Raw genomic sequence first — 142,122 nt, forward strand, 5'->3', positions numbered from 1 at the left:
GGATTTTTTTCAGCCTGGTGCATGATACCCTGTCCTCTGGGGCAGGGCAGAGATTTTCACAGGGGTGTCATGTGGGAGGGAGGACAGGCCTCCTTCTCCTGCTTTCATGGACCTATCCGTGGGCACAACTGGGACTCTAGGCCCCAAAGGGTGGTTTGGGTGTGGATGGGGCACTGCAGGGTCTTGAAGTTTTTCTGTCTTGGGTGCTGGACAGTCCCGAATTTCAGTTCCATGGGGTCTCTTGCTGCTGGTGACCTTGGGTGGGGCCCTTGGCCTCTCTGAGCCCCAGTTCAACACCTACTTGTCAGCATTATTGTAGTGGTAGGAACAAGGGGATAAAGCCCCTGGAACGTAACAGGAATCGTACACACGGGAGCTACGACTTTTCTGTTTCTGTGGAGGGAAAAACACCCTCTTCCCCTTAGATTCCCTTTATTGTTGCTCTTCATTTTCTTTTCTTTCTTTCTTTTTTTTAAGATTTTATTTATTTATTCGTGAGAGACACAGAGAGAGAGGCAGAGACACAGGCAGAGGGAGAAGCAGGCTCCATGTGGGGAGCCCGACGTGGGACTCGATCTCAGGTCTCCAGGATCACACCCTGGGCCAAAGGCAGGTGCTAAACTTCTGAGCCACCCGGGCTGCCCATTTTCTTTTTTTCTATAGCAGTGATCCCTTTATGATGACTGTAAGAATCCGTTATGCTTGTTGTTTATTGTCTGTCTCCTTTCCACTAGACTGTAAACTCCACAAAGCTGGATCTTTGTCGTGGTCACTGTCGTGTCCTGATTGGCCAGAGCAGCATCTAACACCTAGTAGGTGCTCAATAAGCATGGAATGAATGAGTGGAATCCGCAGTGTTGATCTGTGAAGAGTCTGGTAGACACACTCCTTTGCTAGGGGGGAGAGGCACACAGCGGGGTGACTTTCACGGGGTGCTACACCCCTACCTGCAGCGTCTCTACCCCACCTGGCTAGGGATCCCCAAATCCCTAATCCACATTCATTGTTAGACTGGGGGAACCAACAAATCAGGGGCTTCCGGGCAGCCCGGGTGGCTCAGGGGTTTAGCACGCCTTCAGCCCAGGGCATGATCCTGGAGACCCGGGATCGAGTCCCACGTTGGGCTCCCTGCATGGAGCCTGCTTCTCTCTCTGACTGTGTCTCTGCCTCTCTCTCTCTCTTTCTCTCTCTGTAGATCATTAATGTATGATACATATATCTCACATTTACTATATATCTCTCTATTATATATAACATAATATAATACTTATATAAATATATATATAGAGAGAGATCATGTATTATATATATAGATATACTGATGTAGGTAGGTAGATACGTAGATACATAGATAGATAACCACAGTGGAATATTATTCAGACAGAAAGAAAAATAAATCTTGCCATTTGCAACAAATGGATGGACGTTACGACATTATGCTAAGTGAAATAAGTCAGAGAAGGACAAACACCATATGATCCCATTTATATATGGATTTTTTATTTATTTATTTATGATAGTCATACAGAGAGAGAGAGAGGCAGAGACACAGGCAGAGGGAGAAGCAGGCTCCATGCACCGGGAGCCTGACATGGGATTTGATCCCGGGTCTCCAGGATCCCGCCCTGGGCCAAAGGCAGGTGCCAAACCGCTGCGCCACCCAGGGATCCCTTATATATGGATTCTAAAACAAACAAAACCGAAGTCATAGGCCCAGAATAGGTTGGTGGTTGCCAGAGGCAGGGTTTGGAGAATGGGCAAAATTGGAGAAAGTGGTCAGAAGGTACAAAATTCCAGTTATAAAATGATTAAGTCGGGGTACCTGGTGGCTCAGGTGGTTGAGTGTCTGCTTTCTGCTCAGGGCATGATCACGGGGTCCTGGGATCGAGTCCCACGTCGGGCTCCCTGCATGGAGCCTGCTTCTCCCTCTGCCTGTGTCTCTGCCTCTCTGTCTCTCTCTCTCTCTCTGTGTGTGTGTGTCTCTTGTGAATAAATAAAATCTTAAAAAAAAAAAAATCAGGGGCTTCCTCCTTAATGCCTGGTGCGGTGGGTAGAAACCTCAAAGGACCCCGAGGAGGAGGAGGAGGTAAGCAGCTGTTTACAGGTTGGAAGGAAGCATTCTGGGGGTCACTATATATTTTGTGTAGTATGATCTACATGTCGCACGTGCGTGTGTGTACACACCTGGGTGTGAAGCGAGCTCCCCAGCGGCTCCCAGGGGGCTCCCCGGAGCGCGGCGCCCCCCGCGGCAGGTGGGTGCCCCCCCCCCAGCAGTCCTCGATAAAACGGGCCGCGGCAGGTCGGAGAGGGGTGTGCGGGCGGGGGGGGGGGCCCCCCCGGGGTGCGGGGCAGGGGGGGGAACCCCGGGGTGCGGGGCGGGGGCTCGGCTCTCCCCGCCCACCGCGGGGCGGGGCGCAGGCTCGGCGGCTCCGGGACCGCGCGCCCCTGGAAGCGCCACCGGCCCCTCGCGCGCCTCCCGGGCTCCCTGGGCGCCCGCCCGGCCCGCGGCCGCCGCTGCCTCCCCCAGCCCCGCGGTCGCCGGCAGCGCAGCAGCTCCGAGCGCAGGTACCGAGCGCGGGCGGGCGCGGGGCGCGGGGCGCGGGGCGCAGGGCGCGGGCCCCGGGACCCGAGGCGGCGGCGGCGCGGCCCCCGCTGCTCCGGTGCCCGCGGCCGCCCGGGCCGCCCCGCACGCCGCAGGGGACCGTGGCCGCCGCGCCCGGGCTGCCTCTGCGGCGGCGCGGACCCCCGCCTTCCCCACGCGGGGCTTCGCTCGCGGCCCCCGCCCTGCCGCCCCAAGTGCTCGCGGCTCCCGACGAGCGCCGCGGGGCGCCCACCTGCCGCGGAGGGGCTGCCCTCGGCCGAGCGCACGGTGGGCCCCTGCATCCAGCGCCCGGCCCCGGCCCAGCGGCCCCCCCCCCGCCCACCTGTCCACTCCGGGTCACCGCGCGTCCCCGGGCCCTCCCCGGGGCTCTGCTCCCACCTGTCCACTCCGGGTCCCCTCGCGTCCCCGCCCCTCCCCCCGCCCGCCCCCTCTAGGGGACTCTGCTCCCACCTGTCCACTCCGGGTCCCCGCGCGTCCCCGGCCCCTCCCCCCGCCCGCCCCCTCTAGGGGACTCTGCTCCCACCTGTCCACTCCGGGTCCCCGCGCGTCCCCGGGCCCTCCCCGGGGCTCTGCTCCCACCTGTCCACTCCGGGTCCCCTCGCGTCCCCGCCCCTCCCCCCACTCGCCCCCTCTAGGGGACTCTGCTCCCACCTGTCCACTCCGGGTCACCTCGCGTCCCCGCCCCCTCCCCCGCCCCCCTCGGGGGCTCTGCGCCCCCCATCAGGCGCCCCCTCCCCTACGTGTCCCCCGCTCCGTGCTCCTTGGGTCGCCGCCCCTCCACCCCGCCCTGCGCCCTGTCCCCGGCCCGGCCTCCCACCTGACCCCTGCTGGCGCTCTGCGCGCACCGCCGACCCGACGCCCTCCAGGTGCCTCGCCCAGGCCTGCGGACCCCTCCCGGGCCTGCCCTCCTCGCGCCCCGCCCCCCGCCGCCCCCATGGTCCCCGAGCCCGGCCCTGCCAGCAACAGCACCCCGGCCTGGGGCTCGGGGCCGCCGTCGGGGCCCGCGGGCAGCGGCTGGGTGGCGGCCGCGCTGTGCGTGGTCATCGCGCTGACGGCGGCGGCCAACTCGCTGCTCATCGCGCTCATCTGCACGCAGCCGGCGCTGCGCAACACGTCCAACTTCTTCCTGGTGTCGCTCTTCACGTCGGACCTGATGGTGGGGCTGGTGGTGATGCCCCCGGCCATGCTGAACGCGCTGTACGGGCGCTGGGTGCTGGCGCGCGGCCTGTGCCTGCTCTGGGCCGCCTTCGACGTCATGTGCTGCAGCGCCTCCATCCTCAACCTGTGCCTCATCAGCCTGGACCGTTACCTGCTCATCCTCTCGCCGCTGAGCTACAAGCTGCGCATGACGCCCCCGCGCGCCCTGGGGCTCGTCCTGGGCGCCTGGAGCCTGGCGGCGCTCGCTTCCTTCCTGCCGCTGCTGCTGGGCTGGCACCAGCTGGGCCGCGCGCGGGCCCCTGCCCCGGGCCAGTGCCGCCTGCTGGCCAGCCTGCCCTTCGTCCTCGTGGCGTCGGGCCTCACCTTCTTCCTGCCCTCCGGCGCCATCTGCTACACCTACTGCAGGATCCTGCTGGCCGCGCGCAAGCAGGCGGTGCAGGTGGCCTCCCTCACCACGGGCACGGCCGGCCAGGCCTTGGAGACGCTGCAGGTACCTGGGGCGCACGGGGAGGCCCGGGCTGGGGTGGAGAGGAAAGAGCAGCCGTGGGGGGCCTGCCCCGCATGCATCTCACCATATATACGCTGGCTGGTGACCCCTGGGTGCCCATTTCCAGCACGCAGCCCTCTTGGGCGCTCTAGACTCAGGGCTGTCTGCAGGACAGCGCCGTGGGCATGTGGGGCAGCTTCCAGAAGGTAAGGCGGGCCAGGGGAATTCCCAACCCACCCCACCTCCGCCTCCCCCGCCTTTCCCATCATGGCAAATGGCACCATCACCGCGTTACCCCACAGAAACGTAGGAATCATTTTTCTCCCTTCATGCTCACGGGGTTCATTATCAAGGCCGGTTGGTGCGGTCCTCCTAAACGTGTACCACCTCCAGGGCCGCCCCTCGTCAACCAGGCCACCGTTGCTTCTTTCCTGGAAGTCCCCACGAGTCTCCTTCGGGCTTTCCCCAGCTTCCACTGCAGACACACTCCTGTCTATTCTGGGCACAGGAGCCAGAGCAATGGACAAAACAAAAGTGATCCTGTCACTTTTAAGCTAAAAGAGGAGACGTCTCCCATGTCAGGATGTGGCCTGGGAATCTGGGCCTGCCAACCTCTGCAGCTCCACCTCCTCCCCCCGCCCTCCTTCCTTCTGCACCAGCCACGTGGCCCTTCTGGTGTTCCTGGAAGGCATCAGACTGACTCCTGTGTCCAGGACTTTGCATCGCTGTTCCCTCTGCCTGGACCGCTCTTCCCTTGGGGCTGCCTTGCCTGACTCTTTTTCAGCTCATGGGTCACCTCTTCCTAGAGTGTGTCCCTGTCCACCCTGTCTGCAGACCCATCTGTACTCCCTTACCCTGTTATTCTCTATCTTAACAATGGGTTTACTTGTTGACTCGTTCATTGTCTATCTCCTCCACTAGATTGTAGGGTGGGCACGTCTGGGGCGGTTTTCATCGCCACTGTACACACTAGGTGCTTACTAATTACTTAGTAATTAGTGGTAAGGCCCCGCAGTGCTGCTCCTGTCACTTAGGCCATAAGGCATCACAGTCTTAGTGTCTATTGTCCTAATCCCCAAGAAATGGCTGACCAGGCCTGAGCCCCAAAGGATGAGGTCATAGGCCCTGAGACTGGGCTCTCCAATCTTGATGTAGCCCCAGGAGGAGGCCCCTATGGGATGGGTGGGTGCCTGGGGGTTTGGGGTGGATGGGAGCTGAAATGCAGTCCCTCTGGTCCATGTGGCCCGGAGCTGCAGCCTCCCCATCAACCAGGTAAACAGGCCTTGGGGTGGACAGGAGGTCCTGGCTACAGTCCTACACCCTCCCTCTGTCTGTGCTCACTGGAGAATGTTCCAGAATCGCAGTAGGTGGCTGTGACCCTGACTTGGTTCCCCAGCAGTGGGAAGGTTGCCCTGGGCCATCCACACTCTCTCTCTGGGTTCTTTCAAAGGAGTGGTTCCCAAACTTGAGACATCTGGAACCACCTTGGACTATCTATCTGCCTTCTTTCCACCTACCCACACGCCTCAGGTGGCTTCCTTCTCCTGTTTTTTGCATTTTCTCTCCATCACCTCACTTATCTTTTTACTTCCATGCATTTGTTTAGAAAGGAAACTTATCTCTTCCGGAAATGGAAACTTTTGCCATAAACAGAAGGCCGCCACAAAGACAGCCTCAGTGAGCGGCAGTTACCCTGGCAGTGGCTTCACGGTCATGGTTGTAGTGGCCCAGCCCCAGGATCGCTTCCTCTTTGGTGCTAGCGGATGTTAAAGACGTAGCAGCATCAACACCAACTTTCTCTTGACACAACCAGAAGAGCTGGAAGAGTGCTGGAAAAGGCCAATGTTCTCACTCTAGCATTCAGTTATTTTATGGGTCCATTTACCACTTCAGGTCATCTTCCACTTCTGCGCATTGGGGAGCTCGCTCTAGGGATTAAGGATGTGAGAAGGTGACTGGTCTTGGTGGGGCCGGGGTGGGACAGGTCTGGATTTTCTGTCCCCCATGATGCACTTTTCTGTCCATGAGGGTAAGTGGCTGGTACCAGGATGAATGTGAGACTGTGGCCTCAGATGTGGGCAGGAGCCCAGGGGTGCTGACAGCTGCAGCCCCACAGTCTCTGAGTGCTCACTGTGTGCCAGGCCCCGAGCCAAGTCCTCCAAACACCCACCCAGGCAAGGACTACCATCATCCCTGTTTGAGAGATGGGGGGCCTGCGGTTCAGAGAGAGAGAGAGAGATGGGAAGTGTCAGACCCAGCTGCTAAGCAAGCCTCCTGCATGCCTCTTTTCCTTATTGTCTGCACAACTGCCTGCATTTGTGGAATTTGTTTCTGGGATATAGACTCCATCTTCCTGGGTCACGACCTCTTCCCTCCCACTCAAGCTGGCCTGCCCCTGAGACCGGGCTTCCAGCTGGGCAGTGGAGGCTCGCAGTGCCTGGACCTAAAGGAACTGATGAGGATGAACAAAACTTGGGGTGCATTGCTCTCCTTCCTCCTGTTGCCAGCCCGACCTCGCCCTTGGCTCCCTTCCCCAATCCAGCTGCTAACTTCCCCACGGAGGGTGGAGGGAAAGGGGGACCCAGGGTCCTGAGGCCCCAGCTCCTCTGGGTCTGAGGACACAGTGACTGAGCAGGCACGAGCATTTTAGTCGGTCCCCCCAACCCCCATATCTACGTAAGTATGTGGACAGGCTTTTCAGAAGCCACTGGTTAGCTCAGCGGTTTCGGCCCAGCTTTCCTGGCCCCTCGACTATGAGGTAGGGGGTCTTGCTTCCGGCCCAGGCAGAGACTGGGGAAGACGAGAGGGCGTGGGGAGAGCAGTTTCGGAGTGAGTGAGATCATGTGGCCAGGGTAGGGGCAGAGGGAGAGAGAGGCAGACAGAGCTGTGTGCCAGGGTGGCACGGTGCTCATCCTCGGGAGGGACCAGGGTGGGAGCTCCGGGGTGGAGGGCGGCAGGGGAGAAGGAATCTGCCAGGGAGTGTCCCTCCCCAGCCTCTTGGTCCGTGTGCCATGACCTGTGCCTTCGGTCCGGAGCCCTTTCCCTGCTGTCCTGCTCTTACCTGCTCCCACCCCTTTCTCTTCCAGGTCCTTCTCGCCGCCTTCCCTGCCTTCCCCATCCCCCCATCTTCCTCGCACCCCCTCTCCCATCAGTTTCTCCCCTTCTCCTCCTCCGCCAGCCTTCTCCACCCTCCCTCACCCAACTCTGCATCACTTTGTCTAAGCGATCTGTCTCCCCTTCCACCGCTGTCCTTCCTCCTCCTCAGAGGAGGCTGTGATCACAGAAATATCTCGGAGGAGGAGGAGGGGGCTGAGCTGGGGAGAGGCTGACAGGAGCAGTGCCGAGCATGGCAGCCTCGGCTGCTGCGGGGAACACGGTGGCCTGGAGCAGCAGAGCTGGGTGCAGGAGCTTGGGCTTCCAGCCGGTCAGGGGTTCAAATCCTGCCTTCTTTCCATCGCTGCTGATGATGTTGGGCAAGTCATTCGACTCCCACTAGCCCAGGGGTAATGCCGCTTATCACATGAGGCTGTTTGAAGAGTCGGTGGGATAACATCTGTAAGCCTGGCACCTACTGGGTGCTCAACAAGTGTTAGTTCCGCCCCTTTCCTCTTGGTGGTAAGATGTGTGGTTCTGGAGAAATCATCCGTTTTGAGCCTCTCTAGGGAAAAAGCCCACGAAGGCTGCCAATAACAGTGTCATCGTCATAATCAAAGAGCTGAGCTGGACCCTAATAATGGAAATGCCGGCTGACTCTTACACGGGGCCTCCTGTGTGCCAGGCCCTGGTCAGGTGACTTTGTGCCTATTACCTTAGTTAGTCCTTACCACAAGCCTATGAGGCAGATGCCACTGTAAAATTGCCATTTTACAGATGGGACAGCTGAGGCACAGGGAGGTGAATCTCTTCGCTTGAGGTCACGCAGCTAGGCAGCAATAGAGCCACGGTTTGAAACCAGTCTGGCTCCAGAGTCTGTAGCCTCGCACTACGAGTAGATGATCGGGACAATTTTTGAATTACACAAAAGAATACATAAATACACTTTAAAATAAAAATCCAGGGGGTGCCTGGCTGGCCCATTCGGTAGGGCATTTGACTCTTGATCCTGGGGTCGTGAGTTCAAGCCCCACATTGGATGTAGAGCCTACTTAGAAAAAGCAATAAAAAAAAATCCAGCCAGAGAGATAAAGTGAAAGACCCTCCTAAATCCCACCCAGTCACCTTCTGTTCCCAGGGACACTCTTAACGATTTAGGATATGTCTTTCCACTCCTTTTTCTTTGCGTTTCCATGTTTGCTTATGCACCTGAAGGGACTTAATGCTCTTTGTTTCATGTATTTTTTAAGCAAATGGAGTCCTGTTGTATCAATTATTTTGCAACTTGCCATTACTACTTAATTTTGATATTATCTCTTGGAGATCTTTTCATTTGGCCAATTATATTCTCTTTTTTTAAAGATTTTATTTATTTATTCAGAAGACACACACACACACAGAGAGGCAGAGACACAGTCAGAGGGAGAAGCAGGCTCCATGCAGGGAGCCCAACATGGGACTCAATCCCGGGACTTCAGGACCATGCCCTGAGTTGAAGGCAGGCGCTAAACCACCCACGGATCCCCGGCCAATTATATTCTTTTAAACATCTGTGTCATACTCTACGGTGGGAATCTACCATGGTTTGTTTAACCACCATCCTTCCATGCACGTTTAGGCTGTTTCCAGTTTTTTCCAGGAATAGTGTTGTAATACACATTTCCATATATGCCGAGCGTGCAGATGTGCATGGGTATTTATTGAACGTAGGAACCTGTAAGTGGTGGAGCTGCCTCCTGGAAGGACACTGCCAGACTGTCTTCCAGGAGGCTGCCCTTGATGGCGACACATGCATGTATAAGGGGCACACAAATGCCAGGATGTGGCGATGAGGGCAGAGGGAAGTGGGCAGGGTGAGGCTGGCGTCAGCTAGATCTCAGGGTGAGGCTGGGGACTGCCACTGACCTCTGCTCCATGAGGGCCTCTTGGTGACAGAGGTGGGGATTTCTATAACCTCCCCCCCCACCATGGAGGCAGTGTGATGAAGTGGAAGAAATGCAATTTCTGGAGTTAGAAATGACTCTGAATGCCTGACTTAACACTTATCTGCTGTGTGACTTCTGGCAAGTTCTTTTGCCTCTCTGGACCTCACTGGCAAAAGGGGGAGAATAATACCTACCCCATGAAAAGACTTAATGGCATGACGAATATCAGATGCTGACATGTAGTAACTGTTCCCTAAATGCAGACGATGGTGCTGATTGGGGTCACTTGGGGTGCTTTGCTTTGAGGCCTTGTACTGGGACGGTGTGAACTGGGCAAGGTCCTCTATCCTCTCTGAGCCTTGGTTTCCTTCTCTCTTCCTTTTGTCCTGTATTCTTGGGTCAACTCTTTAGGGAGAAGAAGAGAAAGAAAACCCAGGATTTTCCCAGGAAGATTCCTAGAGAGGGAATCCGAGGCCATGTTTAATTCCTTCGCTGGAACTCCCATCCCAGTGATTGCCTCCCACCCAAATATTTCTCCAGTGTCTCAGTTCCCCAGTGTCATAGAGCTCTGATAAGATCAGGGCTGTCTCTTGCTCCCCCAACCCCCACAGGTTACCAGAGGTCAGGGGGGTATCTGTGTGGGTGGCCCCTCTGGAGGTGGTGGCTCCCTCCTTCCCTACTGTCTGTGATGGCAGCAATATGAAGGTATGACAGATCTTTGGAGGAAGCAGGAGCCTCTCCTCCAAGCTGACCATGGTGGGGCCACAGAAGCCACATAGAGTCTACTCTGGAAGGGAGAAAAGGAGAAGACGAAAGACAAAAGCAGAGCCTTTCCCCCTCCCTTGCTACAGCATGGTGAGTCAGAGCATTTGTCCTGACATCTGTCAGGCTGCTTGGGGAGCCTGAGCTGCTGGCAGAAGGACAGGGCCCCTGAGGGTGCTCAAAATTTCCCCAGCCTCCAACTCCACTTGAACCAACATCAAGGCTACCATGTATGTAGCACATACTCTGTGTCAGGTGCTGTGCATGCATTTATTATCCACAGCCTCGCTACAACTCCACAAGCTGAGTATTGTTTTTCCCATTTTACAGATGTGGAAACAGAGACTGTCTCAAGATCACAGAGCGAGTAAGTGGTAGAGGCATGACTTGAAGCCAGATCACTTGCCTTTACAAGTCCAGCTCTGGCCTCCGCACAAGGCTGCCCCACCAAGACAGAGGAGGGGAAATCAAGGGCTTCTCTTAGGCTGCTCTTTGTGAATTTGTCCTTGGCATTCATATAACCAGATTTCACCTGGACCCACATACTGAGGGGGTGGGAGTGTGCTTCCTCTCTCCCCTCCTGCCCACCGCCGTTCTGGACTCCGGCCCCTCCATCCCATAGAAGACAGTGTAGACCTGGGGTTTCAGCACCATGGACAGGACCCCAAGCCTGGCCACCCGGAGGAGGCGGGAAGAACAGGGCTGGAAGGGAGCCCCTGCGCCTGAGAGCCCGGTGGGGGTTTGGCTTTGGTGCTCCCTGGGACTGACACATCTTCTTGGCTTTGCCTCCTCCGCCCCCTTTCCATCTGCGAGGGTTGCCTGGGAATCTGGTTCCCTTCCTGCCTCCTTCTAACTCTTCCAATTACCCTATACTCACTCAGCCCACCTCTGGCTTCCTCAAGAGCTCAGCTGGGCTCTCCTGCAGTTTAGGAAACATTGGAAGAGGGGTGCCTGGCTGGCTCAGTCAGAGGAGCATGTGACTCTTGATCTTGGGGCTATGAGTTCAAGCCCCACGGTGGGTGTAGAGATTATAAATTTTTTTTTAAAGATTACTTTATAAAAATAAAATCTTAAAAAAGAAAAGGAAAAAAAAAGTTGGAGGAAGCCCTTGCTCCCAAAGGCCAGGTGTGTTCCCAGGGAGCACACGAAAACCTTACACAGTTCAGTCAACTGTGCACACCTCGGCACACTGGTATTTACTTAAATTGTAAATGTGGGTGGGTCTCACTTTGTGTAACACCGATGTACGAAACTCCAAATTGATTACAACACACTGTTTAGAGGGGGGCTTCGTGGCTGGACCTCACGGGTGGTCTCGGAACCTGCTGGAAATGTGGGATGTTTTCTTCTCTGTGTGTGCATGTGTACAAATTTATAAGCTTTTTGTTCTCTGGGGAAATTTTAAAAAATAGATTTCATGGCTTCTCAGTGAGCTCAGGAGGTTGAAAAAGTTAAGAGAACAGCTGGGCTAAAGGATTGTCTGGTTCAGAGCTTTTTAATGTTTTGGGACTGCTGGTCGCCAGTTTGCAAAGTCAAATTCTAACCCCCTCATGCCTGTGTCCCTTTCGATGGCTGCTGCAGGGCAGCTCCCTTCTCCTTCTTTTCTGCCCCACACTCCAGCTCTTGAGGTTAACGTTTGGGAATGAAGATGTCTGTCTGTCCACAGTGTAATTTGAGTTGTCAAATGCCAAGGTCACTAGCACCCTTAGTAGTCTAAAATTGACTTCATTGCAAACATTTACTCTATGCACATGTTTTCAGAAAAGCACTGTATTTTGTGTAGCATGAGGGTAGCGGTCCAGGCAAAATCATTACTCCCAAATATGAGGAGAATGCATATATGAAGAGACCGTCATGCTCTGGGCAGCAGCAGGACCTCTTTTGTCAAGTACTGTTTAATAGCAACTAATTCTTGGAGGGCTAAAGGCTTTGTGTGGTGCTGGGGCTCATGGTCATGTGTGTTGACTGGTACTGAGTGTTGTCCTTTGTGAGGTGGGTGGTGGTGGCGGTGGGGGGGGGTCTTCTGAATTGTCTGATAGTGTTGCTCTGTCTCTCTGCCCTTCCTAGAGCTCCTTGTGTCAGGATCAGGGCTCAGTCTATTGCTGAGCTCAGGCCACAGTCTGGGGCTAAGGTTGGGCTCAGTCTGGTCCAGGGTTAAGGCTCCATTTGAGACCTTGGTTGTGTGGGTCTCAATCTACGGTAATTCTCAGGCTCAGTCTGGGACCGTGAGCAGGGGCTTGGCTTATTGCTGATGTCAGCGCTTGGTCTAGATCAAGGTTTACTCTGGAGTCCAGGTCAGGTCTACTGTTGGGATCTAGGACTACAGATGGGGCTCAGTCAAGGCTCAGGAGGACTCGGTTTATTGCTGGGACTAAGGCTCCGTGTAGAATGAAGATCGAGGCTCAGTCTGTGGCTGGGATCAGGGTCAGACTGGGGCTCTTTCTCAGGTGACTTATGTGTGTGGCCTTGTGTTTGACAGGTGCCCAGGACCCCACGCCCAGGGATGGAGTCAGCCGATAGCAGGCGTCTGGCCACCAAGCACAGCAGGAAGGCCTTGAAGGCCAGTCTCACACTGGGCATCCTGTTGGGCATGTTCTTTGTGACCTGGTTGCCCTTCTTTGTGGCCAACATAGTCCAGGTAATGCCACCACAGGGGGCTGGTGAGTCCAGGCCTTGCTGGGGGAGGCCCCGAAATGCACCCCAGCGTGGACACGGGGATAGAGGAGGGCGGGCTGCCTCTCATGGCATATGTGTTTGTGGGTGCCTGTCCCATCCGTGCTGGCTGGGGTGGTCTGTGGCTCTGCTCCGGGGCCGAGCATGACGTACCCCATCTCTCCAGGCTGTGTGCGACTGCATCTCCCCAGACCTCTTCGATGTGCTCACGTGGCTGGGTTACTGTAACAGCACCATGAACCCCATCATCTACCCACTCTTCATGCGGGACTTCAAACGGGCCCTGGGCAGGTTCTTGCCATGTCCCCACTGCCCCAGGGAGCGCCGGGCCAGCCTTGCCTCACCCTCTATGCGAACCTCTCACAGCGGCCCCCGGCCAGGCCTGAGCCTGCAGCATGTGTTGCCACTGCCTCTGCCACCTGACTCCAATTCTGACTCAGGCTCGGGTTCCGGTGGCTCCTCAGGCCAGCAGCGCACGGCCCAGCCCCTGCTGCCTAGAGAGGCCCCCCGGGAGCCCCCGCCCTCCACCAGGGTTGCAGCTGTAGTCAATTTCTTCAACATCGATCCTGTCGAGCCCCAGCTGCAGCTGCACCCACTTGGCGCTCCCACGAACTGACACGGGCTTGGAGCTGGTCAGTGGAGCGCTGGACTAGATGGGATGAAGTCCCCAAAGGCCTTGGACCAGCTCTTGGCTAAGGCTGGGAGGCTGCAGGTCTCCTGGGAGCCCTCTGAGTTCCAGTGGGGTGCACTGACCCAGCCCCCACTGCCCGCCCACTGGGAAAACAGCTGGCTCAGATAAAATTTTCTCCAGGATGCTCTTGCTGAGTGTGACCTGTGGGTGTGTGTGGAGGTGGCTGGAGGGCTCTGGCAGAGGGGAAAAGGACCTCTCGGTTCAAGTTAGGGTGAAGGCAATTATCTGCTTTGACATTTGATGAGACTGCAGGGGAGGGATGCCTCTATCTGCAGAGGTAGATTAGTGTTGGGCTGAATCCCTCACTCCTCCGGGGGCTGCCAGCATTAGTGTCACCTCCCTGCAGTTTGTTAAAAATGTACGCCTCTACCTACCCCCACCCAAGACCGAGTTAGAATCTGCACGTTAGCAGGAGCTCCAGGTGACATGTGTGCACATTATAGTTTGGGATGCGCTGGCTTGGATGATCTAACTGTGAGGATGATTTGCTGGTTTTCGGTCTGGCCACTGCCCCAGATGTGTGTGGGGCTGCACAGAAAAACACCTGCCCTGGGAGTCAGGAAGGCCTAAATTTGAATCTCTGCTCCATTACTCACTAGCTCTTGGACAGAAAGGTTCCTTAGCCTTTCAGAGCCTGGTATTCCATGTACAAAGTGGGGTAACAATGCCTGCCTCATAGGGTGTCATGAGAATTAGGAGAACATGTGTAGAGTACCCAGTCCCCATGGGTGGTGCTGCTGTAGGTGGTACTTGCTGTTGGTACAACTCCTGGTCATCCAGCACCCCCTGGCCTCTCGCTGTGGGCCCGGAGGGGCTGTTTGTTCCCAGTGTTTTCCCATCTCCCTCCTCCCCTTCAGCCCTGGTCCACATCCCACCACCTGACTGACCATGGCTCCCCAACTCTTTGCTCTGGATGCCGAGTGGGGTTCCCATCCCCACTCCCAGGCTGCTCCACCATGACTCCTGGGGGCAAAGAGGGAGCTGGTGGTTTCTTGCTCAACACCAGGAACAGCTTTCCCTCCACCCTGGACTTCCTTGGACGTGGAAGGGAACCAGCTGATGGGGATAGACCAGCCCATGGCCCCACTGCCTCCTGGCATCCCTGGTCAGCCAGGGAAATAGAAGTGGCAGCCACTTGGGTCAGCAGAGCGGTTTCTGGTGTGGGTCGCTGCCCTCAGGCAGCTCGGTGGACCCTGGTACAGGGGCCTGGGTTGTTTTTGAGGGCGGGGGAAAAAATCTCTTGGTCCCCACAGTTTACCTGCCGTGCGGCCCTTTTCATTCTGAGGCCCCATTAGGCCAAACTCCCAGGGAGCCCTCCACAGTGGCCTGGCGCTCTCCTTGGTGCTGATTCGATTCAACTCTGGCCCTGGGCACTGGCCACAGAGGGGTCATGGTGCTTGTTGGGGCTCCCCCTCTGCCCCCAGCCCTGCCTGAGTGGACTCCGAATAAACACTACCTGAGGCGGTGACCGTGGTGTGGACTGGATTCACTTGAGGGGCCCCTGCGGTTGGAGAAGCATTTGGTGAAGTGGGATGAGACCTTGGGCAAAATGAGCCGTCTGAACTCCTAGCAGCCATTCTGTAAATATTTGTTGAATGAACAAGCAAGCGCGCATACGTGAGGATCCCCTCAGCTCTAATATCCTAGTTCCTTCTGCTGTCCCCCTCTGGGCTGCCTCCCCCAGAGCTTATCGATACTTTCTCTGCCCGAGCCTTGGTTTTCCCATCTGCACAATGGAGGAGAACCGTCTCTGGCCCCCTCATTCAGGGACACTGGAAGGAACACAGGAGGCCGAGATACAGTGGCCAAGAGTTCAGGCTCTGGAGCCTGAGTGGAGTTTGAGACTGACGAGCTGTGTGACCTTGAGCAGGCTACCTAACCTCTCTGGGTCTCAAGGACCTTCAGTAACATGAAGGTAATAATAGTAGCTATCTCCTAAGGTTATTGGTAGGTCAGCCGAGGCAACCCAGGTAAGCACTCTGTCCTTGGTAAATTCTCAAGGAGTGGTAAATTCTCTATGATTATTTTTATTATTATAATCATCGCTCCCCTCCCTGCTGTAGGAAACCCTTGCCCCGTGGAATTCATTCTTGTCACCGGGCCCGATCCCATGCACAGTGCACGCTGATTCAGCATATATTCACCACGCTGTGACAGTTACATCCAGGGCCACCACGTAGCACAACAAGGGCGGGGGCACCCTTCACATCACATCCTTGTGACCCACACCCCAGTAGTTCTGCAGTGCACAGCCTGAGTGGCCGCACAAGGCACATCTGATCGTGCCTCCCAAGAGCAGAGAGTGAGCGGCTGGCTTCTCACCTGCACCTGCTCTGTAGGTGTATCAGTGATGCCTGGGGGCTGGCGGGCAGCCTGGCATGTGGATGGAAGAGCAGGCGTTCACCTGGATTTACTGGGACCAGGGGAGAGTGGTGGCGTGGGAGCCCCCTGGGCCCCCAGGTGGTCAGCCAGTCCCTACACCTGCGGCCCGAAATATGGGAAGCCCAAGGCTGGTAGAGTCCTGGAGCTCTAGACTGTGCTTGGTTGTCTCTGCAGGGCTCCAGCCTGGCTTCCTGGGGGAGGGAACGCTGTCTCTCTGCCACTCCCCTCCTTCCAGTTCCTTTCTTTTCAATCCCAATGCCTTCCACTTGGGAAAGGCACAGGTGGAAATTCAGAGCTCGTGTGGGGCACCTGGTGGAGGGTAAGAGCGAGCTATGTGGAGGAACCTGGGAAGTCAGCTCAAGCCCCCTTTGCGGTCAGTCCAGCCCGGGGCAGGGCCCCTGGGTCTCGCTGGCACAATCCGGGCAGCCCAGTGGGTTGGGGTCCATGCCATGGCTGCAGATCTGGGGGCTCTTAGCCGGGCTGGCAGCAGCAGGAGGGGAGGCCCCTTCCTGGTCCAGCCCTGTTGGCACCTGGGCTCCGGTAGGGTCAGTGGATGTGGCCACTTTGGGGCTGTCTCCGGGTGTGGTCTTCTCTGATGACGAGGTGGCGGGTGCCTGGTGAGCCTCTTCTTGGGGCAGGCTGCCCGGGGCCAGCAGGAGCCCCTTTTCATCCCAGCCCGGCTTGGTGTGGATGCCCACAGTCTTCAGGATGACGTCCATCTTCTTGGCGTAGTCCAAGTGGCCGTTGACCTGCAGGAGGACAGTGAGCGAGGGTCATGGTGGGTGGTCAGAGCTTTGCCCTTCCCAGGGCACCCAGCTAAGCTCCTGGGCCTCACCCTCTCCCTCAGTCACCCGATCACCAACGCCAAGACTCCAGCTCTCAATGACTCTCAAATCCAGAGTGGGGCGGGAAGCCTCTGGGGTGGGTTCATGGCCATTCTAGAATTTATTTTTATTAATTTATTTTTAGAGAGACACAGAGAGGGAGGCAGAGACACAGGCAGAAGGAGAAGCAGGCTCCCTGCGGGGAGTCTGAAGCGGGACTTCGATCCCATGACCCTGGGATCATGACCTGAGCTGAAGGCAGACGCTAAACCACTAAGCCACCCAGAGACCCTCATTCTAGAATTTATTAAATAAAGATGAAAGATGTTTCTTTATAAAATCTGGGTCCTTTGGGGGCAGGACTTGTCTCTAAGACAAAGGTTGAGAACTGAGAAGTGCCCACCTTCTTCCTCAGAGAATAGAGATACCCCCACTTTTGTGTTGGGATGTGTCAGTGAGTGAAGGGAAGGGGTGACTGGGAATGCCCTCTGCCTGACGGCGGTCATGGACAATGCCCGACGCGTACGTAGTGTGTCCTTAGTACATTGTGGATGAACTCAGTGCACACGGTTCTTTGACAGGTATTGGCTGCTAACTCTTGATGAAGGAATAGAGCCTTCGAGAGGTAAGGTGACTTGCCCCAGGACATACAGCTAGGATCCGTCAGAGTTGGGTTTTGAATGTGGACCTATCGTCCTCATTGACAATGAGTTGGGGAGGGGAACTTTGAAAATCACTGTCGTTTTAGAAGAGGAAAGCAAAGTCCAGAGAGGGATGGTGGTTTGCTTCGTGACACACAGCACGTGAGGAGCAAAGGCGCATGGGGCTCTGCTTGCAATGCTGCAGCTGGAGTCTGCTCAGCTCAGATCTGCTCCTGAAATGCAGCCCTGCGCTCCCCCCCCTCAGTCCAGGGGGTCTGCTTTCGTGCCAGAGGCAAGCTCAGGACAGAACCTTTCTTTTAGTTTAGAAAGAAGGCAGGAAAAACACGGGGGACCCTTAGGGAACCACACAAAGGCTCAGTTGATAACATCTGCATTTCCATTTGAATCACAAATCACACTGAGCTATTCAAATGTGTTTTCAAGAACACAAGATGACAATTCCCTGTATGGTTTTGTTATTTTCTTACAACCAGAAACTGCTGGCGACCCCCTCCCTCCCTTCCTTCCTTCCTTCCTTCCTTCCTTCCTTCCTTCCTTCCTTCCTTCCTTCCTCCCTCCCTCCCTCCCTCTCTCTCTTTTTCTTTCTTGATTTTATTTATTTATTTATTTATTTATTTATTTATTTATTTATTTATTTACGATAGTCACAGAGAGAGAGAGAGAGAGAGAGAGAGAGGCAGAGACACAGGCAGAGGGAGAAGCAGGCTCCATGCACCGGGAGCCCGATGTGGGATTCGACCCCGGGTCTCCAGGATCGCGCCCTGGGCCAAAGGCAGGCGCCAAACCACTGCGCCACCCAGGGATCCCTGATTTTATTTATTTTAGAGAGAGAGAGAGAGCGAGCACGCAAGTGGGAAGGGTAGGGGGAGAAGGAGAATCCCAAGCTGACTTCACACCCAGTACGGAGGCTGACGCAAGGCTGGATCCCAGGACCCTGAGATCATGGCTTGAGCGGAAAGCAAGAGTCAGATGTTGAACTGACTGTGCCGCCCAGGCGCCCCTTGTTCCTTTCTTTACAAACGCTTTTAAACAGTGTTCAGTGAACACGTACACGTATACACGCATATAAGGGGCTTTTCAGATCCCTGGGTTCAGGGTGGAGGTCAAGGTGGAGGTCAAGGCAGCGTCTTCCCACAGAGGGTGGACATTACTGGCTGCAAGGCCCTAGAAAGAACCTAAGTTTGGGGTCAGAGCAATGGGGTTCCGGCCTCAGCTTTCTCATACTGGTAGTGGGTGAGTCCTTACAATGTCCTGAACTCCAGCTTCTCCATCTGTGACATGAGGATCCTGACACCCATCTTGAAAGTCTACTACCAGAGTTCAAGGGCCTGGCACTTTGTAGGAATCAGCATATGCGACCTCTGACTATTATGTTCCATCTATGGCCCAAAACACTTTCATAGGGACCTTACCCAATTTGAGTAAGTGATACGTAGCTCATGGGGTGGGAAGGAAGAAATAATACATACAAGCCACGAGGTACTGCACCTGGCACATTGCCAGAGCCACGTAACTAGGAGCTCCCTTGCCTTAGTGTCCTTGGGAGGGGTGATGGGGGACAGAGGGCGGGGTCCTCGTGGGGCCGATCCATTTGGGAACCCCAAATAGCTGCTCAAGCTCTAGCCATCGCGTCTCAATTCCAGCCAGCAGAAACTTAGACCCACAGGGACAAACAAGAGCTGTTGAAGGGCTGGTGCTGGGCTGGTGCTGGGCCGGGTGGAGGCAGACAGGAAGGAAGGCAGGTGTTCGTGGCCCCTGGCTGTAGCTGATTCTGGGTGGAAATCCCACCGTGCAGCTCCTCCAGCCCTTCCTTGGCTCCACGCTGGCCTGGGTCTCAGCCAACCCTGGTCTCCAGCTGCCACTCTGCAAAGCCCCAGGGGGACAACTCGCTGGCAGAGTCCCAATGGAGGGGATCCCATCTCGAAGGGACAGGAGAACCGGGGAGGCGGGTGGGAGAAGGATCTCTCCTCAGTGGTGGGAAGGTCTGTGTGGCTGATGCACGACCACCTCCCTGGCTGCCTCCATGGAAACGCGCCACCTGTCCACATTCACCGTGGGTGTCACTGGGGCTGAGAAGCCCTCCCTGACCTTCCCACGCTGGCTAGGGACTGTCCCCGGGCTCCCCTGTGGCAGGTTCTCTGCGCCCATCATCTTCATCTGCTTGCTCGTCCGTGTTCTCTGACGGACTGTGGGCCGAGGGAGCGTAGGGAGCACTCCCGAGTCACTCTGCACCACGCGCTGTCTGGACGGGCCTCAGCACCGCCCGTTGCTGCCTGGCGAGGCACCTGGGGACGTGCCCAAACTGGGCTGGCTGTCCCCTGCCTCCCCGCCCCCGCCCCCGGCTCCTTCCAAGCCTACCAGGCCCCATCGGGTTCCTCTACCCCCTGGGCCTCAGTGTCCTCCTCTGTACAGTGGGGCCAGCACGGCACCTGCTCCATGTGCGCTGGTGTGAGCAGTCAGGGAGCTGACCCATGGGCCGGAGCCCTTGACCTGGAGCTAGAGGTCACTGATGTGACCCCACGGACCACGCAGGCCGCATGAGTGCGCTGGCGACGAGCCTGGGTTCCGGGGCTCCAGCACTCGCAGGCAGCCTCAGCTTCCCCGCCTGTGCATGGGGCCGCTCCGGGACCGGGGGCCTGGCACCTGCTGGCTTGGTTGTCATTAGCTCGTGCCCTGCCCTGTCCCAAGTTCTGGAAGTCTGCTGGCGTTTCCTCTGGGACATGAGGAGTCAGGAGGCCCCTGTGCTGGGTCTCTCGTCTGCCCCCTTCCAGAAACTTCACGAGCCCACCCTTTCAGTGGCAAAAGCCCCACCCGCCGCACCCCAGTGCCCGCACAGCACAGCGGAGGCCGAAGGCAGGTGGGGGGCCTGGCCTTCGTCTGCTTCCCTCCCCCCACGGGATACGCCCCTCCCGTCCATGGCCTGCAGGGAGGAGGCCCAGGCAGGCCTCTGCTCCGAGCACCAGGCGCACCAGGCGGCCTCTCCTCTCTGCCCACAAGAATTTTCAAGAAAAACAGGAGGGCAGCACAAAGGCAATGCTGATTACCTCCAATTTACCCAGAAGAGAAAGGCACTGCTTTTCGTGCTGTGCTCCTGACGTGTGATACAGAGCTACGATCCTGTAAGAGCCGGGAAGTGGCTCCAGAGATGGTCTGAGGAGGGGGACGGTCTGAGACGGTCTCAGGGGCAAAAGAACCAAAGGTAGTGGCAGGGCCAGGAGGGCAGGGGATTGGCATCTAAATGAAGGCCTACTGTGGGCCAAGCATCCGACACGCGCTGCCTCCCCTGGAAGGCAATTCTCCCCATTTCATAGATGAGAACACTGAGGCACAGAGAGGTTAAGCAATCGGCCCGAGGTCACACAGCCAGCGCGCCAGCAGCAGAGCCTGGCCTCTCTGGGGCCAAAGGCTGCGCTCTTGTCACCGTATCCCACTCAGGGGCATCCCAGGGCAGAAAGCGGATCTTGCCAGGGCCCTGTGGTGTTTACAGGGAATTTCATTTACAAGGAAGTTTCTTCTGATCCTTTTCACTTTTGATTTAATAGGACAGCAAGCCCTGGACATGGGGCAGGAGGCCTCGCTCTGGTCCTGGTGTCTGGTCACTCCCTGGCCCCTAGGGAGCTGGACAGCACAGCCCTGGGCCTGGTGGCAGGGCCCGGATCCATGGCCTCTGGCTGTATGAGCCCATTCTCTCAGGTCTGTTTTCCAGCCCGTGAGGTGCAGGTGCCCAATACGTACCAGGTGCCCGGCTCCAGCCCCCATCCAGGTGCGGGTGGGGGCTGCTGTGAAGCCCAGCGGGGAGCCCGGGTCCTCCCGAGTACACCTCCCCCATGGGGTCTCAGATGCCCACGGAGGGGTCTGATTGTCTGCTTGCAGGCAGGGTGGTGCCTTATGCGGACCCTGGGGAAACAGGGATAGGCCGGGAGGCGCTTGGCCCTCGAGCCTGGCCGCCAACAGCGCAGGAACTGGAAACCAGCGCTCTGGCTCTCGTGGGGCCTCGCGTCGCCAGGATCTGCACTGGCCGCAGTCGGCCTGTGATGCAGCTGCAGCTTAGCGCCCGCACCCTCCTGCCACCGAGCAGGAGCGATGCCCACTGGCCTCAGGCCTGGGTTTGAGTCCCGCTGTGTGGCCCTGGGCAAGTCCCTCAGCCTCTCTGAGCCTCGGTGTCCTCATCTGTACAATGGGACGCTGGTGCCGGCAAAGGCGGAGGGCAGAGCTGGACACGGACACCGTCCCACGCAAAACTCTCAGCTCCCCGTGACAGGCACAGGCAGGTGGATGAGCTTCCTTCAAGCCCGAAGGGTGGTCGAGAACCCCAAGCTCGGTTTGTCCCACCCTGTCCCCAGCAAGAATTCTTTTGAACCATCTGCACGCCTGACCTCAGCTTAGCCTTGGATGTCAAGAACCAATGGGGGGGGGGGCAGGGGGGATTATTTCCCAGTGTCCCCTGAGGGGGGGGATGTCCTGCATTATAAATAAACCCCAGATGATTCCAAGGTGGGGGGTTCTTGGAACACCATCCCCGCTCTGCATGGCAGAGGGGCACAGTCTGGCAGGAAGGGGCTTCTGCTGCGGTCCTGCCCCAATCCACCTGCGACCTGTGGGTGCTCTCGGTACTTGTGGGGGTGGGGGAACCGGGCTGTCCTGACGAGTAACTGGGGGTGGGGAGCGAGGGAGGGCACTACTGTAGGGTGCAGAGCGCGGGCTCTGGGGGAGCGCACCTGGGCTACTCCCAAGCCTCAGTTTCCCAGTCTGTGACATGGGCACAACAATGACTGCCCCAGGGGCTGCGTGAGGATTAGAGACAATGTGCATAAAGGACCTGGTGACAAAGGCCCCAGCTCGGAGGCGGTGCCCGTCAACAGGAGTTAACCCCCTTCCCCGCCCGCCCCCCGCCCCAAGCAAATTCTTATGGTCTCCCTCCTCTGGGGTGAAATGGGCCAGTGTCCCAGGGCCCAGGGAGGGGGCGGCTGGAGTCCCGAAGCAGCCCCGCTGGCAAATGCAGGGCCCCAGGCGGGGTGGGCGATACTCACGACAGAGGACAGGTCCACGTTCTCCACCCTCCTGTCCTGCAGCAGCACGGGCCGTAGGCCGGCGACGCGGAGCCGCATGGACGACGTGCGGTACACGAAGCTCAGCAGCCAGTCCCCGCTGCGGGCAGAGACGGGGCGTCAGCCTCGGGAGCCCCGCACCTGGCCCCGGGATCCCCGGCGGGCCCGGGATCAAGTCCCGCCCCGGCAGTTGCTAGCTGCGTGAGCGTGGGCGAGCTGCCTGGCCCCCCAGCCTTGGTCTCCTCACTGCCTCTTACCTCCCGGGTGGGCAGGGGCGCACGGTGAGACACCGCGTCATGGACACGGCGCTCACACACGTGGATATTCGGGAAGCATCTGGTCTGATGTTGCCTCCCGCCCCGGGCCCTCTTGCTGCGCCTGGTCTTCCAGCATCGATGGGCTGTCATCCGTCCTTCCAGAATTCAGCTTGGACATCAGCCCCCCAGGGAGTGCCCCTGAGCCCCTCCACCTGGTATTATTAATCCTTTAAGCCTCATATGCCTGGAACACGTGCTCCTTTGGGGACATGAGTCCCATGTCCTCTGTGTGTCCATTCTTGGGTCTTTTTCCTTTTCTAGGCAGAGAGCTTACTGACGGCAGGACCACGCCTTCGTCCTATATCCTGTGTCCTGCGCTGGGGCGGCACTCCAGGGTGGGGGCCCAGCCAGGCAGGCTTCCGGCTTTGTTGAGGCAGTAACCACAACCAAACTCTGGATTTGCTGCCACATGGCCAGTGGGACGGCTGCCTCGGCTACTCACAGGCCTGGAGGCCAGGTACAAGCAGGGGTCTCCCCTGGTCCTTTTACTGTCATCCCCTCCCCACAGGGTACTCAGAGCAGAGGCCACAGGAGTGCCCCAGGAGGCCCACCGTGGAGTGACGGGCCTGCCTCAGCTCACATCCTGGCTCTGCTGTGTGACCTTGGCCAGGGCCCTGAGCCTCTCTGAGCTTCAGTTTCCTTACGGTACCACAGGGAGCAGTAAGTACCGCTCGCCCTGGCTGGCTTCCAGAAGGTTCATGGAAGCTCAAGTAAGTGAACGGATTTGCAGAGAGCTTTATTAATGTGTAAACTGTATATAATAACAAATATGTTTACTTTTCGGTAGTTTTGGCCTGAAGCTCCCCGCACACGGACCCTCCACTCCCCACGTTTAAGGAGGTTCCAAGCAAGTAGAACACCTTTGCAGGCCAATTACATGAAATCCTGGTTGGTGCTTAGTTTAAGCAAGAAACTACAGTGACTGCTGGTCTGTGTACCCCCCCGCTCCCCCCCCGTCTCCCTCCTCTTCCTCCTCCTGCTTTCTCTCTCTAGAGAGATGGCTCGGGATCTCACAAAATAATTGAAAACCAAGTTTATTAGCCTCAGGTTTGCAGCAGAATAGATGGGTTTAATAAGTTTTTGCTGCTTTCATATTGCACCCATGCAATCGTAATTCTTTCCCTTTGCTGTTCATGAAAAGCACCAAAAAATCATGTGCGATGTGAATGGGCCCAGTTATTATAACTGCTATAGTTTATTGGGCAACTACTATGTGCCAACCCTTTTCTAATCTTTCCAGAAGCCCTGTGCAGCAGGAGGGACTATTATTCCACAGATAACTGGCAGAGCCAAAATTTTAACTGGGGACCATGTTTTTTTTTTACTAGATAAAAAGTAAGAGCATGAGTGGGGGGCAAGGTGGTGATGGTAGTGAGAGGTAGGGGCAGAGGGAGAGAGAGCTCCTCAGGCGGACTCCCCACTGAGCGTGGAGCATGACCTGGGGCTCGACCTCAGGACCCTGAGATTACGACCTGAGCCAAAATGAAGAGACGGATGCTTAACTGACTGCGTCACCCAGGGGCCCCAACTGAGGTCCTTCTGACATCAAAGCTTTGTCTGTTCTTTTTCTTCTCTTGTTTTTTAAAACTATCCTTATTTGGGCAGCCTGGGTGGCTCAGTGGTTTAGTGCCGCCTTCAGCCCAGGGCGTGATCCTGGAGACCCGGGATGGAGTCCCATGTCGGGCTCCCTGCAGGGAGCCTGCTTCTCCCTCTGCCTGTGTCTCTACCTCTCTGTCTCTCTGTTTCTCATGAAAAAATAAATAAAATCTTAAAAAAAATCCTTATTTTAAAAAATCAAATTAAAATCTCTTTTTACCTCCAATCTTTAGGGGTGGCCGTTGTTATCAGTTTCCTATGGTCCTTCGGGACCTTCCCGGGCATTTACAGACGCCTAGATACTCAGATGTACACACGGAAGTTTTTTCCCCTCATACATGGAATCCTAGTCTGTGCTGCTGCACTTGCCTTTTCCCTCTTTTTCCCTCTGTACCTATTCTCCCATTTGTGGTCATTTAAATTGTTTTAAATATTTAGTTATGAATGAAGCTGCCACGATTCTCTGTACATCCATTTCTGTGCGTGTGTGTAGCTAGTACAGCAGGATCACAGAAGTTAGAATGTGTGGGACCAGAAAACCGGGACATTAAAAATTTTGGTGGATATGGCCACTTGTTCTCCAAAGAGTATTTACTAAATTCAACTGTCGCCAACAGCATATGGCTGTGCTGTTTCTCCACATCTTTACCAATGCCGGATGTTATTCATGTTTCAGATCTTTGATAATCTGATGGGTGATAAGTCGTATCTTACTGATTTTAATCTGCATTTATTTCATTCATGATGAGGTTGGGCATCTTTTAAAATATTTGTTGACTGTGGGGTGCCTGGGTGGCTCATCCGGTTAGGTGTCCGACTCTTGATTTTGGCTCAGGTCATGAACTCAGGGTCGTGAGATCGAGCCTGCATCAGCTTCTGTGCTCAGGGGGCAGTCTGCTTGAGCTTCTCTTCTTCTCCTTCTGTCTTCCCATCCCCCAAAGCACTCTCTCTCTCTCTCAAATAATTTTTAAATTTAAAAATTAATTATTAAAAAATCAATAATTTTAAATTTATTTAATAATAAATTTTATTTAATAATTAATTATTTAATATTTATACATTTTTTAATTTTAAATTAAAAAATTATTGACTATATTTATTCTGTGAGTTTATGTGTAGATATCCTTGGAACACTTTCTTATTAGATTTATTGATTTGCATGAGCTCTTTATATATTATGTCTCTGTCTTTTGCTTCTTTGTTCTTCCTACCATATCCTAATTCTAAGAACTCAGCTTAGAGTATAAGTGATAGAGCAAAGCTGATGGTCAGAACTCCTGTGTCCTGGCTAACGGTCTCTGCCTGTGGCGGAGAATCATCTTTATCGTTAGTTCTGAACTACACAGCTGTTGCTGTGGGCGAAATCATCAAAATGATAAAGACTTTCCCAATTTTTTCCATTTAGTTTTGGGTCCTACTTTGGATGATCGGGCTTAGGTCAAAATTAAGGTTGACTGGTCTCAGTTTTCTCATTTGTAAAAGGGGATCAAAGTACTAATAACATCACAGGGTTTGGGGGAGGATTAAAGGAGATCATGACCCCAAAGACAGGGTCTGGCAGGCAGTAAGAGTCTAATACTCAGGATATCCGTCCCCCTCACATTGCGGCATGGTTGCATTTTTAGTTTTGACTTTTTGATAATTGTTGATTTCAATGTGTCCTTTTCTTTCTTTTCTTTTCTTTTCTTTTCTTTTCTTTTCTTTTCTTTTTTTTAAGGATTTTATTTATTCATGAGAGACACAGAGAGAGAGGCAGAGACACAGGCAGAGGGAGAAGCAGGCTCCCTGCAGGGAGCCCGATGCGGGACTCAATCCAAGGACCCTGGGATCATGCTCTGAGCCACCCAGGTGCCCCTCCACGTGTCCTTTCCACTAGATGGGAGTCCCTCCCATCCTACCCATCTTTGTATTCCCGGCCCAGCCACGGCCTCGGGCCCAGAATGCTGGATGATCCCACCTTTCTTCTAACCTCAGCTGGGAGCCTCTTCCTCCCCACAAACCCGAAACATATTCTTTAGAATCGGGAATCCAGCACTTTGCTCTTTCTCTACTCTTTGCCTTCAGCGGAAGCTGGTGACCCCACGGGCCCTCACTCCAGCTCTGCCTTCTCTGAGCTCTAGTGCCATGTTTCCTGCCGGTTAGTGGAAACGTCACGTTTGTGACCCAGTGGATCTGCTGCCTCCCCCGAGTCCTACCTCCTCGTTTTCTAAATTGTTGTATTTTAAGTTGTGTTCACAGAGTCTACAACTAGTCAGCCAACCTTCCTGTTTCCTAAACTCCAGACCTGTCCTTCGGATCTGAGCCCAGAATGTCACCTTCTTGTCAACAGCCTGCGCTTTGATCCACAAAATGCAGATCCCTTATCTAAAATCTCAGAGGCTGACTGTGTTTCAGAATTCAGAATAATGCCTTGGATTTTAGGGAGGTGATCCAGCTTGTAGCCCGTACATCACATAATCCACCTGCGAGGTTTGGGGTGGGGCCCCAAAGTCAACCAGCCCAAAGCCCAGTGGGAGGAGTAAAGCCTAGAAACGTCTCTCGGCAGCTCAGGATGCACCGAACCTGGGGGAAAGCCTTTGATTTCAGAGCTTCTGGATTCTGGTGTCACACTCGAGCTTCCAGATGCCTGACTGGAGCTGCCAGTTTTCCCGACCAGCTTCCCCGCCAGGCACTGGGTTCCATGGGGCTGGGGCTCCTTCCCTAGTGCACCTGGCACGAGGCTGGTGCTCACGAGTGTGCTGAAGGACTATCCCAAGGCCGACGGTGCTGAGGATCCACAGTAACATCCCGTCACTCACAGAGCATGTGTGCACCATGTGCAACTCTGTGATCACTTAACTATCATCACAGCCTGGGGTGAGTTACTACTATCATTTCGCTGTCCCCCCTACACATGGAGAAACTGAGGCCAGCATGAAGTCCTAGGTCTGTGCAATTCTAAATCACTGCTCTTAAACACTGTTACCCCATCCTCTGCCTCATTCGGAGGCTGATGGGACTGAACACCTTCTCAGGCTCAGTGGTGAGCTTCATCTTTTCTTCCCCAAAGTCTGGGGCATGGCCTTGACCAGAGCTCCCGAGGCATTCTTCTGCAAGGCCACACAAGGGGCGCCTCCCTTCCAGCCTCGCTGCTGCCGGCCCTCAGAGCTCCCCCAGGTCCTGCCAAGGGTTGTTGCGCAGCTTGGGTCCCTGCTCCTCCAAGGTGTGGGTCCTGGCTCCTCCAACCTTAACTGCCTGTTCCGTCACCCTGCCTTGCCTCAGGTGCTCTGAGAGCTCGGCCCACACGCCTGCCCACCCCTTCCCACGAGGCATCCACAGACCTCATGCTGGGGCCCCATCCTTGTTTTCCAGTCTGACCCACCCACATCCTCCACCCCCAGATGATGGTGACCCCCGTGGCCTCTCCTGTCACCCTGCTAGCTGGACTCAGGCCTGACACAGGGAGACACTTTACCCTCATCCTATGGGGATGGAGGCTCCCCAGGTCAGAACGCCTTGCTCCTAGAAGGCCAGAGCCCCACTGGTCCCAGGATCCTCCAGGACAGGGGCCAGGCCTCAAACACCTGTGTCCCCAGCACTGGGCCCGGGCACGCTAAGTGCTCAGTTAGTACCATCACCTCCGTGCAAGATCTGGACAGACCTGCAGTAGCCGTTAATGATCCTCCCCGACACCACCTTCCGGAAGGGCTCCCAGTGCTTGGCTTCTCCTTCCACGGGCGCACCCAGCAGGACGACGTCCTCGATGATCCCTTGGCAATCTAGGGAGAGAACCCAGGAGAGGCCGTCAGTGTCCCTGGCCGCAGTGCGTCCTGAAGGGGACTCTCCAAGAGATGGGTGTCACACACATATGTGCAAGCACACGTGCTCACCCCACACATATGCTCACACGTGTCTGTGCACAGGTAGTCACGGGGGCTTCCACCCACGGAGGCCCAGGCCCTGGGACTGCTCTCTTCCTGCAAAGCACCATTCTCCCCATTTTAGGGTTAAGAAGAACCACAGACATTGTCGAGATCACGTGGCTAGGAAGTGACACGGCCTGAGCTGGGACCCAGATCTAGCCTCACCATCCGTGAAGCGCCCAACCAGCTATGGACTCGGAGGGGACATCTTCCTTCAGGAGGGACCGGTGGGCCCCGGGTCATCGTGCTTGCCAGGACGGAGATGCCACAGCCTGCCTTGGCAGCAGTTCCCAGGGGCCCGCACAGCGTGGCGGGACGGCGGGAGGGAAGGGAAGGTGGGGCCGACTGGGTCCCAGGACAGGGGGTACATTCATCAGCTGCACTGACCAGTCGGTTCAGGAACATTTCGGGCGGGTTATTCAAAGTGGGATCCAACCGACCAGGGCTGGCCCGTGGACTGTTTGTCCTTTCATTTATTAAAGATTTTATTTATTTGACAGAGAGCGTGAGAGCGAGCACAAGCAGGGGGACTGGGAGGCAGAGGGAGAGGGAGGAGCAGGCTCCTCGCTGAGCAGGGAGCCGGATGCGGGGCTCGATCCCAGGACCCTGAGATCATGACCTGAGCTGAAGGCAGATGCTTACAGGCACCCCCGTCTGTCCTCTAAATACAGAGAGAGGGAAGCAGCAGTTCTCCCTCGTGGCGGACTAGGACCCAACAGTTCACAGACGGGCTTGAGAGTGGACTTTGAGAAGCACGGCTCCCGGCCAATGAGAGCTGCACATGCACCCCCGTCCGATCCCCTGTCCCATCCCCCCCCGACTCTGTCGCTCCCTGTCCTTTCCCCTGCTGTGGTTTTCTTCCTGTCGCGTACTGTTTGCTCATGTTGTCTAGGTTCAGTGAGGGCAGGTGCTCGGCTGCCTCAGTCACAGCTGTGCGGCAGCGTCTAGAACAGTGCCTGGCAGGTGCCTGGTGCTCAGGAAAGATTTGAATGAACGAACGAAGAGTAAGTAAGGTGGCATCTCTCAGGGAAGCCAGTATAGGTACTTTGCAGTTGCAAGGCCCTAGCTTCAAATAACGTCTGAGTATGGGACTTGGCTGGGTCACTTGCCTTCTGGTGGGTAATGACACTGGCCTTGAGGGTCTTTATTTATTATTTTTGAAAGAGATTTTACTTATTTATTCAGGAGAGACACGCAGAGAGAGGCAGAGACACAGGCAGAGGGAGAAGCAGGTTCCCTGTGGGGAGCCCGAAGTGGGGCTCGATCCCAGGACCCTGGGGTCACGACATGGGCCGAAGGCAGATGCTCAACCATGAAGCCATCCGGATGCCTCTGGCCCTGAGGATCACAGTGTGGGAAAACCCCAGCACAGGTGATGCACAGGTGAAGTGAGTGTGCCCTCCCCCTGCCCCGCATCCCCGCCTTCCCAAAGGTGGTTCTGTCTTAGGATTCTGAGTTTCTGCAGGTGCCGGGAAGCCCTATGCTCAGTGTCATTTCTGGGGAATGTGTCCGAGAGGGGTGTCCCTGCTCCCCTTGTGTGAGTGACACAAGCCTGGTGGCTTCCTCTCTCTGGGCTCCAGTTTCTAACCAGAGCACTTCCAACTACTCTGTTTGGGATTCCATGTCTGAGGAAAGGGTTGCAGGCTAACAGGTGTTTGGGAACCTCTGGAGTATCACGTGTTCTAAGAGCTCCTGTGTCTCTGATGTTGAAAGATGCCATGGCACAGAATTCTGATTTCGCTCCTTTTGTTTCCAGGAGGATGATAACCCGACGGAAGGGGATTTAAAACTTCGGGAAGCTGGCAGTGCGTGTGCTGAATAGAAAGGATGACTCAGTGGCCCCTCGGTGGATGGGCTATTTCAGGTGCTTATGTGGCTGGCAAAGCTGAAGAGAATGGGATTTTATCCTCCCCCCTTCTCTTTGTAGCCAAGGAAACTGGGTCTCAGAGGGGATGGGACACGTTCAAGGCCGTACAGGAAGTGAGAATAAAGCTGAGACCAAAGCCCAGACTGCATGGGCAGCAGCTGGGTCCCCGGGGCCATGCTCTCTGCTGTTTGCACTAACAACACGAAGCACCGTGATCACACGTGGGTCATCACTGCTCCCAGAGTGCCACCAAGGGCCACTGGCTGAGCTCAGCAGCTTTGTGGCCAGCCGTGGTAAAGCAGCATCCCTGGTGGGTGGCCCTGAGCCACTGCCAGGATCCTGGAAGCGGCTACTAGAAAGCTCATAGGAAAAGCCAGAAAAGGTAGTTGCCTGTGACCTTGAACTGAGACCAGTAGTCGAACCTCACAAAACAGTCCAGGCCGGAGCCAAAGCAAGTCACGGTGGGCAGTGAGCTGGAATTGTATTTACCCATCAATGATGCCTGGCTGGCCCTTTGTCATCAGGCTGTTGGCCACACTCAGACGCCTGCCCCAAAGAGGGTTTGCTCTCTGTGAGGTTGCAAACCTGGAGACAAGCCCTGCGGCAGGCTCTTGGTAACGCACTGGCGTTAGCTGAGGAGCTCGGTGAGAATTACTTTAGACCCATCCGAGGTAAAGTCCTCTACGGCAGGTCATCACCACCTGCCTGTTCCAGGGAATGGGATGGTCCAGCACGGAAATCTGGGGTCAGGAAAAAGAGGAACACTGGCTGCTGTAGTAGATGCTGAGAAGGAAAAAATGTCAAATTTCACCATCCAGTCCCAAATCTTATAATACCAGAACATTTCATTCTTTCAGGAAAAAAAGAAAATTCTCACTCAGGTCCAGCTTAGTGTCAAGCTTAGTGTCCTCACTGCCTTCTTGCTGCAGGGACAACGAATGTTTGCTGAGACATGTTTGGATTTACTCCTATTGCTACCATCAAATTTTCTTCTTCTGAATTTTTTTTTTTTTAAGAGAGAGAGAACACGTGCACTCTTGGGGGCAGGGGAGAGGCAGAGGGAGAGCAAGAGAATGTCAAGCAGAGCCTAATGTGGGGCTCGATCTCACGACCCTGAGATCATGACCTGAGCCACAGTCAAGACTCAGATGCTTAATGGACTGAGCCACTCAGGTGCCCCTGTTCTTGTGAATTTTTAAGGTGTGAAGATAATTCTACAGCTTTACAAATAGATTTTTAATGTAAAGGGAGGGAGGGATACAACATGCATTCATTTATCTTCAAGTCAGGAGACTTGGAGGCTTTTGAGGCTTGGATTTCTCACTTAAAAAAAGTTATTTATTTATTTTAGAAAGAGAGAGAGAGAGAGAGAGAGCGAGCAGGCACATGTGCAAGGGAACATAAGCAGGGGGGAGGGGAAATCCCAAACAGACTCCACACTGAGCCCAATGCAGGGCTCGATCAATGACCCCGAGATCATGTAAGCTGTAAAGAGTCAGATGCTCAAATGACTGGGCCCCCCAGGCGCCCCCAGATTTCTCACTTTTAAACACAACTCTGTGAAGACAAACCATGAGAGACTCCTGTCTCTGGGAAACAAAGGGTTGCAGAAAGGGAGGCAGGTGAGGGGATGGGGTAAAACTGGGTGACGGGCATTAAGGAGGGCACATGACGAGATGAGCACTGGGTGTTTACTATATGTTGGCACATGGAATTTAAGTAAAATTAAAAAAAATAAAGTATTTAAAAAACTATAAAAAAATAAAAACAATTATCTGTATATTTTTAATATCCTGCTTTGTTACCGCTGTTACAACTGGTGCAAAGGAGGCTCTGAGCCTCCAGGAGTTCGGAAAGAAAAGCCTGGCCAGTTACGTCTTTACCTCTGCACATCTAGTCCTTTCTGTTGCTCACATGTGTGGTGAAAAACATTTCTTTCCCATACTTTCTTTGCTTCTACCTCTTATTTTTATTCTTAACACAGGAGCCAGAGTGATCCCTTTAAAATGCAAGCTGTAGGCATGAGGCATCTTTTGGGGGGTGATGGAAATGTTCTAAAATTGGGTCGCGGTGACGGCTGCACAACTCTGTATGTTGAATAAAAGTTACTGAATCGTACACACAGAATGGGGGATTTTGGGGTCTTTAAATCATGCTGTAGGAAAGTCAGATCATTTCACTCCTGTGCTCAAAACTCTCCCGTGGATCCCATGTTCCCTGGAGTCAAAGTAACTGTGAAAGCCATCAAAGGCCCAAGTGACTTTCTGGATGCTTCCACCTTGCTCAATCTGCTCCAGCCACACTGGCCCGGCTGTTCCCTCTCCTTGAATGTTCTTCCCTCTAATACCCTCCCCCTCACCTCTTTGCTTAACTGCCACCCTCCCAGGTTAGACAAATGCACCCTCCCCCATGTGCCTCACCTCCCTTCTTTGATTTTTCTCCATTCCTTTAAGACTACCTGACTTCCTACCTATTTTATTTTTAAAAGCCTCATTTATAGCCTGTCTCCTACTAGTATGCAGGCTCTCCAAGGGCTGAGATTGGTCTTTTTTATCCCCTCTAGTGAATCCCCAGTGCCTGGAACAGTGCCTGGCACAGCTGCTGAGTGCGATAGCTATTTGTGGAATGAATGAAGGCAGGCAACGCAACTGAGCAGTGTGAACCTTTCACGTTGAGAATACATGCAAAGAGGCTACTTCTTTTTCTTTTCTTTTTTCTTTTTTTTTTTTGCTCTTGGCACAACTTCTTCCCAGCAGCTACAGCTGGGGATCTCCGAAGGCTGGATAAAAGCAAATGAAGATGCTAACCCAGCTGAAAGTAAACGGACGCATCTTTAACTGCTGTTCTCAGCCCCTACAGTTGCTCAGTTCTAGAGCTCTGTTCTGGGGGAGCGGAATTTAGATAAATCAGTGTATATCTTGCTTGCCGCACCTCTCACGACTGCAGTCTGAAACGGGCAGAAAGCAAGTGGTCCTTCTGAAGCTACCACTGCCCCGGTCTCCTCCCCTGGCCTCAGAGGACGCGTTCCAAAGGCTCACGGTAACCTTCCCAAGACCCTGACGTCAGCTGTATTTATAGACGCCCTTGCGTCTGGCCTACATACGACGTCTCCAGGTCGCCAGCCCCTTCAGCTGATTCATGGTACAGCCCAGGGGTGCCCGATCTCTGGGGCCAGAGATCCAGAGCGACTCCAAGGGCCTAAGAAACTGCACAAGAACCAACTGCTGTTGGCCAAGCCAATACCTCCCATGACTCACACATCAGGTGTCATGATTTCAAGATTGCGGATGCTGCGGTGACTCACAGGATGCCTGGTAAAGGCCGCTTTTGGTCGTTTCATATCTCAACCAGGAGACCCTGAAAATAGGACTGCCACCGGGGGCAGGTCTGTGAAGACGTCTGCCATTAGAAAGGACCCACATGCTCAGGAAGGCTAGGACTCGCCGGTCCAGGGAAAGCGGTCTGGCCTGTGGCATGAGAGAAACCTGTGTTCGAATCCCAACATCGCCGTGGTCTGAAATGAGGTCAGTCATTCAATAATGTGGATTCTCGGGGCACCTGGGTAGCTCAGTGGTTGAGCATCTGCCTTCGGCTTGGGTTATGATCCCAGGGTCCTGGGATCGAGTCCCTATTGGGCTCCCCGTGGGGAGCCTGCTTCTCCCTCTGCTGTTAGCTGAGAAGGTCGGTGAGAATTACTTTACTTGTCCCTGCCTCTCTCCCTGTCTCTCATGAATAAATAAAATCTTAAAAAAAAATAATGTGGATTCTCAGCTGCCTTATCTCAGCTGTCAGATGGAGAAAATATAATAATATTGATTCTCCAGGGCGGGAGAGAGAGGCCGTATGTTCAGGGCAGCGTCTGGCACAGGGCTTGGTCCGTGGTATCTATGTTCCCACATGATTGGTTTGGAACCAGGTGGAAATGGAGTGCACGAAGCAAGTTTTTGCAGACGGCCTGACCACTTAGAGAGACATGTCTGTTTCTAGCCGGCCACTGGGCGCAGGTGGCTCAGCAGAGGGGGGCAGAGGTGATGCCCAGCAGAGGGTGGCAGGGAGAGCAGAGCCACTTCCTCATTAAAGCATAATCTTTAATTGTGATAAAATGCACAGAACATAAAATTTTCCATCTAACCATCTTTAAGTGTACAGTTCAGTAGCCTTCAGTATGTTCCCATTGTCGCATTACCCAGCCTCACTTTTTATCAAGCGGAATTTAGATCTTGTCTTCACACGGTTCTGGCAGTTCACACTACACTCCTGACAAGACACTTTCATGCCCTGACACTCTGAAGATTGTCTTAGCTTTTCAAACCCCCCCCAAAACCAAGAACTGGGGGTGCCTGGGTGGCTCAGTTGGTTAAACGTCTGACCCTTGGTTTCAGCTCAGGTCGTGATCTCAGGGGTGTGAGACTGAACCCCAGGTTGGGCTTTGCGCTCACTGGGGAGTCTGCTTGAGACTCTCTCTTTCCCTCTGCCACTTTGTCTCCTCTTTCCATCTCTTAAAAAAAAAAAAAAAAGAGAGCTGAGAATAGTGTCTTTATGACAGCAAATTTCTGTTTACACTATTGTGTTGGTCTTGAAAACTATACAGATTAAGTTTTGTGAAACTAAACAGTCTTACAACGTACCCAGGAGGGTTGGTTCTTCCAAAGAGCCCCCTGGAGAATCTTTTTGTACAGCGAGGGGACCCTGTGTCACTGGGGACGACCCCTCCTGGCTTGGCCTTTGTCATTTTGCCTTTTCCATACAGTAGGCTTTCTTAAAGTGAGGCAGGCCTGTGCAGAGCTTTTCAGGTATTTCCAAACAACTCCCTCTAGGAGTTCGCAGAAATCTCATCAAACGGCTGGAGAGGCGACATCACACACTCCCACATGCCTATCACGTTGCCAATAATGAGATTCTCCTGGCCTGCAAAGACCAAAGGATCTCAAACTTGAGAAGCAAAAAAAGAAGCATTTTCTCTCTCCTGGCGCGGGGGCGGGGGAGGGGGGCATGTGTGCCGGGAGCGATAAGGTGGGAAACAGGGAAGGAAATTATCTCCTGACTGCGGGTCCAGAAAACAAACCTTGAAGGAAATGATATGAACTGCATCTAATACAAACAAAATCCACTCCAAAGACATGCACATGCATGCGCTAAACACACAGACAGAAGCAGCCAGAAAGGGAGGGAGCAGGTGGCCAGGCAAGAAGGGAGCTGGAGAAAGGGAAGCTCTGACTGTCCCCTGCCTGCCCAGGAATGAGGTTCACACTGGAAAGAATCGCCTCAGGGAGCCTGTCTGGATATACTGTAAGGATCTGGGATGAATTCTCCAGGAAAAGAGTAAGGCTTCATCCCCCACTTGGATTCCCGTCTTTTTGATCTAGCTGTGCAAGGTGGTAAGCCTGGCACCCGCATCCCGGGACCCTGGGAATTGATCTCCATGCCCGGCCTCTCCTAGCTCTCCTCCGGGGGACAGAAGCCTGGTCTGTCTGAGGACAAGGCAACTGGTGGGTGCAGTCCCCTGGAAGGGAAATAAATCCCATCACACGTGATGTCTGCTATCATGGAGATGAGAGAGCCAGCTGACCGAACAGCAGTCCGTTCTGCATGTCAGCTGGTATCTAGTGACAGCTCAGAAGCAGTTTTCAGCCAAGTGGGAGCTTAGGGATTCAAGGGCCACGATGCCCAAATGCATCTGTGTGAGCTTACTGACAAGCTCTTTTGCCTTGGGTTTATCTCACAGACATTAGGGGTGGTGATGCTGGTCCAGCCTCGTAGGGGCTGGGCATGAGACTGGACAGAGAAATCTTGCAGCAAAAGTGGTTTTTTTTATTTTATTTTATTTTCGTAAACAAAATTCTAGAATTTGATTTTATAATCCCCTCCTGTTTCTTTATCATTATTATTGTCACCACAGCTTACTCTGAGAGAGGCTCAGTGCTTTATATGCATATTGTTTCATTACTTCTCATAATGATCCCAGGAGGTAGGTACAACTACTCCTATTCTATGATGGGAAAAGCTTGCCTCGGAGACACTAGGGCTTGTCCCAGTTCACACCGTAAGTGGCATCGTGGCATTTGATTATTCCTATGTGTTCTCTCCTACTCTCCTGTCCCCTCTTCCTTGTCTATCAAATATAAACTTGAACCAAAATCTATGTTTATGGATGACCGTGACATCTTCCACAACTGCATATGAAATACGGAACACACACAGGCCGCCAAGATGAACATTTACAATTTGGTTGACTCAGGAGCCGTATTAGTAGGTTAAAATTTGCTAAAAGGTTAATGATGTGTGCACAGGACAGCCATCCAGGCCACGGGTACGTGACCTTTTGTTTCGGTAATCTCTGGCTCATCTGACAAACCAAGTGGGTGCACAGATAATTGCTAAGAGAGAGAAAGCATGGTCCTGGGTTCTGGGCACTGAGCTCGATGTTCTTTCTATATCGTCACTGCTTTTTGTTTTTGTTTGTTTTTAAAGATTTTATTTTTATGTAATCTCTACGCCAACGTGAGGCTCGAACTCACGACCCCGAGATCAAGAGTTGCTTGTTCCACTGACTGAGCCAGCCAGGAGCCCCATCCGCTGCTTTTTGAAGTAGATCCTTGGTGGTTATTGCAGCAAAGGTCTCTTATAAACTTGCTCAGTGTGAAAATATCTGTATCTTGAACTATAGTTTCACCAAAGCTAGAATTTTAGGTTGGCTGCTCTTTTTCCTTTTCCTCTGGCTTCTATTGTTTTTTTTTTTCTTTTTTTCTGGCTTCTATTGTTATTTTGAGAAGTCTCATCAGCCTAGTTGAGCTTTCTTTGTAAGTGATCTTTTCTCTACCCCTCCCTTTTTTTTAAAAAAAAGATTTTTATCTATTTATTCATGAGAGACAGACAGAGAGAGAGAGAGAGAGAGAGAGAGAGAGAGAGGCAGAGACACAGGCAGAGGGAGAAGCAGGCTCCACGCAGGGAGCCCGACGTGGGACTTGATCCAAAGACCCTGGGATCACAACCCGAGTCAAAGGCAGATGCTCAATCACTGAGCCATCGAGGTGTCCCTCTCCTGCTGTCTTCTTTCGGTGCTGATACTAGGCAACTGTTAAGCTCTGAACTTCTCTCCCTATCCTAGCTCCTTACCTCTCCCTGGTGCACTGTGGGCAATTTCTTCACATCAATCTTCTGATTGATGATCTCTCTCTCTCCCTTTGTCTAATCTGCTGTTTAACTCCTCATCCGCTAAGGTTTTCATCCCAATGACTTTTGTCTTTTTACTTCTAGAAGTTTCACTTGATCTATTTTCAAATCTCCCTGGTGGTTTTTTTTTTTTCTTTTTGCAGTAATGTCTTCTTTCAATTTATTTATAACATTTTAATTTAGGTCTTTAATAATTGTAAATCTTTCTTTTCTTTTCTTTTTAGGGGGAGGCTCCTTTCCTTCCGACCATTCTACAAAGACTGAGAGTCTATTCCTGATGTTTGTTGTTTCTGTAACTTTCCCATCTGGTGGGTTTTTAACTTATGTTAAAAACTTGTTAACTCGTGAGGACTATGAACTCATCTTTAAAGCTGGTCTTATGCAGAATCCATCTGTGTGGCCTGGTTGACGACTTATTTGCTCCAGAGTAGTTTGGTGTCAATTTTTTGACTTGGGGATTCTTGGATCCTGCCGGTGGTGGAAATTAGAACCCTAAATCCATTTGAGGCATGGTCATGTGTCTCTGAATTCCCCAAGGAGACTTTTTTTTTCTTTTCCTCCAGCCAGGGCACATGCTTACTACTCTCATTTTTTGCTTCCTCCTTGTTTCTCATCTCTAAATGATTTCCTTTAATTTTGGGGGTGCTGCTTTGCAACTCTTTATTCCATTTTGAAACAGATGGCATAGCGATTGCTGGTGAGAACAGTCAAGGCAGAGAGCACTGATCAATCTGCTGGTGGTATTAAGTCTGTATGACAAACTCCACCATCTCTTTTCATGAGCAGCCCTGCCAAACGGCAGAGCCCCAGTCTCTGGAAGGGCCAAGATCCAGCAGCTGCCGGCATCTCTGAGTGTCCCTGTGAGCGAGTGTGCATCCGTGGACCTCTCAGCCCAAGCCCAGGTCACCGGTGACACATCATGAACTTGGTCATCGTTCTTCAACCTCTCTGCCAATGACTTTCTCCACATGGGTCTCTCACGTGGCAGGGGCCTCCTAGTGTCCTCTGGGAGGCCGTGGAATTCTCAAACAGCCCCCTCTGAGTTCCCTTTCACTTTTAAAATGAGCCCCACAACCCTGCTTTTGTAGAGTTTTGGTCATTTTCCAAAAAGGTGACTTGTCACCGATGGGATCCAATTTTATTTTATTTTTTTTTTTGCATTTTCTCATAAGAAATTCTTTATCAGACCGTTTCCTCCTGATTTTCATCTGCAAAAAAATGAGGTCACTGAAATGGCAGCACACTCTGGGCTGCCAGTAAGTCCAGTCGTACTTGGATGGCCAGAGCTTTTGCTCCGAGAACGTGTAAGCAGGGGTCTGAGGCTAGTCCCATGCTGCTTTGCTGTAGAGAGTTGGGGCCGGAGGGCACCTCTCTGTTTCCTTGTCTGGAAAGTAGCCCATGAATCCCTAACATGCAGGGCTGTTGGGAAGGTCTGGAAACACCTATTACAGTGGGGACTCGATAAATATCCGTTCTTTACCCTCTCTGTATCTTTGGTACCTAAGAAATGCCAACAAGAAGGGTATAACTGGGTGGCATGGGAATTTCTCAGGAAGCAGAGGCAGCCACACAGGCCCTCCACGAAGGCAGTCTGCAGACCCTCCCCCAGAAGCCAGCACCTGCTGGAAACGGGCCGGCTGGGCTTGGAGGAGCCCTTTGCCACCACAAGGTGGTGCTGAGGCGACCACAAAGGCTCCTGCTGCCTCCAGGGCCCAGCACTACTCCAGGGGCTCCCTGGAATGCCATTCAGATTAGAGGGTGGGGGTACCCTGCCAGGGGAAGGGCTGATCACACTGCGGAGCACCTGCTCCCCAGGGGCCCCTGAGAGGAGCCATAAGAAGAGGGCTCTGGCCTTGGCCCGGTCTTTACCAGCTGTGCAGCCTGGGCAGGTTGGGTAAACGCTCAGCTAAAAAAATTAAAGGGAGGGGCCCCTGGATGGCCCGGATGGAGTCGGTTAAGCATCCGACTCTTGGTTTCGGCTCAGTCAGGATCTCATGGGTGGTGAGATGGAGCCCCAGGCTCTACGCTCAGTGAGGAGTCTGCTGGAGATTCTCTTCCTCTGCCCCTCCTCCATTCATGCACGTGCACGCTCTCTTTCTTCAAATAAATAAAACTTTAAAATGAAAGGGACAGGTGGAGGGTCCCTGTGGGAGTAGAGAGGGGCCTCCTGTGGGCGTCTTCACTTACATCTGTGTGGCGGTGGACAAGTTCCCTGGGCTCTCTGAGCCTGTTCCCTGGAGCACCGGGGATACCATGCCCCCCATCCCCAGGCTGGCTGTGCCGGTTGATGACACTACATGGGAAGGACCCGGCAGGAAGGGCTCTCGGTCAGCTGGCTTGGTGCGGTGCCCAAGGTTCACCCAGCCTCAGCCCTGGGGAAGTGGAGTAAGGAAAGAGGCCCCTGGGACACACAGACAGGTGGGTGGGTGGGCGCAGCCAGAGGCAGGGATGCGGGACAGGGAGCATGAGTGTGGTTGGAAGGGTGGGTGGTCCTGTCCCATCTGAGATCTCCCCAGGTGGGGCTGGAGCCTGGCTGACCTCTGTCCTCTGGACCCTGCATGGGTCGTGGCACACAGGAGGTCCTCTTAGCAGGTCACCCTAGTTCTGCTGATCGGTGGATAAATAAACACAGCAAGGGAAAGAAGTGCCAATATCAAAGATTCAAAACATCGCCTACATCCAGGTCTCCATGTTCCATTCGACAGGTCAGGCCCTGAGTTCTGCACCCTGCTCACCTCTCCAACCTACCTTCTCCCAACGTCCCAGAGAAACCTGGGCGCCAGTGGCCTGCCCTCCCAGACCGTTCACCTTCTTCCCTCTGGATCTTCTCGATTGCCAGTCCTGGGCTCGGAGGCTTCCTGTCTCCCTCCCAGCCTCTCAAGGGTCATCTTTTCTTCCAGACCTGCCACCTCCTTGAAGCCATCCCTGCCTTCTGGAAGGAAGCACTCTCTCCTCTGACCTGCTTACTGCCTAGGCCCATGCATTGTAAGCATTTGGTACTGTTGTTTATGCTTTAGGGCTGGCATCTATTCTCTTAACTAGATTACAGGCAACCTGAAGGCAGCAAGCTTATCGTGAGACACAGCATTAAAGGGTTCACAGGAAATGGTTTAGAGTCAGACGCATCTATGTTAGCATCCCAGGTGTCCTGTGTGTAATCCCAGATGACTAGCTGTGTGCCCTTGGACAAGTCGCTTAAACACTCTGGGCTTCTGGCTCCTCATCGGTAAAAATGGAAAATGCAACACCTGCTTCCAGGTGTAATATGCCCACACCTTCCAAGATCGAGGCGGGCCCTGCTCCTGCCTGGCACACACTAGGTACGCAACGACCATCGGTTCCCTTCCCCACTCTCCACCTTGCAAAGATGGTTTCTTGTCTTGGAGATGAGCAGCTGTTCTCTATCAAACTTCAGGAAAGCGTGGTGGAGTGAACTAAAAAAAAAAAAAAAAAACATGCTTTCCGTTGTCATCTGAGCCTATGATCCAGGCTCAACCATGGTCCCTGCAGCCTCAGTCTCCGGCAACCACTAAAAGACAAAATGTAAAATCGCCCAAATGGAAATGCAACTGGGGACTTGTCACCTACTTAGTCTCACAAGACAGCTCAAGAGATCATTACCTTGGGTCTGAGTTTCCAAAGAAGCCCCTGAGCCAACCTTCCTGATAACTCGGTGGCACCCTGGGGAGGTGATTCCCAACCGCGACATTGGACATTGTCCTCGTGGTTCCAGGTTTTTAACTTCCAGTTGCGATCTTTCTAGCTAACCGAAGGCAGAGACGTCTGAGACTCTGAACCTGAGCGCTCAGATAGAGCGAGTGGGGGGAAACGGAGCGGCTCGCTACCCACGGAGCTGGCATCTGCTCTCCCCCTCACAGAAGTGAGAAATCCGCAGTCCTGGCTTTCCACGACTTCAATTGCTAGGAAGCTAATAGTGAAAATCACAGCTCAGTTATTGCAACTGGGTAATAACAGGAGAACATATGATTAGCAGGAACAGTGACATAACTAGTGGTTGCCGAATGCCAACTACTTGCCAGCCGTTCTGCTGAGTGCTTTGCATACACTGTCTCCCTTGATCAGCCTCTGAAGAAAGTACTACTCAACCCATTTCACAGGCAAGGAGACTGAGGCACAGGGATTAGGTGCCCATGCCTGTTGGCTGAGCGAGGGAGCTGGAATTCGGACCCAGGCCTGGCTGCAGAGTCTGAGCCCCTTCAGCTCCAAGCCCTGCTCTCCTGCATCTGAGCTTCCCAATGGGCTCAGGCCTCTGCTCACATGCGCTTTTTGTCTGCTTCCAATGTTCTACATTTATCCATAAGCTGCTGCACTTGAAGCTGTATTTCCTGAGAAGTCCTGTAAGTCCTTTGAGGAAGGAAGGAAATGGGGCTTTGCATAAATTATGCAAAAATGGACATTTGAGAAAATGGGTGAACAAAAGACTGGAAGAAATACACCATAATGAAGAGCATTCTAGAGGCCTGGAAGGTCAGAGTTCACACGGGGACATCCCGTGCTGGGGTGGCAGGGACGGGGGGCCCCAAATCTCAGACCCTGTCATTAAAACGCCAAGTATGGGGACACCCTGACCCACAGGTGGGAACGTTTTTATCTTCGGTTGCAAAACAGGCCTGGTCTTGTTCTACAAGACAACAGTCTGACGACACTGGCTAAGCAGGCTTGCTGACCGGAGCACCTTAGCTACAAGGAAAAACCACAAATTTCCATTACAGAATGCTGTGAACTGAGATGGTTAATTAATATGTAAATCAATGGGACTTGGGGTGTTTTCTTCCCTGGTTGGAATCCACCAAACCCCCATGGGAGCGCTCCTTCACTGCAGAGCATCTGGAGTCTTCCGTGCTTATCAACCGGGACTTGAACAGAGGACCTTATTTATACAAAATTCTGAGCCCAGGATGGCCTGGGAGGGAAAGAGACCGAGAATGGCCACTAGCAGCGGGATCTGTCCACGAGACTGGGATGGTCATCAGGGCCGACCATGGCCAGGAAAGGGAATATTCCTAGGGACCATCCCCTCCCTATCTCTGTGCTCACCACGGAAATTCTGACAGATAATCTGTTTCCCCAGGAGCTTGGGCAGTGAGTACAGACATCTGCTCCCATCTGCTGTCATTGGAGGGTGACAATTATGGGTGACCTAATGAATCAGCATTCAGTTCTCAGCACTGTCTCTTGTGAGTTTGCTTGATGGGACTCTGATCAGCTCTGGGTGCAAAGGAGACAAAATCATGTTTCTGAAAAGCCCAGGAGACCGAGGGACGTGCCGGCCGCCCAGGCGCTGCAGCACTTGGAGCTCTGTCATTGGGCCCGCGGCCACCCTGGACAACATCTGAACAACGTGCAGCCTTAACAGGTGCCCTGGACAGAGCCTGATGTCCCACAAGCCACAAGCCACTGATGCTCAGATGAAACCGACCTGTTGCTAAATCCTAACCACCCTGGGGTAGAGTAGTAAGCTTCCTGTTCCCAGAAGCAGATAAGCATGGGCTTGTAGACACCTCTGATGGATGCTGCCCAGGGGATCCTGCATGTGTGGAGGTCTGAACCAGAGGATTCCAAACAATCCTTCGGAACCTGCATATAGGAAATCTGTACTTCTGGTGTTGATGGGATGGAAGAATGAGCTATAGTCCTTGCTGACTGACCCCAAGGATGTTGTGAAATGCCCCTGGATCGGGGTGCCTGGGTGGCTCCGTGGTTGAGCGTCTGCCTTCGGCAGAGGTCGTGATCCCGGGGTCCTGGGATCAGGTCCCATGTTGGGCTCCCTGCATGGAGCCTGCTTCTCCCTCTGCCTGTGACTCTGCCTCTCTCTCTCTCTCTGTCTCTCATGAATAAATAAAATCTTAAAAAAAAAAAAGAAATGCCCTTGCATCATCAAACTATGATCAGAGCATTAAGTGCCTCTTCCAAAGTTCTAATGCTTTCAAGACTCAAACCAGTGATCAAGCATTTATTAAGTATTAGGCTTGTGCAAGGTGCCCCTATGTGCTGTTTTATCCTTATATCTCCGCAAGGTGGGTCTCATTAGCTCTATTTCACTCCTGGGGAAGGCTTGAAGAACTTGTGTAAACTGCACAGGGTCACAGAGTTGGTAGTGAGGCCAGTATCTGAACCCAGGGCTTTCTGACACTGAGCCCGTGATCTTGACCCTGTTGCATGGAGAACCGTGGCCTTCCAAGTAGTTATCAACAGACTCTTCTATGACTTTTCATAGAGTTAACCTCCTCATGCCATGTATATATTACAGTTAGGAGGAGGAAGCACAAATGCTAGTCCAGGTGGTAGGAAAAGACAGGCCAGGGAGATGATGAGTTGATTTCCGGAGGCCCTTGAAAGGTAAGTGGACTCATCTAGTAGGCCTTGGGGGCTGGTGGCCAGTCTGTGGGACGAAGTGGGTCAGCTGGTGGCTCCGCCCTGAGGGTTGATGGTGAGCAGAGAGGCCAGGCCCCAGGGGCCAGGTGAGACCAAGCCCTCCCTCCAATCCTTGCCTTCTTCACCCAGGTTCCATGTATGAATAAATGCATTTCAGCAGGTGGCAACAGCCAAGGTCAAGGATGTCCGCAGCCCCAGGAGGATGCAAGTGCCTTTCAAAGGGAGTCAGCGGCTTAATATGCAGCCAAGCCTGGCAGAGAGACCCCGTTAGTTGAGATGAAAACAGCAAATGGATCCCATGTTCTGCTGAATCATTCCTCCCCTGGGAGCTGCCATCTAAAGATGTTCCTGTCTTAGAGCAAAGCTCAGAAGCAGCCTTGGAAAAATCCACCTGGATAAACTAACGGAGAAGGGAGACAGGATTTCTTATTTACTGAGGGTCCACGTGTGCCAAGCACCGTGTTGTCACATCCACTGTATGGAAAGGCTAGAGTTGGACCCGGGGTCCACCATGTGTAGTGATCGCACCTCTGCCCTGTGCCAAGTCCTGTGCCAGGTGCTGGTGACACAGGGGAGAAGGAAATGGCAGATTGTCTGCCTTCAACCTCTTCCCAGGCAAACCAGGAGTTTCAATACCTACATCTTAGTGCTGTTTGTACATCAGAGAAGAGAAAATATGCAAAGTGCTTAGCACAGTGCCTCGTACATGGTAAGTATTCAATAAATAGTACTCAATCCCAGAACCAGCCTGAGAGGCCTCAGTATCCCGATTTTACCAACTAGCCTGAAGCTCAGAGGTGGAGTGACTTGACAAAGGGCACCCACAGTGTAACCAGCAGAGCCTGGTTGGAACTCGGGTTTCTAGACTCCGGGTCCAGTGTTCCTTCTATATGTCATTTGCCTTGGTTGCCATGATCCCTTGCATTTTGAAGATACAGGGAAGCGATCAAATGGAGCCACCTTACAGATGGAGCAGGGATGGGGGGAGCCAGGACTCACTTAATGAATGCACCCCAGTGCCCAGAGTGCAGCACGCCCGGCAGGCTTTTATTTGCGCAATGAATACGCTGACAGGAGGGCTGGCTCATCTCTGATGTCTCGCTGACCACGTGGACAGGGCCACAGGGCAGGGACAATATGTAATGCCTCTAATTAATTCCCCTCACATCCTTTTGGAATGAAGAGGAGAATAAATGCATAAATAGACTGAAACAGGACTGATTTTTTTGGTTCATGTGGCCATTTCCTGGCGCAGCCTGCTACCATGAGTCAGTCTGAGTTGGGCTCGCTTTCCAACTACTTAATTTTTGAGACCTTTTAAAACCAATACATAGAAAAGTGAACAATCCGTTACGATCTGGGGCCCTGAGCCTCTCAGTGAGTACTTGGACAGTGGCTCTTCTTGGCACCAGGCACCGCTACCCTACCCCTGCCCACCTGCCAGGGCCAGAAATACCCTTGGTGGGAGGGTCAGTCACTCCCAAAGCACATTTATCCCGTTGGCTGGCAGATGGACTGTCGGAAGTGGCCCTGGGAATTCTGGCTCCATTCATTTCCTGCCCAAAGGCACAAACATTTGTTGGCAGGTGCACATTTTGTCTCAGTTTTGAGGGGGCAGGATCACTGCACGGGGTGTGCATGTGCTGGAGGATCATGTGTGCTGGGTAGTCTGGGAGTGGGGTGGCCCAGGTGCCCTGGGTCACGGGGAGGCTGGCCCAGGTTTCCAGGGGCTGTGCACTGTCCTCTGCAGGCAGCACTCAGTGAGCTTCCTGGCCACTTGCACGTGACTCGTTAATGAATCAACGACTAACTTGAATCAGGCACCTCCTATGTGCCGAGGCCTGGGGGTGGGGAGAGGGGTGAACCCAAAAGCCAGGTAGGTCCTCCGTGGGGCTGACCACCCTCTGGTTGGGGAGGGAGACCTGTAGGCCCCCGTACAGCAAGTGCAGGGAGTGTAAGGCCAGCTGGCCTGTGTGACGGGGAAGAGGCCACCTCCCTGAAGCAGAATGGCCCTGACTCAGGGGCTGGGGACTGGGCAGGAATCCCAGCTCTGCAACCTCCCGGTTCTGCCTTTGGGGCAAATCCCTTCAGCTCTCTGGGTCTCTGCCTCCTTCCCCAGCATTCTGTAAACTGGGACTGGAAATACCTGCCCCGTGAGGATGTCGCGGGCGTCAGTCAACAACCCTGGGCCACTAGGCCCAAGCACGGATCCCACCCTGTGGCGGCCAACACCCAAGACAGAAGCAACCCTGAACTCTGTCCTCCAAGAGAAAACAAAACCAGGAGGGTCACCTCATGGCTTCTAGCTCCCCAAATGAGCAAGCACCTCCCACAAGCTGCTGACTCCTCCACGAGAGCAACTCTGTCCCAGGTCTGGTGCCCTCCGGTCTGAAGATTCTGATGCCACATGTGGCTTCCACAGCCTCCTCAGAACAGGCCTGTGCTTCTACCAAGAACAGGCTGATGAATACGGGTAACCTTGGGACTCATGAGTGTGTATGTTTTCTCTTTATTTATTTTTTCACTTTAGAAGCCTGCCTTGTGTGTGTGTGTGTGTGTGTGTGTGTGTGTGTGTGAGAGAGAGAGAGAGAGAGAGAGAGAGAGAGAGATCTGGCAAGCTTGGCTTTCTGAAATCTGACTGGTTTATATCTTTTTGCAAGAAACGGTATTTATTTTTTAAGATTTTATTTATTTATTCATGAGAGACACACACAGAGAGAGAGAGAGAGAGAGGGGCAAACACACAGGCAGAGGGAGAGAGTCAGGCTCCCTGCGAGGAGCCCAACGTGGGACTTGATCCTGGGGGATCATGACCTGAGCCGAAGGCAGATGCTCAACCACTGAGCCATTCAGGTGCCCTGAGAAACACTATTTTTTTTTTTTTAAGATTTATTTATCTGTGAGAGAGAGAATGCAGAGAGAGAGAGAATCTCAAGCAGACCATGCGCTGTGTGGAGCCCGAAGTGGGGCTCGATCCCATGACCCTGAGATCATGACCTGAGCTGAAATCAAGAGTCGATGCTCCACTGACTGAGCCACCCAGGCGTCCCAAGAAACACCTTTTCTTTTCCAACTGCTCCAGAGACTTCCTCCCACGAGGAGCATGGGGGAGGAGGGGCTGTTGAGCCACACCCTGAAGGCTGTGTCTGAGCCGGCACCTCGCCTGGGTTGGGAGAAGGCACACAGCTTCTGGGCGGCAAGCACAGGTACAAAGCCCAGGATGCTCTGACCCAAGCAGAGGGGCCATGCCCTGAACCTGCAATTTTCTTTCTTGGGCACGAGGCAGCTCTGAGAGAAAAGCAGCTGATGGGAATCTAAGACCTTGCAACCAAAAAGTCCTAACGGAGGCCCCTGGGAACATTGCTCGGCCTCACACTGAACCTTTGCTGCAAACTGGAGATAATCATCCTGACTTTAGGTTGTTGCAAGGATCAGGGACCAAAGTCACGAATAAGAGCATGAGTCAGCCACTGTGGATGCAAGTTCCAGCTGAATCATTACCAGCCCTGGAACCAGGGGCCAGGTGCTTTATCCCTGTAAGCCTCAGTTTCCTCATCTGTAAAATGGGGATAGTTAAAGTCTCACGGGATTATCGTGAGGATTGAATAAAATATGGCATGTACAGTACTTGGCTGTGCCTGGCACATCGTAAGTGCCCGCTAGCTGTCAGCTGGGGAGAGGATGAGGATGGTGAGGAGGACTGCAATGAGTCAGTCACGCACACAGGGAGCACACTCTAGCTGAATCTGGGTCTATTTCTGTCTGAAGAGGGGACTCCTCGGCCACAGGAGGCATTCAAAATACTCATCCAGGGGCGCCTGGGTGACTCAGTCAGTTAGGTGTCTGACTCTTGGTTTTGGCTCAGGTCCTGATCTCTGAGTCCTGAGATGTGAGTTTAGCGGGGAGTCTGCTTCTCTCTCTCCCTCTCCCTCTGCCCCTTCCCCAACTCATACACACGCTCTCTCTCGAATAAATAGAATTTATTTATTTATTATTTATTTATTTTTAATAATAAATAGAATTTAAAAGAAATACTCCTCCCGGGACACGTGGATGGTTCAGTGGTTGAGCATCTGTCTGCCTTCGGCTCAGCTCGTGAACCCAGGGTCCTGGGATCGAGTCCCGCATCGGGCTCCCTGTGAGGAGGCTGCTTCTCTATCTATGTCTCTGCCTCTATGTCTCTCACAAATAAGTAAAAATCTTAACCAAAAAAAAAAAAAAAAAAAAGAAAAAAGAAAAAGAAAAAAAGAAAAGAAATACTCCTCTAGAAGACAGGGATTCCTTTTTTTTTTCCTTTTTTTTTTTTTTTGACAAGGGATTCCTATGGGGAGTCGATCCTTCTCATTCAGCTGGGGGCACATGTGACTACGCCGCATGGCTGCTCTGAGACCTGGGATGCAGAGGGAGAAGGCTCCATGGGTAGAGCATGGCTCAGCCGTTTATCTGCACACTCAAGCCACCTCCCTGGAGCAGAGCAGCCCTGCTGAGCATCTGACTGTGTCCTGGGGCAGTGGGGGCAGGCGGGCACTTGTGTTTCCTTCTGTTTTCTAAGCCAAGTACTTACGGGAGGGAGATCGTGCTCTCTCAATAAGTGCAGGACACTCGGGTTAAGGATGTCAGCCCCAACCAGGCGGCCGTTTGGCAGAATGGTAAGAATGGCCCATATTGAGCGCCTACTGTGTGCCAGGTGCTTTCCAGATGACTGACACACATCCCTGCAGACCTCCACAGCCATCCTGCAAGACCCTGGCTCACGTCTCAGATGGCAGGTTATTTCCGCAGACTGGACCCCAAGCTCCGTGGGGAGAGGGGGATGTACGGGTTTACTCACTGCCCCTCAAGGCCCAGTGTGGTGCCTGGCACACACCAGCTGCAGGATGCATACGAGCCGATGGAGTGGATTCTATTTAGAGGGCTTCTGCTTGCCAGATCTGGGCTGAGCGGTTGCTCTGAGTGAAAACATCCAGCCAGGAGGCCCCAAAACAATAAAGAGGAGCTCTGGAGCCAGAGAAAGGTTTCAAGATCTCGGTCCTAGGGGCAAGTAACTCCACCTTTCACTGAATCTCCCTCTCGTTATGTGAAAAACGGGGGCAGAATGACCTATCTCAGAGGGCTGCTGTGTGGACTGGGCAGGATGCATACAAATCTCCCAGTGAAAGCCAGGCAGAGAGCTGGGCCTCCGGGAACGGCACCGGCCTGCGCTCCCAGTGCTATTAATATCCCCAGAGCCCTTCCCATTTGTGGGCAGCTCTACATTGTCAAGGCATTTCCACCAGGTCATCACCTCTGATTCTCTGGGCCCAGGGCATGTGGTCTGGAGCCCACTGCCATCAACAGAACTTAGAGCTCCGGCCAGAATCTCCCTGGGCCCGCCCCCTGCCAGACTGGATCCAGCTCCATTATGGCCTCAGCTCTGTCCCTTAGGTGGTTATCACGCTGGGTGTCCCTCCTGCTTCTGTCTGTGTGGGGTCTCCTGGCCAGGCGCTCCTCGGCACTGCCAATCGCTGGGGCTCTCACCTAAGCATCCCCAGGGCCCCACACAGACCTTCCATCAAGGTGTACTTCCAGCTTGTAAGGCAAGGTAAGAGAAGGTGGGCAAGTCAGCATTCTGTAAAGAAACTGAGGCTTCCCCTGAGAATTAATCAGAGGCCAGAATCCAACTAAGGTCTTTGGCTGAGTGTGAAGTTCTAGTATGTGTTCAGAGAAGGAAATACGCCGCTACGCAGTGTTACTTCTGTGGCACCACGAGGCCCCCATAGTGGATACTGGAATAATAAGTGGGTGGCAATCACCGCTGTTGCTCACTGCACAGTCCTGGCCCCCCCTGCCTTCTGAGCACATGGTGCGGGTACATTTACTGGCCCCTCTTGGACGTTAGGAATGTCCACTGCCTTGCTTTGGCCAATGGAACTAGAGTAAAAGTGACCTGTGTTACTTCAAGGGGAAAGCATCCTTATTTTTATTTATTTATTTTTTGAAGGGAGGCTCCATGCTGGGCATGGAGCCTAATGCCAGGCTTGGAACCCATGACCCTGAGGTCAAGACCTGAGCTGAAATTGGGAGTTGGACACTTTACTGACGGAGCCACCCAGGCGCCCCTTCAGGGAAAAGCATTTTTAGACTCAGGGCAGGGCAGCCCGGGTGGCTCAGTGGTTTAGCGCCACCATCCGCCCAGGGTGTGATCCTGGAGACCTGGGATTGAGTCCCACGTCGGGCTCCCTGCATGGAGCCTGCTTCTCCCTCTGCCTGTATGTCTGCCTCTCTCTCTCTCTCTCTCTGTCTGTCTCTCATGAATAAAAAAAAAAAAAAAAAAGAGCCAGTGCATAACTCAAACATTCTCAGTCTCCGACCGAGGAAGTGCATATTGAGATGGAGCCTCTGTCGGCCTGGGTCTCTGAATGACAGCAGTGACCAGAGCCCCTGCCTACCCGCAGTGGATGGGTAGCATGGGAGAGAAATGAACCTTTGTCGTGTGATACCTCTAAGATTTGGGGAATGTCTGTCACTGCGGCACAGCCTAGCCTATCCTGGCGGATACGATGTGAATGCCTATAATGCTACATTTCAAGTGCAAGTCACTTAAAGAGCTGGCACTGTCTGGTGGCTTCATCTCAGGTACAGGAGGCACAGGGGTCAGTCAGACACAGTCCCTGCCCTCAAGGACTCTTTGAAAGGAAGCTGATCATACGGAGCCGGGGAGTAGGGCAGGCCCTGCGGTGAGGGGCACCTTACAATCAGTGACGTGTCCTCAAAGCAGTCACCTGCTGCTGTTTGCGACATCACCCAAAAGGGGAGATGAAGCTGTGAGGGTGGTTAATTCTGCAGGCAGCTTTTCTTGGGCGGGAGTGAAGGAAGAATGAGCTGCACTAGGAGGCAGTGGGGGGGAGGAGGAGGCCGGCTGAAGCATTATATGCTCGGGGTGACTCCGGATTTATGGCTCCATTTCATTATGAAGCATCGAGGGACTCCAGAAAACAATGAATGGATTCAGATGCATCACAGCAATTCTTTTTTTACACCCCCTGACTCAGATAATGACAGCTTTCCTGCAGTTAGGAGAGGGTCCTCCTCAGGGCGCAGATTAACTGGGTGTTAAGCAAGCAGGGCTGCCATGAAACCAGACTGCTGAGCAGGAATGAAGTAGACGGGAAGGAGCAGCTCCAGGGAAAGGGTGAATAATTCATTCACGATCACGGCCAGCCGGGGACTCGAAGATGCCCCAACAGTAACACAAGGCCAGGCTTGGGAAGGAGCTGCAGAGGGAGAGGGGGAAGGTGGGTGCAGAAGCCAGAGGCCGGCTGCTTCTCTGCTAGGTCTGTGTGCCAGGCACCCTGTGTGGGGGGTGCTCCGGTCCTAGGTGCCAGCCCCCTTTATAAAGCTCCCCACAGTCCCTTGCCTAGCATGAGCGCTCAGTAGGTTACTGGGCTCTTACACACGAGCATTTTACGCACACTGTGTCTAATCCCACAACAACCTCGCTGAGATACTATCTTTTAAAAAAAAGATTTATTTATTCACTTTAGAGAGAGAGAGTGCACATACGGGGGCGGCCAGAAGGGGCAGAGGGAGAGTCTTAAGCAGACTCTGTGCTGAGGGTGGAGCCCAACATGGGGCTTGATCTCAGGACCCCATGATTGTGACCTGCGCCGAAACCAAGTCAGCTGCTTAACTGGCAGTGCCACCCGGGCACCCCAGAGATATAAATCAGTGCAGTGGTGACAGGTCAGGTGACTCGCAGAGTGGTGGGTCTGGGACTGCCCCCTGCAGAGCCCACATGCATGCAGCTCCCGAGCTGGATGCTTCTTGGTGGGGAAGAGCTGTGCCTCCCCGTCATCTCATGAACACCCAGACCCGCATCTTGCTCCCTTCCTTCCCGCTGTGCCCAGTCTGCTGAATGGGGGGGACGGAGTGGTAGGCTGTGCAGCTCTGAAGGCCAGGGCCTTGCCAGGTTGCTGGTAGGAGGGCGCACCCAGTGGGGCTCTGAGGGTCTCACCGCAGGGCAGACGCGTAAACACACGTGTGTGCACATGTGTGTATTTGTGGCCTGTGTGTGTCTGTGTTTTTTATATGTTTTAGTTTCTGGTGTGGGTTAAAGAAGTCTGGCCCACAAGGTGCTGCTGGAGTCCCTGCCTGCTTCCTCAGCCCAAGGCTCCTCAAGGACTGTTGGGGAGTCATGCACTTGGGATTCAGGCCCTTTAAGCTCCTCCTAGATTTGGAGAGATCGTCCCTCCACATGGAGTCCTGAGAAGGCCAAGGGTGGGTTAAACTGAGCGTGACCTGCACACCCCTGGCATGAGAGGAGCCTTCTGTCCAAGACAGCCAGGCCACAGGCCACATCTCCACGGAGGTGCGCACAACTGCCACTACGTGGGGAATGAGCCAGGGCTAACTAAGGGGCAGAGCCCCTGGAGCATCGGTGACCAAGGTCAAGGCAGAGGGTTACAGAGCCCTCTGGCTTCCCATCCAGGCATAGGTGGGGCGGGATGTTATTAACAGTCGGGCAATGAGCAGATGGATTATGAATAAAGACTTGCTCAGTCTTCTGGCCGTGAGTTCTTTCTTCTGGTGGGCAGAGAGGAGAAAACCAGCTGTACTTTGGACATCTGGGTTTCTCTTTTTCTTTTTTTTAAAGATTTTATTTATTCATGAGAGACAGAGAGAGAGAGAGAGAGAGACACACAGAGACACAGGCAGAGGGAGAAGCAGGCTCCCTGCAGGGAGCCCAGTGCGGGACTCGATCCCAGGACCCCAGGATCATGCCCTGGGCCAAAGGCAGATGCTCAACCACTGAGCCACTCAGGTGCCCCTGGACTGCTGGGTTTCTATTCAGATTCCTATCAAACCCTTGTTATTTGGAAAGCTTCCCATCCTAGTTTCTCCTGCTTCTTTTAAAATGCAGAGGTTTTCTCAGTCAACACAGACGAGCTATACTACCAACACCAAAAGGCCTCCCTTTTCCCTGCAAAAATTTATGAGCATCTGTGCTCGGTGCTGGAGGTGCACAAAGCTGAGCAGGACCTGGTTCTTCCCTGCAAGGAGCTTCGAGAGTCGGGGAGGCTGACATGCCGACCCCTGCCCAACTCACGGCTCGTTCCTCCACTTGGTTCACTCCTCACAGGTCCACTGGCACTGAGTGTGTGCCAGACATGGGCTGGCGACAGGCTCAGGACGCAGTGACGAGAAAGAGAAGCAGCACCTCCTGCTCCCCCTGCCGCTGTCTAAGCTGTGGTTGATGTTTAAGCCACTAAGTTTGGAGAGGTGGTCTGCAGCAATGGGTAGCAGACACAGAACGTTAGTAAATACGGCCTACTGGAGGTCTTCGATGTGCATGTGTGGTTTGCCTTGGCTCTGGCACTCTAGTGACCTACTGTAAGAGGAACATGCCCTGGGTGGCCGCTGCCCCTTCAACCCCACCACAACAAATGCAGATGGAGCTGACGTGAGCCCAGCCCACAGCCTGGGGCTGAGCCTGTCCAACCCATGGCGAGAAACAGAGCCTGTTCTAGAGCAACCGAACAGTAGCCAACCCGCAGATCCTGAGCACGGAAATATTTGGTGTTGTAACCCTCTGAGTTTGGGCAGTAGCCAGTTACGCCGCATCCTTGTGGCAAAAGCTGACTGGTACACCCGTCCTGTCTCTCTATAACCTGCACATTTAAAAAAAAGATTTTATTTATTCGTGAGAGACACAGAGAGAGAGGCAGAGACATAGGCAGAGGGAGAAGCAGGCTCCATGCAGGGAGCCCGATGCGGCACTTGATCCAGGACCCCGGGATCACGCCCTGAGTCAAAGGCAGATGCTCAACTGCTGAGCACCCAGGCGTCCCTAACCCACACATTTTAAACAAAGGTCCTGTGTCCTGTATGAGAAATGCCATCCCCCCAATTTCCTGAGAGATTTTGACAGAACAGTTATCATTTGCACAAAGTTGTAGAAGCACAGAACATGGCATTATGCAGGAGTCAATGGTGCTGCTGTGGGCCAACAGAGCCCTTTACTGCAGGGGATGAAGAGTTGATGATGGAGACACATAGTGCGTCTCCAGGGGGCTCCTCCCAGCCGGCCAGAAGGCCCCAGCTGGATTATTTGTACCAGGTAGAGCAGGAAAGGCAGGTGAGGGATGTCTTTTTGACTTGCTCTGCTCTGGTGATGCCAAGGTAGGGGAAGAACTTATATAGAAAGAGAAAAAGTACTTCCCCATGGTGGAAGTGGAAACTAACTTGCCTTCACTAGAGCCCCAGAGTCAGCCCCGCTTCCTCAGTGGGTTTTTTTTTTAAATTTTTATTTATTTATGATAATCACACAGAGAGAGAGAGAGAGAGAGAGAGGCAGAGACATAGGCAGAGGGAGAAGCAGGCTCCATGCACTGGGAGCCCGACGTGGGATTTGATCCCGGGTCTCCAGGATCGCGCCCTGGGCCAAGGCAGGCGCCAAACCGCTGCGCCACCCAGGGATCCCTCCTCAGTGGTTTTTGCCTGACTTCTGAACCCAGCCTGGGTTTTCCTGGTGAACACAGCTCCAAGCTAGCTCCCTAGGCCCTTCTGCAGGGTGGTCCTGGGGTATCTAAAGCTACAGGAAGCAGGACAGAGGTGCCTCCCCATTGCTTAGTGATGCTGACAAAACAATGATAAGGGGGCTGCTGACAGCTACTAGTGAAGAGCGTGCGGTGGGGGTGGGGTCCTCCAAAATGACAGGAGATGTGAGGCCCTTGTGCAGGCTCATACACAGGGGCTTGGCCCTTCCATGGTAAATGCCAGGGATGGCGCACCCACTTTGCCCTAGTAACCAGGAAAACAGCTCTGATCCTCAGTCCAAGGTGGGGGGACATTTGAGCAAAAGAGAAAGAATAGGAATGAATCAGGCCCCGAAGCCCCTGGGTCTCTCCCACGCCCTCCAAGCATGCCAACACTGAAAATAACACCAGTCAGCCCCGACCCGTCCGGCTCCCTCAGCTCCAGACAACGGCAGACATTCTCACGCCTTCTCACTTGCTAGCAATCGGTCAGCAATCAGGTCACACACTCGGGCTGACCAAGGAGTGGCCAGGGACCATCTTCAGGGTTAGCCTCAGGCTGGCAGCAGCTCCAAAGAGCAGATGCTGCAAACTGACATCCTGGAGCTAGATTTGATCAATGAGGGGTTTCACAATTTGTAGAAATACTATACACAGGGCACCTCAACGCAAGCACGCAGGCTGGGTATTCGGACTCCATTCTATAAGTGGGGAAGCCAACACCCAGGGAGGTGAGCCAGGAAACCCCCAGTGGGATGGCTGGGTGGAGCTGCGGCCCCCTCTGCTGCCCACTCTTTGTTCCCAGGCCATGGAGTCACTGTGTCAGCTCCTTCTCCTGCCTCAAGGGCCTGATGCTCCCTGCTCAGGAGAGGGGTAAGTCTGGGTCCCACTGACCGTGGGCCACTCCGAGAGCCCCAAGCCCTGCACCCGCCTCCCCCAGCTGTCCCCTACTGATTGATCTGTCCCAAACTGTCACTCTATCCTGGGGACCTCCCCCACCCAAGTTCCAGAGCAACAGAACTCAAGCTTTCCACTGCTCCGACACTCGAAGTGTGTCGGAAAGGGTTGTCACACACCCCCAGGTGTCTGCAGTGGCTTGAATGGTGGCTCCAGAAAGGTATGTCCACCCAGAACCTATGGATGAGAATTTCTTTGGAAATGGTGCCTTCAGAAATAGTTTAATTATGCAAATGTAATAAAGCTAAGGATCCTGAGATGGGATCATGCTGACTTTGGGGGTGGGGGGGCTAAATCCAATGACACTGTCCTTAGAAGAGAAGACCAGAAGGAGAAAGTGACGCGAGGACAGAGGCAGAGAATGGAGGGATGCGTCTACAAGCCAAGGAGGGCCAAGGACTGCTGGCCACCAGCAGAAGCTGGAAGGACAAAGAAAGATCGTCCCCTAGAACCTTCAGAGGGAACGTGGCCTTGCCGACACCTCGGTCTCAGACTTCTAATCCGACTCCTTTCCCTCCCACTCAAGGACGCACATGAGAACACCAAGCCAACGTCATTATTAAAGGACCGTCTCACCTCCACTCGAATTTATGTACAGAAAGAATAAGCCCTTCTCCAAATGACTTACCTGTTGTGCTATTCTCAAACTATTTTTGATTTCTAACTACTATCACCAAGAACTGGGAACACATTCACAAGGCTCACGATCCCTGGCCCCAAACCTCCTGCCTGGGGGATGAACCTGGGAAGCATTTTCACCTGGGATGATAAGCCAGACTCACCTTTCTCCTGAGCCATCTCTTGCAGACAGAAGTAGATGACCCTGGCTCCCAGGCTGAAGCCAATCAAGGTGACAGGTCTCCGGCCCTGCGGGAGAGGACACAGGTGTCTAGGGAGGGGGGTACACAGCCAGTTCTAGCAAAGCATCAGTCCTGAAGGGGATTGCCCTTGCACCCTCCTCTGGGCCTGCCTCCTGCTCAATGACTCATGTATGTACAACCCCCAGGTCCGGAGCTCTGATGCCTTAATCAGGATAGGCAGGGCTCTCATTCATGCAGGAGTGCACCTGCCCTGTAACTGCTTCCTCCCAGGGCCTCCCGGCAGCCTCTGGCTGGGTTAATTCCCTTTCATCTTGAACTATTATCTGACCATCGACTCTTCCTCCCCAGGGATCAGGACTCATCTGTGAGGCCCTTCTAGAGCCAGGGAGAGGAGGTGGCAGGTTCCACCGGCTGTGGTGATAGGTAAAGAGGCAGGGACATGTGAGGGATAACTGTGCTGTTTCTAGACAGGAAGGTGGGGATGAAATATTGGCTTTAAATAAGAGAAGGTAGTAAGTTAGACACAGAGAGGAATTTTCTGACTAAAGAACTTACAGGAAAGACAACTCCTTTTTTTTAAAAAAAGATTTTATTTATTTATTCATGAGAGACACAGAGAGGCAGAGACACAGGCAGAGGGAGAAGCAGGCCCCATGCAGGGAGCCCGATGTGGGACTCAATCCCGGGTCTCCAGGGTCATGCCCTGAACTGAAGGCAGATGCTTAACCGCTGAGCCACCCAGACATCCCGGAAAGACAACTCCTAAGAAGAAGAAAGTTACCTGGGGTATCTGGGTGCCAGTTTTACATGGGAGGAGGGGAAAGGAGCAGAGGAGCTCCAAAGGTCTGGTCTGGTCCTGCCAGTCTATTCCTTTTCCTTGTTTTTGTGCCAACATAGGCGTGTCTACCCTTCCCCGCTCCCATCCCAACCCCGTTGATGACAATAGGAAATCCCTGATGAGATAATACCCCAGTTGTACAGGAACCGTGTGGCTACAGCTGCTTGTCATCCCCCAATGCCCACTCCCCCTTGGTGCCTGGTAACAGAACTCCTGAGTTTTGCTGGGGCACAGCTCCCAGGCCAGAGACAGAGTTTCTCCGACTCCCTTGCAGCTATGGAGGGCCAAGGGATGAGAAGTGAAGCAACGGTGTGACTGCCGTGCCCTTCGCTCCACTTTCCCACCTCTGACTGTCTGGAATGGGGATGTGGTGCCAGCAGATCTGTGTCGGACCGCAAGACAGACTAAATGCTGAGGACATGTGATCATGGCTTGGAAGGAGTCCGGGCTCCTGGTGCTGCAAAGCTGCCCATGTGGGAGGCAGAGTAACACTCCCCCCGCCCCTCCCAGGGATCGTCCCATCCTAAGCCCGGGGCCCTGTAGATGCTACCTCATATGACAAAGAGGGAGGCAGGAGGGTCAGAGTCAGACAGGTGACGTGCTGGCAGAAGCAAGGGACACAGAGAAAGATCTGAAGAGGCCACACCGCTGGCTCTGAAGATGGAGCTAGGGAGCTACCAGCCAAAGAGTGTAGATGGCATTCAGCAGCCAGAAAAGGCAGGGAAGTGGATGCTCCCTGCAGCCCCCGTAAAGAGCGCAGCCCTGCAGACCCATTTCAGATTTCTGACCGCAGAGCTCTAAGATTATAAATCTGTGTTGTTTTCAGCCAGTCAATCTGTGGTGATTTGTTACAGCAGCAAGAGGAGCCTGATGTGGGACTCGATCCTGGGACCCCGGGATCACGACCTGAACTAAAGGAAGATACTCACCACTGAGCCACCCAGATGCCCCTAAAAGTTTTTATTTTTATTTATTTATTTATTTAAAAAATATTTATTTATTTATTATTTATGATAGACAGAGAGAGAGAGAAAGAGAGAGAGAGAGAGAGAGGCACAGACACAGGCAGAGAGAGAAGCAGGCTCCATGCTGGGAGCCCGACGTGGGACCCGATCACAGGACTCCAGGATCGCGCCCTGGGCCAAAGGCAGGCGCTAAACCACTGAGCCACCCAGGGATCCCCAGTTTTTTTTTTTTTTAAGATTTATTTATTTGAGAGAGAAAGAGAGAGAGAGAGAGATTATGAGGGAGAGGGGCAGCAGGAGAGGGAGAGAGAATCCTTAAGTCGACTCTCTGCTGACCGTGGAGCCCAACTTGGGGGGTCGATCCCAGGACGCTGAGATCATGACCTGAGTCAAAATCAAGAGTCGATTGCTTGATGAACTAAGCCACCCAGGTGCTCCCAAATTTTAGAAGTTTGATGCTCATTTATCTTCCCGAGCATTTTACATGGTATTTGGGCCACTGAAGATCCGCTCAGATGGTAGCTCTATACGTGTAGGAAGGAGCACCTGGCCTTGTCCATACCCACAGATGTCCCTGTTATTCAGTCCTCACCTAACTACCTGCTAGAAATGCACAATCTAAAATTCTCACTCGTCAATCCTGGGATACTTCTGTGACTTCAACTAAGGGGCGGTGAAGACTGTCCACCCGCCCAAAGCCACTAGACTACCACCATGTGGGCTTGTCTCTAGGGCTGACATCTGTGCACAGGTCAACTCGCTCACTTCCCCTCTTACCTGCTGCCGCGAGAGCAGGATGTGGGCCAGGTGTTTGCCAACCTCCACTGACCGGTGGAGACACACACCCCAGGGGTTGTCGATGACGTTGGCGACAGTGAGGAGCGAGGCTGGCCAGGTCAGGGCAGCCACGATGCCTGGGGAGACAGGATATCAGCGAGGAAAGCAGTGAGGGGCGTGACAGGCTAGCCAATGGATGCCCAAGTGAATGCATGCAGAGTCTTGAACTTGGAACCTATTAGGTGTCCAAGTGCTGCCAAACCGCTGAAGAGCAATGAAGAAAATCGAAGCTCATGTGTTTTTGATTCATGGTCTAGATTACTTCTGTTCAAGCACCTGTCATGATTGGGATTCCAAAGATGGCCTCGATTTGTCACTCCACTCTGTCCTCCCACCCTGTGCTATACTCTGCAATGCCCCAGCCCCTGCCCTGCTGTCCATGCTAGGCTCAGCCACGTGACTTGCTTTGGCCAACAAGATATTAGTAGACGTGAGACTTGAAATGATTTTGTGCATCGGGGCTGGCCTCTCGTGCACTTCTATAGCTGGTGTGGGCTAGCCTGCTGATCCCAGTGGGGGGGTGGTGACAGACAAATGGAGCAGAGCCGAGTTGCCCTAGTGGCCCCAGACACTCTGCTGGGCCTTAGGATCTCAGAGGGAGGTTAAGGCTGCATTCCTGTCCATGAAGTGTATAGTCTTTGTGGGGAGGTGACAGGTAAACAGCCAATCACATTGTCACACAGCGTATCAGGTAGCTATTGCTGTGTAACAAGCAACCCCAAAACCCAGTAGCTTAAAACAGCAGTCATTTCTCATAATAGCTGAGAAATTGTGAGGCTTCATTTGGCTGATCACAGCTGGGCCTGCTCATGTGTCTATGGATCAGCCGACTGTCCACTCCAGCCTTGTCTGGGGCAACTAGGGTGTGTAAATATACGGCACCAGTGTAGGTTGGGAATAGTGGGCATGCTGCTGCTGACAATGGGGTTGGGCTTACCAGACAACACCGTGTACTTCAGGGCCTCCTGGGCCACCATGTTGGCAAGACCACTGAGGATGGTCTCCAGGGCGTTGCCGAGTTCCATCAGGTACTTGGCTTCCCAGGCCAGGCAGTACTGCTCCCGGCTGCGGGCCAAGGCCGCCCATGGGGCACTGAAGGTGCCTAAGGAAGAACACGGGTAGGTGGGGTCTCTCCTGTCTGTGACAGAGGGTGACCCACCCCACCTTCCCTGGCAGGTGGGGACAGGGGACCATGTGCCCTTGTGGAGAGACAGAGGCCCACCCCTGCTGATGAGCAGCAGCAGTTAGCGGAACAGATGAAGCACCCGACGGAGCACAGTGCCACCCCGTGAGTCAGCAGGCTGCAGTTCGAGTCTCGGCTCTGCATTCGTTAGTAGCTGGGCGACCCTGGGCACACCACTATCCACCCTGAGCCTTACTGTGCTTATCTGTGCAGCGGGGAGATGAGTATCTATCTCCCTTTATAGTGGAGTCATAGGAACGAAGTGTTCGAGCTTCTATGTGTGTGCAGTGCCACTCTCTCCCACCCTGCAGTCATTCTGGCATCAGCTGAGGGTGTACAACAGGAACGTGCACTGCAACAAGCAGCTGGCTCTGGGCGTCAACGGGAAGTCATTCAACAAACTCAGGCTGGGAGGCAGTCTGGAAGTTTGGGGCAGAGGCACCTGAACCCAGCTCTGCCACCATCTCACTGGGTTGCCCAGTGCTCCCAAGTTTCAATTTTCTCACTTAGGGACTAGAAATGGGTGGATGAGGACAGCAGCACCACAGTGACCAACGTCGGGCAGAAATCGAACCTTGACTTTCTGCCTCCCTCTCTCCCCAGCTCCGCATCCCTTCCCTCTGCTCTGGGGATAATGTCACCTCTCTGGCACGACCCCGAGGCCCTCGGTGAGCTGGCCCCTGCCCCCCTCCCCAACCCATTGCTCCCCAATTTCTCACTTACACTCTGCCCCCCAGAAACACATGCTTCTTCTCACGGCCTCTGAAATAGGGTGGGTCAGGAGACGTGGGTTCGAATCCTGCCACCGCTTCACAGCTGAGGAAATGGAGCCACCTAGGCCTCAGGCTGGGCCCGGGCAGGGCTGTGCACAGATCACACAGTCGCCCCACTCTGAGAGAAGGACAAGGGGGCACGGCAGGATGCCTAACCTGGCCCCCCCATGCATTTTTGCCTGTGGCCCAAGCAACCTTTCCAAAACAGGAGTCTCCTCCCTCCCCTGCCTAAACCATCACTCTCTCTGTTCACTTTTACTTGCCCTGAGCTTCCAGTTCAGTCGCGTCTTCCCCGGGGGAGCCCACACGGCCCCTCTGGTGGAGCAAATGCACCCCGTCCTTTTCCACTGAGAGTTCTTGTCGCAGCGTGCAATTACACGCATGGTTGTGCACCTGTGTTCAGTGCACATCTCCCACGGTCTGTTTGTCATGGATTAGGAGCCTGACGCCTGGTGACATGGGACGTAGCAAACACTCACAAAAATATGACCATGAATGAATGTGTGGCATCAGCTTCCCTGAGGCTTCGGGTTCTGGGTGTCAGCTCCCTGCTGCTCTCCAAGGCCTCACCCCTAGCTGAGGGTGCCATGCTGATGCCAGGCCACTCTGGGGCTGTTCCCTGCTCTGCAGGGACCCTGTCACGGCCCTCGACAGCTCAGGATGGAGAGCAGGGGCTGGGGTGGGGGAGAGTACGGGTGAAGAGGGCTGTGTCATAAGCAGCTTTGTTAGCCAGGCAGGCCGCCCTCACGGGCTTTGGTCCCTACACCTGTAGGAGCGGAATGATAACATCTGACTCCTGATCCGCGGGGATCACGTGAGAAGCCGAATGCACAGCACTGTGTAAACTCTAAAGCACCGTCTGCGCTGTATCGCCCCGTGGCCCAGAGCAGGGGCTGTGGAGCCAGTGAGAACGGTGGTGAGCCCTGCCCTGGTCCCTGGCTAGCCTGGTGACCCTGAGCAGCCCTTACGAGCCTCAGTTTCCTTGTCTATAAAATGGGGGTGACGGTGATGCCCACCTCCCTGGCTTGCAGTGAGGGGCTCAGCGAGCAAGTTATGCGAATGCTTGGGGTGGAGCCTGGTTGGCTGCAAAGCTGTTGTCATTATTGCATATAATCCTGTTTAATAAAGGGGTGGGCTGCAGAGAGTCCAGCTATCGCCACCACACACAGAAGCAAGCGTGGGATGACCCAAAGGCTTCTCTCCTGGCAGAGACGGGAAGAGATGCCTTATCTCCCTCGTGGGTGTCATCTAGCTTCCCACGTTTCTTTTTAAGAATTTTTAAAGATTTTTTATTTATTCATTAATGAGACACACACAGAGAGAGAGAGAGAGAGAGAGAGAGAGAGAGAGAGAGAGAAGCAGAGACAGAAGCAGGCTCTGTGCAGGGAGCCCAACGTGGGACTTGACCCTGGGTCTCCAGGATCGCGCCCTGGGCCGAAGGCAGGTGCCAAACCGTTGAGCCACCGAGGGATCCCCCACATTTCTTTTAAACACCCGCCCTCCCTTCTCCTGGAGAGCACTGCAATGGCTGCTGGAGGAGAATCTTGAACAGGATTCCCTCCTCCTATAATGAATTAGGTCTTTGACTTAGGGCAAACTGAGCAAAGGGGGATAAAACAAAGATAAGGAATTTGCTTTTCACATTGGTCAGAATCGCAAATTCCTTAACTTAGATGCTTGCTCTTGTTCCCGCCTGCAGCGTGCTGTCAGGGAAAGGAGAGAAGGGAGACAGCCACGAACTTTGGGTCAGGAGACGTGGGTTTGAATCCTGCATCTGCCACTCACCTGACCTCACGTGCCCCCCCCCGGGTTTCCTCTCCTGCCCACTCAGGACAAGAACAGCCCCTGCCTCAGGGTGTGGATGTGAGGATCTCACGAGGTAACGCCTATCAAGTTCCCACTGTGTGGGCAAAATGTGACTCGGGGTAGGTACGGACTAGGTGCTCCACTAACATTAGAGACGCGCTGCGTGCGGCTGGGGCTTGGCGATCACACACTAATCGGACTCTGGCACCTGTTCGTGCCTCCACATGGAGCCTGGACATTTTCTCACTTGCTTGCTTGTGTCATTTAGAAGAGCTGTGGCTTCCACCCTCAGATCCCAGAGATTTGGAAACTCAGAAGGCTGTTAGCTCGTGTCTGGCTGGGATGCTCCAGATTCCCTGACCCGCCCTGCACTCTCTCTCTCTCTCTCTGTCTCTCTCTCGCGGTAATAAACTGTTTGCTAAGCCTCACAGGAGGCACTTGCAATAGTGAGCCAGGCAGTGGGTGGACCATGGTATTAGCCCTTGAGGCCACCCTGGTTAGAATCTCCCCCAAAACACACGTTCAAATGAGAGCAGCAAAGGGAAAGAATGTTTGTGGGCTGTCAGTGAGAAACCAGGTGCCTGCCATGTGTTGTCTTGTTTAATTTAAACTTTGCCAGTATCTTGAAAGGCAGGAATAATTTGTTCTACTTTACAAAGAAAGCAGCTGAAGCATAGAGAGGTTAAGAAGTTTGCTTGAGGTCACACAGTCAAGACACACTCTCACCTACTTAAAGTCTTTTTAACTTTACATCCCATGCTTAAAGTCCTTTGTTCTCTCCTACTGGCTCTGAGGATAAATTCGAACTCCTTGCCATACCTCACATGCTCCAGCATGATCTGACCCTGTCATTACTCCTGCCTTCTAGCTCCCCGTTCCAGCCATCCTGTGCTGGACCTTTTGCACCACTGGGCCTTGGTACATGCTGCTCCTTTGCTCGGTTTATACTTTTTGCTCCATCTTTACCCAGTTAGCTCCCAGTTTTTAGCTAAATGTCCCTTTTTCCAGGAACCTTTCCCTCACTCCCCAGAAACACTCTGTTGATTCCCCTACTGGGCCATCCATAAAACTTCCCTGTAATTACTACTCATCACTGAATTCCTAGGGTCTGGCTCAGTGTGTGGCATGTGGTATGTACAATACTCTATAAATACTGCTCAATGGATGAATTGATAGAAGAATGGATGGATGCATGGATGGATGAATAGGTGGATGGGTGGGTGGGTAGGCGAATGGGTAGATGGGTGGGTAGGTGGATGTATGATGGATGGGTGAGTGTGTGGATGATGGATGGATGGGTGGGTGTGTGGACAGACTGGCAGATAGATGAAGGGTGGATTAGTAGATGGGTATGGGATGAAGTCCTCTCACGTTCTTGAGCCTCAGTTTCTTCCTCTGCAAAACGGGGCTCCCCCCACCCCTCTAGAGACATACACAGGTAAGAGCCTACCAGAGCTTAGCCCACAGCAGCAGTCCCAACTCAGTCAACACTTCCCCCATCCCCCACCCTTCTCTGCTCTGCCCCTGGTCCTCACGGTATTTGCCGGACGCCAGCCACCCTGTGATGGCGATGGTGATGTGCAGCTGCCTGCCTTCTGTTAGAGGCAGAAATGTGAACTCTTCAATGGCCCCCACACGCTTCTTCATCTTGTATCCTAAAAACCCAGATACAAAAATGAGGGTGGAGATGGCTGAGGACCCCAGGAACGTTAGTCAGAGTGGCGCTCTGCACTCACACACACTCACAGTGAGTGCCAACTGTGTGTCCTGCCCCTGGACAAATGTCCCATTTTTTAAGTCATTAAAGGTAGGTGTTGATTACAGCCAAGGGTAAGGGGCTTCCAAAGACCAGCCAGCTCTCCACCACAGAGCTGGAGCTGGAACTCATTGCTCCATCCTGACTCCGTGGTTCTAGATCTTTTCTTCCCATGAACACCATGGATGTAAACTGACCATGTTTCTCAATGTGGGGAGTGACTGGGAGCTGGGGTGCTGCTGGCACATATGATTTAGAACCCCCACCCCGCCCCCGTGATACTGGTTAACACAGGATGGCCATACGGCATCTGAACATGAAAAAGCCACGTGTTTCCAAGGTGGCCAGCCTGGAAATTTCCTGGATGGAGACAAGCAGTTCCAATCAGATCCTTCTCAGAAAGTCTATACAGGTGCAGATGCCCACACCCTGCCCATTAATGGCTCACGCCAGGCTACTGGGCCAGTTCTGTGGGAAACCTGCTGAGAGTTCCAGCGGTGCTGGGACTCAGCCTAAGAAGAGCTGCGCCCTCCTCTGTCCCCTGGAGAGCCATCTCAGGTGAGAATCTGGGCATGTACCATAAGAGCCTGGCCACCCTGGCTAAAAATCCCCCCTAGGCCACCACTCCCCTGGAACCTTACCTGTCAGGCCAGCTCCAGCTGCACCAAACAGTGAGGTCATGACAGCGATGCCGGCCACCGAGCCCAGAGCCGCTGCCCCAGCACTGCCAATGATTGTCGCGGCGCCAGCGGCCACGAGAGGGGCAGCTAGACCCCCGGTCACGCCTGCAAGGAAAACAGCCCATGGTAGGTAAAGATGGGAAGATGCGGCCTATCGGGTTCTTCCCCCGTTGGCTGCTCACTGCCTTCCACGGATGCTTCTATGAACTCGGATGAACTCACTTCCTGCTGACAGGGCACCTGGTGCACGCTGGGGGTCACCTCCCAGCTGACCCCTTACACTCTCCTCTCTAGCTTCATGAGCCTGGCTTCGTCCCTTGCTCTGCATTGCCCTGACCCATGTGCCACCGGCCCGACGTGGGCTGGCCTTACCGATCACTGTCCCTCCTCCGACGGTTGCCAGGCCTATCAGGAGGTAGCGCTTCCATTTCCTCCGGTTTTCTTTCTTCTTCCGGGATGCCTCAGCCGTTCTGGGGGGAAAGAGGTTGGTCTTTAGGGCTGGCTGTGCCTGGGACCCCTTGAGACCACCCCGCCTCAGTGAGCCCCCCAAACTAGGATCAATGCTGGGTATGCTGCCATGCAGAGCGAGGTACCAAAGTCACCCTGGGCCCAGCGATGGTTTTAAGAAGCTGTGAAGTTTCTAAAACCTAGCTGGAAAATCCCAGTGTGCGGGATGTGCTACTTACCCCATGGATCCATCCTAACGGGGTTGCAATTTGAATAATAAAAGACAAAAAAATAATAATAGCAAAAGCAGCACAGAAAATATCTTTGAACAGATGGACCCAGAACAAGTACCAAATACGATCCCAGACTCCATCGCCCTGCCTTCCCGTTCCCTCCGTTCCCCACCGTCTGATCCCATCTCCCTCTGCAAATGTGGGCCATCGGGGAGACCTTGGCCTTGGAGCAAATGCTAGAATCGGCCAGACCTGACGTTTAAAAGCTATAAAATTGAGCAGGAAGGAAGCATTGGGGATAAACTGAGTCAGATGAAGCTAAGGATGGCCACTGTGTGTGCAGAGTGTCACCAAGTCCAGCAGCCCTTGTGTCAGGTGCATGGCCCTCAGGGCTGGGGGGGCAATCAGGAGCAGGAGGAGGGATCAAGGGCCAGTCGGTGCAGTCTTCATGAGTGCGAACTCTGAGCTGAAGTTGGAGTTTGGACAACTCCATGTACAGCGTGATAGCAGATGACGGCGATCAAGAGGGAAAATGGTTAATATTTACTGAGGGATTGCGTCTAGCCAGCGCCGTGCTTTGTGCTTCGCATGGTTTCTCTTACCCTGGAAGCGGTTTTGTTCTTGTGTTCGAATCACAGACCAGTTAAGGGACAACAGCAGCCCCCTCCTGAGGGGCTGCGGGCATCGAGGAAGAGAATGTCAGCCAAGCATTTAGCGAAATGGCACACTGCAAGGGACAGATGACCAAAACGGTGGCTGGTGCCACGCTCCTGCGCTTCCCCGAGCCTCAGCTTCCTCTTCTGTGAAATGGGATTAATAACAGCTGTCATGTCAGGCAGTGGGTTGTAAAGACGAAATGCACTCTTTCTTCATCCACCCATTCAACAGCTGGTCACCTTCGGGCTGGCACTTCTGGATGTCTGTGCGCAGGACAACACAGCCCTTGACCAACACCCGTTTCCTTGCCATCTCGTTCCTCCCAAACTGCACATTATATTGAGAAGTAGCTCATCCTCGGGTCATCGAAGAGAAGTGGGATTTGAGCTGGGCGTGCAGGAGCTGCTATGCCTTATGGTTCTTTGCCAGTTCACCCCAACAAATTCTTTCCCCACGGCCCATCCGGGGTGCCGAGTATAGCCCTTCACAGCTACTTTGCTAAAGGGAAGCAGACACTGCACATAAACGTCCCCGTGCTGCACACCACAGGTGTGCCGGTTTTCCGTGGCTGAGATTCATGCCATCGGGCATGGGATGAGGCTCAACTGTGTATATCTAAGGGAGTTGGAGGCAGGATGGCGACAGAACGTGGGTCCTGACCTGCCAGGAGCAGACCCTGTGAACTTGGCCTCGACCCCTGTTGTGTGATAGAGGAGCACTTATCTCTCCCCTGTACTGGTCCTCCCTACACAAACAGTACGCATCCCCGCCCTGGGGAGCGGGGGGGGGGGCATCACACACTTTCACTAATGAAATGCACCATGTGTCACTTCTGGCACAATCTTTAAGAGTTAGTGCAGGCGGTCTGATGAGTCTCCTGCTCTGCCTCAACCTAGCAACATTCCAGACAGAGGTCATTCTGTCACCCTGCGTGGGACCCAGAACCAAGACAGTGAATGTGGGTTAAAGTCACCGCCAGTCTGCCAGGGACATGTGTTACGAAGAAGAAATGCACCTTTGGGGGCACCTGGGTGGCTCAGTGGTTGAGCATCTATCTTTGGCTCAGGTCATGATCCCGGCGTCTTGGGATCGAGTCCCGCCTTGGGCTCCCAGTGGGGAGCCTGCTTCTCCCTCTGCCTGCGTCTCTGCCTCTCTCTCTCTCTCTCTCTCTCTCTGTCTCATGAATAAATAAATAGAATCTTTTTTTTTTTTTTAAAAGAAATGCACCTTTGTTGCAAGCAAGCCATTGAGACTTGGAGGTCATTTGTTACTGCAGCAAAAGTCAGTCTATCCTGATGGTTGAGCTACTAACTGTGACTAAGCACCAATTACTTGACCCGTCTGACTTGCCTCACCCCACATGTGGGAATAATTATAGCACTTCATCCCCCAGGGCACCGTGGGGGTCAATGAGATAATCCATATGCAGCGACTGGCATATTGTAATCAGGTATGTTTGCTGCTATTATCATTCCTTTCATTATTATGATAACATCCGCCTCCATGCAGGCTGGAGATATACTTTGGCCCTTGACTGCTAGCACCATTCCATGCAAACGGGAAGGCTGGCAATTAGCTGCTTTCAGCAGAGTTCAAGGTCTGAGGAAAAGACTCCAGCTGCTGAGGGCGTACGTACAACAGGATTGCGCACTGCGTCAAGCGCGGAGCGGCTGGCGCTGAATCAGCGGCATCTCATTTAACGGGCTGGGAAACTGTGGAAATTTGGGACAGAGGTATCCTGACGAGCCCAGCTCCGCCACGATCTCGCTGGGTCCCCCAAGGCTCCTGAGCCACAATTTTCTCCCATAGGGACTGGAAATGGGGGGGGGGGATGAGGACAGCACCACCACAGCGATAGACAGCATGACCCTGACCCTCTGCATCCCTCTCTCCAGCCTCTGTGTCCCCTCCCTCTGCCTTGAGAGAGAATAGTGTCACCTCTCTGACATGACACTGAGGCCCTGGGTGACCTGGCCCCTGCCTCCTTTCCAGCCTCATTGCTCATTATTTCTTCACTGACACTCGGCCCTCCAGAAACACTACACTGCCACCAGGCACACTGCCTAGGCCTTCTCGGTCCCTGTGCTCCCGGGGACCTCGGCTGTCAAGGACCTTCTCACCTTCCTCTGGCTGGCTAAACACTACTCATCATTCAAGACTCACCTCCTCCAGGAAGCCTCCCTGAGCCCCAGGGTTGCCTAACTGCCTGGACTCTGGGGTCCCTAACCCTCTGTACTCAGCATGGAATTCTAGACCAATGGTTTTCAAAGGGAGGGGCCTTGTGTATCAGCTGCATCACAAACCCCCAGGGTAGCTGTTAAATTCACAGCTTCCTGGGCCAGAAGCTCTGGGCATGAGGGTGAGGCAGCTGTACCCATAGCAAACCCTCCAGGGACCCCCTGTATCTTGTTTGACACTTGCACAGACAGGGCCTTTCTTGCTCTCTACCCTCAGCAGCTTGCCCGGGCTTGGGACCTGGAGGGCGCTCAGAAAACATTTATTGAACTGAACCTAATCATTCCAACAAGGACTGCGTGTGAACACGTTGCTGCGGTATCTATTCTTCCACTCACTGCCCACATCTATAAGACCGGCCAGGCATTTTGGCTAAATAAAATATTTACCCAGAGAACAGGCCAATCGCCATCAAGAAGAAAACTTCTGAGATACTACGACCAATCTGAAATGTAAAATTTTGTAAATTTCTGCTTCTAGATTCTTCCTGCGGTGACATCTGCACAACCATGATACTAGATCATCTTCCCTTTGAGCTGAGTTTATGCAGGGGAGGGGGGAGACTCATATCCTAAAGGGAATAAAGTAACTAAACAGGAGTTACAGTCCTTGAAGCTCTTTTACTTAAATGTGTGAGTGCTAGTGTATCAAATCAATTTTGCAAAGATTAGATGGATGCTATATTCTAATCTCTAGTATTCTTATCTAAAGGTTTATAAAAATGTGCTGAATCAAAGAGACTACAACGTTCCCTCCAAAGTTATTTAGCTAAGGACCTCTCAATGTTTACGCAAACTGATTGCCTTACTTAAGTACTCGAATGTCCCTAATAACTGTTTTGTACGTAAAATGAAGCGATCTGCCAATCATCATTAACTAACACAGCATTTTACTTCTGCAATTAATTCCATTGTCTGGCTGAATTTCAACATCTAAAGCACCACAGGAGATGCTGGCTCGGAGTTACTCTACAATGCGCCCTGTACTTGGCAGTGGGAAATTCAGAGCATGACAGTAAATCCAAAGGGAGCCCCGTTCCCATTACTGACTGCCCACAGGTCAGATGCCATGGCAAATCTCTGCCATCATCCAGGCCTGGCCACACTCATGGTCTGGGATGCCAGAAATGACCTAGAGTTGGTGTTCCCTGTCAGCCTTCCAAGGACACCCAAGGCTGGGTGTCAAGGACAGAAGCTGTCCTTGAGCTGTCATTCAAGGACAGAAGCTGGAGCCATGGATACATGGTGAAGAGCAAGACACCCACATCACCATCTGAGGGGTCCATGAATAAATATCACCCACTGCCACTTCATCTCCCATGAGAGGGTGTTTCTTACCTTTCTCGCTCAACATCATCAACACCTTGTTATTATCATTATTTTTAATCACCTTCTCTAGTTGATAGAGGGAGAGCTTATTTCTGGGAGGTCTAGAGACACTTTCCTAGTAAAAGTGCAGAAAGCTCCATTAAGAATTATCCTTACTGGGGCGCTTGGGTGGCTCAGTTGGTTAACCATCTGACTTGATTTTGGCTCAGATCTTGATCTTGGGGTCATGAGTTCAAGCCCCGCATTGGGCTCCACACGGTGCATGGAGCCTACTTAAAAAAAAGAATTATCTTTACTACATTCTTCAGAATTAAGGAAGGAACCTGGGCATGTCAACCATGCTGTAAGGGATGTACTGGGTGCCATTCAGATAGATATGGTGGTTGAATCTGATGGTGCCACTGGCCAGTGCTGTGACCTCGACCGAGGTACATCATTCCTCTGACCTTGTGTTTCTTCCTCTGCAAAAACACCAGAGGATTGTCTGCGCATCTGATGAGATGGCATCTTGTCCTGCATCTACGGAGAGCTCACTGAAAGCTACACGTTGACCATGTCATTCTGATGTGATCCGTGTGAACTGCTGGCAGGGCAGTCGCCAACGCTTGCAGGCACCTACTATGTGCTCAGCACTGTTCCAAGCTTCTGATACGTATCCATTCATTGAATCCTCTCAACAGCCCTGTGACGGAGATATTACCATCACCCCCCTGTTGGATGTGAAGTCACCAAACAGGTGGGGGAAGCTCAGATGGCCTCAGGGTTCAGATGGGGACCCAAGAACAGAAATCTCATACATCACACTCTGAACCGGAGCTGCAAAGGATCGCCTCGGGGTGTTGAGTGATAAGCTCACCTTGCAGAAATACAAACCACAGAGCTAAAAGGAACCTGCACAGAATTTGATCCTCTACTTGTATAGGTGAAAAAAACCCAGTGCTGTTGCCCAGAGAGGGAAAGTAGTGCGCCCAGGACCATACAGACACTGGGAACTTGGCCTCCCCTGGATCTCAGACTCTTCCAGAAACCCTAGGAAGAACCTGAGAGGTCTCCAAAGACCCTAAAGAAGAATTTAAAAATCACACGTGTGGAGTATCTTTCAGAGGCAAGAGCCCAAATGTAGCAATGTCAACAATGATGACTTTACTACAGCAAATAATGATATTTTTCAACTAGTTACCCCATGGAAGGCCTGCTCAAAGCACTTCACATGTATGACCTCATTTGAGTTCTCCCAAGGACCAAATAAGGAGGTGCTATAATTGTCCTATTTTGCAGATGAGGAAATGGAAGCCCAAGCCCAGTGTTCCCCCAACACCACACCCTGACAAGCGGCAGAGCCGGGCTGTCCTAGAACCTGTTTCACATCATCCCTGATCTGGCATTACACAGTATAGTCAGAACAAATCCTCTTGACATGTTTTTTTCTGATAATAAGATTTCCAAGCTAATAGCTAAGATTTTCTTCCATTTCCAGGCATACAGATACGTGCGTGTGTGTCTGTGCACAGTAATATATCCAGAGAGTCTGGGCCTTGTTTCTGATTATGGCAATTGGCCTGGATCCCGGTGTTTCCTCACTGACAGAGTTCTGGGAATCCAAACAAGCCTGTTTTCAGGTTATTTCAACAGATCAAGTTTCTTCCTTAGTCAAGGAAACACCTCCTTCCTTTGCCCTACAAACCCTGGTGGGAGGGCAGCTCTAGCTCTGAAGCTGGCTTCAAAGCCACATTCCCAGCTGGGTGGAACTTGCACAAACTGGCTTGCTCATAGAGAGCCATCTTGGCCAGACAGAAAGGACGCTGGGAGACGTGCCTGGTGCAAGGAGCCTGCAATTAGGCTGTGACCGGGACTGACTTATTGCTCTAGTATCAGATCCTGTGTAAGGTATTGATTCATTCCACCAAGAGCTGAGCTCTGGCTAAGTTGCCAGGATAATTTCCCTCTATACACACCTGACCATACATAGCAAGGCTGCTCTGCAGCTGGTAGTTCAGAGGTCCGTGGGGGAAGGGAAGGACTCAAATCTATGGCACACCTGCTGCGTGCCAGCCCCGGGCCGAGCCCTCTACATGACCGCACTCGTTTTTCACTCTATCCTTATTCCCATTTTGCAGAAAAGAATATTGTGGTTTAGATAAGAGGGGGCTGGGTGCCTGGGTGGCTCAGTTGGTTAAGTGTCTGCCTTCAGCTCAAGTTGTGATCCCAGGGTCCTGGGATCGAGCCCTGTATTGGGCTCCCTGCTCCATGGGAAACCTGCTTCTCTCTCTGTCTCTGCCTCCCCCCTACCCCGTCTCTTATGAATAAATAAATAAAATCTTTAGAGAATGGGGGCCCCCTGCCCAAGGTCGATAAGTAGATGGATGTCAGAGGTAGGATTTTAATCCAGGCCACTCCAGCCCATGGGCGAGGTGTCATAAGAGCCTGAGGTGGAGCATGGTGTCAAAGTCATGGACTGTTAAAGTCACAGACTTTAACACTTTGTATAACTGAGGACTGGGGCCCAGAGGGGAAATGACTTGCTAAGGCCACACAGCAAGTCTGGGCTGCACTGGGACTCCTGGTCCAGTGCTCCTCCCATCTCAGTGCACCACCATCTCTTAATGGGGTGATGGAGGAGGGAATGATGAGGGGAGCATCAGTTATCTGAACAGTACACTCAAGGGGAAGTCCTTGCTTCCTGGCAAGCAGGAGTGAGGGTCACAGGGCTCCCTTACTCAGATTCTTCCTCTTTGGTTTCCTTCAGGCTCTCAAGGAACGTCTCTTCAAGGAGATCCAGCTCCCCCAAGGGCACTTGGAAGAAGGAGTTTATGTGGCAAATGAGGACTCGGGCCCGCGCATCGTAGCGCCCTCGAAAGAAAGAAACAAGGGCAGAGAATCAGTTTAAGTTTTTAAGCCCAGAACCCCTGACAGCAGTATGATGGATAAAGTCCCAGCCCTGGAAACACCCTACATGCACAACCCCGCGGGCAGCGGTCAACTAAACCCCAGGACAGCGTCCTGGATGGGCTACCATGCAACGCTGAAAGCCACTAATCAGAAGCAAGGTGGTATTTTTCACCAAATTAGCAAAGATCAATGTTTTCGATCCCAAAGCTGTGAAGGAGGTGATGGAAACAGGTGGGTGCTCAAGGACATCGCTGGTGGGAGGGTGCATTGATTTGAACTGCCTGGAAGGCAATTTGACAATATGGATCAGAATGTGAGGACAGTGTGTACCCCACAAATTATAGAGACACAAAGTAGAGCAGCGACCAAGGGCTGGGGGGCAGGGAGGAGGAATTAGCATTTAGGAGGACGGAGTTTCAGTTTTGCAGGATGAAATGAGCTCTGGAGGGACACCTGGGAGCTCAGTCATTTGAGTGTCCTGTCTGACTCGGTTACAGCTCAGGTCATGATCTCAGGGTTGTGAGATCGAGCCCCGCATCCAGGCTCCACGCTCAGTTGGGAGTCTGCTTGAGGATTTCTCTCCTCCCTCTGCCCCTCCCCCTGCTTGTGCTTTCTCTCTCTCTCTCTCTCAAATAAATAAATAAATCTTAAAAAAAAAAGAGCTCTGGAGATGGATGGTGGTGCTAGCAGCACAACATGGTGACTGTGTTTACCACTACTGAACTATACACTTAAAAATGCATAAAATGTCACATTTTAGGTTATGAGTATTTTATATATATATATATATATATATAAAGGAGGCAGGAAAGATGTGCATCCCGCTGGCCCAGGAATTCCATCTCTGAGATGCTAATCTTAAGAAAACAATCCTAAATGTGGAAAATAGTGAGTAAAGGCCTTACTGCTGCATTTCTAATGTGGAAGTGACAGGCATCTGGAGATTTCTAACATCAGGGGATTTGTTAAGCAAACTACAGCACATCCGCCCCATGGAGAATAAGCCCTAAAAAAAAAAAAAGATTCCTAAGGAAAGTTTGTAAATCTGAAAAAGATGCTTATGTAATGAAACATTTTTTTTAAAGGGCTAGATTGACTTGATAATAAGCCATAGGGCCCCAACTAAGGAAAAAAAGCCCACTGAACAGGAAAAAGGGAGAGAAGTATGTCAAACAGGATTTTTTTTTTTTTGCCTTTTCAACATTATCCATAACGAACTTGGGCTAATGTTATAACTGGAAAAATTAATTGATCAAAACTTAACCAAAGGTGGTCTGTTCAAGCTCTATTTATATGGCACAGAAGCTTGTATGAATGCGTTGTGATCAGGTGAGTGAGGCATGAGGGACCTCAGAACATGACCCCACTCAGCCACCCAAGCTGGAGATGGGGAATCTGTCCACCCTCCTCTTTCATCCCACACATCAAAAGTCCCCAAAACCATTAGTTTATCTCACAATGTCTCCATTGGGCACCTGGGTGGCTCAGCAGTTGAGCATCTGCCTTCAGCTCAGAATGTGATTCTGGGGTCCTGGGATCGAGTCCCACGTCAGGCTCTCCCCACAGTGAACCTGTTCTCCCTCTGCCCGTGTCTCTGCCTGTCTGTGTCTCTCATGAATAAATAAATAAAATCTTAAAAACAACAACAAAGTCTCCATTGGGTAAAAAAAAAAAAATCTCCACTGCATCCCTATCCTTGCTTCCCACCTCCCCACTGGGAGGGCCACCCTCTCTGACTGGGACCAGTCTGATGGGTCCCTGTTCTCTGCAGACCTGCCTGCATGGTAGGCTTAGTGGGGCAGTGAGGCCTCTCGGGGTGTAGTGCAACAGTGCCTCAAGTCCCCAAACTGCCACCACAGTCTCCAGTCACCTGTTGATGCTGGGACTCCCTTCTGCCTCATTCAACTGGCTCCAAACTCAGATGGGGACAAGTGGGGTGTGATTCGGATCCCAGAGATTCTGGTTCTGCGGTGTGGATTGGCCCCTGGGAGTCTGTCTCTACAAGTGCCCAGCCAGGTTGGAGGACCACTGCTCTGGGGCCAGAAGTAAGAGGAACAGAGCTGCTGTCCCCCCTGATTCTGCTCTCGGGCTTCTCTCCCTCAGGCTCCCTTGCCCTCCTTGGCTCCCCCCCACCCCAGCCCAGAAGCATCTCCAGGCCTGGAGATGGGACTCCAGTCAGGGCTCCCGACATTCTGCTTTCTTCTTTCTTTGGTGATAATATAGAGATCTGTCATGATTAGAACCAAATCCAAACCCTACCATGACCTTCAAGGCCCCTGGTCAAAGTCCCTGACCTTGCCTTCTAGAATGTTCCTGCTTTAGGGCTGTAGCACTTGCTCTTTCTACCACCTAGAATGTTCCTGCTTTAGGGCTGTAGCACTTGCTCTTTCTACCACCTAAAAGGCTCATTCATCAGATCTTCATGTGAGGCTTCCCCTCCTCGTTCAGGTCTCTGTTCAAGGCCTCCTGCCCAGGGAGGCCTTCCTGAGCACCTGCCCATTGCTTGTTATCACTTTTTCCCTGCCTTTTGTTCCTCACAGAGCTCCACTCTCTGATATATTCATTTACTTTTGCTTGTTTGTCTCTCCTCCCAAAATGTAAACTTTATAAGGGCAATCTTATAAAGGTAGTCACTGCCCTATCTTTAGTTCTCCGAGCAGTGTTTGCCACAAAGAATAAATGTTCAATGAATAGCTTGACAGACCCGAGGTGGGATCCTGTTTTTGTGCCTACCCCTGGGCAAACAGCTCATCCTGGCTCGGGTGGAAAGCAGAAATGGTGAGAGTCACCTCACAAAGGCATGAGGAGAGGACCCCTGGTCCACGAGAGGCCCCTAATGAATGTTATGGGATCAGACTCCTCCACTGGGTGCCCGTGATGTGGGCAGTTATATTATACTAAAGTAGTAGTGGCTAGCCTTCACCACGCACAGCCCTCCAAAGGCCTGAAGTTTGAGGTTTCAAGCTTCTGCAGAGTAAGCCAGTTCCTTCCTAGCACCAGGGCACCCAGAACGAGCCGCAATCTGGTGGCATTTGGCCTGCTGTCCTTGACCGCAACTGTCTACGTGTCGGGGAACAGACATGTCGTGTCTTGGGGTTACTAGGTCAGTTAAAGCTTCACAAAGGAGCTCCCCGCTTTCGTAGACTATTGCACCCAGGTGATAGTGGAGCAGTGGAAAGCAAGCCAGCGCTGGCCACGGTGATTAATTGGTGGCAATTATAATTAGCTGCGAATTCATACTCCACTGGTTAAGGCAGCAGTGATTCAGCTTCTGGAATATAGGTTGCCAGGTGTATAGGTGGGATCACCTCCCAAAGTATACTCAGGCATGGGGTTCTGGAATGTCAGCCTTGTGTAAGGGTCACTGGTGGCCAGGCATCCAGTCCCTGCTGGACTAGGATGCAGCTGAGGCCCTCTGAAGGCAGAGGGTAGGTGGTGAGGGATGGGCATGAGCCCCAGGTGACCCCGACACTGGGCTTTTCTGGTCCTGGCTCTACTGCCAACCTGCCAGGTGGCCAGCTCACTCCTCCAGGGCCTGACTATCCTGCTGTGGAGCTCAGGTCAAAAGCCTGGGCACTGTTCCTGGTTTTTCTTGTTGCCCTATCCTGACATCCAATCCATCCACCAGTGAATGCCGTCAGCTGCACCTCTATTTTTTATTTTTTTAAAGATTTTATTTATTCATGAGTGACAGAGCGAGAGAGGCAGAGACATAGAGGGAGAAGTAGGCTCCACGTAGGAAGCCCGATGCGGGACTCGATCCTGGGACTGAGGGATCACGCCCTGAGCCAAAGGCAGATGCTCAACCACTAAACCACCCAGGTGTCCCTGCTGCACCTTTAAAATATGTCCTGAACCCGACCCCGGCTCTCCACTACCACTGCCTGCCGTGGCCACTGTGACCACCCTCCCTCTTCAACTACCAGCTGCCACACTGGTTCTCATCTTTCACCCTTACCAGCACTCTGGCCACACCGTCCCCAACCCTGTTCCTACCACTGTTGCATCTGTGGATAGCTCTATTGTCTGGCTCTCCCCACCAGACTGTCAGTCCCATGAGGGCAGCAACTTTGCCTCTGTTCCTTATTGTCTCCCAGGGCCCAGGATGATGGCCAGCAATTAGTGAGAGGTATTGGCTCACTGGAGCTCTCCGATGTGCCCACCCTCTTCCGCCTCCCACCTCCAGCCAAGACTTATTCTCTCTTTCCGGTACCCTCTGAGCCCTGCAGCCCCAGGGAACAAGGCGGACAGTGGGTTTCCTGGGTAAAGCCTCGCTCCTCCTCTGGGTAGAGTCATCTCTTACAGCAATGAGTTACTCTCAAATGTCAAAGTCTTGACAACGCCTTGAATACTCGCTTGGATCTGCTCATCACTCCGTTTCTTCCTCAGATGTCACCTTCTCTGAGAAGCCCTTCCTGACTCCACATTACCGCTTTCTTTTCCTTTATCAGGAGGTTATTTCCTTATCACCATTTAAAACCTGATTTTTAGGGACACCTGGGTGGCTCAGCAGTTGAGCATCTGCCTTCGGCCCAGGGCATGATCCTGGAGTCCCGGGATCGAGTCCCACCTCGGACTCCTTGCATGGAGCCTGCTTCTCCCTCTGCCTGTGTCTCTGCCTCTCTCTCTTTCTGTGTCTCAAATCAATCAATCAATTAATCAATCAATCAAATCTAAAAAAAAAAAAACCCACAAAACCTGATTTTTTGATTGGCCCACTTGTTTGACTCCCTCTCTAGAATTTAAGCTCCAAATTCACTATACATCCCTAGCAGCCAGGCCTGTGCCTAAAACAAAGCAGATATGTAATAATCTTGGTAAGAATAAAGAATGGCATATTTGTAGGAATGAACGAATGAACTGATCTGTGTTGGGAGAGGTCCAAAATAGGGGAGGATAATGATGCTGCATAAGATTTGTATCCCCTTCCAGCAGAAACACCCCATGATTAATACTCATGTTAACAGTGGAAGCTGCATTTATGCACCGCTCCCTCCAAACCAGATCTGGTGCTACCCTCCACATGAATTGAGTCCCTAAATGTCACAGCCACCCCAGCAGGCAGCTGCTGTAGTATCTCTGTTTAATTAAAGAGGACACAGAGACAGCTGGGTCACTTGCCCTGGGCCACCCAGCTGGTCTGGCTGTAGAGGCTGTGCCCTTGGCACCGCCCAGGACACGGGAACCGGGGCTGAGGCAGCAAAACGCTATCTTTACACACCTCCCAAGCCCATATATTGCTTTTGGCTTCCACTCCTCCCTCCTGGCCTCCCCTTGAATCTGGGCTGGGCCTTCATCTTCCCCAGCCCACCTAGTAGTGGGCAGTAGGCAGGCAAGGTCGTCTCGGCTGCTCCTGAGGACTGCTCAGGTCCCAGCCCAGCGCCTGGGATGGCACTTCTGGAAACCCACCTGAAGGACCAAGGCCAGAGAAGCTGGTCTCCTGAGGTCCCTTCCAGCTCAGAGATCTAAGGGTAAGCTTCGGGGCACCTGTCCTCACCCCCCCAACCTCAGGGGGGGTATCTTCAAAAGTCCAAGGTCACTAGGACTTGAAACAGCCCCAAAGCAGCCTCTGCAAGATCTTTCACCAACCTCAGGAGACCAGAGTCTGCAAGTCACTGAGCACCTGAGCCCAGATGATGTGACGTGGGGTCGAGACCCACAACGGCAGGTCACAGGGGAGCTCACCAAAATTCAGATTCCTCGGCCCCGCACTGAGGTCTGGCATGGGGCTTGGAATCTGTACTTTTAACAGTTGGTCACCTGATTCTGAAGCAGGTGGTCCCCACACTAAGAAACATAGCAGTGGGCAAACGGGTTAGCGCTTCCTGGTCTGATAAGGTCCGGGTGCCCTCAGGCCCAGAGGCAGGGGCACGATGGAGATGGCCCCTGTGCTGCCCCTGCAGGAAGGAACCCCGCCATGCTACTAAGTGCCAGGCATCACCCAAGGAGCTGGCATGTGTTATTGCTCACCCTCTCAATGGTCTTAGGAGCTTGGTATGACGATGCTCGGCTTTTCACAAGAGGGAAGAACAGGTGCAGAGGAACTTTGTAAAACAGTCACTCAGCTGAGAGAGTGGTGGAGCTCAGATAACAAGCCAGGATTATCTGATGCTAACGCTTCCATCCATTCCACTGTGGCTGTCCTTTAAAGGCAAATCTACTCTCGAGTGAGTTGGGGGTTCCCGGACAATCCCATGGTCTGCAGCCAATCCTCTTTCTGGCTTCAGGGGTTATGTGGTGTACACACACCTCCAGGTATAGCCTAGGCCATGGTCCGCAAGCACATATAAAGGTGAGGACAGGTTCTTTGGAAAATCTAGGTGGTCGTGGTGATGATGGGGTGTGTGTGGGGGGAACCCAGGGATCTCAGCTGTGCCACCAGGGGGCAGGAGTGTGCCAGCCCTGCACAACTGCTGAGCAGCCCGGGGGGTCCACCCCCAGACACACAACCACATACTGTGCAAGCCCTTGCTGCCTAACTGGTCCCTCTGGCCTAGGAAGAGCAAGGGGCGTGTCTGAAGTCACCCAGTATGCCCAGGACAGAGTAGGGGCCAGAACCCACACTTCTGGGCTCTTTCCTCCACCAGCATCTCAATAGAGAAACTACTGCACCCTGACCTACACTGTCCAGCGCTGTCCTATGCATCGAAGGACGCACTGCCCTAAACACTAGTTGCCATCAGGTGACAGTGTGTGTAATTTCATCATGCCAAAACACCAGTATCTCAAACGTTTCTGATTCACCGGGGAGGTAGGGTTTGCAATTCACTGATAAAGCCCAGGTCACAAAGTAGAGTCAAGCTTGCTTTAAGACTGCTGTCGCCTGTGGCAGGCAGTTCCTTTGGCTTCAGGGTGCAGAGGGCAAACCCTGTAATTCAGGTGAAGTTGCCCGGGCATCAATGCAGAGCTCCCAGTGACATTCGCTTTGCCCTAAATGTGGTTTTGAAACACTCTGAAAGGTAACCCTGGGCTATTTAACCTCCTGAGCCTGACTTCCTCCCCGATCAGTGGGGATAATGTTAGCTTCCTTCACAGTTGACCTGAGGATTATATACTATGCAGCAATCCACAATCTACATGGAGGACTTAGAACAACAACTAGGATAACTTACAAAGATCCAACTACAAACAAACCGGCCCCACGAGACCTGGACAAATGCTGGGTTCTAGCGTGGTGGTTCTCAGCCAGGGACAGTTTGGTCTCCAGATGACATCTGGCAATTATGGAGACATTTCTGGTTGTCACAGCTCAGGAAGTGCTACTGGCAGCTAGTGAGTGGAGGTCAGGATATCGCTAAACATCCTACAGCGCACAGATGGCTTCACAACGAAGAATGATCCAGTCCCAAACACCACAGTGCTGAGCTTGACGACTCTGACTTAGAGTTATCAGCTTAAATTCAGCTTAACTGTCAGCATGAAAAATAATTATTTTTTCACTTGTGTGGGAAAAGAGCTTGGTGGGTTGTGACTGGGTGAAGAGACCGCGGCTACCACACACAGAAGTCCACCCAGCTGCCAAGATGGCACCGTCTGGTGACTAAGATCCCAACAGTGTCGGTAAAGGTCAACCTTCCAGGAAGTTCTGAGAAACCCAGCCTTTCTTATTGATTTCTTGGGCTGATTCCATGACTAATCACCCCACCTCATACTCAGAATCCCAGCGGCACGTAAAGTTTCTATCTTCCGGATCTCTGTAGAAGATGGTTTAACCCTCAAGTTCAGACAAACCACCCTGCTAGTACCTAAGCTCATTCTCTAAAGAAAGGTCGTCCTTCCTTCCTTCCATCTACCCTTCTGTCTATCCATCCATCCTTCCATCTATCCATCCAGTAATCAATCACTAAATGCCCACCAAGTGTCTAGCAGTGCAGATGTTGGGATGGCATGGTGAACAAGCCAGACCAGGGCCCTGCCCTCATGGAGCTTATGGGGGAACCACCTGAACAAATGGCCAACTTTGACACCAACCTTCTCCTTATAAGATCCTTAAGCATGCTCTTAGAACCAAAGACAATTTTTGGTTTTTAAGGATCATCTGTCTGTTGCCCCTTATTTGTATTTGATGCTGCATTCACAGAGGTTAAATGGCTTGCTCAAGGTCACACAACGAGAGTCTCAGAGACAGGAGGAGTATTCAGGTTTCCTGACTCCCAGGGCTTTGCCATTTTACCTCTAACCACTACCACACGTGAGCACACTCACGGCCGGCTCTGTTTGGAGCGCTCTGCATGGGATATCTCATTTAATCTCCACTACTGCCCTCTAAGGTAAAGACGACTGGTATTCCCATTTAATGCCTGAGAAACTGAGGCACAGAGCCATTCAGTAATTTGCTGAAGTGGAGCTTGAATTTTAACACCCAGGCAGGCTGACTCCCCAAACGTCCCCACTTCTTGGTCCCTGATTCTTCATTAATATGAAGCGTTGGGCACGACAACTACTGGCCAGCCAGCCCCACCTCCGGGCCTCATTTTCCTACCTGTGCGCTGAGAGGGTGCTCTAGATGGTTTGAGGATCCACCCATCTCTGACCCCTGTAGACCTTTGGAGCCCTCGCACCTGACCGTGTGGGGTTCCCGTGTGGCGGCAAAGCCACAGGTGCCTGGGGAGGCTAACCAGATAATCCAAAGGCACCTCCTGAGGTCACTGGGGAGGGTGCATCTTAGATACAAGGTATTAGTATACTCTGTGGGGATGTGTCTGTATATCCCAACCCTGTGGGTAAAATCCACTAAGGTTTTGGGTATTAGCACTTGTTTCAGGAGGTCCAGCTCTGCCCCTTACCAGCTTCGGCCAGTTGACTATGCTGAACACAGCTTCATGAGCAAGCATGCATGAGGATACACGTGACCCGCTGTGTAGGCTGGAGGAGGTCCCAGCGCCCTTCTCATAGGGTCCCCAAACCACCACTCTGCATGAAGGGGTCACCCAAGACAAACACCAGGGTGTCCCAGCCGCACCCTAACACCCTGGTCAGTGGCATCGGGCAACCAGAATTCCAGAGCTGAGACGCTGCTCCCGGCTCCTTTCCTGAATTTCCTCCATCTGGTGGGTTGGCGATTCTGCGATCTCTTCGGTCAGAACCACTCCTGGGTCAGCCCCTCACCCCCAGGGTCTCTGCTGCCCTCGGTGATGCTGTGTTTCCTCACACCTGGCTGATGGAGATGCCTCCTAAAGTCTGCCCAGGTGAGATGCATCCTGCTCCCTTCCTCAGCTCAGCTGCCCGCGGCCGCCAAGGTGGCCCAAAGCCCTGCCCCGGGGACCTTCCCCTGTGTGCACTTTCCTGCCTATGCTCCTGCACACGCTCTTCCTGTTCTTTTTCCTCCTCCCGCCCCTCTGCTCCCCCACGAGCCGGGGTTCCAAGGCAGGCTTGGTGCAGTTGCACCCTATGTAATTTTTCATGAAGGTGTAACTTTTTCCCAAGCGACGGTTTGGAGGCTGTTGGGGTTTCGCTTGCCATTCTGTGCTCCTCCTCCCTGCTCGCCATCAGAAGAAACATTGGAGGTCTTTGTGCCAAAACCTCTTGCCAGCTCAGGGAATGGAAGAAGCCACACACACAATCACAGGGGAGCCCGGCAGAGAGGAGGTGGGGAGAAACTGAGGCAGAGCCACAGGCTCAGGTAGGTGCTCATGGGCAGCCCTGTAGTGGTTTGATGCAGAACACTCTGGGGTGCTGCAATGGGTTGCATGGTGACCCCCCAAAAAAGACACATCCACGTCCTAGAAGCTGTGAAGGTGACCTTATTTGGAAAAAGGGTTTTTGCAGATAGAAATAAATGAAAGAGGTCCTTACAGGAGGCCCAGACAGGAGAGGACAGGGAGGAGCAGGCCTCGGGAGGACGAAGGCAGACACTGGAGAGACGCAGCCCCAGGCTGGGGAATGCTCGGAGCTAGCAGAAGCCACAAGAGGCAAGAAGGGTTCTCCCTACAGCCTTCAGAGGGAATGAGACCCTGCTGACACCTGCTTTCAGGGCCTCCTGAGCTGTGAGGGAATACATTTCTGCAGCTTCAAGCTTCCTAGCATCTGGCAATTTTTTTACAACAGCCCTAGGCAAGAATGTAGGTGGAATCCTGCACTGCCACGGACTGCGCAGCCTTGGGAAACCGCTTAGCCTCTCTGAGCCGACTTCTTCATCCACAAAGTGGGGCAGTAACATCTATCTCATTAATTCATTCATTAGAGATCTACCGAGTATGTACTATGCTCCAGGTGCTGTGTTAGGGACCAGGAATATGGCGGGGGGGGGGGGGGGGGCGGGGGGCGGAGAAGAAAACCAGATAGGGCTCTGTCTGCCTGGAGCTATGGTCTGGAGGGGAAGCCTGCAAAGAAATGCCTTAACTATTCAACCACAACCATGGCCACGTGGTCCTGGGAGGAGCATCCCAGACCGGAGGCCAGAGAAGTGATGCCTTAGCCGAGGAATGAAGGCAAGGTATGGAGTCACTGGGCAAGAGGAACAGGACCCTCTGTGGCCAGGGAAGGGCATGTGCAGGAAGCATGGGCACTCGGGGAGGCTGATGGTGGAGAGTGGGCAGGGGAGTGCAGAGAGGAGAGGTGGGGGTGGGGCCAGGGCCAGCCCCTCTCCTGAGTACAGGATGGAGCCTGGAGGCAGCATGGTCCCATGTGCCTCGGAAAGCTCAGAGTTGCCGTGCTCTGTGAACAGCCTGCCAGCTAGTGTGGAGACAGGAAGGCCAGTGAGGACACCCCTGCCATCATCCAGGATGGGGGGGTGGGGATGGTGGCTCAGACCAGGCTGGTGGGTGGAGCCAGGCTCAAGAGCCCCTTAGGAGGTAAAACCATGGGGCCTTATGAGGAGAAAGGAAATAACCACAGCATTTGGCACCAATGAGGTGCTCACTGGCTCCCCAAGGACACAGGGTTCCTTTCCTTTCATGCACCAGAATGCAGGTGGAATCCCGCACTACACAGGGCCATGGGGGACAGGCCCACAGGTGGCAACACCCATTTCTGGCTTTACTGGCCAAGTGGGAAGATGAGCACCCAAAAGTTACAGAGCTTTAAAAAAAAAAAAAAAGGTTTACAGAACTTAGAAAATCAGCTCACCATCCTTGAGTGAGAAGCTCAGAAGGTCCTGGGGAGAGAAAAGTAACAGGAATTAGCAATATGTTGATGGGTAATTAGCCTGCTCATTTGACCAATATTTACTGACTTTCACTAAGTCAGAGAACAAGATAGACCAAGTATCCCTGCCCTGTGTTCTAGTGCTGAGCCAGACACACGGGGAGGCCAATAAATGCACAGATGTGTGAGAACTGCAAGGAGTGAAATCTGCTCATTTGACAATAGCCATGGCACAAGCTGCCTGCTTTGACTGCACACAGAGCAGGTTAGCGACCTGCTAACAGGTTAGCACAGCTGCTGCTTCCAAAGAGAGGCACCCCTGGGGATCCCTGGGTGGCTCACTGGTTAAGCGCCTGCCTTCAGCCCAGGGCGTGATCCTGGAGACCCGGGATCGAGTCCCACACCGGGCTCCCTGCATGGAGCCTGCTTCTCCCTTTGCTTGTGTCTCTGCCTCTCTCTCTCCATGTTTCTCGTAAATAAATAAATAAAATCTTTAAAAAATTAATAAAAAAACAAAACAAAAACAAAGAGAGGCACCCCAGCTCAGCGCTCAGGAACCCAGACCCTGGAGTCAGACTGCCAAGGTTCAAATCCTGGCTGAGCCACCTGACCCTGAACAAGTTACTTAACCTCCCTGTGACTCAGTTTTCTCATTTATAACAAGGGGGTGATCACACCACCTACTCATAAAGTGGCTTTGAGAATTGAATGAGTTAATATTTGGAGGGTGCTACCATATAAGAAGCACCATGTAAGCAATGAATTAAATCAATGGTAAATACTCAATAATGAAAACTCACTATTAGCTGTGATCATCATCCTGTGATAACAGGATGAAATATTTTATCTTCCTTATTTACTTTTTAAAGATTTTATTTATTTGAGAGAGAGAGCAAGTGTGAGCGAGTGGGGCAGGGTAGAGGACCAGAGGGAGAGGGGCAAGCAAACTCTACATTGAGCGGAGCCCGATCCCACGACCGCAAGGTAATGACCTGAGCCAAAACCAATGGTCAGGAGCCAAAACCAATGGTCAGATGCCAAACCGACTGAGCCATCCAGGGGCCCCAGAATATTTTATCTTTCAACTACATCACCCCACTAGATGCGATTTTCAGACTGACTTTGAAGGGAAATGAGGGATGTCTGGTGGCTCAGTGGTTGAGCATCTGCCTTTGGTTCAGGGCATGATCCTGGAGTCCTGGGATCGAGGCCCACATTGGGCTCCCTGCATGAAGCCTGCTTCTCCCTCTGCCTGTGTCTCTGCCTCTCTCTCCGTGTCTCTCATGAGTAAATAAATAAAATCTTAAAAAAAAAAAAAAAAAGGAAATGATCTGTTCTATGTTCCCCAGCAGCTGCCCCTGGGGGTGTGTGTGTACCTGTATGATCACCAAAGGGTCATCCTTCAAGATGGGGTCCTTCAATAAAATCGGAGCAAACACGTCTGCTCCTTCACCTCCCAGGCCTTTGGCAAAAGCAGTCATGGTTGGCAAGACGGCTTCGGGCAACTCCAGCCACTTCACGAGGTCCGCCACGAACTCTGTGCAGAAGGAGCTGAAAGACAAACAGGGCTGAGATCCTGGAACAGTCTCGCAAGGCCGCTGGAAGTTTAGGTCAGATACAGTCATGGGTGTGAGCAGCTGGCCCAGACAAAAACCACGGTGACTACGGTCTGTAGAAGAAGATGGAGCGTTGCAAACCTAATTTCCGGTGACTTTGGGGTCTTAGTTTCTTCCCCTACCAGAACTTTTACCAAAGCCGCTGGTAAACCACAAGAAGGAGGGTGAGGAGCAGTTGGTGACAGGTGTCCTGGGCCCGGCCTGAGCCCGAGGCTGTGCTGGGGGCTGCAGAACCCGAGAGCAGGATGCCACCTCTGGGGAGAAGCTCACAGCAGGGCAGAGCCACAGATGGGACTCACACACTCTTGTGTCACAGTGTCGCACGATACACCAGGAGAGGCAGGGCTGAAACCCTGATGATTGCAGAGGCAGCGCCCAAACGACCTGCGGAGAGGAGAGGAGGGGGGGGGAGGGGAGGGGCTGCGCTGCTGGAGAAAGCATCCTACAGATGCCACTGTTGGAAAGCAGAGAGGACACCGCGGGAGCAGGTAAGTGCACAGGAACGGTCTATCCCCACAAGGTGCCAAAGGATGCTGTTGGCTTCAGGTCCACAGGAGTCCCCGGGCAGGGGACAGTTGGGTACCCGAGGGGGAAGGAACCCGTGAACTGTGGGAAGCACACAGCATCTGGGAGATGAGGGCACAGTCCATGTCGGGCTTTGCTTCAAAGCCACTATTCCTGGTGGTGGCTGTGGTGAATGGGATGGCGGGGCCGGGGATGTCCTCTACTGGTGTCATCAGTCCAGAAAAATGGCTGAGGCCTAGAGGCCACATCTACCTGCAAACCCTCATCCCAGCCCACCTTGACTGCACTGTTCCGGGGCTCCCCGCACTGGCTTCTGCACCCTGGGTTCCAACCAGGCCAGGGCAGAACCAGCCCCCCCCCCCCCGAAACAGAGCACCCTGGTGGTGCGGGTGACCTCGGGAGGGCCCGTGGATCCCATCAGCCTGCCCACCCCCTCCCTACAGCCTCTATGCTGAAGCCCAGTGGAGAGGTGTGCCCGCCACAGTCATGCCCAGTGGAGAGGTGTGCCCGCCACAGTCATGCGTCAGGTCCCCAGGAAGCAGCTCTGAAATGGAGATAATCAGGGGGTCCTCGTGGGAGGGAAGGAGGAAACAGGACCCAGCAGGGGGCACAGGTGAGTTGCAATGCAGCCTCAATTAGAGCCTCAGCCAGTCCTGTGAGTAGTTCTGGAGATGGGTGACCCTTCAGAGCTGGCCCCAGTGGGACCTTTATATCCCTCCCTGCATCAGGCAATCATTGAGCCAAGGCTGCCAGGGGAGGGGGGCAGAAGCATGGGCAAGGTGGCTCTCTTCAGCAGAGGCAGCCCTCTCTGCAGGGGCAGAAGGAGGCCATTGCAGCACCCTGCCAAATAAACTGACCTCCCTGTGCCTCAGTTTCCCTATCTGCAATGGGTTTAAGAGACTAACATCATGATGTTATTTGAGGATCAATGAGTCGGTACATAGGTACATAGGAACCACCCAGAGCAGAGACTGGGATGTGGGAGATGCTCAAGGAATGTCAGCTGGCCTCATGACCTTTGTTTCTAAGGTGACCAAGGGAGGCAGTGGAGGACAGGTTTCAGGGTCCGGCTCTGACGTGCAGGGCCCACGGGAGTCCTGGCTCCCTCGGTGACTGGCTTTGTGCCCTTACTTCACCTTTCTTCGCTTGGTTTTCCTCTGCTATAAAATGTGGATGATAACAGGATGTGCCTCAGAGATTGGAGAGAAGATTAAGTGACATCGTAATAGGGCCTGGCACCTGATAACCGTCAATAAATGTTAGCTACTGCTAGTACAATTATTACAATTTGCCCCATTGCCGTCTACAGGGACAACCCGGGGGCGGTTACGTGGGTGTGTACGGAGGCAGGAAATGACTTTGTGAGCTGAGCGCTACTTACAAGTAAGCTAAGCATGGCCTGGCCCTGTGTCCAAGAGGAAGGCCTTGGGTGTAGAGAAGCATCTCATCATAAGAGCGGAGGGGGTAAAGAGCACAGACTCTGGTTCAAATCCCAGCACTGCCACTAGCAGTGTGATCTTGGATGAGCTACTCGACCTCTCTGTGCCTCAGTTTCTTGAGCTGTAAAATGGTGGTGATAATGAAGAAACCCATTTCATAAGGTTGCTGAAAGGATGCAGTGAGTTAACGTTTGTCCTTGTGCTCGGAACAAAATCTGGCCCATATAAAGCGCTATATGAGAGTGTCTTTAAATGCAGCAAACGGGGATCCGTCAAGAGACTGAACAGTTCCATAACCTTTTTAAAGGATCAGACTGGGGGCACCTGGGTGGCTCAGCGGTTTAGTGCCTGCCTTCGGCCCAGGGTGTGATCCTGGAGTCCTGGGACCGAGTCCCACGTCAGGCTCCCTGCATGGAGCCTGCTTCTCTCTGCCCGTGTCTCTGCCTCTCTCTCTCTCTCTATGTCTCTCATGAATAAATAAATAAAATCTTTAAAAAAAAATAAATGAGCAAACAAATTAATAAATACGTACGTAAAGTGGCAGCCCAGCCATGGATTACGGAACAAACAGTGTCCTAGATTGGCAGGGCCTCCGGAATTGCTTCTGCTGTGCTTGCTGCGTTAGCCAAGATGTGTGAGAATCAGCAGCAGCAATAACAACATGTGACAATCACAGAGCAAGTATCTACCAGTCCCTGTGCCAGGTCAGTGCTTTATTCACCCTGACTCACCACACCCCCTCTGGGGAGGGAGGTGCTACTTTTACCCCCAGTCTGAAGATAAGGAAACCCAGCCCCAGAGAGGTGAAGAGACAGCTCTAGGGTTCAAACCCCTATCTCCACGATACCAGAGGCCTTGCTTACCCACCGCAGAGACTGCACCCTGCAGTGATTACATTCCCAGGCACTCACCCTAGCCGGGTTCTGGGTAAGTAGGTGCACCCGACGTCCCCTTGTTTGGGGGTGCCTCCTGGCCTCCACTTACTGATGGAGCACCTGGCCGCAGAGGTTAAATCAAGGGTCTCACGGCTGGCAAGGAGCAAACCTCACCCGAAATCCAGGGTTTCTCACACCGTGTCCAAGTCTCCTCCTACTCACCAGGGACTGGCAGACGAGCCATGGGGGCCAGAGCTGGCCTGCAGCCTGCTTTTGTAAATAAAGTTTTATTGGAACACAGCTGCATCCATCCTCTACATCTTGTCTCCAGCTGCTTGCAGCCTATGACAGCAGAGCTGGGTAACTACCTACCATAGAAGTTACGTGGTCCGAGAGCCTAAAGTACCTGGCCCTGCACAGAAAACATTTGCTGTCCTCCACTTCACCCCATAATTTCTCCATATTTCGTAAACAGAGTTAATTACAGGGAACAGCGTTGGTGATGTTTACGGCTTAGATAAGAAATACATTAAAAAAAAAAAAAAGCTGGCTTGTATGTCCCATGTGGGACAAAAAGCTGTCTTCTAAAGATTACTGAAACCAATGTTGTATCTGAGTTCTAAAATGATGGAAATTGTTTTTAGAATGTGTTTTGGGCCTAAGAAAACTGAGATTGACCATGTGCATTCTGAATCGGCATTCTGAAAGGGAAACTTTCAGGAAGGAAACACCCCAGGCACATGCTTTCGGCCAAGTGAAGACACAGGTGCTTAGAGTGGTCCCTGGGTGTGTGTGTGTGGGGGGGGCGGTGGGCTGGGGGGACACACAGGACAGTAACTAGCTTCTCTACATGCCCTCCTAGGTGGTGCCCAGTGCAGGCCTGGAACACAGCGACGGCTCATAAACATCTGTTTATGGGAACGAAGAACACAAACATCTTCCCCCTCACTGTATGCTGGCTTGTCAGGTACACCCAGCTGTCCAGGAAGCTCTGGAAACTCACAGGTGAACAAGGCAGCTCCTGTCCTCCAGGAGCCCAAACTGGATGGATGGTGGGTGTGGGAAGAGCTGCAGGGCAGCGTGGTGGTTGCAGGGCTGGGTTGCTGAACATATGGCTGGAGAAACACTCTGGTCTGGGCCATGGGGAGGGTCCAGGAAGGCTTCCTGGAGGTGACTCCCAAGAAGATAAACATGCTCAAGTATTTAGTCCCAGGGGAGAGATGAAGATAAAAAACAAATAGAACAAATAAAAACCCAGCTAAGACCTAAGGCATGGGGAAGTTTACTCATGGGGGAACCTTCTGGGAGGAAGTCTGGAAAATACTACGGATGTAAAAACTTCCTGTCATTTCCTGTTCCCATCTGTTGCTTGGTCTCTGTGATGATATTTCTGTCCTTCTATCCTTGCCCACCACCTGGAGGTTTGGGGCCACAGTTATTAGTTCCTCCCTCTGCTCCATCCACAGCATCCAACCTGTCCCGGATTCAACTCCATTGAGCGTCAACTCCAAGGAAAGTCTGTCTCACCTGTGCTCCCCTCCACCTCCCGGTCACCGCCCTGGTTCCCCAGACAACTCTATCAGCCTTCCTGTGGGCTTCCTCCTGCCTCAAAACTCTCTCCTCCATGACTCCTTGAAGGACTCAGGAGGCCAGAGCCTCAGCTCTTAACCACTCAGCTATTCTGACACCAAATGTCTGATTTCAACACATGCCTGCTGGACAGCAGCATGTCAGATACTAACACTATTATTCACCCTGTCAATCTTTTGTTCCTGTGACACCTGGTTTAAACCCATCCAGGCACTTACCCCATCTGTCTGGTGTAATGGTAATCAGTTATTTGGGTGCCTTACCCCCAGATTGTGCCCCTAAAGGGCAGAAGCCAGGCCTTGTTTGTCTTCTCCACAGGGCCTAGCACTACCTCTAGCACAGAGTAGGTGCTCAACAAATGCGTGTTGCATGCATGAATAAACTTCCCCTGAGAGGAATATCACCTCCTCTGAGACTCCCTCTCTGCTTCCCAGGCACAAGTACTCACAGGGCCTGGCACATACCTTTTCTCCCATTAGACTGTGTCCTATTCATCTCATTCATGTGTACCTTCCCTGTACTCTAAATCATGCCAGGCATGATTTAGTAGATGTCAGAAAATGCTTGGTGTAGGTATAAATGAGTGAGTATGAAATGATGTATATCTTATCCCCCAGATTGTGAGCTTCTTAAAGGCAAGGACAATGATTTTCTCCTCTTTGCTGGTGATACCCAGGGTAGGTGGCTTGGCTGTCAATAGCTGCCTCCCTGAAGAAGCTATGACATTCCCTCTGTGAGACAGAAGCACTCACCTTTGCTCAGGTTCTGGAAATAGCTGGGACAGGGAGATGCCACAGAGGGCGGCATAGGCAAAGCGGTTGGCCTCGGCCAGCTCCCGGCCCGTGGGCAGGTGCGGCTCCCCTTCCACAGCTGGCTCAGCCATGGGAGGCAGTCTCTGGCTTGACCTGTCCCCTGTGGCCACGCCCAGCCCTGTAGGAAAAAAAATCTGTGAAAAACGCAACCAGGGGGCAGGTAAAAGTTACTTAAATGGGACACAGTAGCTACCAATCATGAAAGAAGAGGCTGATAAAGGAGCCTTTATTCAGATTAAGAACTGCAATGCATCATTTTCAAGAGAGCCCATGGACTGAGGGCAGATATTTTCAATGTGTATATCAACAAAGGATTTATACCCATAGTGTATAAACAACCCCTATAAGTCATGAAGAAAAAAAAATGAGTCAAATTTAAAAATGGGCAAAACACTCAAACAGGTACTTCATAAAAGATACCCAATGGCCAACAAGCCAATAGTCATCAGAGAAAGAAATTAAAGCTCCAATGAGACACTGCTATTTACTTGTCAGAATGGCTAAAATTAAAAGGCTGACAATACTAAGTGTTGCTCAGGTAAGGGACACGGACACATAGAAGGTTCACATGCTGCTGGTGCGAGTATTCGTGGTACAACCTTTTGGAATATGGTTTGACATTTCCCACTAACACTAAACATATGCCTTTCCTACACCCCGGCAATTCTACTCCTGAGAAACAAGGGCTTAGGTCCACTGGAGGGCATGTACATGAACACTCACAGAAGCTTCATTCACAATAGTCCCAAACAGGAAGCAAGCCGCATGTTCATCCACAGTGGAATGGAATAACTGTGCCATATTCAGACCATGGAATATCACAAAGCAACGAAAAGGAATGAAGTCTGGCTAACCAGAACAACATGGGTGAGCATCACAGACAATGATAAGCAGGCATACTTATTTGCAGAACTGTGTTCATATGAGCTTGAAGAATAGGTCGAACCAATTTAGGGTGGAAGAAGACAGGAGAGAGACTGTTGATGGAAGGTGAGTACTGGCTCAGAAGGCACACAGTGAGGCTTCTGGATGATGGAAATGTTCTGTAAATATATCACCCAGTGGTGATTATATGGTTACAAATTTATTTAAAAATTCATCAAGCTGTAGGCTTAGGATTTGTGTACTGTATGCATGTTACACTTCCATGAAAGGAAGGAAGGCGAGAAGAAGTGGAGGGAGGTCTCCTTTTCCCTCTCCCTTTATTCTTTCCTTCCAGAAGAGGAAGCAGGGAAGGCAGAGGAGGAGACAGATGAAACCAAGGCAGGTATCCAAGGGGCAGGAAGAGTCCCAGGAGTGGGTACCAGGAAAGGAACCTGCCTTGACTCCAGCGCTTTGTGGATATGAATGCAGACTCAGGACCAGACAGACCTGGGCATGAATCCAAGCACCTCCATCTGATACATATGGAGCCTTGGGCAATTCAACCTTTCTGCGCTTACATTTCTTCACCTGCAAATGGGGCCTATTAGCAGTTATCTGCCTGGAGGAGCTGTGTTAGCAGAAAGTGACATAGCTGTGTGGGTTAGTATGCGTAAGGCCCTTGGAGCAAAGCCTGGCACAGGGCTCATACCACAACAACGTTTGTTAAAGCAATAAATGCATTAAAAAATCAACAAACAAATCAATGAAGTGCTCAGCACAGTGCCTGGCACACAGCAGAGGCGCACAGACACTGGCAAGAGCTAACATTATCGTGCCTGTGGCTGGCAGCCAGGCCTGCAGCTGTGGTGTTAACGTGCCCCGTCTCAGCTGACTCCACGAACCCGGCACTACCATAATGTCCAGTCTGCAAACAGGGAGCAGGCTCAGGGGAAAAGTAACTGGGCCCGAGTCACAGCCAGCAAATGGCAGAGTGGAGGCGAAAGCCAGAGCTCTTGGCTGCTACCTCTGCTTAAACACTCATCGCGTTCCCAAGAGACTTCGAGTCTAATAACCACAGTCTGCGCGGACTTTCTTCCATAATTTCATTCTCATCTGGCTGAGCAATAAAAATTTTTGTCCTCAATATATTACTTCTACAGAGGACTCATTTAAAAGTCTGTGCACGACTAATATTTCATGAGCTTTGCAAAGTAACCCCGAAGTAGTTAAAGGCAACAAACCAACATCTGTACATCGTGTAACAGTTTAGGAAGCACTTTCCAATGCAATTAATTCTCACAGGGTTAAGTAAGATGGGAGCCATTATGATTCCCTCCTATAGTTGAGAAACAAACTCGGAGAGGCCAAGTGCTTTTCCCAAAGTCATACAGTAAGCAAGTGATGAAAGCCAAACCAGACTTTGGCTCTGACCCTTGGGCTCCTTTCTCTACATATGCACCGGGATCCTCATTCCCTTATTTCAGATGGAGGAAGCGAGGCCCAGAGAGGTAGGTTAAGACCTTGGCCGGTGTCACCCAGCAAGACTGGCCTCCAAAGGTTGCTCCAGGAACCCACGTTTGAGATCTGCAGATTTCCCTGGCTCTACAGGATCAGCCCAGACCCTGTTGGTGAACGAAGGGGATGGCAATGAGTCACAAACACAGGATAGCACCAAGGGCAGCACCCAGTCATGATGTTGGCAGGCTTAGTGATTTCTACATTTAATCCACTCCGCATGCCATTTGGAGGCTGCAGTAATTGTGCCTACCACCCAGAGGTGCCCAAGATGGAATTTTATTGTGTTGGTACCTAGAAAGCCCCAGGTTACTTCTTAATTCAAGAATAAATAGCTTCAGGGCACCTCGGTGGCTCAGTGGTTGAGCATCTGCCTTGGGCTCAGGTTGTGATCCCAGGGTCTCGGGATCGAGTCCTGCAGGGAGCTTGCTTCTCCCTCTGCCTATGTCTCTGCCTCTCTCTCTCTGTGTCTCTCATGAATAAATACATAAAATCTTTTTTTTTTTAAAGAATAAATAGCCTTTTAATCGGAGAAACGAGCTGGCCTGTCTCTATCCATAGGGGAGAAGGAATGTGCTTAGTGCACAAAACGCTGCGATCAGGGCAAATTGGTTCATTTGTTCAACAAAATACACCCTCGATATCCCATAATCCATTCTCTACATAGCAGCTGGAGTGGCCTTTTTGTCATGTATACCAATCATGTCACTCACCTGCTTAACAGCTTCCAAAGGCTTCCCCTCACCACAGGACAAACACCAATCCCCTAAGGATGGCCCCTGCCTGCCTTTAAACTCCATCTCATGTCCCCAAACCCGGCCTGCTCACTATGCTATGGCCACACTGGCTGTTGCTGGGCTTTCAAATATACCATTTGGGGGCTGCCCAGGTGGCTCAGCGGTTTCGCACCGCCTTCAGCCCAGGGCCTGATCCTGGAGACCTGGGATTGAGTCCCATGTCGGGCTCCCTGCATGGAGCCTGCTTCTCCCTCTGCTTGTGTCTCTGCCTCTCTCAATCTCTCTCTCTGTGTGTCTCATGAATAAATAAATAAAATCTTAAAAAAAATATATATATACCAGTTGGTCTGTCCTCCTGCTGTCCCCTCTGCCTGGGACACTCTTCCTCCGATCTTCACATCACTCTGCTTCAGCCTGAATGTTACTTCCTCTGAAAGGCCCTCCCTGATTTCCCAGGTTAAAGTACTCCTCTATCCCAGCACCCTGTTCTATTTTCCTAATACTTATTCCCATCTTAAATAATATATATTTAGGGGTGGGGAAAAATGATATATATTTAAAGTATTTGTTTACCTGTATATACAAATAGAATATAAGCTTCTTAAGGGAGGCCCTTGGTTGTTTTTGTTTTTTTTTTAACTATTATGCCCCCAGCTCTCTGAACAGGCCTTGGAATATTGCAGGCATTCAATAAGCATATGCTAGATAAATGAATAGGGGAAAATGACATATGATGCCCTGTCTGGGTCTTGGGGCAGATCAGGTGATAAACTGACAAATTCGCTGCTTACATCCTGGTGGGAGACAGGGTCCTGAGACTGAGTTCCATGTTGGGCTATGCACTTAGTGCAGATTCTACTTGAGATTCCCTCTCCCTCTGCCCTTCCCCCTAGTCACGCTCTCTCTCATTCTCCTAAATGAATGAATGAATGAATGAATGAATGAATGAATAAATAAATAAATAAAACCAACACAGCAAGACATAATAATAATTTAAGTAACATGCCCAAGACTACATAGCTAGTTAGTGGTGGAACCAAGATTCATACTCAGGTCTGATGGTAGGATCCACGCCCTTAACAAGTTGGTCAGGAAGTAGGCATCTGGGAAAACAATCAGGGTGAGGGGATATGAAGTGTGGGGTAGGAGGGGGTGACGATAGGCTGTTGCAATGCGAGGTACCAGCAGAGGCCCGCAGGAAACAAGGGGGGCAGCCCTGTGGTTGGGTAGGAGAGGGCATTCCGTAGAAGAAACTGTGCCGTGGTAGAGACAGACAAGTAAACAGATGATGACAAACCAGGAGGATAAGCGCTGGGATGGGGCCAGGGGTGAGGTACAGTGAGAAACATAGATGGAGGGAAACAAACAGGCCTACAACCCAGAGCTGGCTTCTAAGGTGCCACCGTCAGGGGTCGGGTGGTAGGAAGAGCATGTTCTGGGCTCAGGGGACAGCATGTGCCAACTTCCAGAGGCAGAAGAGACAAGATGCTTTTGAAGAACCATGAAGATGCTTAGTGTAGCCAGGGCTTGGACAAGTGGGTGGGCATGGAGGGGTGGGAGGGAAGAAATGAGCGGGTGGGGAAGCTGCTAGGGGTCACCATGCAGAACCAAGTTGTTCCAGCTCTGGTGTCAGACTTTATTTTTATTTATTTTTATTTTTAAAGATTTTTTATTTATTCATGATAGACATAGGGAGAGAGAGGCAGAGACACAGGCAGAGGGAGAAGCAGGCTCCATGCAGGGAGCCCGACGTGGGACTCGATCCTGGGTCTCCAGGATCACACCCTGGGCCAAAGGCAGGCGTTAAACCACTAAGCCACCCAGGGATCCCTGGTGTCAGACTTTAATTGTAAAGGTAGCAGCCATGGGGAAGCTGAGTAAGGGTTTGTGGGACATCTTGGGACTAACTTTACAACTGCCTGTGAGACTATAATTACTTTAAGATAGAGAGCTTTCAAAAAAGCAGCAGGATGTCTCTACAGAATTTTAAAGACCTTTTCTTAAGTTCTAAAGAAATGAAAAATAAATGTCCACCTCACCCCAAATGAATGAGTTCATTTAATAAATGTCCATGGGCACCTACGTGCCGCCAGGCATCATCCTACGCGCCGTGGACACAGCGGGAGACACAACAAGACAGCAGCCCCCCACCATGGAGGTATATTCCAGCGCGGGAGACAGACAATATGCAAAGATTTAAAACAAGATGATTTTAAAAAATGGCAAGGATTTGAAGAAAAAGAAACCTTAAGTAACACTTACCCAGATTTCAGGAAATAGTTGTGGGCCTCCCGTCTCTGTGTCTGAAAACAGGCTGTTCAGCTTCTTGAAGGTTCTTGGAGGAATATGCAAATTGCCCTGGGGGGAGCAAACCAGAAAAACCAGCCTATGGGTCCATAGGGTGTGGGATCTGGAGGAGGAGAGAGAGATGGGTTAGCCCCAGGTTCAGGGGAGCCTCCCTACTACTTACACTCCTCTGGGGCTTGGCCCCAGCAGCTTGCTCTATTTGGGATGCTTTTCTCAGCAGGGCTGCAGGCTGCGGTACCCACTGAGCACAGCCTGGGCACTTGGCATAGGTTGTCTCATTTAATATTCCTGTTTTCACTCCTCATAACCTGAGATGTGGTTATAGAGCCCAGCTCCGTGGTTAGCCTGGCAGTAGCCACCAGGCACCCCATCTCCTTCCTATCTGTTCCTGGTGCCCCAAACACCTGCCACAAGGTGAATGCTCAGAAGATGTCTGTTGCCGGGGTGCCTGGGTGGCTCAGTTGGTTAAGTGTCTGCCTTTGGCACAGCCCATGATCTTGGGGTCCAGGGATCAAGTCTCAAGTTGGCATCCCCACTCAGTGGGGAGTCTGCTTCTCCCTCTCCCTCTGCCCTTCTCTCCTGCTCCTACTCTTGCTTATTTTCTCTCTCTCTCTCTCTCTCAAAAGAATAAATTTAAAAAACTTTATAATTAAAAAAAAGATGTCTGTTACTGGAATGAATGAATGAACTAGGTTTTAGGCTTGAGGAAGGGCTAGATTTTCTTGCTGATTCTCTTCCCACAGGCACTCCTGTTCTTATAACTTTGACGGAGCATCAGATGAGGGAGGGAGATGGGACAGGGGCCAAGCATCTGGAATTGCCCAGAGTCTCCCAAAACTTCAAATAATCTGAGTTTCACCCTAATGGCCACTTTCCATGCCAAAGAACCAGAATATTATTTTCTGCCTCTTTAATCTTTTTTTTTAGAGATTGTTATTTTTATTATTTCTTAAGATTTTATTTATTTGAGAGAGAGAGAGAGAACACGAGTGAAGGAGGGGCAGAAGGAGAGGGAGAAGCAGACTCCCCACTGAGCAGGGAGCCCAATGTGGGGCTCAATTCCAGGACCCTGGATCAGGACCTGAGCCGAAGGCAGATATTTAGTTGACTGAGCCACTCAGGCGCCCCGATTCCAGGTATGTTTTTTTAAAAAAAGTTTCACAGAACAAAAAGATCACAAGGAAATCTCTCCAAATGTTAATGATCGTTGCCTCTGGGGGGTGGAGCTGTGGGACTAGAAGTAATTGGTTTTTTCTTTCCTATTTTTCTGTATTTTTTAACATATGCCAACCTGAGCACATTAGTGCTTTCATAATGAAAAAAAATTAAAAACAATTTTGCTCTTGATCCCCAGAAGAGGAGTGCCTTATCTCAGAGAGCCCTGGCCCCGTGTGGACCACCAAGCCTGTGGGGCTAAGGTCACAGTTAAATCCCATTCCGCTGACCAACAAACAAGTCTTTATAATCAACAAAATGGACAAGGGGTAGCATGACAGGCTAAGGCAATCCCCATCTATCTGTGAAGGTGTGATGGAGGAGTCCTTGGTTCCAAACCTGCGGATTGTCTCCTTGGATGGGCTGCGCCCCCAAACCACTTCCAACTGAGGGAGTGTGGATGCAGCTGTGGGGCTGGGAGATCTATCACCTAAAGTGAGTACACTGGTCAGCAGGGGACTCTACCCCCTGGACTGATTTGGGATCAGGATCTGGTCTAAGCTGAGCTGAGATTCTCAAATATGTCTGAGAAGGTAAACTGATTTCAAGAGGGTGTGAGAGGGACACCTGGGTGGCTCAGTGGTTGAGCATCTGCCTTTGGCTCAGGGCGTGATCCCGGAGTCCTGGAATTGAGTCCTGCATCCGGCTCCCCAAGGGGAGCCTGCTTCTCCCTCTGCCTGTGTCTCTCATGAATGAATGAATGAATGAATGAATAAATAAATAAATAAATAAATAAATAAATAAATAAATAAATAAATAAATAAGAAAAAGACCAGTGGTGACTCCATGTCTTGGGGCCACCTATTGCGCAGAGAGCTGGTCCAGCAGCACCCAGGGCCAAGGAGGTCACTGATGGACACAGTAGCTACCAGGGGTCTGTCCCTGTCTAGGTGCTGTGGAGACTCCAAGGAACTCTGAGAAAGGCCTGTACTTGTCCCAGAAGAGCACCAACTGGCAGGGAGAGGACATACGCACAGTCAGAACCAGCAGGGCCAACGCTCACCCATGGCTGGACTGCTAAGCCCGGGCCCAGGACGGACAGGCGTTACACTGGAGTGGGCCGTAGCATGCTGGTCTATGATTATGAGTTTCACAGAGCCAGCTCTCTTACCTACAGCCAAAGGAAATGCCAGCCGAGCCATTATTGTCAGTAGTGAGGGGAGAGAGCCACTCCACACCTGCCCTCAGCTCTGCAAGCACCCACAGCAGGTGCTCAACCCAAATTTGTCAAGTAACACCATGAACAACGCAGCAGGATTTCTCCTCAATGAGATGAAAAATCCCAAAGTCAGCGTTGAGGAAAAAACAAATATGATCAATGCCATCCTGGAACATCCTTTAACTCATCCTTAAAGCTCCAGGACCTGAGCCTTTAGGGGGTCACATGCAAGAATGAACTTCTTTTGTGTTTCTTACACACCAATCTGTTATGCCTTTTTCACCTCTTGGAGCAGCCAGTGAAGGCCAAAGTCAAATTTGATGTGTATGTACGTGCATGGGGCAGGTGGGGACAGGGGTTCTCTTTCTTTCTTTTTCCTTCTTTTTCTGGTGAACTGGTTAGAATTGAGTTTGGTTCTTTTCTTTTCTTTCCCTCCCTCCTTTCTTTCTTTCTCTTTCTCTCTCTTTCTTCTTTTCTTTTCTTCTTTCTTTCTTTCTTTCTTTCTTTCTTTCTTTCTTTCTTTCTTTCTTTCTTTCTTTCTTTCTTTCGAAGGGCAGAGGGAGAGGGAGAATTGCAAGCAGACTCAATGCCCAGCCCAGAGACCAATGTGGGGCTGGATCTCACAACCCTGAGATCATGACCTGAGCTGAAATCAAGAGTCGGACACCCAACTGACTGAGCCACCTGGGCACCCGTACAGTTGAGTTTTTAGATGAGCCTGCGGTACAGTAAAATAAGCATCACAGCGGGAGAACAACAGTGTTATGGGAGGGCTGGGGACTAGATGTTCTGGAGCCGAGGAGAAAGAAAAGCACCCTTCACAACAAATAGCTATGGCATCGTTCTTAGGCCAGAAACTCTGAAGATGGTAGTTCAAAGTTCAGACACACACAAACGTGTACCCAGACACACAACCTTGAGATGGTCCTAGAAGGGAGGACTCTAGGCAGTCCCAGTTCACTCCCTCACCCCACCCCCCCTCCAGCATTTTAGGAAAGAAACTCATTCATTCTATACCTTTCTCTGGTAGTTAAATCGGAAGCCAGTGGTACATGGAGCACTCAGGAGGTCTCCATGGCAACAGTTCCAACACAGAAGAATCCAGAGGCTTTCGGACAATCCCCCTACAGACCAGAAGAAGAAAGGGATGTTGGCACACAGGAGAGTCCCTGTCCCATGACGCTTCAGCAGCCTGGAGGATGGGCAGGTGGTGAAGTGGGGTGACAGGGATGGGCGCTCAGGTTGTGTGACATTCTGTGCGCATTATGGCCACTCCATTCCTCTCCCACCAGTCTCCTGCTCCATCTGCTCTCCCCATCCCATCCACCACGCTGTGGCCAGAGAGCTCCATTTCCACCCGGAAATCAGATCATGTCCCTTCTCTGCTCCAAACCTCCACTAACCCCCTTCCCAGAGTCACAGTTCTTCCAGTGGTAACTGTGCCATATGCAATCTGGCCCCTGGCCTCTCTGTCCTCCTCCCCCTCTCCCCTTCACTTGCTCTACCCCAGCTGCACCTTCCTCCTTGCTGCTGCTAGAGACCACCAGGCATGCTTTCACTTCAAGGCGTTTGAACTGTCTGTTCCCTCTGCCCAGAATGCTCTTCTTGCCCTCAACCACATGACCAGCTCCCTTACCTCCTTCTTGTCTCTGCCCAAATCTCAGTTCATGAGACCACCCTACCCCTGCCTTTCCTCCCAATCCCCCTTCCCTGGATGCTTTGCTTGGTCTCCTGCACGAATCACTTTCTGACATACTAGATCATTTCCTTGGTTACACCTGTTGCTTACTGGCCACCTCTTTCTGCCGTCATGCCAGCCCAGCAGGCACTCAGAAACATCTGTTGAATGAACGGTGGTTTCTACCTGGGAATAGCTAAGACATAACGTGAGGCACATCTGTTGAGGACAGAGGTGGAGGGGACATGGCAAAGTCCCCATGGCAAAGGTCCCACTTGATCCACTGGTTTTCAAACTGCCCCACAGGCCCCCAGGGACTTCTCTTACTCTGGTGGGCAAGACAAAACACGGTGGGGATCCTCAACGCCCCACTATCAAATGATAGCAGTAAATAATCCAGCAGTACCACTTTTAGGTATTATCCATCCAAAAGAAATGAAAGCAGGGTCTCAGAAAGATATTTGTTGTGCACCCATGTTCACAGCAGCATTGTTCACAATAGCTAGAAGGTAGAAGCAACCCAAGTGTCCGTCAGTGGATGAATGGATGAACAACAAAAAGGCAATATATCCATATGATGGAATATTATCCAGCTTTTAGAAAAGGAAGGAAATTCTGACATAGTACAACATGGATGAACCTTGTGGACATTGTGCTAAGTGAAATCAGCCAGTCACAGAAAGACAAATACTGTGTGATTCCACTTCCGGGAGGTACCTAGAGTAGTCAACATTATAGAGACACAAAGCAGAACGGTGGGTGTCAGGGGCCTGGGAGAGGGCGAAACAGGGAGTTGTTTAATGGACATGGAGTTTCCGATTTGCAAGTGGACAGGTTCTGGAGATGGGCTGCACAGCGATGTGAACACGCTTAACACTACTGACCTACACACTTAATGATGGTTAAGATGGCGAATATTGTGTTATTTTTTTAAAAAAAATATTTTCAGGTAAGTACTCCTCCCCATGTGGGGCTCAAACTCACAACCCCGAGATCAAGAGTCACACGCTCTCACCGACTGAGCCGGGCCAGGTGCGCCAGTAAATTCTGTGTTATTTTTTCACAGTTAAATTTTTAAACATTATAACAGTGAACGCTTGGTAGATGTTAGCTACCGGCCTCTCCTTTCCATCCATTATTTCTTTTCCTCCCGACAGTCCTCCAGGGTAGGTGCTGTTATCCCCCATTTATAAGAGGACAGAGAGGCCCTGAGAAATGAAGTCAAGGTCACCCGGATGGAAGGCACCTGGGTCTTGGCCCGCCGCAGCCATCTCCTCTACGATGCCGCACGGGTCTCTTTGGCCGAGCTGCTGCCTTGAGGAGGCCCAGGAGGTCTCAAACACAAAATGAAAGCCACCAGCTCAGAGGAATCTCACTTGCACCCACCTGTCCACAGGCTAACCCCCCACTTCTCAGCCTCTGGGATGGACCTAACCTGCCTTCCCAGGGTCATTTTCTTCCAGCCAGGCCTCAGTCAAACCATACCACCTGCTGCTTCCCGCCCGCACTGGGGTTCCCACCTCTGACCCCAATTCTGCTGACCTCCCGGTGGGTCCTCATGCCAAATGGTGTCCTTTTATCGAAAGCACAGTTTCATAACAAAATCCAGAGGTTTCCTGTGGGTTTACTCTCAGGAGCCCATTCCAGCCTCACGACAACCTCATGAGGAAGAAACGGTCACTGTCCCTATTTTACAGATGGGAAAACTGAGGCTAGGGGAGGTGAAGGCCACACGGGTGGCAGGGCCAGGATGCAGCCCACAGGCCTATGTGACTTCAAACCCCGAGTTCTCCACTTTACTAAAGGGGCCCAGGGACCACCATGGGCCATCCTGGATTTGGTCAGCTGACCTGGGGCCTCTTGCCTCTGAAGCCCCCGGGCTTCAGGACATCAGTGCTTCCCCCAGGCTCACCAGCAGAAAGAGCAGGCCCTGCGTCTCCTCCCTCCCAGCAGACCCTGCGTGGCTTTCTTATCAAATTTGCTACCACCACGCAGTGGGCCATGGGTTTACTGGTCTGTGGTCTCTGTGTCTCTAGAAAAACCTTCACCAGGGCAGTGCCTATGTGACTTTCCTTAATGTACCCTGGCAGAGCAGGGGCTCGATCCCTGTGTGTCACATGAATGAACGAAGGAACGAACAAGTGAACACCTACCCCCACAACTGCAAAATGACTTCAGCCTTATATATTTTTTTCATCCTGCCCTCCCGCCTCAGCTTACATATTCACACACACACACACACACACACACACACACATTTGAGAGAGAGCACGTGTGCACACAAGCGAGGGGAGGGGTAGAGGTAGAAGGAGAAGCAGAGTCCCTGCTGAAAACAGAACCTGACTCGGGGCTGGATCCCAGGACCCCGAGATCATGAGCTGAGCCAAAGTCAGACGTTTAATCGACTGAGTCACCCACAAACCCCTCAGCCTTATATTTTTGAAGAAAGACAAAACAGTTTTATATAAAGCGAGGTTCCCATATTTGCTCTTTACTCAAGAGATACTCCTGGACGTAGGTTTCATTACTGAACACCTCTCAGCAAACTCAGTCCAGTCCTGGAAGTCAGGAGGGTTAGAGTTGGGGTGGCATAGAGGGGATAGGCAGAAATTACCCCCCAAATGAGGACACAACTCCCTCCTGAACCAAACCTCCCACACACCCGGGGCTGTCTTGTAGCCTGGGGTTGTGCTCAGATCTGAAGGATAAGGAAGGATGAGGAAGTGTTAACCTGGGAAAAGGGAGATAAGGGAGGAACAGTGTTCTAGAAGAGCATGTGCTAAGGCCCAGCATGCCACAAGCACAGACGGCTACTAATAAAGTGGTCTGAGATGTGGCCGGAGGTACAGGCCAGGCTGCACGGGGCCTTATGGCCCATGTTAATGGTTCTGTTCTTTGCCCTAAAAAAAGCAGGAAGCACAGCAGAATTTTGAGCAGAGGGTGGTACAACTGAATTGGTCCGACTGTCCATGTGGAGGGTGGCTAAGTAAAAAAAGTGGACTGCCCCCCCCTTCCTTCAGCTCCCTTCGGCCTGCTAGAACACATTCCAGGCAGTGAGCCCCTCATCATTCTGCAGCCCTGGATTATAATGTACAGCAGTGTTTACAAAACACACAGGCCATAAAGGACATGGTGATAAATCACCTACTGACATTTCTCAGGTGTCACATGCATGGGCCCAAATAGGTGGTCCTGCCTCTGCAGCCCGATAGCACCAGTGCAGGGAGACATGGCTTCGGGCTCATGGGAAATTCTCTAGACTCCAACCTTCACCAGCTTCCCAGGCTGAGCTACAGTAACCTACTTACTCAACGGTGGCTGTCCGATTGCTCCTGGGCCTTCAGTCAAAAAGCAAAAGAGGCTCCCGGAGTGTCAGACATAGGGCCTTTGTGGCTTCAGCTACTTTCATCCTCATGACAACCTTAGAGACAGTATTTTACAAATGAGGAAACTGAGGGCACAGGGAGGTCACGTGGCTTGTCCAAGATGACTCAGGTCACTAAGCTAGGACCTGAGCCTACATCAGTCTGCTATTGCACATGTGACAGCAATGGCTGTGGAGGCTGAAATGCTGTGTGGCAAACATTCCGTTTCTTGAGCCTGGCAGGGAGCCTCAGGCTTCTTGCTTGGAACTCAGCCACCTCCACCTCTGCCTCTTACATTTCTCTACTGAGAGCGGTAACAGGTTACCAACAGGGTCGCTGGAGCCTCTAAATAAATACACCCTTGCTTACATCTCTGATTTGCCAAAGCCTCTGCTATAGGCCACACTTTGGATCACGCTTTACCATTTAAGAAGCATTCTGACATGGTATCATCAATGCCATGTACTTTTATGACCCCCATTGAACGCTAATGAAACAGAGGCCCACAGAGGCGATACGACATATCCAAGGTCACACAGCTATGAAGTGGCAATGCCAGATTTCCAGACTCTGAGGTTAGTTTCGGGCTTCCTTTGGACCATCCTCTACCCACCTAGGTCTCCCCACCCAATCCCTGGGGAGTCAGGGAGCACTCATGGTGGCTGGGCAACTCGAACAAGGCCCATGAGGCTTTGATGTTCATTCTCTCCCTGCCCTCTTCACATATGTCACAGTTGATAAGATTCCAGTGGTCTGTGTTCTCTGCCCAGCCCTCCCCACCCCTCCACCCCCTGAATGGAGAGCACTGTTTTGTTCTACTCTTCCTACTGTACTCCCCAAGGGCAACACTTGTCTTGTTCACTGCTGTATTTTCAGTAAACAGTGCACCCACTGGCACACAGTAGGTGCTCAATTAACACTTGTCTAATGAATGAACGGATGCCCCCTAAAGCTTAAAGGGGTTTCGTATTTTCTTCAGTGAAATGAATACTGAGTCAGGGAAAAGAGAACATGTTAACTCCTACTTTGTGTTAGGCAGTGGTCTCTAGGCCAAGACCCAGAATCTAGCTGTGCTCCTAACTCTGACTCCAGGGCAGAGCAGAGAAAGAGCCCTGTGAAAGCCGCCTCTGCCTCTGTGCCAGGCCCTGGGTCAGGTTCTGGAGTCAGGTAACCCAGGTTCTTAAAATGTTCTCCTTCCCAGGGGTGCTCTCTTGGGGAGGTCGTCTCTCTGAGCCTGTTTACCTCGCTGTTAAATCCCCCCCAAAGTCAGTAACAGTAATTCTTTTCTCACCCTACCAACAGGTGGCAGGGTGGGAAACACGGCCCCACCTAACTAGGGGCCTGAGCTCCCTTCCAGAAGGAATTCCCAGCCCTCTTTTGGAGTTTCCGGTTCGAATGTGTGCTATGAGCTCATAGGGCGGTAGGGGCGAGGAGAGAGGGGATGAGGGGTGCCGGAGGCCTTCCCCACCGGTCCGTGGAGGGGCCTCGTGTGACAGGAGGAAGCGCAGTGACCCTGTGTAACCTTGGGCAAGTTCCTTGGTCTCCCCGGACCAGAGCTGCGTCCTCACTTATCACGGGGGGTGCTGGACGACCTTCCCGGGTTCAGAGCCGCAAGCTGGGAGGCAGGAGATGCCTGGGAGCTCCGCCCGGCCTCAGTTTCCCCACCTGCCGCCCTACGTAATTTCTAAAGGTATTTTCAGCCCTGAAAGCAACAACCAAGCAACAACCAGGCAGCCTGGACTCCCGGCAGTCAGCGCTGGGAGTCGCGGGCGGCCCCTCCTCGGGAGGCTCGGCGCCCACGGGGCGGAGGGCAGGGTGGGGGGCAAAGGCCCGCCGGGTCGGGTCGAGCCTCGCGGGAGCAACCCTCGAGAGGCCAGCGGCGGGGAGTGGCCCCAGCGTGGACGAACTCCGCCCTCGTCCCATTTGAACCCCTGCTCCTTACCTGGCGGCGGTGGCGGCGGCTGCTGCAGCAGCGGAGACTCCGCCTCCTCCCACCCCGCCCTCCCGCCCGCCTCTAAGCCCCACCCTTCAGCCCCGCCCCGCCCCGGATGGCCCCGCCCCGGCCCCGCCCCCTCGGGCCCACCCGGCCTATTCCCCAGCCTGAGCTCCCGCCCGCCCCGCCCCTCCAGCTTGGCCCCGCCCCCATATCGACCCCGCCCCCAGCTCGGCCCCGCCCCCCGCCCGGCAGGTCCCGCCGCCTGCGCAGACCTTCCCGGGCGCGGGGGCTGGCCTTCCGGGCCCAGGCTCGCGTGCTGAATGCCCCAATCCGGCTCTCCCTGCCGCCACCCTGCAACAGGGGTGCCGGCATCAGGAAGTGACAGCCCCACCGGGGCGCGAAACGCGGTGTGTGGGCCTTTTGCCTTGCAGGAAGCAGCAAGACCTCAGGGCCCGAGAGAGGCCCTGCCAGTTCCACCTTGCGACACTGCTAGGACATTGCTAGTCGCGCTGGCTCGGATTCTTCCTTTAGCTTGTCTAACGCCAAGTGTGGGCCACACTCGGGGCCTTTGCATTTGAGGTTCCTGTGCCTGGCACTCTGTTTCCAGCTTTGCGTTACGGTGCCCACTCAGGGTGGTGTCTGTGGGTCTTCCCTGACCACCAAGCACATTCAGTCATTGGACACATATTTACTGAACACCTGCTATGTGCCAGGTACTGTTCTGAGCACAGGGGATCACACCAGTTTCCACTCCCGTTCTATTTTAATGGTCGTAGTTAACCACTCTGGAATTAATTTCTTTCTCTATTTGCAGTTAATTTTTTTTAAAAAAAGATTTTATTTATTTATTCATGAGAGACAGAGAGAGAGGTGGAGACATAGGCAGTGAGAAAAGCAAGCTCCATGCAGGGAGCCCGATGTGGGATTTGATCCTGAGACCCCAGGATTACACCCTGGGCCCAAGGCAGAGTCTCAACTGCTGAGCCACTCAGGTGTTCCTGTTTGCAGTTTATTGTCTGCCATCTCCACTAGATTTTAAAGACTCTGGGTATAGGAGTCTCTGCTGCCTTGTCCTCTGCTGTGTGGCCGGCCCTAGGGACTGTGCTGGGTACTTGGTGGATGTTTAGAATTTTATGAATGCAGAATTATTCATTGTGTATCTGAAATTGAAATGTAACTGGGTGTCCTGTATTTTATCTGGCAATCCTGCTTGAGCCCCACTCCCAGAGGTTCTGATTCTGTTGGTCTGGAGCCTGGCCAGGCATAGGCATTGTTCACAGCTCACCAGGTATTTCTGATGTGTGCTTAGCTTCAGGAACCACTGAGCTTGTCAATCGATTTTATTCTGTATGAGGTGGAGACTTGTAGAAGATCCTGGGCAGTGATGTGACATGATCTCACCTTTTACACAGATCCCACTGGTTCCTTGCAAGGACAGAGATAAGAATGGACACAACTGGTTAGGAAGCTGTTGCAATATCCAGCTAGGGAAGGGGCTTATATTTGTTGAGTGCCTACAATGGGCTAGGCATAATAAAAGTATATAATGGAGGCATATATTATGGAGCCCAGCCCCAGGCCTACCAATGTAGAATTTTTCAGGTGTGTAGGAGCCTAAAAACTTCTATTTTTAACAAGTTCCTCTAGTAATTCTGCTGATTAGTCAGGTTTGGAACGACCAAATGATTGGACTCGATTCTCCTAGAAATAACCATGAATACTGTTTAGGGCATAGTACCCTGTGGCTGGCTCTACATGGTTTCCATGCTTACTTTATATCATTCAATCCTATACAGTTGATACTATGATTAGCCCCATTTCATAAAGGAATGAACCAAGGCTCAGAGTGGTTAAGTAACTTGGCCAGTGTCACCGAGCTACCAATGGCAGAGCCAGGATTTGATCGCAGACTTGGCTTTTTCTGCTGTCTTGTCTTTCCATAGGTTTAAATATCAATACAGGTTCAGAGATATTTAGAGGAGTTTCAGATCATGAATTTCCCAGCAGATGAAGGCTTCTTCATTATGTCCCATAGATGTCTGTCCTTCCAGGATGTGGTTGGGGCTGGCCCGGCATTGGTGTTTCTTGAACAGAACTGAATTGTGGGGTGATGTTACTGAAGGCAGCCCTGAATCCCTTACTGTGGAGTATCCTTGTGATGCCTTCAGGCTAAGCTTGAGACCGAAGGGCCCAGGAGATTGTTTATGGTCCCTTCTTTCCTTTTTTTTTTTTTTTTTTTTTTTTTAGATTTTATTTATTTATTCATGAGAGACACACACAGAGAGAGGCAGAGACACAGGTAGAGGGAGAAGCAGGTTCCCTGAGAGGAGCCCAATGTGGGACTTGATCCTAGGACCCCTGGGATCATGCCCTGAGCTCAAGGCAGACGCTCAACCACTGAGCCACCCAGGCATCCCTGGTCCCTTCTTTCCTAATGACACCCAGAATAAAACACAAGTGCCTTGGGGAAGGATGGGAGACACCTTCAGAGGAGGCCCAGGGTGGAGGGCGCGGCAGATGGTTTGTGGTTACCATGGATATTGTGATACTGTTGAGCAATCTCTTGTTCATGTTTTGAAGGGTTCTTTGACCCAGTGAACTGGACATCATTTTGTTAGTTGGACCATCAAATGGCCCAATTAATTGGAATCGGTGAGGCTAAGTGGCAGAGTGGGTTAATATTTTCTCCCTTTGTTCTTATGCTCTAGTTTTGTAGCTCTCTGCCGTATCTCTTACACAGAGGCTCGGGTGACGACCTCTGTCTGCTTCTTAACTAACAATGCTTTACATTTGCCCCCGGTCTCATATTTTCTAGTGGAGGATGAGACCCACATCATCAGTGGTACGTGAGATATCTTTAGCTGGCATGTGAACTTGCATTAAATCTCCTTGGATCATACATGAGAAAGTTATTCCCTTCAAGCCTTATTCCACTGAGAACACAATTTAATGCTATCGAGTCTTTCTTTTTCTTTCTTTCTTTCTTTCTTCCTTTCTTTCTTTCTCTCTTTTTACTCTTTTTTTTAAGATTTTATTATTATTATTATTATTATTATTATTTTTTTTTTTTTTTTTTATGACAGGCACACAGTGAGAGAGAGAGAGGCAGAGACACAGGCAGAGGGAGAAGCAGGCTCCATGCACCGGGAACCCAATGCGGGATTCGATCCCGGGTTTCCAGGATCGCGCCCGGGCCAAAGGCAGGCGCCAAACCGCTGCGCCACCCAGATTTTATTTATTTATTCATGAGAGGCACACAGAAAGAGGCAGAGACACAGGCAGAGGGAGAAACAGGCTCCTCACAGGGAGCCCGATGTGGGACTCGATCCCTGAACCGGGATCATGCCCTGGGCCAAAGGCAGACGCTCAACCACTGAGCCACCCAGGTGTTTTTTTTTTTCTTTCTCTTTTTAAAAAGAGACACAAAGACATAGACAGAGGGAGAAGTAGCCTTCCTGCAGGAAGCCTGATGTGGGACCCGATCCCAGGACTCTGAGATCATGACCTGAGCCAAAGGCAGACTGAACCACCCAGGTGCCCCTCTTTCTTTTTCTTTTTCTTTTTCTTTTTCTTTTTCTTTTTTTATTTTGAGGTACAATTTAAAATACTTGTTTCCTATAAACTAATAAGGCCATTAATTAAACTCCTATTTAAACCATTTTTTTGTGACTTACAGGTTCACAAACAGAACTGAGGTACAATTTAAAATACTTGTTTCTTATAAAGTAATCAAGGCCGTTAATTAAACTTCTATTTAAACCATTTTTTTTGTGACTTACAGGTTCACAAACAGAAAGTATATATATATATATATGTATATGTATATATATATACACACATATATACACACACACCATATATATGTATATGTCCATATATATACATTTACCTTTATTTTAAATAACATTATTGAAAATCTTTGATGTATAAAATTACATGGCTTTAATATTTGATATTTTGATGTATGTATACCTTGCAAAAAGTTCACCTTGATCATGCTAGATAGCTTAATTCATCACTTTTATACAATTAATATTTGTGTGTGTGTGTGTGTGTGTGTTTGTGTTGAGAAAGTTTACTTTAAGATCTATCCCCTTAGGAAATTTCAAGTCTCCAAAGAGTATTGCTACCTATGGTCGCCATACTATACATTAGATCTCTAGAACTCATTCATCTGGAGCAACTAAAACTTTGACCTTTGATCAACGTCTCCTCATTTCTCCCTTCCCCTGCCCCGGACTCTGACAACCACCATTCTACTCTCTGCTGAGTGTGACTATTTTGGATTTCACACAGGAGTGATGTTGGTCACTATTTGTCATTCCGTGTCTGGCTTATTTTACTTAGCACAACGTCCTCTGGGTTCATCCATGTTGTCACAAATGGGAGGATTTCCTTCTTTGTTGAGTAATAATCACTGTACTACTCTAACATTTGCTAATCTTCCTTTTTAACAGAGGAGGACTAGTAGGCCTCAGCTCAGAGCCTTTGACTCTCTGAAATACTGAGTTAGGATTTGATCCTTCTGTAATTTATTTACTTAATAGCCATTTTATTTGGGCATGAGCTCAGATTGACAGGAAAGTTGCAAAGGTAGTACAGAATTCTTACCTAAGAACCATGTATCCCTTCACCCTCTTTCTACTGTGTTAACATCTTACAAACCATGGTACGTTTGTAAGGACTAAGAGACCAATATTGGTAAATTACTATTAACTAAAGTATGGACTTTATTTGCTGGTTTTTCTACTAATGTTCTTTTCCCATTCCAGAATCCAGTCCAGGATACCACATGCACTTAGTGGTATTTATTTATTTTTTTCAGTCTTTTTTGTTCATTGAAGCATAATTAACATAGAATATTATATTAGTTTCAAGTATACAGGGTGGTATTCAACAATTCTATACATTATTCAGTGCTCGCTACAATAAGCGTACTCTTCATCCAACCCCCCACTCACCTCTCCTCTGGCAACCATTAGTTAAAGTCTGGTTTTTGGTTTGTCACTTTTTCAGTCTTGATCTCATTTTTAAAAGTTTTTTAACAAAATATTTTCAATAATGCAAATTTTTTAATGTGTGGCAGTGATCTATTTCCCTTTAAAACATTAAGCAAAGAAAAATGGATGATTAAAAAAATCTATAATAGTAAAAGTGGCATGCAGATATGGTAAAAATTCTTAATTCCCTCTGGGTTGATTTCACCTGTAAGAAAATCTTCCCCATGGGCTGGTATGGTGGTTACCAGGCAGATGGATGGTCTTCCAGCCAGGCTGGCTTCTCTCACTAGTCTTGAGAACGTATGTTTCCCTTAGGATGGTCGGCCACTGCGGTAAATATCAGACATGGACCAGCACAGTGGCCCAAATCATGACACTGTTGACTCATGAAACATAAAATCCAAAGGGAGGTGGTTCCAGAGTTGGCCCAGTAGCTCGGTGATGTCAGCAAGGACCTAGACTCTTTCCACCTTTCATTACTCAGCATGTTGGACTCCTCTGTCCTGTGGTCCAAAGATAGCTCTGTCAGTCATACACATCCTTCAGCAGTTATGTTCAAAAGCAGGAAAGTAAAGGGGAGAAAGGGAACCCTCTCCAGGAGCCTTTCCTTATGGGCTTCTCCCCCATGGTCAGGGTGGAAAAGATTTCCTGGAAGCCCCCTTGCTGGGATCATATATCTGCATCACATGACCATCCCTGGCTGCAAGGGAGTTCAGGAAAGCAAGGCTCTGGCAAGGAGACAGGCTCAGATCCCTATAGGTGGGAACAAGCCAGTCCTAACCCTTGTGGAGCTCAGGGCAAGAACATGAGATGAAGCCCACATGAAGAAGCAAAACATGTCCTGGCCTTCCAGCCTGGCAGATACACGTTGAGAATCACGTGGAAGATCAGTTGTGAATTTAGAATCCTTTGACTCATCAGCATTCCATGCCAGGATGTGGCTCCTGGCTCGCTGCCCACCTTCCTTCTCTCTCATTCGCAGTTCCATCCTATACCACGTGGGGTCTTGCACATAGCTGTGTGGACACTCCAGCCCTCGCATCCAAGCTCTGCCTGCCCCTCCCACAAACAGCCACTCCTTGGCTACTCCTCAAACCCAGGAATGTGGGTACTGGCGGTACCCTAGGGAGAATGGGTCAGGGAAGAGGCTCATTCCCGCAGGTTGGAAGTGAGCTTGGGGCTGCTTGGACAGGGAACATTGGGGTGCTACATATCTAGAGTGTGGGCTTCGATGGGCACATCTTCTTGGTTTTGTAGTCTCTCTCCGTTGGGATGGGCATGGCTGGATGAGGGTCTAAAGGATGGGGCCCAGAGCGGAGACTGCTCTTACCAGTGTTGATCGGGCACCTGGCTGCCCAGAAAAAAAGTCAGGTTTCTCTTAAGGCAGGAGGTGGAAAGGCTGTTGAGTAGGTAGCCCTCAGTGTCCAGGGTAAGTTCGATGGTCTTAAGTCTTATTGACCCCTCCCTGCCTCTCTAGGGCCTAACTCAATGCATGGTATATGGTAGGTGCTCAATACTTACTGAATGATCGAATGCATAATGAATGAATGGATATCACTATCAGTGGTGTTTGAAACTGCCCCGCATCCCCCTCACACCAGGATAGATGCAATTGGAGGCCAGAGTCTAGAAGGGAAGCCCTGAGGGAGCTTGTTCAGGATCCATAGTGGAACAACAGCCCAGAACTCCTGACACCTTGCATGCTGTACCCCATCCCATACCATGCTCACCTCTAGTGGACACATCCTGTTCAGGTTCATAGCCAGACTCTCCTCAGGGCCTGCCAGCAAGGGTCTGCTATTGCCATTTCAGAGTTTCAGGGCTAGGGACTCGAAGGCCAAGCCCTCCCTGGACAATAGTGGACCTCTACCACCTGGCATACAGGTGCCCTCACCATCAGGCCTGCCTTCCTCCCTGAGAAATCCCCAGCTCAGACAGGTCTGCTCTCTGCCCCCGAGTATACTGTGTATATTTCCAGCTTCTGTGCTGTCTTCACACTTCCTGCTGCCTGAGTTGCTCTCATTCAGCCCATTTTTTTTCTGGCTGTCCAAATCAAATCCTCGTTTCAAGCCCCAGCCAGTTCCTGTAGCCTTTCTGAGGCTCTCCTTGGCTGCCCCAACCCCCTTCTTCGCGTCTGCCCTAGGAATTCACATATGTCATGTCCTGCCCTGAACACTCTTCCATTTAACATTCAACAGTGGTCACGGGCCACACCAGGCACCAGATCTTATGTTGGGGGAAGGGATAAGGAGGTATCAGAATTCTCTGGGTAACTAGTTTATTTAAAGAGAGATATGAAAATATATGATGGGGGTCTCACGGGCAGGCAGGAGAGGAATGGCAAACAGCTAGGACCTATCAAGACTGGTGATTGGGAAAGTCAGGACATGAGGTTTCTCTCTTGGCCTCCAAGAGGCCATGTGGCCTCCCTCTTGCCTGCCTCTCTGTGAGTTTCAGCTCCATTAGTCACTGGCATTCAGCTCCCTACCTTTGACATGCACATGGATCCATATCAGCTCCTTAACTTTCACTGCACGTGACCCTATAACTCAAGCACATGAGAATGAGTCAGGGTTCCTTTAGGTTACAAGAGAAACAACCCCATCAAAATGGTGCAAGCAAAGAAAGGGCATTTTTTTTAAAGATTTTATTTATTTATTCATAGAGACACACAGAGAGAGAGAGAGCGCGGGGCACAGGCACAGGCAGAAGGAGAAGCAGGCTCCATGCAGGGAGCCCAACGTGGGACTCGATCCAGGGTCCCCAGGATCAAACCCTGGGCTGCAGGCAGCGCTAAACCGCTGCGCCACCGGGGCTGCCCAGAAAGGGCATTTTTTTGACTTATGTAACTATTGAAAAACCCATCAGGCATGCCTGATTCGGGTACTCAAATAATATGATTAGGAACTTCTCTCTAGTAGAGAGAAAGCTGGGTTCAGCTTCCCTCTGGGTTGGCTTTGCCAGTAGAAATAGCTTTCCCTTGGAGGTGGCAAGACTGCCACCAGCAAGTCCAGCCAAACATTCCACTGGCTTAGCAGCTATGGTGGAGAAACCACTCCCTCCAGGTAGCTCCAGCAAGATTCCTGGGTAAAGCTGTCACTGGCTTAGCCTTGAACCAGACCCTGTGGCAAGGGCACACAATGCTTTGACTGGCAGATTTGGGACACATAGTCTTCCCTCAAAAGACAAATATGGTATTATTACCATGGGAACCCACCTGGACAGAGATTGGATGGGGAGGAGGCCAGCCAATGAGGGTGGAAGTTCACCTCTAATTAACTGGGGTCCAGGTGGGGGATTGGCGTACACACCTGCTACTCACATCGGTTCTCTGCTGAGCCATCAACTACTGTCTGTCTCCCCGGTTCCCCTCATCCTCTGCCAACAGCGCCCTCCTTTGTCCCAGGTCCTCTCCTCCCCCATCACGAGATTCTACTGGGACTGCCAGTCACAGCCCCGCTGGTCACAGAGGAGGAGGGCATGTGACCCAAGAGGACCAATCGGAGTCCTTACTGCGGGATTTGTCATCATTTACCAAAGAAAGAATCTTGTCTCTTTCTTTCCGGAGGTGAAGTGAGGAAGACATCAGCAGGAGATGGTCAAGTTTCCAAGCTAATGGAAAAAAGCTGGTCGGAGAGAACAAAACCCAAAATCCAAATGCAGAGAGAAAAGGAGGCAGAAATGGGGAGAAACAGTCTGAATGGGGAAGGCCCAGGCCGTGGTTTCATCATTACCAACGTCCACCAGGAAGCTAACCGCCCTTGCCACCACTTGGTTAAATGAGCCAGTTCACCCATCTTTTTTGTCTAAGTAGAGCAGTTAATGTTTGGGTCATCGGCACATCCTCTGTGTCCATATACCATGCTGAGTGGTCTCTACAGGTGCTCCTGTTTGATCACAGGTGCTCACAAATCTGTGATTGTGATTATTTCCCCTTTATACAGACGTGAGAACTGAGGTTCAGAGAGTTGGAGATTAGGGACTCGTTCATACAGCTGTTAGTGGTAGAGGCAGGATGCAAACCAGACAGTCTTCAGCATCACCCACAAAGCTCTACCACCCTGGGGCAGACATGTCAGCACGGGATTAGCCCCAAGTACCAGTTTCACTCACACTGAGTCTTTGTCCTCAAGCTGCTCAGACTCCATAGAATTATGTTGTTGGGCTTAAATTGTTTTTTTTTTTTTAAGATTTTATTTATTTACTCATGAGAGATGCAGAAAGAGAGGCAGAGACACAGGCAGAGGGAGGAGCAGGCTCCCTGCAGGGAACCCGATGAGGGACTTGATCCCGACACCCCAGGATCATGACCTGAGCTGAAGGCAGACGCTCAACCGCTGAGCCACCCAGGCATCCCCTAAATTGTTTTTTTTTAACTATGAAATATGTACAGAAAGGCACATACACGATGGAGGCACCGACACTCTGGGTTTGAAGCCTTTAATCTGTGAGATGGGAATAATTATCCAGTAATTCTCATATGGTTGTTGCAAAAGTTAAGGATATTTCAGAAATGTGGGTGATGAATCTACCTCTAACATGTCGGGCACTTTTTTGGGGGGAAATCACTGGGCTTCTCTGAGCCTCAATTTCCCATCCATGAATGGAAGATGTAGGACCTAGTCCCAAGAGTCAATGAGACTCAACGTGAGCTGATGTTCCCACATATGGGCTGCAAGACTCTAGGCAAGTTATAGGCTCAACTTGAAGTAGCCTAGCTGAGGGGCACAGCACGAGGACAGGCACAGGAAAGGTGTGGTGTGGTGTCCTAGGGCTGTCCTAGCAACTGAGTGGCTTCAACAACAGAAATTGTCCCTCACATTTCTGGAGGCTGAAGTCCAAGATCCTGGTGTCATCAGGGTTGGTTCCTGCTGAGAGTTCTGGGGGAGAATCCGTTCCAAGCCTTTCTCACAGTTTCTGGTGGTTTGATGGCCATCGTTGGCGTTCCTTGGCTTGTAGAAACATCACCTCAACCTGCCTTCATTCCCCACATGGCATCCTTACCTTGTCTTCCCTCCGTGCATGTCTGTCTCCATGTCCACACTTTCTCCTTCTAGAAGGACAGTCATATTGGATGATAGGGTTTGTCTCTTAAAAACCCTATTTCCAAGAAGGTCACATTCTGAAGTTATAGGGGTTAGGGCTCCAGTATATTTTCTTTTCGAGAGGGGGCCACAATCCAACCCCTTCCAGGTGGTCAGCATATAGTTTTCCTTCCTCATCAAACTTCCTTATTGAATAAGATTAAATACCTGGCATAGAGCCGGCCCTCAATAAATGTTTGTTGCATAAATGCATGGATGGATCCTAGATTCCAGAGTGTTCTCGAGTCCTCAGAGAGTTCTCTACTGACCCAGGAAATATTTCCCCCCTCTTAAAAAGGTGATTTCAATATATTCAGACAAGAATATAAAGTTCCTAAGAACAGCTCCAGGCAGATTCAAAAATTCAGATCTGGTTTCTCTTTGTGTTCTATGCTGTTCCTACAGCCTGAGAAATGGCAGGCAGGTCCCTCATTCCTGGAAACGCTTTCCTCTGCCACAAAGAATTCATTGCTTTAGCAAAGACTGAAAAACTTCCTCTAGGCATTTGAAAAGAAGTTCCAACAGTGAACAGGGGCTGTCAGGTGAGATGAGAAAGTGCCTGTAGGTAATGGGACACGTGGGTTCTCACAACCCTGTGCCCCAAGCACCTACTAAGTCGGGAGGCTGTAACCAAATGGAGGAACTTCACCTCTTCTTAATTGTGTACCCTTCAGGCCTCGGCACCCACATACCATGAACACTCATGATATGCCAGGAATGATCCATCAGATACAGCTAAGTGACCCAAAGTCCAAACTCTGGAGTTGGACTTCTATGGTGCCCTCTTGATGCCACCACTGCCTCCCTGTGTGATCTTGAACAAGCTACTTAACCTCTCTGTGCCTCAGAAGCCCTGTTGATAATTAAGTGGGGGGTAATAATAGTACCTACTTTATAGCATATATGATAACATGTGTAATACACTTTGCACAGTGCACTCAGGTCATGTTAGTGATTATTTTATTAATTATTGTTGAGAACTCTGCTGATGCTGAGGGTGATAACAGAAGAGATGAATTCTAGTGGCCAGGCTTTAGCAGACTTAAGAGATGAATTCTAGTGGCCAGGCTTTAGCAGACTTCCCTATCAATAAGGTTGAATAAAATAAGATGAGCCTGCTCTCATCATTCCTGTTAGTGCTTTCTAGAACTCAACCCATCTCTTCCACCTTGTCTTCTCCTTCCCTTCTTTAACTCCTTGTAATCCCAGCGTTGAGCCAAGGGCTATTTCAGCCCTCCCCTAGCAACCCTATGATATATATACCATAACCTCTATTTCATGCGTAAGGACCCCGAGCCTCAGACAGGTGAGGGGGCTTGTGAACGGTGGTGCTAGAATCAAGCCAGCTATGTCTGACTGCAAGGCCGCAGAATAGGGAAATGGTCTGATAAGGATAAAATTTGGCCTCTCCCTGCAATTCCTCTTTGTTCTTAGGACCTAAGCGCCAAGTTCTCTACCAGATTGGCCTGTCCTGCGCAACCCGCCGACTCTGGACTGGCTTCACCCCACTATCAAGGCCAACCCTGAGCCTGCTATCACACTCAGCAGGCCCCAGGAAGCCCATTCACCCACAAGGGTCACTGACTGATGACAAAGGCAGCCTGTTAGGGCATGGGATTCTCATCCAGTAGCACTTTGAATCTTCATGGGGGCCCTGGGAGGTGTGTGGCATCCCCCCTACAGGTGAGCAAAGTGAGGCTCAGAGAAGTTCTGTAACTTCAACTCGTCATACGTTGGGTCAGAGCTTAGCTTTGAGCTTAGGCTCGCCTCTCTGGATTCACCCACATACATTCTTTTGCAGAGCTGCCTGTTTCCTCTCTTCTCCCCCTGCTCCCCAGGACAGTCTGGACCAATATTGGTCTCTTGTGTCCTCCATGCGCATACGGCCAGAGCCAGAGGGTGCTTGGGACCAGCTGGCTTCACAGGGGGTGGAGACAGCTGTGTCAGAACATCTTTCCCCAATGGAGACGGGAGGCCAATGGTTGGGGGCCATGTGCCAACACAGCTTCCTGCAGGGGAGGTTGGGGCTGGGTAGTAAAAGTCTATAGGAAAGCCATTCCATTTTTATAATTCTCTTTTCTTTTTCTTTCTTCTTCTTCTTCCTTTTAAAAGATTTTATTTATTTATTTTAGAGGGAGAGAGCATGGGAGGAGGGGCAGGGCAGAGGGAGAAGGACAGAGGGAGAGAGAGAAAAAGAGAGAGAGAGAGGGGGGGGGGAATCTCAAGCAGACTCCATGCTTTGTGTGGAACCTGCATGGGGCTCGATCTATGACCCTGAGATCATGACCAAAGCTGAAATCAAGAGTTGGACACAACCGACTGAGCCACCCAGGAGCACCCCCTTTTTTTTCATTGGTGCAGACCACAAGTTCTGGAATTCTGTGGCCTCCCTGGGAACCTGACTCTGGAATTCAGAGCCTCCTGAGATTTGTTCCCTGTTCTGCCTTGCAGCAACCAACTTCCTGGTTGGTTTGGATTGTCACGGAAAGGAGGCAGCTTGATGGAACAGAAAGAGCTCTGGATTAATCCCTTGGGGAACTCTGAAAGCGATTGGCTGTGTGAGTTTAGGCAAATGGATTTACCTCTCTGATCTTCAGTCTCTTCATTGGCAAGATGATTTCTACTTCATAAGTTTGTTACGCAGATTTAGCTAGATAATTCATGTAAAGCGGTCAGTGTAGTGCTTGGCACGTTGAAGGCACTCAATAAATGTGTGACGCCATTGTGATGGCAGAGATGGGGCTGTTGTTGGCAACTGAAATCTTGGTGGAGGGGTCAAGAACTAGAAGGAATGTGAATGGAGGTGAATGGGGAGACAGTGTTCTTTCCCTATCCTATTGGCAACCATCCCAAACTGCACACGCCCGAGGCCAGTTCTGGAAATGCTGAGCGATTTCCATCATTTACTTATCCTGGGAAGACAGGGTGTTCTTAGGTCCACCTGGCCTTGGCTTAAGAGCGTGGGCTCATGCACACGTACACACACTCACACATACTCTTAGCATGAGGAGTAAATGCGGCCGATAGCATGGGTGGTGCAGTTGCCCTGGAAATACCTTTTTTTTTTAATTTTTATTTATTTATGATAGGCACACACACAGAGAGAGAGAGAGGCAGAGACACAGGCAGAGGGAGAAGCAGGCTCCATGCACCGGGAGCCCGACGTGGGATTCGATCCCGGGTCTCCAGGATCACGCCCTGGGCCAAAGGCAGGCGCTAAACCACTGCGCCACCCAGGGATCCCTGGAAATACCTTTATAAGAAACAAAGGAAGGCACCCAGATTTGAAGAACAGCTTGTTGCATATATCCTTATGTTTTGAATTTTCTCTGTGTGAGTTCAGAGGGGATGTGACTCATGTCCACTGTTCAGGGGCCCAACAGTGCCCCCAGTTTCTGGGCTTCAGGAGTCTTAGGAATAATCCAATCCAAGTAACTCATTCCAGGGAAGAGAAAGCTCAAAGAGGCAAAGGATCTTGCTGGACAAGTACCCATGGGGCCAGGATCAGCCCTTTGTGCTCCAATAGTAGACGTCTCTTCTCCCTCCCTAACAGAGGTACAATAGCCATGAATGAGCATCCAACCTACCACTGTCATCCCACCAGGAGGAAAGGTGGGTGCAGTGAAGGACAACAGATCATGCCCAGTGAGCCTCACTGAGGTTTCACGTCTGCTTCCCAATTATGAGGCCTTTGAAAGGAAACAAGGCATCATCTCCCACCCTTTGTTCCCTTGCACCCCCCAGGGCTCCTGTCTTGGCTAAGACTCGATCCTGGCAACCATGGAAGTCATTCCCTCCAGCGGAAGCCTCCTTTGTATTCCAGAGCTATCTTTCAGACAACTATGACTGTCAGGGCGAGGCAGGAAAGGTGGAGTTATCGTCAAGAACTGTTGCATTTATGGGGCCTCTTATCTTTCCGACAAAAGCTCAGATGGGAATTGAAATGCAATAATGCAGGAAAAACAACATCCGTAAAGAGCTGATTCCATAGTGTGAGACGGTGCATCTGATAGGCAGTGGGACCTGCTTCTTGGGCAGGGGCCGGGGGGACCTTATAACCCTGAGATTCTCTGTGAAGTCAATGACATCGGCTGGGCAATTGGTGCTGCTTCTGGGAGGAATTCCCTCTACATCCTCTCCATCCCTCCCCAAATCTGCCAACTAAATGTGGAACCCCCTGCAGCCTCAGAACTGCTCCTTTACACAAATTCTCCCCTTCTGTCCCTGGGGGTGACTCAGGGGGACACCCGAGCCGCCAGGACCTTTGTCGAGGTGGATGGGCACCAGGTGGGCAGCACACAGGAGGACTTCCCGTGGGCTCTGACTTCCAGGAGGAAAAACAAACAGCTACAAATCTGAACAAACTGCCCCAAACGCAGAAGACCAAACCAAAACAAAGCAAGAAAATAAAACCGGCTACATAAATTACAAAAAAAAGGAGTCTTGGTTCTATTTGTTCTGCAAAAAGTTCATCAAAGTATATAAAGAAAACCCAGGGGCATCAGAATGGGAGGAACAGGAGGCCGCTGGCGGTGTTCAAGTCATATGTGCCCCTCCCCACCCCGAGTGGTGTAGACGTGCTGTGCCCTGGGTAGACGTGTCTGTCATCTAGGCACGTAGTTCTTGACCCAGCACAGCCACCCGGCTTCGGCTTGCAAGTCCAGCTGGCATGCAATCCCCCGAGGGAAGCAGCCTTAGTTCATAGCCCCTTACCCTGTTCACTGAGAGCCCAGTGGGGCCCAAGAGGCAGCAGGTACCATCTGTTTGGAGCGCGCTCAGGCGATGGAAGAGATGTCGCTGTGTTTCCGTCCTCTGCAGAAGAGAGTCCTGGGGGCCGGCCGGCAGCCGCCCTGGCTGCGGGGGTGACAGCAGAAGAGGGAGGACATTAGCAGGGCCAAGGAGATAACGACGGCAAGCACCCACCGCACGATGCCCGGGTAGATGAAGGGCAGGATGAGGATGATGAGCCCGAGCAGCAGGAGCAAGTGTGCTGCCAGGCGCCGGGCCGCCACGCGGTTGGCACTTGCCGCATCCTGTCCGTCCTCGCCCACCGAGCTGGGGCACCCTGCTGCCACGCTGGCAGGATCTGCCAGTCCCTGAGGACAGAGCCGCACCTCCGGGCACGGCCGGACCAGCCGCCACACCACGGCCTCGTGGTCGCGCAGGCTGCAGATGAGGCCGCCGGGGACCGCGGTGGCCTTGCGGCACAGCGGGCAGGCGATGGACCAGGTGTTGTCCTGGAGGCACAGCAGGAGCTTCAGGCAGACGGCACAGAAGGAGTGCTGGCAGCCCAGCAGCTTGGGGGGCCGGACGTAGCTGTAGGGCTCCCGGCACACCAGGCACTCCAGGTCGCCATCCGCGTAGGTGCCGTGGTCCCCGGCAGGGCCCGAGGCCTCGGTGGCGGTGGTGGCCTTTGCAGAGACGGGCTGGGGCTGCCGTGGGGCTGGCGGCTGGGGGACCTCGGCGCAGGCCATTCCGGGCACGGCGTCAGCGGGCTGCGGTGGCTCAGGGCCTGGGCATTGCCAGGGGGTGTCCGCAGGCGCTGCTGGGACCTGGATGCAGCCTGGCCTCGGGCCGGGCGTCTCAGCCTCCCTCTGGTCCTTGTCAGGCGTCTGGTGACAACAGCCGTCTGTCATTCCTCTCCTGGGGCTGCCCAGCTTGTTTCTTGGCTTACGTCTTCTCTCGAGTTATTGTTATTTCTTTTCTTGAAGCCTAGGGTTAATCAGTAACCCGTGGACCTGGAGACCTCGAGTTGCCCGATAGAAAGGCCTGGAGGGGCGGGGCCTGTGCGGTGGTGAGTCAGGACTTTGCTGTCGCGGCCAGGTGCCTCAGGAGCCCCAGCAAGATGATGGCTTAGGAGCATTGAGCTGCATTAGGGTCGCCACCCCACACTCCCATCCCTGGAGCCTTTAAAAAGGCACATCTCTATGCCCCAAATTCAAAGACTGTGATCCAGCAGGTCTGGATGGGATCTAGGAATCTCTGGGCACAGCTGACAGACATCGTGATGCTGACACAGGTGGACTGGGGAACCCACCTTGAGAAATAACACCCATGGCCACGTTTCAGAAAAAAACCTTCCAGGGTCAAGATCAGTGGAGAACAGCGCTGTGCTTCGAGTGCATTTGCAAACAGGTAGCCTCGTGAAAAAGAGAGAAGTGATGGGAACAGAAACTCTAAGTGGGTGGCGGGCGGTAGGGGAGAAGAGAGCGCAGGCCAACATAGAAAAAGCCCAACCCGAGCTGCTCATGGGTCTTTAGCACCTGCTACTGTAGCCAGTTCCTTTTTTGTCATAGCAGCTGAATCAACGGCTATGGATTCACGAGCATCACTCTCGGGGCCTGCTTTCCTCCCCATACCTAATGATAAGGGGCCATTTCTTGTGTGCAAGACGCATCCATACTCGGTAGTGGCAAGGGCAGCTACCATGTGTTTGGGATGACTTTGAGCCAAGCCCCCAGCCTCCTGGGGTCCTGGCACAGCCTCTAAGGGAGGCACTGTGAGGCCTGGGAGCAAAAACAGGGTGTGGTCAGGGCAGGCCTGCTGGCAGCCTCCCAAGTGGACTCCCATGGGGCCAGAGCCTTGTGGAATCTTCCAAGATCCAAGGTCAGGTTCCCAGGAACGCAAAGTCGTGTGGCCTCCAGGCAGCTGACTCCCTTACCAGGACTCACGTGGGACTGGTAGACGTAAGCAGCGTGCAGTTAAGAAAACGTGATCCCCCTACTTTGCCCTGAACATCAGAGGGTGGGGTGGCCCCATCCACTCCCTCAAAAAAATGCCTCACGTAGGCTTCCCCGACTCCAGGAGGACGTGGCAAACGGTCCTTTACCGCCCACGTCACCTGTTGAGGTCCACACGGAGTCCAGCTCTATCGATCAGCTCCTCCCTCCCCCGCAAGGGGCAGGTGCTGCACTCCTGCTTCATCCTCTGTGCCCCCCCCCGGGGGGCCTCTGTCTCTGAAATCCAGTTCCCCAAATTCCACCTCTGCCAAGGTATTTCTTCTTGGCCTTCAGCGTGACAATCGGCTGTTTCTTTCCATTAATCTTTTCCCTCAGATCAAGCTGAAAGGGGCCCTGGATCTGATGCCGGGCATCTGTTTTTTTCCCCAGGCCCAGTATCCATTTCCCCTTCTCCGAGGGCCTGTTTTTCTTTCAGGCCACCACTGCCAACCACTGTCATTCCATGTGACTCCCATTCTGTGGAAAGGGGAGGGTGATGTGATTCAGGGCAGACAGTCAGCATATTCCACCCTATTGGCTGCAGCAGTCGATTCAGACACAGGCAAGCCGTCTAAACCACACCAGTGAGATTCAACTAATTCTGGAGCTTCCGTTGAGAAGTTTCTCTTACTGCTAGGTTTCCACACTGGAGGATGGAGCCCTGGGGCTGCCAGGACCACAGTGTGCAGAGAATCTGCCCCAGTAAGGCCAGCACAGAAGAAAAATGAGGGAGGGGGTCAGAAACAGCCGTGATGACATCATTTGAATGCCTGGATCCAGCCATACCTGCAGCAAGGACTCTATCTTTGTTTTTTTTTTTTTTTTTTTTTTTTTAGTTATCGTAACCTACAAAATCCATCCCTGTTTTTATTCTTTGGCCACCTCAAGTTGGATTTCTGTCCCTTGCATGAGAAAGACTTCTGAGTAACACAGTGAGAGATGAAGACCAGAACCCTTTATTTGATGTCTGACACAGGGTCAAGCATCAATAAGACAATTAGCCTGGAGATGGCCAAGAATGAACTTATGCTTGTGTGTCACTATGCTCAAAGGGACTCTGTGTCTTTTCGTTGCTTTGACCTGCGTTATATACTACTACTTTCTGTTTGCTAGACCCTAAGGAAGGGTTGGGGATGGAGGATGAAAAATCTGTTGAGGTGCATTTGCTTATAATGAGAAATAGAAAATCAGATGGATAACAGTGATGTCAGCATGGCTAGTGCTGCCCACCCCCAGCCAGCCAGCTCTATGGAAAGCCAAATAATCAGGAAGGGAGTTAGGTGAGCTTGATATCAGACCAAGGGAAGGTATTTAAGGGTAATGTCTAAAGAAGAACCTTTTTTTTTTTTTTAAGATTTTATTTATTTATTCATGAGAGACACAGAGAAAGAGGCAGAGACACAGGCAGAGGGAGAAGCAGGCTTTGTGCAAGGAGCCCGATGCAGGACTGGATCCCAGGACCCCAGGACCCCAGGATCACAACCTGAGCCAAAGACAGACGCTCAACCACTGAGCCACCCAGGCGCCCCAAGAATAACCTTTTGATATCACTGGGCAACCACCATTAAGAAAATATATTGGGGGGAGGGGCAAGATGGCGGAAGAGCAGGGTCCCCAAATCGCCTGTCCCCACCAAATTACCTAGATAACCTTCAAACCATCCTGAAAATTTACGGATTCGGCCTGAGATGTAAAGAGAGACCAGCTGGAACGCTACAGTGAGAAGAGTCCGCGCTTCTATCCAGGTAGGAAGACGGGGAAAAAGAAATAAAGGAACAAAAGGCCTCCGAGGGGGAGGGGCCCCGCGAGGAGCCGGGCTGAGGCCGGGGCGAGTGTCCCCAGGACAGGAGAGCCCCGTCCCGGAGGAGCAGGAGCTGCACCAACCTTCCCGGGCGGGCGGAAAGGGGCTCGCAGGGAGGTGGAGCAGGACCCAGGAGGGCGGGGATGCCCTCGGGCTCCCGGGGACACTAACAGACACCTGCGCCCCGGGAGAGTGCTCCGAGGTCCCTAAGGGCTGCAGCGCGCACGGCGGGACCGACCGGAGCAGCTCGGAGGGGCTCGGGCGGCGGCTCCGCGGAGGGGGCTGCGGGGCGGGAGCGCGAATCCCACAGCGCAGGCCCCGGAGCACAGGGCGCCGGGACACAGCCCAGGATCCGGCCTCCCCCGGGACAGGCAGAGGCCGGGAGGGCCCAGGACAGCAAGGACGCTCCTGCCCCGAGCTGAGCAGATCAGCGGCCCCGCCCCGGAGCCTCCAGGCCCTGCGGACGGAGAGCCGAGAGCCCCGAGCCCCGTAGTTCCTGCGGAGGCTGAATCCAGGCTTCCAGAGTTGCCATAGCAACTGCGGCTGTTCCTCCTGGGGCCCCACGGGGTAAACAACCCCCGTGAGCAGGCAGGGGCAGAGCAGCTCCCCCAAGTGCTAACACCTGAAAATCAGCACAGCAGGCCCCTCCCCCAGAAGACCAGCTGGACGGACCAGTGATACTCCCCCGTGTTCCAATACAACTTGTTTTTGGCCACTCTGCACTGAGCAAAATGACTAGAAGGAAAACCTCACCTCAAAAGAAAGAATCAGAAACAGCCCTCTCTCCCACAGAGTTACAAAATCTGGATTACACTTCAATGTCAGAAAGCCAATTCAGAAGCACTATTCTACAGCTACTGGTGGCTCTAGAAAAAAGCATTAAGGACTCACGAGACTTCATGACTGCAGAATTTAGATCCAATCAGGCAGAAATTAAAAATCAATTGAATGAGATGCAATCCAAACTAGAAGTCCTAACGACGAGGGTTAACGAGGTGGAAGAACGAGTGAGTGACATAGAAGACAAGTTAATGGCAAAGAGGGAAACTGAGGAAAAAAGAGACAATCAATTAAGGGACCATGAAGACAGATTAAGGGAAATAAATGACAGTCTAAGGAAGAAAAACCTACGTTTAATTGGGGTTCCCGGGGGCGCCGAAAGGGACAGAGGGCCAGAATATGTATTTGAACAAATCCTAGCTGAAAACTTTCCCAATCTGGGAAGGGAAACAGGCATTCAGATCCAGGAAATAGAGAGATCCCCCCCTAAAATCAATAAAAACCGTTCAACACCTCGACATTTAATAGTGAAGCTCGCAAATTCCAAAGATAAAGAGAAGATCCTTAAAGCAGCAAGAGACAAAAGTCCCTGACTTTCATGGGGAGGAATATTAGGGTAACAGCAGACCTCTCCACAGAGATCTGGCAGGCCAGAAAGGGCTGGCAGGATATATTCAGGGTCCTAAATGAGAAGAACATGCAACCAAGAATACTTTATCCAGCAAGGCTCTCATTCAAAATGGAAGGAGAGATAAAGAGCTTCCAAGACAGGCAGGAACTGAAAGAATATGTGACCTCCAAACCAGCTCTGCAAGAAATTTTAAGGGGGACTCTTAAAACTCCCCTTTAAGAAGAAGTTCAGTGAACAATCCACAAAACAAGGACTGAATGATATCATGATGACACTAACTCATATCTGTCAATAGTAACTCTGAACGTGAATGGGCTTAATGACCCCATCAAAAGGCGCAGGGTTTCAGACTGGATAAAAAAGCAGGACCCATCTATTTGCTGTCTACAAGAGACTCATTTTAGACAGAAGGACACCTACAACCTGAAAATGGTTGGAGAACCATTTACCATTCAAATGGTTCTCAAAATATACCCTAAAAACTATAGAACACTTCTGAAAGAAATTGAGGAAGACACAAAGAGATGGAAAAATATTCCATGCTCATGGATTGGCAGAATTAATATTGTGAAAATGTCAATGTTACCCAGGGCAATTTACACGTATAATGCAATCCCTATCAAAATACCATGGACTTTCTTCAGAGACTTAGAACAAATTATTTTAAGATTTGTGTGGAATCAGAAAAGACCCCAAACAGCCAGGGGAATTTTAAAAAAGAAAACCATATCTGGGGGCATCACAATGCCAGATTTCAGGTTGTACTACAAAGCTGTGTTCATCAAGACAGTGTGGTACTGGCACAAAAACAGACAAATAGATCAATGGAACAGAACAGAGAACCCAGAAGTGGACCCTGAACTTTATGGTCAACTAATATACGATAAAGGAGGAAAGACGATCCACTGGAAGAAAGACAGTCTCTTCAATAAATGGTGCTGGGAAAATTGGACAGCCACATGCAGAAGAATGAAACTGGACCACTCTCTTGCACCATACACAAAGATAAACTCAAAATAGATGAAAGATCTAAATGTGAGACAAGATTCCATCAAAATCCCAGAGGAGAACTCAGGCAACACCCTTTTTGAACTTGGCCACAGTAACCGGAGAAGGACAAACAGTGTATGTTCTCATTCATTTGGGGAATATGAATAATAGTGAAAGGGAATATAAGGGAAGGGAGAAGAAATGTGTGAGAAATATCAGAAAGGGAGACAGAACATAAAGACTTCTAACTCTGGGAAATGAACTAGGGGTGGTGGAGGGGGAGGAGGGCGGGGGGTGGGGGTGAATGGGTGACGGGCACTGAGGGGTACACTTGACGGGATGAGCACTGGGTGTTATTCTGTATGTTGGTAAATTGAACACCAATAAAAATTAATTTATAAAATTAAAAAATAAAAAAAATAAATAAAAAATAAAAAAGACAAAAAAAAAAGAAAATATATTGGGCATAACAGCCCAGATATTACAGGAAAATAGAAATTAGAACATGAAAGCTTCTTTGACTACCGCCCCCGAGAATGATGGCTCTTAACAGCACATCCCTTCACGTTTCTTGTATCCTACCATGGTCGCCTGGGAAATGTTTTTTTTTTTTTTTTTTTTTTTTTCTGAGTAGGCCAACCTGGGGCTTGAACTCACTGCCCTGAGACCAAGACCTGAGGTGAGATCAAGAGTCAGACGCTTGACCCCCTGAGCCACCCAGGTGCCCCAATACTTTGTTTCTTAAAGGTGTTTTAGCTTAACTATCACCTGCCCTGGCTTTTTATAGCTGGACATCCAACGCTCAACAGTTTACTAGCTGTGTGACCTTAGGCAAGTCATTTCAACTTCATTGAGGCTCCAATTTTAATTTGATCAACTGGAGACTCTAACATTGTAGGAAACTGTGGGAGGCTACTTAAGTCCCCGACTTCCATTCCACCCTGCTTGGGGAAGACTTAGCAATGTATGCACCTTGCTTTATAACTGACCTTGATGTCATGGAGCTCTCCCAGGGACATGGAAATAAAACACTTTGGTGATGTGTTCAGCCAACCCTCCTCCTCCTCCTTCTTCCTTTTTAAGGTTTTATTTATTTGAGAGAGAGAGAGAGCATGAGAGAGCATGAGTGGGGAGGAGAGGGAGAAGCAGGCTCCCCACTGAGCAGGGAGCCCAATGCGGGGCTCGATCCCAGGACCCCGGGGATCATGATCTGAGTCGAAGGCAGACACTGAACCGATGGAGCCCCCCAGGCACCCCCAGCCAGCGCTTCTCAAGGAGAAGTGACCGTGTGCAGGATCTGCAGCGTGGCCTGAAGCAGCGCCGTCTCAGGGGAAATACAAAATGTCTCTAGAGACTTAGTATGAGAATTCATCTAGGATGTTATGTGTGATGCTTGTGCTTGCTATCCTATGAGAATTTGAAAGGTCAGAGTCCCTCCAAATCTTCAAACAAAAGATATTTGTGTTTGTCTTAAATTGTTGCACAGCGATGAACTCATTTGTTCTTTGTAAAATTTTGGGTTTTTTTTCCCCCTCCTTTGAAAAGCAGTTCCTTCCATCCTGTGACTTCACACAACCCCGGGGCTCTAAGGAGTTTGAGAAGTACAGTCTCAAGGGAGGTTAGACCTTCAAGGTCCCCTGTGAGGGGGGAAGCCAGAGCCAGTTCTCGTGATGGACCACCTGGGCATTCGGCGCTGGTGGCCACGGACGCATGCCCTGCAAAGACATTGCTCATCTGAGCTCTAGGGCCTGTCTCAAGTTCACCGGGGAAGCAGGGAGAAAACACGACGTCATCCATGCCTGGCACTGATCTTGGCCAACCCACCCTCACTCCACATTTCCAAGGCCACAGAGGGCTGTGTCCCAGACAGACACCCCAACATCCTCATTCCTCTCTCTGCCCTGGGCTGGCTGGGGTCTTATTCCAGCATTCCTGCCTCTGTGCACGTTAGGACCCGGCTGCCTACACTCTGGTCCGCCCTAGAGCATCTGTGAGTCTGAGGATGGGCTGCTGGGGGAGACAGAAGGATGGCACTTGGAACAAAGTGACAGTAACAGAATAACAGATTTGAAGGACAGAGACGGAGACATGAAGCAAGAGAGACAAGCGTGTGCCTCGGGCACCGGCTACAGGAAGTTCAAAACCACACTCTGCTTTCTTTTTCTGTTTTTAAAAAATAATTATGTAAAAAAAAATCCACTTTTATTTATAGAAAAGAATTACTGATGAATGAAAAGGAAAAGAATGTCAGTAATCAGCAGCCTCACAGCTCACAGAGAACCAGTCTTGATTTCGAGATCCCCTCTCAGACGTCTCTCTGTGTGCAGTTGCACACAAAACAGTTTGCCCGTTCAAATGCGATGATGCTGTTCATATTTCGATGATCTGTATTTTTAACCATTATTTTATCATCCATTTTCATATTAATGTACCTCAAGTCATTCATGAAGGTGGCGGGGTATTTTGTCTCATGAATGCACCATGTTTTCATGAATCGGTTCCCACAAGGGCCGCATCTAGGTTTTTCCATTTTCCACCATCATCTGCAGTCCTGGGATGCGCGTGCCCGGACATGCGTTTTTCATATCTGGCCCTTTCAGAGTTTCGATATGTGCCTTACCTCTCTACCTGCCATTTCGGCTGGGGAGCATCTGGTGGTTCGGATCCCACACCTGCATCTATGTTGAGTTGTTGATGACCCTGATTTAAGCCATGAAGTTTGGAACTGTCAGCCAGTGAGCCGTAGATGAAGCCACTTTTGACCAACTCAGAATCATCACCACACATCTCTCCTTGAGGTTTCAGAAAGAAGGTAATGAACCCCTAAGGCCACATTTGCTTTGAATTCATAGTGATTCTAGGGTCTAGACCCATTTCCCTCTGCCACCTCTAAACTTACTTTCCTGCCCCTCCCACTATTTATCTCTGGCTAGCTCTAGTTGAGACTTCAACTTGGAATTCTTCCTTGATCCCCTCTGTCTACCTCCTGGGACACGTCTAGCATATCTGGTCCCGAGATCCCATCCCCTTATCTACTCCCTCAGCTTTGTGGAGCTAAGCCATGGGAGAGGGAACCCCACCTTTGACCTGGCTCAGGCCTCCAGGGGAGCACACCTGTCCCCCTATGGTAGAGGTGGAACATCTCATGGGTTCTGAGCGGTCCTTGTCTTTGTCCTCTGTAACCTCTTTCCTGTGTCCTCCAGTTGTTTGGACCAAGAATGTGAGTCCAGGAAAAGAAGGGTTTGAGGAAGAGGTGTTCTTATTACATCACGACAGTAGCAGGCCACCTGAAGCCTGGTCCCAGTCAGACGCCATGACTTTAGACTATCAGATGGCCAACTCTACTAAATACCTGGCTGAGAGGGATTTTATTTGGAGTTGGGCTCACCATTATTCCAGATCGTAATTTCTCAACCATGTTCATGCACCTCCAGCTTTCTGTGAGCTTCTTAAAAGTTCCTCCTGAAAAAGTGGGAGTAGGTGGAGAGGAGGGTTCCAGAGACAAACATGGGAAAGAATGCACCCTTTGAGACGGAACATAGAGACTCCTAACTCTGGGAAATGAACTAGGGGTGGTGGAAGGGGAGGAGGGCGGGGCGTGGGGATGAATGGGTGACGGGCACGGAGGGGGACACTTGACGGGATGAGCACTGGGTGTTATTCTGTATGTTGGTAAATTGAACACCAATAAAAAATTAATTTATTAAAAAAAAAAGAATGCACCCTTTACCTGAACTTGGAGATTCACACGCATGCTGGAGTGTTAAGAGCTCTTGGAAATTCCATCATTAGAAAACCGGCCTGATTTTGTTTAATCCTGATTTTTATCTTGAATTTCTCTGCCTGTGGAATTCATTTCCTGCAACATACTTTTGAGTATTATGTAAAACTCTGGAGGTGCTTAGAAACAGTTTGGGAAATGCTATTGGATCAAGGGAAATCATTAGAAAGTTGCATGTGCCTCTGTGTTTCCTAGAGGCTGTCTTTGAGTCGTATTTGGGACTATTTTGTTGGGTTTTTTTTCAAAGGGCGCTCTAACAAATAGGCTTAAAAAAAACCCATTACTGCATGTACATTCAGGGATGTGGCTAGGGATATCTGTGCATGACACTATTTAGTGTCACCTGTATACACACATATGAGAATTTTCTTTTTGGACTAAATCTTGGAAAAAGCTTTGTTTCCTCTGAGGGCAGTTGTGTCTGTCCATACTGCTTAGATATTCCAAACTATATATTGTACTTTCCCATGTTTGCTTTGGCCACCAGGAAGCTCAACCATAGCCATTATGAAATAATACATTTAGTATATGGTGCTGCAGTCTGTCCTCGTTCCCTAGTGTACAAGTCCTTTTTTTAAAAAAAAGATTTTATTTATTCATGATAGACACACACACACAGAGGCAGAAACATAGGCAGAGGGAGAAGCAGGGTCCCCATGGTGAGCCTGATGTGAGACCTGATCCCAGGACCCTGGGATCACGACCTGAGCCAAAGGCAGATGCTCAACCACTGAACCACTGAGGTGCCCCTAGTATAAAAGCCCTATTCTAGTTTATGGTTTACTTCATCCTGAGATCTGGTGTTCCATCTTTGGATTTATATTTCATTTGTATATATTTTTGGTAAATAATTCCAAAATATTTGTGCAAAGAGGAGATGTAGAAAAAAAGAAGAAAAGACATGAAGATAGAATAATAGAAGAAAAATTGGTAAATACTCTCCCTGTGGTGTTTCTCATGAATGAATAAATAAATAAAATATTTTAAAAAATTAAAAAAATTGGTAAATAAAGCAGGGACAGTGTGGGTGTGTAATGTGGCATCTCTTCCCTTAAATGAAACCCCTGGGCTCTCGCCTCCTTTGACTCATGCTGTCCTGGATACAGGAGCCTGGAGACAACATGTGCCTATCCGAGAACACCTCTCCACTTGTTCTCTGCTCACCACATTCCAGGTAGCACAGACCCAGGATCTGGACCACTGGGCCATGTGAAAATTAGTCCTCCCAAGCACGGCCTGTCACCCATTAAACTGTTCTGCAGAGTGATCACCCCAAGGTCAGGAGGCGGCTAAACCAGCTTCTCTTTTCTCTACAGTGTCCAGTCTTGGCTTTTGCAGAGTCTTCCTGGGAGGGAGACACTCAACTAGAAATATTAGAGACTCCTGGGCACCTAGGCTTTGAATCGTGGTGGCATGGCTATTTTTGAGCAGGCTGGTAGGTCAGATTATCCTGTGTTTAAATCTGAGCTGTGTATCTTTGAGTAGCCAAGTTAATCTCTCTGATTGTTAGCTTCCTTTCCTATTGAAAATAGGAATCTATTCCTATTCCCAAATCTTTTGGGCATAAAAGTCAGAAAACTCAGGCACCTGGGTGGATCAGTGGTTGAGCGTCTGCCTTTGACTCAGCTCGTGATCTCAGGGTTCTGGGATCAACTCCCACATCAGGTTGCCTGCAGGGAGCCTACTTCTCCCGCTGCCTACGTCTCTGCCTCTCTCTGTGTGTCTCATAAATAAATAAATAAAATCTTAAAAAAAAAATCCAGAAAACTCAACTCAAGCTAGTATAGTCCACAAGGAAAGGGCATTTCTTGGCTCATATGACTGGGAAGTCCTGAGGCAGTCTGGCTTTAGGTGAACCTTACCCTGTGGCTCTCACAAGAGCTACCATTTGTTGAGCGTTTTCATGGATTAGGCACTTACTGTCCACCACACATCTAGGAAATAGATTTTATTTCTACTCTGTGGGTGAGGAAACTAGGTCACAGAGAGGTTAGGTGGCCATACATGGCTAGCAGGTGACAACAGGATGCAACCCGAAGGAATCTGGCTCCTGCACCAATGCTCCAGTCACTAAATTAGATTCCTCCTTTGCCAGCAGCATGTGGGGGGAACATGCACCTTTAAGGGTAAAGAAGGAGCCCCTAACACCTGGCCCTCCCTACCCCAGCACTCCCACCTCACTACTATGATCTGCTTTGAGCCCCTACAAACCCGTTTGTCCTGTTGTTTGGACTCCAGACTCCCAGGTGGCTCCTCATCTTGGATTGCTAATCTCCAAAAGGCTCTATCATGCCCTATTCTGGTCCCCTTCACCCACCTATCCCCGACTCCTAAAGACCTTCCACTCTGCCCTCTGGAGTTGGGTTATCAGCAAAATAATCTCCATTTCTTGACTTCTTCCCTGGACATTCCTTTTGCCAACACATGCTACCGGGACCCCGGCTCCCCTTTGGGCTTCTGCTGTCCCTCTCAGGTGGCGGCTGTTGCTCTTTTCATCACCTTTGTACCGAGGGGTCTGGAGGTGGGCAGGATCCTCTTTGCTCCTGATTGCCAAGTGCAGACCCTTATCCCTCCCCTCATTCTAATTAGATTTGGACTTCCTGTCATCAGATTCTACTTTCTACTGTCTTCTGCTGACTTCTGGCTCATTCCTCTCATTTTCCAGTGATCTGGGCTCCTGGCTCACTGTTGTTTTCCCCCCAACTCCAGTCTGAATTTGTGATGGTTGCAACATATTTGTGGATGATCCTTCTAAGCCTTGGAGATCTCAGTTCCTTGACTACCCTCCTCCTGTGATCTTCTCTCCCATCCAACCCAGTCTCTCACTCCACTGACCATGCTCTGTTTTACTAATAAGCCACAAATCGGTTTTGTGCACCCAAGTCTACCTACAAGTTCCTGTCTTTCTAGTTCACTTTCTTTAATATGCAAACTCTCACAATCTGTGGACATTGGAACCTCCAGTGCTTCTATCAGCATTTTATGGCCTCTTGTCTTTTAATGCCCTTACTTGTCTCCTTCCCCAGCTACAATTCCATGGTCAGTTGTAACAATCACTTGACTTCTTGATAAAATCCAACTCTCCATGTGTTCTGGGCCTGTCCCAGGGATGCTAAACAAGGCTAGAAAAAAAAAAACACACAACCTGCTGACCATGATCTTCCAATGGGGCTTTAATGCTTCCAGGCAAGCACCCAACATGTCTTTAGTCCATTCATTCTCGCCTCTCCAGAGTGGCTAGTTGGTATTTTGTGCTCTCTCCTTAAACCCCTACTTCTTCCCAATCCTTACTCTCATCTGTTGACCTTCCTGCCTATTTATTGAGATATTGAAACAATCACCCATCAGGATCTCTCTGCACTCCTGTTCCCATAGGTAAACTGTTCTGGGTATAGACAGTCCCTCCATTTCTGAACTTGAACCCCTCCCCCACGGTCTGGTCACGGACATTGCACCGACAATTCTTTCTTCTCTTTTGTACAAAATCACTTCTCTTGCTTCCTTCAGGATCATTCCTCAGCCATAAAGATATCTATTATTTTTTCTTATAAATTCTTCTCAAGTGCATATGGAACATTTTCAAAATAGATTATTTAATAGGCCATTGAACAAGTCTCAATAAATGTAAAAGGACTGAAGTCATATAAGGTATGTTCTCTGAACACAATGGAATAAAATTAGAAATCAATAACGGAGGGAAATTTGGGAAATTCACAAACATGTGCTAATTCAACAGCATACTTCTAAATAATTAATTGGTCAAAAAAGAAATCACAGGAGAGGGCAGCCCAGGTGGTTCAGTGGTTTAGCGCTGCCTTCAGCCCAGGGCCTGATCCTGGAGACCCGGGATTGAGTCCCATGTCAGGCTTCCTGCATGGAGCCTGCTTCTCCCTCTGCCTGTGTCTCTGCCTCTCTCTCTCTCTGTCTCATGAATAAATAAATAAAATCATTTAAATATATTTTTTAAAACCCAACCCTTCTAAAAAATAGAAGGGAGGGAACATTTCTGAACTCATTCTGGACATATATTCCCCTAATACCCAAACTAGACAAACATATCACAAAGAAAAATAGAGACCAACATTCTTTATGGATATAGATGCAAAAATCCTTGACAAAATCTAGCAAACCAAATCCAGCAGAATATAAAAGGAATTATATACCATAACTAGGGATTTATCCCAGAAATGCAAGATTGGTTCAATATAAAAAAATCAATGCAATACATAATTTTAATAAAATAAATGAGAAAAAACATATGATCATCCCAATAGTTGCAGAAAAAGCATTTGGCAAAATTCAACACACTTTCATTATGAAAACATTCAGGAAGCTAGGACTGGAAAGGAACTTCCTCAATTTGATAAAGGGCAACCACAAAAAAAATAACCTATTGAAAACCTACCTGGCTTTTCTTTTTTTAAACTGATATTGACAAGCTGATTTTAAAACTCATATGGAGATACAGTGGACCCAGAATAGCCAAAACAAATTTTAAAAAGAAGAATGAAGTTAGAGAGCTCAGTTCTCATTTTAAAACTTACCAAAAAGCTACAGTATTCAGGACTATCTGGTGCTAGCAGAAAGGGAGAGATAGAGTTCAGTGGAATTGAGAGTCTAGAAGTAATATCATTCTATTTATGGCCAATTGACTTTCAACAAGGATGCTAAAACAACTCAAAGGGGAAATTGTCTTCAACAAATGATGCTGGTTCAACTGGATATCCATGTACAAAAGAATGAGGTTGGACATTTTATATGAAAATTAACCTAAAATTGATCAAACCTAAATGTAAGAGCTAAAACTGTTAGCATTCGGAAGAACACATAGTTGAGAATCCTCATGACCTTGGATTAAGTAATAGTCCCTTAGATACAACACATGAAACACAAGCAACCTAGGGGAAAAAATAGATAACTTGATCAAAATTAGCAGAGAAACTCTCACAAGTGCGAAAAGAGAATCCATAGAATGAAAGAAAATACTTGAAAATTTGATGTCTGATAAGGGTATAGTACCTAGAACACATAACAATCTTCTACGACCCAACAGCAAAAAGACAAACCAATTAAAAAATGGGCAAAGGAGTAGACATTTCTCCAAAAATTTACATAGTGATCGATAAGCATTTATGAAAAGTGCTCAGTATCATTTCTTATTAGCAAAATGCAAAGCAAAACCACAATGAGAGACCATTTCACAGCCACTGGAATGACTATAATAAAACAAGCAGACAGTAACTGGTCTTGGGGAAGATGTGGAGAAATTGAAACCCTCAAAAAAAAAAAGAAGAAGAAGAAGAAACCCTCATAATTCCTATTGGGAAAGTAAATCATGCAGGTACTTTGTTTTTTTTGTTTTGTTTTGTTTTTTGTTTTTTTTTTTTTTGGTACTTTGAAAAACATTTTGGCAGTTTCTCAAAAAGTAAAATAGGATTACCCCCTGACTCAGCAATTGCACTCCTCAGTATATACTCAGGAGAATCAAAAACATGTTCACATAAAAACTTGTAAGTGAATGTTCATGGCAGGATTATTTATAATAACCAAGAAGGTGAAAATAACCCAAACTCATTAACCAATAGAGAAGAGAGAACATGGTTTATCCATACGATGGCATATTATTCACCTCTAAAAATGAATGAAGTCATGACACATGTTGCAACATGGATGAACCTCGAAAACACTGTGCTAAATTAAAGAAGTCAGGTAGAAAGGGTCACATATTGTTTGATTCCCATTTCTAATGTCCCCAAAGGCAAATACATGGAATCAGAAACTGGACTGGTGGTGACAGGAGATAGAAGGAGGAGGATTTGGGGGGTGATTCCTAACTGGTTTGGAGTTTCTTTTTGGGATGCTGAAAATATTCTGGAATTAGACAAAGATAATGTTTGTACAATCTTGTGAATATCCTAAAAGACAAGAAATTGTCTTTAAGCCAGCGAAGCCTGTCTTTATAGGATGTGAGTTATATATCTCCATAACTCCCGGGACCCAGGTTTTCACTGTTGGAGAAGGAAGATACAAATATTAAGAGGGAGAAAACCAGAAAAAAATTTGAGGTTTTGAATCAGAATTAAAGGTCGGTGTGAATTCATGGCTTTCAATTAAAAAAAGATAGATTCAGAAATAAATATAGATTTTGTGTGCGTGCTCACATGTGTGTATCCTGCTCTCTCTGCTGAAGGTGCCTAGGAGCGGTGACACCCCCATGACAACCCTCAGAGCACAATTCAGATCTTGGTCTCTAAATACCATCCTCCACTAAGCACTCTGCTAAGGAGTCCAGGGAAGCAGAGCACCTTGGAGAAACAGCTGATTCCAAGCTGGGGTAGAGATGGTACAGAGTGAGCCTGGAACATCATGTGGTGCCAAAAAAAAAAAAAAAAAAAAAAAAAAAAAAAAAGAGAGAGGAACTGTTCAAAGAACAATGTCCCACTGTCCAAATCAGGGACAAATTGGCAACAAAATAATGATAATAATGGATTAAAACTCATGAAATAGGAAACCATGAGTCCACAGAGATATAAATCAAAAAAGGAATGAATTGAAAATGTCATGAAGAAAAGGATAGTTCCAGAGTTTCAAAGTACTTCCCCGAACAATACTTACTAATTACAAAAGGCAGACACTTCCGTAATCAAGAGATAAAAATGAACATCAGTAATGGGATACAGCTAAACAGTGTTCCACCTGATCGGACGCAGTGAGAACTCGCTGCTGCTCCCCTCATGTTCCTGCTGATGATGCAAAACTTCAATAGAATCGTGAGGAAGTGAACAGTCAAAGCCACATTGGGGGATGTTCTATAAAATCATTGGCCTGAAATCTTAAAAAATGTCAAGATCATGCAAGTCAAGGGAAAGCCAAGGAACTGTTCCAGATGAAATGAGTCCAAAGAGACTCACCAGCTAATTGCACCATGTGGTTCTAAAGATCCAGATTCTAAACTGGATCTTTTTGCTATAAAGGACATTGCGGGGATAGCTGGTGAAACTTGCATGGGGGTCTCTGGATCAGATGGCATTTACTTCCTGATTTTTATAGGTTTTTTTTTATTATTTTTTATTTTTTTAAACTTTTCTTTTTTCTTTTTTTATTTATTTATGATAGTCACACACAGAGAGAGAGAGAGAGAGAGAGAGAGAGAGAGAGAGAGAGGCAGAGACACAGGCAGAGGGAGAAGCAGGCTCCATGCTCCGGGAGCCCGACGTGGGATTCGATCCCGGGTCTCCAGGATCGCGCCCTGAGCCAAAGGCAGGCGCCAAACCGCTGCGCCACCCAGGGATCCCCCTATAGGTTTTTTTTTTTTTTTTAAGATTTCATTTATTTATTCATGAGAGACACACAGAGAGAGAGAGGCAGAGACACAGGCAGAAGGGGAAGCAGGCTCCACGCAGGGAGCCCGATGTGGGACTCGATCCCAGGGCTCCAGGATCATGCCCTGAGCCAAAGGCAGACACTCAACCGCTGAGCCACCCAGGTGTCCCTGATTTTTATAGTTTTAATGTGGTTGTATGAGGGAATGCCTGTATTTGTGGGAAATACATACTGTTGTATACTTGGAGGTGATGCTTCAGATTTGCAATTTAGTCTCAAATTTATTTTACCTAGGAAAAAGACTTCTTGGTGTCAGTGATATGCTGGCGTCCACATATCTATATTTTCCCAACTATGCATTTAGTAACGTCGTGTTGGTAGCTTGAAATGGGCTGTGGTGGGATTATTTACACCACGGAAATTAGCGAATGTTACAACTCAAGACTTTTTTGCACTGGAGAGCCATTTGTTGAACATTTATCAGGACACCATTCTTTGTAGCATCTTCCCAACATTTTGGTACATTTCTTGGATCTCAAACATTTATTAAGTTAAAAAAAAAGAGGAAAAAATTTATTGACAAGTTACTGTTTCAAACCTTCCTTTGAACAAGGCTTGCTACAATAAATACATAAAGAGCATTTGTATTTTTTTACTCAAGTATAATTAAATACAGTGTTTTACTGTACCAGGTGTACAAACGATTCAGCAATTCTACACCTTTCTCCTTACTCATCACAGAAGTATAGTCTTAATCTACTTCAGCTATTCGCCCCCCCCCCTGCCCTCTCCCTACCTCTCTCCCCTCTGGCAAGATTTCATTCTTTTTTACGGTTGAGTGATAGTCTATTTCATATATTATTTATCTATTATATATCTATTATATATATATATATATTATACATCTTTATCCATTCATCTATTGATGGACACTTGGGCTGCTTCCATGTCTTGGCTATGTAAGTCATGTTGCAATAAACATGCGATGCATATATATCTTTTCAAATTAGTGCTTTGTTTTTGTTGGGTAAATACTCAGTAGTGGAACATATAGTAATCCTATTTTAAATTTTTTTTTGAAGAACCTCTATACTCTTTCCATAGTTGCTGTAAAAAAAAAAAGGAGGAGCATTTGTATCGCATTTTACAGTTAACAGAAGTATATACTTCTATACCTTCCTTTAAGATTCTTGACAACTCTGTGAAATAGGAATGATCATACCCATTATAATAGAGGCAAGTAAACTGAGACTGAAGTAAATTAAGTTAGGATCTTAAATATTAGAATAATGGCTCTTTTTTTTACATCTTTGTACCCTCAGTGCCTGGAGTATTTGCATACACTAGTTGCTCAATAAATGATGTCTGAGTATCTCCAAGAGGGAGAGGAAAGTCTCCAATCCAGAACTTATAACTATATATAGTCATCCTAAAATTGAATGCACCCCAGTTTGAGTCTAACTTCTCCCCAACCACCTTTACCAGCCCCCATGGCCCCAATCCCAGTCCTCTCTCACTTTGGTTTTCTCCTCCAGGCCTGCTCTATGCATTTGTGTTTTCCTCTGGGCCACACTGGGTGGCAAGTTCATGGCCAACTCTGACAATCCTGGAGCATTAGTGTTCTCCCTGGGAACAGGCTCCACCAGCCTTCTTTCTTTCTTTTCTCTGTTGACCTTAATTTTCCTACTCTCTTTTCATAAAAAAAGAGCATGAAGTCATCTCTCTAGCAATTGAGTCACCTTCTTCTGCACTGAGACGTCCAGACGAGTAATTTCACGTCAGAGTAAAGTCCTGGTTTTATAGCTTTGGCCCCACATCACAGGAAAAATCACCAGGGTTGCCTGGCTTTTTCTTTACAGTGAATTTGTGCCCTAAAATAAACAGCTGTGACCTGAAAAGAGGAGGAAGGAGAGACAGGACAGTTTTCTAATGTAAGGAAGTGTGAGGATGAGGACACGAGGAGGTGAAGGGTGCGGCTTGGAATTTCTTTTCTTTGGTCATTTCTGGGGAACTGTCTTCACCCTACAGAGTCAGCATTACCCATTCATCCTCAAGAAATTTGTCTGCCTCCTCATACAACTGAGCCAGCAACCAGGGAGATCTTCGTCCGGCTGCTATCAGGACTGAGGTCAGAGCACGTGGCTGGCGCTCTAAGTTTTTTGCCTGCAGCGCAGTTTGCTCACAAACAAATGGATCTCTCATTACAAAGAAAAAGGAACTCATTCCAAACAGCTCACTTTAAATCAAATTTTGTTTAAGGAGTGTGAAGAACGCACTATTTGTGTCTATGTGATCATTTGCTGAGATAGTATCAATTTGTACTTTAGTTCTCACAGTGGTGGGTAGTTTCCTCTTTTTCATCCCAAGAAGGTAGCCAGAAGCAGTAGTTTCCAGGTCCCCCTTAAGCCAGAGCCCCCAGGGCCTGAGCTCCTCTGGGTAACCAGAGTGGGATTGTCTGAGAGAGGATGGGGTTCCAACGGTTGGCAGAAGCAGCTCTTAGTAGGGAGGGGACAGAGGAGGAATAGGGGAGGGCTCCCCCAGAGAATAGGAAGGGTAGGATGGAAAAATTTAATGGGTTCCAAAAAAGAGGAGTTGGCAGGACCTCTGATGGGCATAGCTGTGAGTTGAGAAGAGGGAGTTCTGACCCCAGGCACAGAGAACTCCGCCCCTGCCACTACCGCCACCGCCACCCAGCCAGGGCAAAGATGTCCTGTGCACAAGTTTGGCTCCAAGGCAATAGAAATGCCACCTTCAACGTACGCTGGGATGGTGGACCAGCAAGTCCAGGGTGGGCTGGTGGTCAGAGGGTCTCTCCTGGGATGGTTCAGACTGTACAAGCCCCTGAGGACTTTTGCACAATTCTCGGGAGAGGAGGGCTTTGAGGAATACAACTGAGATGGAATTTTCTGGCAGCCAGGCCAGTGGGGGCTCATTAGCTGATTTAGAAAATGAGCACTTCTTATGCCAGATTGTTAAGGAGTTTAATGCACACTCATTACAACCCTTGTATAAACACCGACGTTGATCCACGTAACAAACTTTATACGTCTTTTACTTTCAAATTGTATCTATATGGGCGTATTCTACCTAACATGAGATTCAAAAAAGCTCTGTCACATACGAAATCCCATGTTATCCTCACATTACACTTTGATGGTGAATTAGGGAGATACTGTCTGACTTGTTGCACAGAGAGAAATCTGATCTATAAATGGGTCTTTTGTGGTTCTTTCCTGTGTCCTGGGCGGGCTAGATTGGGGCCCTTGCTGTCCCACTCAACCTTGAGATTGGCCCTCAGCACTTTGGGGCTCTTGGGCTTTCACTGGTTTTGAAATTTGTCAATATTTTGCTTCTCTCTCATTGCCTTGTGCTCTGCATACGCGACTACCCCATGCCCGTTTCTGTTGTCTATCAACTCTTTACACCTGCCCATTCTCTCCATCAATTCCAATCTTCTCAGCATGGGCCATTTGTGTTTCTTTGCTTCAACAACTGGCTCAGATCTAAGAGACATCTAATGAGCACCTCCTACGTGTCAGGCATCATGCAAGGTGTTCTCATATGGTAACTCATTTACTCTTTATGTGGGAGGTAGAGCATGTCTGGTTTTTAGACATGGAGTCTAAGAGTCAGAAACGGTAAGGATCGTGTCCAAGGTCATCGAGCTGGGAATTAGTAGCACAGTGATTCATTATCTTCCTTTTCGGGGTCCGCGTCTCTGTTCTGTGCCTAACTAGCCCCACTTGGTTGCCTTACACAGTTTCTGGGTTCTCTATCCACTTCCAAAGAGAAAATAAGATTGATGTTAAAAGGAAATCTACTCCGTATTTCCCTGAATCCCAACTTGAATGTTAGTACCTGTCCCAATTTAAAGTCACCCCTGGAGTAAGAAGTCCATTTTGACTATTATCTGAGACATACTAATAGAACAGTCACCCTCATTCTTGTAGTTCAGCACCCCAAAGTGGGTTTCATGGGACACCTATTGCATGGGATGTTTTGCAAACGATCTTGAGAAAGGGGATGTTAAGTAGAGTTAAACAGGATTCACCCTTGCAATTCCTCTTTATCCAAATACATGCATTTGAATTGCCAAGGGATACATGGGGTGGACATACACAACATTGTTTCCCAAACTTATTTAATCATAAAACCTCTTCTTCCCTTTTCAGATAGAACATTTCCCTGGATGAGGATTCAGTAGAACACAGTTTCAGAAACTTGGTGGAGGTTCTACTCAGCTGAGGACATTTTAGCTTTTTGCTATGTGGTCCCTGAAAGTCAACCAAAGTGATTTTGGTCTCTGAAAACAGCCAAAGGGGAAACTGAGCTGATGTGACTTCCCTCGCAAGAAAAGTCCTTAGGACTTGGATTTGGCAGGCCACCACTTGACACTGCCCCTTTGGGGTCCTGAGCAATGATTGGAGCAGCCTCTCATCTTACAGAAGGGGAAACTGAGCCCAGAGAGAGAAATCAGCTTCTCTTAGGTCATCCAGCCAAGAGTCCAATCCCTGCAATCCCACACCCAGCACCAAGAGGTTAAACCTTACTGACTGCCATGGCCCTTTTCATACTTTACCTTGTTTAATGTTTAAGAATGATATGTGCACAGTAACTATCTGTAAAGGTAGGATTAGCAGATAAAATTCAGGATAGTCATTTGAGTTTGAACTTCAGACAACAAATAATACACCAAAGAACTCAATCCATGTATAGATTTGTTAAATTTTACAATCTTGCCTGAGTCCAGAGCCCTCGGGGAGCTTTTAGCCAAAATGCAGTGGAAGTGGAAAGCATGGAAAGGTTGAACATTAGGGT

At 50.8% G+C, this 142,122-nt stretch overlaps 3 protein-coding genes across 6 annotated transcripts; 1 reads left to right on the forward strand and 2 right to left on the reverse strand.

Moving 5' to 3' along the window:
* Nucleotides 1-3,536: 3,536 nt before the first annotated feature.
* HTR6 (5-hydroxytryptamine receptor 6) lies at nucleotides 3,537-13,596 on the forward strand. Its single transcript, XM_055332176.1, has 3 exons — nucleotides 3,537-4,250; nucleotides 12,507-12,665; nucleotides 12,867-13,596. The coding sequence occupies exons 1-3, from the start codon at nucleotides 3,537-3,539 to the stop codon at nucleotides 13,314-13,316; spliced, it is 1,323 nt and encodes a 440-aa protein (XP_055188151.1). The 3' UTR covers nucleotides 13,317-13,596.
* A 1,812-nt stretch (nucleotides 13,597-15,408) lies between these two features.
* On the reverse strand, nucleotides 15,409-105,243 carry TMCO4 (transmembrane and coiled-coil domains 4). Of its 4 annotated transcripts, none has more exons than XM_055331478.1 (16): nucleotides 105,202-105,243; nucleotides 99,234-99,340; nucleotides 95,798-95,893; nucleotides 90,360-90,537; nucleotides 84,939-85,113; nucleotides 83,545-83,572; nucleotides 72,306-72,438; nucleotides 65,061-65,158; nucleotides 64,650-64,793; nucleotides 63,788-63,907; nucleotides 59,428-59,592; nucleotides 58,431-58,567; nucleotides 55,812-55,896; nucleotides 27,861-27,978; nucleotides 22,290-22,407; nucleotides 15,409-16,522 (listed from the first exon to the last, which is right to left on the reverse strand). In XM_055331478.1, exons 4-16 carry the CDS (start codon nucleotides 90,488-90,490, stop codon nucleotides 16,148-16,150), a joined length of 1,827 nt encoding a protein of 608 aa, XP_055187453.1. In that variant the 5' UTR covers nucleotides 90,491-90,537; nucleotides 95,798-95,893; nucleotides 99,234-99,340; nucleotides 105,202-105,243; the 3' UTR covers nucleotides 15,409-16,147. The 4 variants fall into 4 exon arrangements, with proteins under 4 accessions (XP_055187453.1, XP_055187450.1, XP_055187451.1 ...); XM_055331475.1 differs by having other exon boundaries at nucleotides 95,798-95,945; XM_055331476.1 differs by lacking the exon at nucleotides 105,202-105,243 and adding an exon at nucleotides 103,203-103,220 and having other exon boundaries at nucleotides 95,798-95,945.
* Nucleotides 105,244-118,399: 13,156 nt separating this feature from the next.
* RNF186 (ring finger protein 186) lies at nucleotides 118,400-120,945 on the reverse strand. Its single transcript, XM_055332507.1, has one exon. The coding sequence runs from the start codon at nucleotides 120,913-120,915 to the stop codon at nucleotides 120,055-120,057; it is 861 nt and encodes a 286-aa protein (XP_055188482.1). The 5' UTR covers nucleotides 120,916-120,945; the 3' UTR covers nucleotides 118,400-120,054.
* Between the last annotated feature and the right edge of the window lie 21,177 nt (nucleotides 120,946-142,122).

This window comes from Nyctereutes procyonoides, unplaced genomic scaffold (assembly GCF_905146905.1).
Source record: "Nyctereutes procyonoides isolate TBG_1078 unplaced genomic scaffold, NYPRO_anot_genome, whole genome shotgun sequence".
Classification (NCBI taxonomy): domain Eukaryota; kingdom Metazoa; phylum Chordata; class Mammalia; order Carnivora; family Canidae; genus Nyctereutes; species Nyctereutes procyonoides.

Coding starts and splice junctions, on each gene's coding strand:
- HTR6 (XM_055332176.1), top strand. CDS start 3,537: ATGGTCCCCGAGCCCGGCCCTGCCAGCAACAGCACCCCGGCCTGGGGC. Junction 4,251..12,506: donor AGGCCTTGGAGACGCTGCAG/GTACCTGGGGCG, acceptor TGTGTTTGACAG/GTGCCCAGGACCCCACGCCC. Junction 12,666..12,866: donor TTGTGGCCAACATAGTCCAG/GTAATGCCACCA, acceptor CCATCTCTCCAG/GCTGTGTGCGACTGCATCTC.
- TMCO4 (XM_055331478.1), bottom strand. CDS start 90,490: ATGGCTGAGCCAGCTGTGGAAGGGGAGCCGCACCTGCCCACGGGCCGG. Junction 85,114..90,359: donor TTTCCAGAACCTGAGCAAAG/GTGAGTGCTTCT, acceptor TTTGTCTTTCAG/CTCCTTCTGCACAGAGTTCG. Junction 27,979..55,811: donor AGAGATGGCTCAGGAGAAAG/GTGAGTCTGGCT, acceptor TTCTCTCCCTAG/ATTGCCAAGGGATCATCGAG.
- RNF186 (XM_055332507.1), bottom strand. CDS start 120,915: ATGACAGACGGCTGTTGTCACCAGACGCCTGACAAGGACCAGAGGGAG.